At 37.5% G+C, this 144179-nt stretch overlaps 2 protein-coding genes, 1 non-coding gene and 1 pseudogene across 3 annotated transcripts; 2 read left to right on the forward strand and 2 right to left on the reverse strand.

Moving 5' to 3' along the window:
• Positions 1-607: 607 nt before the first annotated feature.
• On the reverse strand, positions 608-108106 carry ACTR3 (actin related protein 3). The gene is made up of 12 exons (XM_037848921.1): positions 107846-108106; positions 60579-60634; positions 58285-58409; positions 53956-54066; positions 42433-42528; positions 39224-39331; positions 34857-35000; positions 32934-33107; positions 11874-11966; positions 11547-11672; positions 2977-3060; positions 608-1828 (listed from the first exon to the last, which is right to left on the reverse strand). The coding sequence occupies exons 1-12, from the start codon at positions 107887-107889 to the stop codon at positions 1733-1735; spliced, it is 1257 nt and encodes a 418-aa protein (XP_037704849.1). The 5' UTR covers positions 107890-108106; the 3' UTR covers positions 608-1732.
• LOC119543978 (geminin-like) lies at positions 62041-62667 on the forward strand. The gene has a single exon (XM_037848922.1). It carries the CDS (start codon positions 62041-62043, stop codon positions 62665-62667), a length of 627 nt encoding a protein of 208 aa, XP_037704850.1.
• LOC119545032 lies at positions 101285-101416 on the reverse strand. Its single transcript, XR_005219013.1, has one exon. It is a non-coding gene; the product is annotated as a small nucleolar RNA SNORA38 (small nucleolar RNA).
• A 3396-nt stretch (positions 108107-111502) lies between the features above and the next one.
• LOC119543646 lies at positions 111503-112610 on the forward strand (annotated as a pseudogene).
• Positions 112611-144179: the final 31569 nt, after the last annotated feature.

Below are 144179 nucleotides of genomic sequence, written 5' to 3' on the forward strand. Positions count from 1 at the left end.
CAGTGTTTGTAATGAGAAAACAAGACAGTCTGGGATGGGAAAGAAAGCTACTTTTTACTATATACTCTTTGGTACTGTTTGAATGTTTTTTTTTTTACAATGTTCACTTAACACTTTATCAAGTAAAAAAAAAGATCTTTGATACTCATTTTACAAAAATACTGATACTATTACTACAGCAACAGGACATACAGTCTGTTCTTTATATCCATACTCAAAGAAGTAAGATTCACATAAATTATTAATAAAATTTTAAATATCCCAATTCTCTCTTAAGTGAAAAGTTTACTCTCCAATTCTATCTTTATAGTAAAAACAAACAAAACACTTATGTGTTCTAGATAGGAATATTCTGATCCTATGTGTTATTTTCACAGATAATTGCATTCATAGGTAGGTACTGTTTTAATTCTAAAAAGCCTATAAAAACTCCCAATTAGTGTTCTATAAATAACCAGTAAAAATTTTAAGATCACAAGAAATTTTCTACCACACACATTATTAGGATTTCAACGAATGCCACTATTCCAATAGAATTAGAAATCATATCAAATACACAAACACAAGGGAGAAGTACATTGCTTCTAAAAAAAATACATTAGAAAAGGTAATTCAGTTTTAATTTATTTCCATCACTTTTTCTTCATGATCCAGATATTTTTAAATGTAAAGAAAATTAACTTTCCATGATATGTCAGGGACTGGCACTAAAAAAAATTTTCAAACTGCAAATGACTTATACAAATGAAAATATCCAATGGAGATCCAGTTATCAAAATGAAAGCACTCAACATATTAAAAGTTCACAATTATTTGTATAGATCACATATAAAAGTCAGTTTGCTAACCAACTCTTATGATTTTAAAGAACTATTGTAGAGGTCTGAAGAAAATAGATTGGTTAACTTGTAAACAGATTAAAGAGCTTGAAACAAGTAGTAAAAAGAAGTGTGTGCCTTTATTAGAATGGTGTTAGGCTTTAAATACACCAATTTTCATCATCAAATTATTGGTTTTTTAATAAGAAATGACACTACAGGATTGCAATACTGGTCCAACAGTCTTGTCTTTACTTTTCTATTAAAGCAAGAAACAGAATGCGAGTAATCAGAAAGCACTAGCAGGCATCAGTTAATCCAAAATACTAGCTTCTTAGTTCCAAAAGCACTTGCAAAGAAAACCATTGACAGGGTGGAAAGGGGTGGAAGCAATTCCTAATAACTGGAATCCCATGAGTGTGTATGTCAAGTCGCATGAGGCTATTTTTAGAATTTATCTTGTTACTTGGTCACTTTTTTTCCTCAAATACTACAGTTTTTCTTTGACTTTTTCCTCAAAGTATAAAAAGTATGAAATATAAACAAGCTCTTGCACTGCACACTTAGATGTGTACAATTCAAGCACTATAGAGCTATCTACATACCGATAAATCCCATCAAATCTTGGATAATTCAATAATATACAAAATATCAGGGCACAGAAAGAACTAAAACCCACTTCTTTTTGTTACACATAAGATTCAAATATTCAATCTAAAGAAAAACACTTATTTATTTTAGCTTTCCTCAACATTCGCATGGTGATATACTTATTAAAATATTCCTGTATAATTATGTTTGGTCTTATTATTGTCAAGTCAGGCTTTAAACTTCAAAACCAGCCATCCAGACAAAACAGGTAATCAGAAAGATCTCTTCCCCACCGCCCTAGCCCCGGGAACTAGAAGTCAATTTTACGACATGACTCCAAACACTGGATTGTGACGACAAATGCTAGGTCCAATTTCTTCATAATCCTTTTTGGTGTGGCATACTTGGTAGAACTCAGGCTGAAAAAAAAAAATACATATTTTTATAATGGTCAAAAATCTACTATTTTTCAATATGCTTTAAAATATATGGGTTTTTAAAATTAAACCTAAAATTAATAAGAGTCCATCCACAGTACTTGAACTAAGCTTAGAAATTCAAGCAACTCTGACCTAAAATTAGCTATAAAATCCATATCAGAACTGAAAAGGAGCAATTAACTTGAGTTCCTCCATCCTCTGCAAACATCTGTCCCTCACAGGATTATGAAATTTTGAGGAATGGAAGGTTGATTCTCAAATGACCAGCTGTTCTGCCCAGGCTTTCCCACATTGTGCAATGAACCAACAATCTAAAACAGCAGGATTAACTAAAGGTACGATAAACTACTCCCAGTCATTCTATAAAACTTTATAGATGAGCCTGCTTTTCTAACTCAAGATCTGGCATAGACAGACTACTTTATGTTATGTTTTGTGTCACCTCATTTCTCAAAAGGCAAAGTTACAAATTTGACTAGGTAATATAGCACCGTTAGAGATGACTACAATTATGGAAGAAAATAACTCTCTTCCTATTTTTAAGGGTTTTAAATCCAAGGTTGTATAGTTATTCAATTAAATGCAGATAAAAGCTCTTTTCTTATAATACTGCATGCACTACCAGGCTATAGTACCAATATTTACTAGACTAATGATATAAGAACATCTTTTAAAGGGACTTCAAGATGTTTTGATTTGGGGAGGGGGTTTTCAGAAAAACACCTTTACTCAGTTCAGAACATAAGACTTCCTATGCAATGACACAGTCAACTTTTACCTTCATGTTTTTAAATATCTGCATAGAAAGCAACAATGACCTTCTAATGTGTGCACTACCACAGAGGTAAAAGAATTTCCCCTGCAGATAAATTCTAAAACATAGTGTGAGATACTCACTGTAAAGTAATATCTAATCAGCTAAAAAAAATATGAGTATTAAATTCAAAGGATTTTACTTTTTGAAATCTATGTACCTATGTACCCAATTTTAAAACTTACATATGAAATACTTAGATAAAAATTAAAGGAATTTACTTTGCTTTTCTAAATTATCTAAGTACTGATGGATTTTTCTATATTAAAAAAAAAATTCATTCAATTTTAAAAGTAAGCTTCATTTCACTCACTGTAGAGGCCAGCATCGATCCCCCAAACCAGACTGCATATCGCTGCATGTGGTGTGTAATCACTTGTACGTCAATAGGCTTTGGCTAAAAAAGGACATAAGATAATTTCAGTGGTAAACTCAAGTAACAGTTTCTGTATCATTTAACCTTAAGTATGCTACATAAAAATAATACTTATATTAAATTCAAAAGAATTCAAAAGAAACAACTGAGATTGGTTATCTACGGGGGAGAGGGGCGGGAACACTGGAGAGGATGGGGAATAGGAATCGGATAAAATAGATGGTAGGGGACAGGTTTTACCCTTGGGAAGACGGTGCTGCAAAGGAGAGGCTAGGCCTCCCTATGGTTGTGCCTAAGAGCCTCCTCCCGAATGCCTCTTTGTTGCTCAGATGTGGCCCTCTCTCTCTAGCTAAGCCAACTTGAAAGGTGAAATCACTGCCCTCCCCCCTACGTGGGATCAGACACCCAGGGGAGTGAATCTCCCTGGCAACGTGGAATATGACTCCCGGGGAGGAATGTAGACCCGGCATCGTGGGACGGAGAACATCTTCTTGACCAAAAGGGGGATGTGAAAGGAAATGAAATAAGCTTCAGTGGCAGAGAGAATCCAAAAGGAGCCGAGAGGTCACTCTGGTGGGCACTCTTACGCACACTTTAGACAACCCTTTTTAGGTTCTAAAGAATTGGGGTAGCTGGTGGTGGATACCTGAAACTATCAAACTACAACCCAGAACCCATGAATCTCGAAGACAGTTGTATAAAAATGTAGCTTATGAGGGGTGACAAGGGGATTGGGAAAGCCATAAGGACCACACTCCACTTCGTCTAGTTTATGGATGGATGAGTAGAAAAATAGGGGAAGGAAACAAACAGACAAAGGTACCCAGTGTTCTTTTTTACTTCAATTGCTCTTTTTCACTCTAATTATTATTCTTGTTATTCTTGTGTGTGTGCTAATGAAGGTGTCAGGGATTGATTTGGGTGATGAATGTACAACTATGTAATGGTACTGTGAACAATCAAAAGTACGATTTGTTTTGTATGACTGCGTGGTATATGAATATATCTCAATAAAATGAAGATTAAAAAAAAAAAAAAAAAGACATAATGCTGAGCAAAATAAGCCAGGCACAAAAAGAGAGATATTGTATGTTACCACTAATGTGAATTCTGTGAAAAATGTACAATGTTTTATACTGTAGAATGTAGGGGACCTAGAGATACCAATTAGTGGAGGGGGAATGATAATCTAATAAGAACAGATAAACTATGGAGGGTAATCTCAAGGTTATGGGAATGCTCAGGAATGATTATGGTTTGTAAACTTTCTTGGATATAGTAAGATCATGTTGGAAGCAATAGAGTTATTTTAGGTTTTTTTTCCTCTTATTCCATTGTTTTCTTAGGGGTTGTTAATTTTCTTGGGGTATGGTAGGAACATGTTGGAAGCAATGTAGTTATTTTAGATTATTTGTTTTTCTTACTCCTCTATTTGGACATGGTTTATTAATTTTCTTGGGGTATGGTAGGAACATACTGGAAGCAAAGTAGTTATTTTAGGTTATTTGTTTTCCTTAATCCATTGCTTTGTTTGAAATGTTGTGGGGTTTTTTTGGTTGTTGTTTGCCTGTTTGTTTTTAATTTTTTGATAAACAAAGTTAAAAAATTGAAAAAAAATCAGTAGAAAAATGGGAGTAAAAACTAAATGACAAATAGGGTGGGATGGGGGGATGGTTTGGGTATTCTCTTCTCACTTTTATTTTTTATTCTTATTCTGATTCTTTCTGATGTAAGGAAAATGTTCAGAAATAGATTGTGGTGATGAACGCATAACTATATGATCATACTGTGAACAGTTGATTGTATACAATGGATGACTGTATGGTTTATGAATATATTTCAATAAAACTGAATTAAAAAAAAAAATAGATGGTAGGGGAATAACAATGAGTGTAAATTTTGTACAGCTCTGATTTGAAGAACCATGTTAATATTTCACATACTTGAAAATAAATAAATAAAACTTCAAAAGAAAGGAGGCATGTGGGTCAAAATAATATACAAGAAAAATCCGTTAAACTAACTGTATTTAAAAAAAAAAAATAACATAACCACACTGAAAAGGGACAAGCTCAAGTAACTTCTGAACACAGTATTATGACTATATGTCCTCAGATTAAAGAAAAAAAACTAAGCAAATATTGAACCCTATAGTTAGCAGGTCTATTTTTCACAGTAGTGTGGAAAAACTTCTGAAACCATATATATATATATATATATATATATTTTTTTTTTTTTTTTTTTTCCTCCTAGGATTGAGCAAAAACATAAATATATTATGGATAATGGCAGACCAGTTTCTCATTGTCAGAAAAGGGAAATGGAAAGGTAAAAGGCTAGAAAAAAACCTGGGGTGTTCTGGAACTGGAGGCATCAGCATGAATTTGTAGTTTTTAATTTATATAGAGAGAAAACTAGATATAGAAGTGCACACACACACACACACACACACACACACACACACACGTCCTAGCTCTGTCTGCTGAGAAGGTCTAGAAGTATTGACACCCCAAGTAGTAATGAACACACCTAGTATCCCAGCTTGGTTTCTTAACAGGATTTTCCTTTAAAAGGAAAAAGGGAGCCTTGAATAAATGGCTGATCCAACACTGGAAAGTATGAGATGAACCTGGAACATCTTGCTGTGCCAGAAAGTAAAGAATTGCTCAAATAATGAAGGGGCAGCATCAAAAAGGGGTAAGTGCCATACTAAATGGGTCCCACTGGCCACATGTGAAAAAATTTGAGCATGAAAATTAATGCTATTAATGGATTACAGCCCATAGAAGAATACAAAAAACATACTACTGAATGAGTGAATGAGGGACATAGTGGTTTGGAGCTATATATCCTAGAAAAACATGTTCTTACACTTAATCCATTCATGTGGATGTGAAACTGTTATAAATAGGACTTCTCATGAGATTACTTCAGTTAAGGAATAGCCCAGCTGAATCAGGGTGGGTCTTAGTCCTATTACTGAAGGCCTTATAGGAGGGTAGGTCACACAGAGAGAGAAGGCCAGAGGCAGCAGCCAGAAGAGGCTGCCACATGCTCTGCCATATGATAAAAAAAAAAACAACAAAAACTAAGGACCACCAGCAGCCAGCTCCAGAACAAGAAAAGTCTCCTAGGATGGGAGAAAGCATTGCCTTGATGACACCTTGATTGTGGACATCTCCAAGCCTTGAGCCAATAAATTCCTATTTAAGCGAACCCATTGCATGGTATTTGCTTCAGCAGCCAAGAAACTAAAACAAGGGAGAAAGGAAAACTTTCCTTTATAGAAAAATGAGAACTGAAAAACATGGAATGATGGACGACTTTACAAAACACTGTTTGGCAACTATCACAATAACAACTGTTTAGGCCAGTCCAAATACAGATGCTAAAACCCAATGGTTCACAAAAGGGGAAAACGAAATGAAACAAAACAAAGTTTCAGTGGCTGTGAGATTTCAAATGGAGTCGAGAAGTCACTCTGGAGGGTATTCTTATGCGCTATGTTGATAACCCTTTTAGTTTTTAGTGTATTGGAATAGCTAGAAAGAAATACCTGAAACTGTCTAGTTGCAACCCAGTAGCCTTGATTCTTGAAGACAATTATATAGCTATGTAGCTTACACGGTGTGACTGTGTGATTGTGAAAACCTTGTGGCTCACACTCCCTTTATCCAGTGTATGGACAAATAAGTACAAAAACGGGGACAAAAACTAAATGAATAAAATGGAGTGGGATGGGGGGATGGAATGCTTTGGGTGTTCTTTTTTACTTTTACTTTTATTCTTATTTTCCTTCTTTTTGGAGTAAAGAAAATGTTCAAAAATTGACTGAGGTGATGAACGCACAACTATATGATGGTACTGTGAACAGCTGATTATGCACCATGGATGACTGTATGGTATGTGACTACATCTCAATAAAACTAAATTAAAAAGAAAAATAAAACCAGTGGTTCAAAGTTTAATGAGAAAAAGGATAGTTAAATAGTCTGAAAGTATCTCCTCATAAGATTTTTATGAAACATAAAGGAAAAAAAAGCATAGTGGAGAATCCTGGCAGGCACAACTTTAAGTGATCAAAGTTAACATAGAAGACAAATTGCATTATGTGTCTACTGATAAGATGCTCTGAAGAGGATACATTATCACTTCTATGATATTTTGCCAAAGGTGCATAATCTGAATCTAATTATGAGGAAACATCAGGCAAACCCAAATTGAGGGCTGTGCTACAAATTAAATGACCTGCACTCTTCAAAAATGTGAAGATCATGAAAGGCAAAAAAGACTGAATAACTGGTTACAGATTAAAGGGACATGCAACTAAATGAAATAAGTAATCCTGGATTAGATCCTGGACCAGAAAAAATATATAATTTTTTTTTCTTTTGCCATAAAGGACATCATTGTGAGACAATTGGTGAAATCTGAATCATCTATATTCAGATAACAGTATTATATCAAGGTTAATTTTTATAATTTTGATCACTGTAATGCCATTATTTTTAGGAAATATACACTAAAGTAGTTAGGGATAATGAGGTATCATAGTCCCAACTTTCTCTCAAATATTTCAGAAAAAAATAATTTGTGTGTGTGTACATATAGATATATTTGCAAAAACAGAATGATAAAGCAAACATAATAATGTTAACATTTGGGGAATTGTAGGTAGATAGAATGCAGGAATTCTTGCTACTAACTTTGTAACTTCTATAGGTATGAAATTATTTCAAAATAAAAAGTTTCAAACAGCTCCAGAAAACACTTAAAGGATTAGAGTAGTAGGGCAAGTACTGACTCAAAAGTCTACTTAAAAGCTATAGGCTCTCCTGCTGGCCCCTTCCCAATCCCTTCATGAGGTGGGCACTGAGTCAGCCTGCGTTTCCAATGCAGACCCCTGGCCCTGATTCTGGAGGGTGCAGAGTAACCCTCATGCATGTTCTGAGAGTATGCGTGTCTGGCCCAATCTTTCTGGCAGTGGCCTGAGGGACTCACTGTCCCAGAATTTGCCCTGCATGAGGAAGGCAGCTCATTGAGCTCTCCTACAGAATGCTCTAGGAAAACACTCAAATCTTGCTACCCGGGGAAGGGGATTGCTGGCTGTAGGACAAACAGTGCAGTGCCCTGGATCATGAGGAAACTGTTTACTGGAGATATTCATATCCATGTAAGCAGGGGAATCCTAGGACCATATACACATGCCCAAGCCAAGAGGTGTGCACAGAAAGGATCAGGGAGGCCCTACACTTTCACCTGGAGCTATTCTCCAAACTCTCTCTATGGATAAAACCTCACAGGTCAATCTGCAAAGTGTTTTATTATTATTTTTTTTATTTTATTTTAAAATAAAACACTGTTTAGTTTCTCCTTTTTCCTCTTGGGTGTAATTTCATGGTGCAAGTAATGGACAGTTTCTAAGGAGATTTAATATGTGTGTGTGCGCGCACGTGTGTGTTAACTTCCAAGACAGCATAAAGTAGAAAGCTCAGATTTTAGAAATATGCAACGTATCAATATATAGTGGCACAATCAATTATCTGATTCTTAATTATTATATTCTGTATATATACTGTTTAAGCATATGGAACATTTCTTGTGGCCTGTTTAGGCTACATGATGTAGGCAACAAAAGGAATAACTGAAATTGAGAATATTCTGCAAAGGAAAATGAACTTTAAACATGTGGTACTGCTGCTGATGAGCAGAGAATTTCACAAGACTGGTTGTCATCTTCTCCATGTAGATCTCTAATTGGCTTGAAAATATGTCACATGTGCATATCTGCACTCTACTTTGAGGCACACACTAATCAGAATGATCTATGCCAAAAGTAGAGAATCAAGAGCAATTTTAAATAAAGATCCAGTCCTTTCTTTCCTTACTCTCCGTAAGGTATTGTTCTCCCAGTAATAGTATAATTTGAGGCCATGAGAATGTCCAAATTAAGGTATCATCAAGGTGATGCTTTCTTCCTATAGACTGGTTGCAGGTCCTCTGCCACATTATAAGACACATGGTGGTGTCTGGTGGACTCTTCCTTCTCTTCTGGGTTTCACTGCTTTCAGCTTCATGCTTCCATGGCTTTCTCTACAGTGTTTCATTTTTAACTTCTTTTTTTTTTTTTTTAAACTCCTGGAATTCAAGGACAGCTCTGCCTAACATTAGGTGGATACAAGCTAAAGGAAAAGATGCCTCAGAGTCTAAATTCCAGAGATAACACAATATAATATCAAAATGTCTAGGTTTCAACAAAAGTTTACAAAACATAAAAAGAAACAGGAAGGGAAGGCCCAAGCAAAAGATAAGATTAAAACATTAGAAACCATCAATGAGAAGGATCCAAACCTGGGACAATCCAGACAGACAAAAAATGGTCCTTAATATGCTCAAAGAGCTAAAGGAAAACATGGACAAAGAACTAAAGGAATTAAGAGAAATAAAAGATGAACACACAGAAAATAACAAAGACAGAAATTATGAAAAGAAACTAAACAGAGCTAAAGACCACAGTAACACTAAAAATTCCCTAGAGAGGTTTAACAGCAGATTGGAGCCAGCAGAAAAAAGAATTGGTGACTCTGACAATAACACAATTGAAATCATCCACTCTGAGGAACAGAAAGAGGAAAGAATGAAAAAAAAGTAAACAAAACCTGAGTAACATGTGGGACACATAAGCATACCAATATACACATTTGTGGGAGTTTCAGAAGGAAAAGAAATAAAGGGGCAGAGAGAATATTCAAAGAAACAATAGCTGAAAACTTCTCAAATTTAACAAAAGACATGAATATAAACATCCAAGATGCTCAAAAAACTCCAAACAGGAGGGAGGAAAAAGAAACAAAAGAGATAATCACAAATGCAATACATGATACTGAATGGGATCTCAGAATGCAGAAGAATAGTCCCCAAAAGACATTATGGGGACACAAGAAAAAATTGGAATAAAGAACATAAGCTATATATTAAAGTTAAATTTCTTGAACTTGATAACTGAGCTTATGGTGATTACATAAGGGGAATATCTGTGTTCATTGGAAATGTACAAAGAAGTATTGTATGGTCAAGGAGTGTGATGCGTGCAACCTGCTCTCAAATGTTCAGGAAATAGATGACAGACAGACAGATAATGGATTTGGGCATCTGGGGGACAAGGGACATGTTAGAGTTCTCTGTATGGGATTTGTAATATTTTCACAACTGTCCAGTCAGTTTGAAATTATGTCAAAATAAAAAGTTTAAAAAATTAATATTGAAATAGAGAAGAAAATCAAATATTGAAACAGATAAAGAGCTTTGAAAATATGTTATGAAGATCTATAAAAATGACTATCAAATAAAATAAAAAGGAAGGAGGCAGAGGCCTCTGACATATAGGTTTTTACCTACATCCCTGGATATGTCAGTATAATGCCGACATCACTGGGAAAAAAATTCCCCATCTCTTATGTAAAAACATACAAAAAGCTTAAGGACATGTTGAACATTTTTACTTTACTGAAATTCTATACTGAAAAATACATAGCATGTCTTTTTCTCATTTCATGAATCTGTAATAAGTCATTAAAAACTAAACAACTACTTAATATACCCATAACCACCAGACTATTAAGGCAATCCATTCACTTCAATCTGTCAAATATTTTAATAGAAACTGAAAAAACTCATAATCAATGTATTAGCATGATTCTCAGTACAGAGAATTTGACGGGTGGGTAAGTGGAATCTGGGAATGGGGGGAACAAAAACCAAAGAACATTAATCTATTACCTGAGTTAGAGATCATGTCATTATGGTGGCAGAGCTCAATAATACTTTGCCTTCCACCCAAAACATACTTTTTACTGTAGTCCAAGGAATGGGGTTAAGATAGTTAAAGTTTATGTGCTGAAAACAGTCCACTTTCATGAAATTTCTCAATAAGAGCAAACCCTAGAGTGTAAAATGAGTTCTACTTAGCAACTTATCCTCTGCAACAAAGCTTTGCTTCAATATTCTTACATTTAATAAGAATGAAACATAAAATTTTCCGAAATTTTGTTCAGACATTTTAGAATTTAAAATTCTTAATTCGGACATGAACCACCAATTTGATTTCACACTATGAAGCTGCTATGAGAGACCTAGAGCCAGTTTGTGAATGCATGCTTGACCACTCAACATCAGCATTGTTCTCAACTCTGCTTTACTGTTTTGCTACAGAGATATTTAAAATTTGGGTTATCCATAAAGATTATCCCTGAAATATACAATGAATCTACTATATATGGTATTTCTGATAGCTATAGCTAAGAATATTTTCCAGAAATACAGACAATATCCTAGAGGAATCATATGGCCAAGAATATCAGGGACATGAATCTGTAACATTAACTACTTCCTTGTAGAATACCTGATAAGTAGGAAAATAAGAGAAAAAATTGGCAGATACTCCCCATCCCCACTATCATAATCAAGGTACCCCTCATAACCTTCCCACCAATAACTGGGAAACCAACCTTCAATCTACCGCCACTCAATTCCTCACTTAATTTCAGCCTGGCATCCACGGTCCTTTTCAAATCTCTTTGCAAGCGACGTCCAAAGTCCCTGAACATGGTTGAACCTCCAGAGAGGACAATGTTCTATAGTAGAGGAGAAAAACAAATAATATGATCTTTATTTAAAAGGAAAGAAGTGAAATTTAAAGATATAACAAACAGTACTACAATTCTATTATACTCTTTCAAGAGTTTTTTTTTAATTTAATATTAAACAAAGGACAGAAAATAAAGGTTTTTTTTAGTAGTAGGACCTTGAATAACAATTTTTCAATAAATACTGACCTTGTAGAGAGGACGCCTGACATCAATAGGACAATTCTGAATTACCTCATCTACTACTTCTGAGATAGGTTGTGTGAAATCTGGATTAGCAAACTGGGAAATAAGAAATTTGAGTTTAATAGAGATTAGATTGCTACTGACTTATTATCACTATAAAAAGTTAAGAAGCAAAGTTTCCAGTTCAAATACAAAAGGTCTTTTAAAACTTGTAAGTTCTGGTCTGTAATTGATTCAAATGCAAGAAGTTGAAATCAAGAGATTTCAGAAGAAATCAAATTAAATAATGATATATGCTATTTTGAAACCATCAGAAAGCAAAAATGTGAAGCTACACAAATACTATAAGCAGACAAACATCTGGGTAAATAGAAGTCAGTACATGCTGGTGAGACTATAGATTACATAACCACTTCAAAGAACAATCTGGCAACACCTAATAAAGTTTAAAGTGCAAAGACCATTAACGCTGCTGCTTAGAACAAACCCTAAAGGAACTCTCACACATATGTGCTGAGAGTTACATAAAAGTTTAGTCACTGCAGCCTTGTGTATGAGAGCAAAACCTATTCAAAAGTCCATTAGGAGAGAATGAGATAAATAAAATGCTGCATATTCATATGATGATATGCAAAATATCTCCACATAATTGTCACTCAAAAGCAAAACTCATTTGGTAAAAAGCTAACTTCAAAAAAACTTGAGTGATTCTATTTACATAAATTTTAAGCAAAAAATTATGTTTCGTATGGATTACATGCACATGTAAAAGAAAACATGGACTAGGTATATAGCAAATTCATGATAGCAGTATCTCAAGACAAGGAAGGAAAAGGATAAAAAGGAAGTAGAGAAAGGGAAAGATTTGGGAAACGGACTTTATCTGTAATATTTAACTGCTTTAAAAAAATCTCAATATGATAAATGTTACATTAACGTGATTATCTGGGGTGGTAGGTACATATGTTTTATATTACATGGCATACTTTCTTGAATTTTTTTTTAAACAGACTGGTTAGGTAATTGTTTGACAATAAAAATCACTATGAAAAGGAATATGTGGTTGAAAATACGTAAATGAAAAAAAAAACATGCAAAAAGAAATGATACAAAATATTAGAGAAAGCTTCCTTTCTTCCCCATTATTTATTTTTATATGTGTGCCCTGTGGTTTCTAAAACACACTGTATATTTCTTGAGAGAGGAACCACAAAAAAGAAAAACAAAAGTAGTTTTCAAAAGCTAGATCTGATGATCAAACTTGTATTCTCCAACAAAGATCTCACTTTACTAAAACTTTTCAAAAATAAAGGTTTAAGTGGCCATGTATTTAAAATAAAAAAAAGAAAGCCTAGTTCAGATTATTCCTAGTTTAAAAATAAAAAGGTCGAGGGACCTTAAAGGTACAGAGTTTCTGTTGAGGGGTGATGAAAAATTTTGGAACATTGTGGGGATGGCCGCACAATGTTGTAAATGTAATGAATAGCACTGAACTGTACCCTTGACAATGGTTAAAATGGCAAATTTTAAGTTATATATATTTTAATACAATAAAAATAGTAAAAACTAAAAATAAACATAAAAAAATAGAAACCTAATTCTAATGTGTTAAAAACCAACAAGTGTACTTTATTAGAAAGAATAAAATTTGAAATACCGTCTAGAAAATAGGCTGCCAACTACTTCTCTCAACCTTTCATTTTTAAGTAGTTTGCTTTAATGGGTGAGACAACGTTCCTTTGTTCATTAAATAGATTCTACAACTTAAGTGATAAATATTAGATATGTGTCAACTTTTAAAATAAATTTTAAATTATTTAGAGGCTGGGCATATAATGAAAAAAGATTTAATGTTTCTTAAGTGATGAAGCATACTGGTACAAAATATTTTAATTAACATAAAATATCACTAACAAAGATTCTACTGACCTCTACTACCATAAGAGAAAAGAAACCGGTGGACAAAATCTATCTTCTGAAGGACGCTGAGGAGTGTACATAAAAACCCTTAATAGGAATATATAGTGGGTCCAGAATTATGGCTCAATTTAAACCCTGAAAGCCCTACCCATAGGTTGTACAAAGGGTGTATTTTATCTGTCATGGGGTAAGCACATGTTGTATTCAAGGGGGAAATAGAGAATACAGCTCAACTTAGCTGTCTCTACACATCATTTAAAGATAAACTCATGTGCAGGCAGGGAATGGCACAGTCAAGGATTAAGTGGAATGAACAGCAGAATTGAAATTCTTGAAATTCTATTTTCCAAGATTACACTCGTGATCGTGAACAATCTTATTCTAAGCCTTGGACTGTGAAATCTCTAAGGAACCTTTAGTTATCAAAACATTATGCTTTTCAGACTCTTGCTCCAGAGAAGCTAAGACAGGACAAACGCCCCGAGAGCAACTGAGAGAGACATTTTGAAGAGGAGCTGCAGCCTAGAGAGGAACGTCCTGGGAGAAAGCCATTTTGAAACCGGAACTTTGGAGCAGACACCAGCCACGTGCCTTCCCAGCTAACAGAGGTTTTCCGGACAACATTGGCCATCCTCCAGTGAAGGTACCCGATTGTTGATGTGTTACCTTGGACATTTTATGGCCTTAAGACTGTAACTGTGTAACCAAATAAACCCCCTTTATAAAAGCCAAAAAAAAAAACAAAAAAACATTATGCTTTTATGATCCCATACTGATACTTCAATCCGTCATTGAAAAAAAAAGAGAGATTTAGTTCCCCTAAATCTGGATAGGCAATATTAACAATTTAACACAGAAATGAGTTCTATGATACTCATTTTAAAAAGTGTTATCGACTTATTAAGGCAGAATCTGAAAATTCTTTACATAACATTGTACTTTGTTAGCCATAATCTTCAGGTTTTTTCCTAAAATAACTGCCTGTTTTTCACAAACACACACACACATAACCTTCCTATAATTCTTTCTCTACCTTTACAATAGTTTACCAGCTATATCACGAGCAAATGGAAGGCAGAGAGAGAGTCATTCATTCCTGTGCTACATCTCTGTGCTTTCCTCATAGTTTTTAATCAGGAATGCACAAAAGAAGAAAAAATATGAAACTTTTAAATATTCACATACCCTGGATTCACCCAAAGAAATTCTCATTTAGAAAGAAATGAAGTCCGACTTGGGAACATCTTTTGAAAAAGCTCAGAGATTAAGTCTGCAGAATCCCAGGTGGGAACGAGTAGAATAAAATGTAGTAAAGCAGCAGAGAGTAAATATTTAGTAAATAAATAAAGAAAAAAATTAATAATAAATTGTTAGAGACTATTCATCTTTAATTCTAATAGGCTCAACCTAAGGTCTCTAATAAGAACAAATATAGGCTTTTTATTTCAGTTTCAGCAAAATGGTTAGTTATGCCTTTATCTGTCCCCTGATCAGGTCTTAAGATTACTGCTACTGAGAATATAAGCGGCTGTCAAAGGAGGGGTAGAGAATACCCAAGTAAATATAGCAGTCCCAATTTTTCTATACTTGGAAATGTACTTTAAAACTTTAAAATTTAGGAAAGCTTTGTGACAAAAATTCAATTTCCTTCAGAAACAAAAAGTCAAAGTACCAAATCCATTCCTTCTAAACTGGCAGTTCTTTCTAATATTTGTAATGAATTTAGCAGTTCAAAAAGAAACTTCCTTGCTCTTTCATATATTGTAATTCATTGTTCAATCACTGAGAAGTTCAGATGTCCACTTTCTTCTAGCCAAAACAAAAAACACAGTTAAATCCTTCAAATGACAGAGGAACTGAGACACAGATTGTTTAAAATTCTAGAAAAATATCTTAACATATTTTCTCCTCACTTAAAAAGTAACACAATTCATACAATAGAAAAAAGAGGTCTAATCTGGGAAAACAGGGTGAACTGAATGCACACATCTAATCTGGCTCTCTCCCAAAACTCTACTAGAAGTAATAGTAAAGAGAAAACTTATAAACTGCATAATCCCCAGAGTATGGAGAGACCAGAAAAGGAAGATGTAACAGCAACAAAATTTCATAAGCTGGAAAGCAGATGGGTAAGACTTTGCAGGACTTAATAAGTTATCAGTAGGGAAAGCCAGGAATTAAGCTGTTTTATATCACAAACCCTCAAAGAAATGGCTGCACCTGGTAGCTCTGAAATTGAGGCAGAAGAGGGACAGGGAGAACTACTTGTTGAAAGTCTGTCTGAAAAGTCCCCAGATCCCCTGTCCAAAGAAGTCTATCAGCTGCCTCCTTCCCAACCCAGGAGAAAATTGGTAAATCTATTCTCTAAAGAGAATAAAATAGGGCATCCCAGGACTCTTAATTGCAGCTGAAATGACTGAAACCAGGGGGATTTTAAGTGGAAGTATGCAGCCTGCTACTGGTACACACATGATAGCTTGTTTCGCTGTCAGACTTTACTCCAGAAAAGAAACACATGCACAGGTCATTCTCCTTCCAAAGGAAAAGCCACAGTCAACAACCCCACCCACAAAGTTCAGATTTCCAATCAGATTCTTAGTGCCCCCTTCTTAAATATGAAGGAACACATTCACCATTCACTCCACCAAGGATTATCAGAGAGATTATCAGCGAGCCTCTGACATGAAAAATATAGGGATCAAAACACAGAGAAAAGACAATTTGGAAGAACCTATGCAAAAAGAAAACTTAAAAAACAAACAAACTATGATTAATATCCTCAGAGAGCCAGAAGATATGCAACCGTGAATCAGGAACAAGGAAAAGCATAAAAAAGAATATTTAAAAGCAAGTGTGAGGAAACATTGAGGACTAGTGGTTTAGTATGCCAAGCCCTCTTTCTTGGGGCTTGCCCTCACGGAGCTTGTTACTGCAAAGGAGAGGCTAAACCTGCTTATAATTGTGCCTAAGAGTCTCCCCTGAGTACCTCTTCGTTGCTCAGATGTGGCCTTTTCTCTCCAGCTAACCCAACTTGGCAGGTGAACTCATTGGCCTCCCCCCTACATGGGACCTGACTCCCAGGGGTGTAAATCTACCTGGCAATGCAGGATATGACTCCCGAGGATGAATCTGAACCCAACATTGTGGGATTGAGAACATCTTGACCAAAAATGGGATGTGAAATGAAACAAAATAAGTTTCAGTGGCTGAGAGATTCCAAAGGGAGTTGAGTGGTCACTCAGGTGGGCACTCTTATGCACTATACAGATAACCCTTTTTACGTTTTAATGTACTGAACAGATAGAAGTAAATACCTGAAACTATCAAACTGCAACCCAGATGCCTTGACTCTTGAAGACAATTGTATAGCAATGTAGCTTACAAGCGGCAAGTGTGATTGTGAAAGCTTTGTGAAAAATAGGGTGGGGGGGGATGATGTGGGTGTTTTTTTTTACTTTCATTTTTTATTCTTATTTTTACTTTTTCTGGTATAAAGAAAATGTTCAAAAAAATAGACTGGGGTGACGAATGCACGACTATATGATGGTACTATGAACAGCTGACTGTATACCACGGATGATTGTATGGTATGTGAATATATATCTCAATAAAACTGAATTTTAAAAAAGTAAATGAACAATGGGGGAAGGAGGGGAACGGGATGTTTTGGATGTTTTTTATTTTAATTTTAATTTTACTTTTTGGAGTAATGAAAATGTTCAAAGTTTGACTGTGGTGATGAATCCATAACTATATGACGATACTGTGAACAACTGATTGTACACTTGGATGATTGTTATGTGAATATATCTCAATAAAATTGCATTTTAAAAAAAGCAGGTGTGAGGGAAGCTCTTGGAAATTAAAAATATTACCAGAAATAATAGATTAGAGGTTTTAGAAGGTTAAGTTGAAGAAATTGCCTAAAGATTTCGGTCGAAAAGACAGAAAAAAACTTGAAGAGGAAAGCTGAAGAAAGTGGGCCAGTATATCAAATGTCCACTATCCAAACAGGAGAGCCAAAGACAGAACAAAGAAAATATTAAGAAGGAAGTAATCAGCTAAATAATTTAATATTTTTCCAGAAAGAAATGAGTTTCCAGATTTCAAGTGCCCACCACAAGAGATGAAAACAGAGTCCCATGAGGGCACATCATAAAATTTCAGAAAGCTCGGGACAAAGAGAAGATCCTAAAAGCATCTGGAAAGATGGAAAAAACGAAGGAAAAAAAAAAAAAAAAAACCAAAAAAAACAAGTCCTAAAACAAGATTTAGGAATAGAATTTTCCCGCTAAATTGTAACACTAGAAGAGAAAGCAATTGAGCAGTGGCTTCAAAATGCTTAAGAAAAATGATTTCCAATCTAAAATTCTATACCGAAATTATCAAGCAAGTGTGAAGACATGCAAGGTCTTAAAATTTTCCTCTCCCATGCACCCTTTCATCAGGAACCCTACTGCCAAATGATCTCCACTGAAATAAAGAACTGAACAGTAAGGAAGAGGAAGACATGAGCAGAGAGGGAACCAACACAGGACAGACAAAGACAATCCCCAGGACGACTATGACAGCTCTGTACTTGGAGCAGATAGAAATGAGTTCAAATTGGGGCATACTTCGGCTCCAGAAAATTAAATCGATGAAAAAAAAGCCTATGCACTTAAGAGGACACTTCCACAACTGGTAGAGAGAGTTTGGAGGTGAAGTAATAATTAGTGAAACACTAAGCAAACAATTTATTAATGACCCCATGAAACACAAAGCACAGGATAGAAAAATATTTCATGGTTAACTACAAGGCTCAGATCTGAATAAAATTGTATAGTCATAAAAATATACACACTGAATTTAAATTAAAACATAATTGGAACGATAAGGGAATGGGAAGGGTATGGTGTGTGATGGGGACCAAAGGAGGCGAGAGAAGGCAATTTCTCTTCCACAGCCTGAAGTTAATAGAAAAAGACTAAAACTGAAAAAACTTGAAGTTGCAATATAATCTAGTAATTTAGAACTACGGAAGCAATCACCAAAAGAACCAACTAAAACACATCTATGGAATGGAAAACAGGGGAAAAGGTATGCAGGACATTCCTAGTTTTTGTTAGAAGATGCAGAAACAGGACTTTTAAAACAATGTACATACGCATAATTTTGATTTAAAAACACAACTTAAAGAGAAAGAAAAACATTTCTCATAAAAGAAATTACACAGAAAATAAAGCTATGGAGAGTAAAAGATGTTTTAAGTTTTCAAAAATCATGCAAAAAACTTGGTATATCAAACAATAAGGATTTCTTTAATTTAAAAAATTGATATATCAAACAAAACCAGCAAAATAAATTCATCCAGCCAATTATTCCATTCCTAAGCAATCATGACACACCGAAACACATTTTATTTACATAGGTTTTTAAGACAGTCGAAACATTAGCTAAGTGAGTTTGCAAGAATATTCTTCTCAAATGCTTCCTCCTTTGAAGTCCAATACGTCTCTTGGTCCTAGTCATTTCAGAGTTTGGCACCTGGTGCAACATCTTCCACAATAATAATTCCTGCCCTCAACTTGGGGTTTAATATATTTCTCCAACATTTCAACTTCAAAACAACTAATGTTCCCTAATTCCATTGACCTGTGACCTTTTATTCACTTCTAGTTAAGCCACTTTTTCCGTGCATATGCCCCACAGGAAAATTTACCCTGACTTCCAGCTAAGGGTGGATATGTCTCCACCCTCCTGGATACCCACTAAAATGACAGCAAGGGAATGAAAAACAAAAGGCAAATGCCCAAAGAGAAACAGAACAGAAAAGGAAACAATAAATAAAATATTTCAGACTCTGTTTTGAGGATAAAAAGGGAATGTTACATCCTAAGCACCACCAGAGGGGCATATTGGTAAGAAGTGAACCAATTCTCCTTGTAAACCCTTCAAAAGGTTCCTGGAATTAAAAGTGTAAGAAGGGGAGGCAGGGCAAGATGGCGGATTGGTGAGCTGTATGTTTTAGTTACTCCTCCAGGAAAGTAGGTAGAAAGCCAGGAACTGCATGGACTGGACACCACAGAGCAATCTGACTTTGGGCATACTTCATACAACACTCATGAACACGTCGAAACTGCTGAGATCAGCGAAATCTGTAAGTTTTTGTGACCAGTGGACCCGCGCCCCTCCCTACCAGGCTCAGTCCCGTGGGAGGAGGGGCCGTCAGCGCCGGGAAGGAGAAGGGAGAACTGCAGTGGCAGCCCTTATCGGAAACTCATTCTACTGATCCAAACTCCAACCATAGATAGACTGAGACCAGACACCAGAGAATCTGAGAGCAGCCAGCACAGCAGAGAGGAGACAGGCATAGCAAAAAACAGCAAGAAAAACTCCAAAATAAAAGCAGAGGATATTTGGAGTTCTGGTGAACATAGAAAGGGGAAGGGCAGAGCTGAGGCCCTGGGGCTCATATGCAAATCCCGAAGAAAAACTAATCTCTCTGCCCCCTGGATCCTTCCTTAATGGCCCTAATTGCTTTGTCTCTTAGCATTTCAATCACCCATTAGATCTGCAAGGAGGGCTTTTTTTTTATGTTTCTAAAACAATCACTCTAAGAAGCCCAATACAGAGGGCCTCAAAGACTTGCAATTTGGGCAGGTCAAGACAAGAGCAGAACTAAGAGAGCTCTGAGACAAAAGGCAATAATCCAGTGGCTGAGAAAATTCACTAAACACCACAACTTCGCAAGAAAAGGGGGGTGTCCGCTCACAGCCATCATCCAGGTGGACAGGAAACACTCCTGCCTGTCGCAAACCCCATAGCCCAGAGCTGCCCCAGACAACCCAGTGTGACGGAAGTGCTTCAAATAACACACACACACCACAAAACTGGGCGTGGACATTAGCCTTCCCTGCACCTCAGCTGGTTGTCCCAGAGTTGGGAAGGTGCAACAGTGTGAATTAACACAGCCCAATTCAGCCATCATTTCAGCAGACTGGGAGCCTCCCTACACACCCAGCAGACCAGAACCACCTTGGGGGGACGGCACTCACCTGTGACATAGCACAGTCATCCCTCAACAGAGGACCAGGGGGGTGCACGGCCTGGAAGACGGACCCACACGCAAGTCTCACGAGCCATGCGCCAATACCAAGGACTTGTGGGTCAGTGGCAGAGAAAAACTGTGGCAGGACTGCACTGAAGGATTAGACTATTGCAGCAGCTTTAAAACTCCAGGAACACCAGGGAGATTTGATTGTTAGAGCCACCGCCCCTCCCTGACCGCCCAGACACATGCCCCATATACAGGGCGGGCAATACCAACTACACACACAAGCATGGTACACCAATTGGACCCACAAGACTCACTCCCCCACTCACCACAAAGGCAAAGCAGGGGAGAACTGGCTTGTGGAAAACAGGTGGCTTGTGGACGCCACCTGCTGGTTACTTAGAGAAAGTGTTACTCCACGAAGCTATAGATCTGATAAATTACAGATAAGGACTTCAATTGGTCTCCAAATCCTAAAAGAACCCTATCAAGTTAAGCAAATGCCAAGACGCCAAAAACAACAGACAATTCTAAAGCATATGAAAAAACCAGAAGATATGGATAACCCAAGCCCAAGCACCCAAATCAAAAGACCAGAAGAGACACAGCACCTAGAGCAACTAATCAAAGAACTAAAGATGAACAATGAGACCATAGTACGGGACACAAAGGATATCAAGAAGACCCTAGAAGAGCATACAGAAGACACTGCAAGACTAACTAAAAAAATAGATGATCTTATGGAAATTAAAAAACTGTTGACCAAATTAAAAAGATTCTGGATACTCATAGTGCAAGACTAGAGGAAGTTGAACAACAAATCAGTGACCTGGAAGATGACAGAATGGAAAATGAAAGCACAAAAGAAAGAATGGGGAAAAAAATTGAAAAAATCGAAATGGACCTCAGGGATATGATAGATAATATAAAACGTCCGAATATAAGACTCATTGGTGTTCCAGAAGGGGAAGAAAAGGGTAAAGGTCTAGGAAGAGTATTCAAAGAAATTGCTGGGGAAAACTTCCGAAATCTTCTAAACAACATAAATACACAAATCATAAATGCCCAGTGAACTGAAATAGAATAAATCCAAATAAACCAACTCCCAGACATATTCTGATCAGACTGTCAAACACGGAAGAGAAGGAGCAAGTTCTGAAAGCAACAAGAGAAAAGCAATTCACCACATACAAAGGAAACAGCATAAGACTAAGGAGTGACTACTCAGCAGCCACCAAGGACGCGAGAAGGCAGTGGCATGATATATTTAAAATTCTGAGTGAGAAAATTTTCCAACCAAGAATACTTTATCCAGCAAAGCTCTCCTTCAAATTCGAGGGAGATCTTAAATTTTTCACAGAAAAACAAATGCTGAGAGAATTTGCTAACAAGAGACCTGCCCTACTGGAGACACTAAAGAGAGCCCTACAGACAGAGAAACAAAGAAAGGAGAGAGACACTTGGAGAAAGGTTCAGTACTAAAGAGATTCGGTATGGGTACAATAAAGGATATTAATAGAGAGAGGGGAAAAATATATATGACAAACATAAACCAAAGGATAAGATGGCTGATTCAAGAAATGCCTTCACGGTTATAATGTTGAATGTAAATGGATTAAACTCCCCAATAAAAAGATACAGATTCGCAGAATGGATCAAAAAAAAATGAACCATCAATATGTTGCATAGAAGAGACTCATCTTAGACACAGGGACACAAAGAAATTGAAAGTGAAAGGATGGAAAAAAATATTTCATGCAAGCTACAGCCAAAAGAAAGCAGGTGTAGCAATATTAATCTCAGATAAAATAGACTTTAAATGCAGGGATGTTTTGAGAGACAAAGAAGGCCACTACATACTAATAAAAGGGGCAATTCAACAAGAAGAAATAACAATCGTAAATGTCTATGCACCCAATTGCGGGACACTGATTACGTGCTTCAACTTGGCGGGCCTGGGCTGGGGGACCTGATCAGCCCCTGGGGAGGGTGGTGGGCACGGGCGACAGCGCCCTCCGCAGCCCCCCGGGCCTGGGAAAGTGAGGCCGGAGGCAGGCCCCATTTCCTCACCCAAAATAACACTGTTAGGGGAGGCTTGCTGGAGGGAACCGCCTTTTCCCCACCCCCTTATCTTGCCCAGACACTCCCCGTTGCCAGTGCAACTCCCATTACCACCAGTGCGCATACATTGTTGCCAGACACCGTTACCGGAGCAACTCTCGCCCCTTTTCAATCAACCTCCGCGCCCTCTCAGAACCAATCCAAGCCTTTAACCTCTACAGCTACCCCGCCCTCTAAACGCCCGATATAAGCTTGTACTCTCCCCTAATAAAGCTCTCTCTCTCTCTTGGCTTCTTTACCCTAAAAGAACCGTGTCCCGCCTGTTCCTTTCTCACCGCCCTCCATACTTTGCACGCCTACGCCGGGGACCGGGCCCAGTCCCCCGCCTCGCCCTCGCCTCCGGGAAAGAGCCCCCGCCGCCGGTACCCTCCAAGCAATCCTGAGAGCCTAGGATTTGGCAACCGGCCGCCACCTCCCCCCCCCCAGACGAGTCAACTGCGACCGCACCCAATCAAGGTGCCACAAAATACATGAGAGAAACACTGGCAAAACTAAAGGAAGCAATGGATGTTTCCACAATAATTGTGGGACACTTCAACACATCACTCTCTCCTATAGACAGATCAACCAGACAGAAGACCAATAAGGAAATTGAAAACCTAAACGATCTGATGAATGAATTAGATTTAACAGACATATATAGAACATTACATCCCAAATCACCAGGATACACACACTTCTCTAGTGCTCACAGGACTTTCTCCAGAATAGATCATATGCTGGGACATAAAACAAGCCTCAATAAATTTAAAAAGATTGAAATTATTCAAAGCACATTCTCTGACCACAATGGAATATAATTAGAAGTCAATAATCCTCAGAGACTTAGAAAATTCACAAATACCTGGAGGTTAAACAACACACTCCTAAACAATCAGTGGGTTAAAAATGAAACAGCAAGAGAAACTGCTAAATATAGATAGACGAATGAAAATGAGAACACAACACATCGAAACCTATGGGATGCAGCAAAAGCAGTACTGAGGGGGAAATTTACAGCACTAAACGCATTCATTAAAAAGGAAGAAAGAGCCAAAATCAAAGAACTAATGGATCAACTGAAGAAGCTAGAAAATGAACAGCAAACCAATCCTAAACCAAGCAGAAGAAAAGAAATAACAAGGATTAAACCAGAAATAAATGACACAGAGAACAAAAAAACAATAGAGAGGATAAATATCACCAAAAGTTGCTTCTTTGAGAAGATCAACAAGATTGACAAGCCCCTAGCTAGACTGACAAAATCAAAAAGAGAGAAGACCCATAGAAACAAAATGATGAATGAAAAAGGTGACATAACTGCAGATCCTGAAGAAATTAAAAAAATTATAAGAGGATACTATGAACAACTGTATGGCAACAAACTGGATAATGTAGAGGAAATGGACAATTTCCTGGAAACATATGAACAACCTAGACTGACCAGAGAAGAAATAGAAGACCTCAACCAACCCATCACAAGCAAAGAGATCCAATCAGTCATCAAAAATCTTCCCACAAATAAATGCCCAGGGCCAGATGGCTTCACAGGAGAATTCTACCAAACTTTCCAGCAAGAACTGACACCAATCTTACTCAAACTCTTTCAAAACATTGAAAAAAATGGAACACTACCTAACTCATTCTATGAAGCTAACATCAATCTAATACCAAAACCAGGCAAAGATGCTACAAAAAAGGAAAACTACCGGCCAATCTCCCTAATGAATATAGATGCAAAAATCCTCAACAAAATACTTGCAAATCGAATCCAAAGACACATTAAAAAAATCATACACCATGACCAAGTGGGGTTCATTCCAGGCATGCAAGGATGGTTCAACATCAGAAAAACAATCAATGTATTACAACACATTAAAAACTCAAAAGGGAAAAATCAATTGATCATCTCAATAGATGCTGAAAAAGCATTTGACAAAATCCAACATCCCTTTTTGATAAAAACACTTCAAAAGGTAGGAATTGAAGGAAACTTCCTCAACATGATAAAGAGCATATATGAAAAACCCACAGCCAGCATAGTACTCAATGGTGAGAGACTGAAAGCCTTCCCTCTAAGATCAGGAACAAGACAAGGATGCCCGCTGTCACCACTGTTATTCAACATTGTGCTGGAAGTGCTAGCCAGGGCAATCCGGCAAGACAAAGAAATAAAAGGCATCCAAATTGGAAAAGAAGAAGTAAAACTGTTATTGTTTGCAGTTGATATGATCTTATATCTAGAAAACCCTGAGAAATCAACGATACACCTACTAGAGCTAATAAACAAATTTAGCAAAGTAGCGGGATACAAGATTAATGCACATAAGTCAGTAATGTTTCTATATGCTAGAAATGAACAAACTGAAGAGACACTCAAAAAAAAGATACCGTTTTCAATAGCAACTAAAAAAATCAAGTACCTAGGAATAAACTTAACCAAAGATGTAAAAGACCTATACAAAGAAAACTACATAACTCTACTAAAAGAAATAGAAGGGGACCTTAAAAGATGGAAAAAAATTCCATGTTCATGGATAGGAAGGCTAAATGTCATTAAGATGTCAATTCTACCCAAACTCATCTACAGATTCAATGCAATCCCAATCAAAATTCCAACAACCTACTTTGCAGACTTGGAAAAGCTAGTTATCAAATTTATTTGGAAAGGGAAGATGCCTCGAATTGCTAAAGACACTCTAAAAAAGAAAAACGAAGTGGGAGGACTTACACTCCCTGACTTTGAAGCTTATTATAAAGCCACAGTTGCCAAAACAGCATGGTACTGGCACAAAGATAGACATATAGATCAATGGAATCGAACTGAGAATTCAGAGACAGACCCTCAGATCTATGGCTGACTGATCTTTGATAAGGCCCCCAAAGTCACCGAACTGAGCCATAATGGTCTTTTCAACAAATGGGGCTGGGAGAGTTGGATATCCATATCCAAAAGAATGAAAGAGGACCCCTACCTCACCCCCTACACAAAACTTAACTCAAAATGGACCAAAGATCTCAATATAAAAGAAAGTACCATAAAACTCCTAGAAGATAATGTAGGAAAACATCTTCAAGACCTTGTATTAGGAGGCCACTTCCTAGACTTTACACCCAAGCACAAGCAACAAAAGAGAAAATAGATAAATGGGAACTCCTCAAGCTTAGAAGTTTCTGCACCTCAAAGGAATTTCTCAAAAAGGTAAAGAGGCAGCCAACTCAATGGGAAAAAATTTTTGGAAACCATGTATCTGACAAAAGACTGATATCTTGCATATACAAAGAAATCCTACAACTCAATGACAATAGTACAGACAGACCAATTATAAAATGGGCAAAAGATATGAAAAGACAGTTCTCTGAAGAGGAAATACAAATGGCCAAGAAACACATGAAAAAATGTTCAGCTTCACTAGCTATTAGAGAGATGCAAATTAAGACCACAATGAGATACCATCTAACACTGGTTAGAATGGCTGCCATTAAACAAACAGGAAACTACAAATGCTGGAGGGGATGTGGAGAAATTGGAACTCTTATTCATTGTTGGTGGGACTGTATAATGGTTCAGCCACTCTGGAAGTCAGTCTGGCAGTTCCTTAGAAAACTAGATATAGAGCTACCATTCGATCCAGCGATTGCACTTCTCGGTATATACCCGGAAGATCGGAAAGCAGTGACACGAACAGATATTTGCACGCCAATGTTCATAGCAGCATTATTCACAATTGCCAAGAGATGGAAACAACCCAAATGTCCTTCAACAGATGAGTGGATAAATAAAATGTGGTATATACACACGATGGAATACTACGCGGCAGTAAGAAGGAACGATCTGGTGAAACATATGACAACATGGATGAACATTGAAGACATAATGCTGAGCGAAATAAGCCAGGCACAAAAAGAGAAATATTATATGCTACCACTAATGTGAACTTTGAAAAATGTAAAACAAATGGTTTATAATGTAGAATGTAGGGGAACTAGCAATAGAGAGCAATTAAGGAAGGGGGGAACAATAATCCAAGAAGAACAGATAAGCTATTTAACGTTCTGGGGATGCCCAGAAATGACTATGGTCTGTTAATTTCTGATGGATGTAGTAGGAACAAGTTCACTGAAATGTTGCTATATTATGTAACTTTCTTGGGGTAAAGTAGGAACATGGTGGGAGTTAAGCAGTTATCTTAGGTTAGTTGTCTTTTTCTTACTCCCTTGTTATGGTCTCTTTGAAATGTTCTTTTATTGTATGTTTGTTTTGTTTTTAACTTTTTTTTTCATACAGTTGATTTAAAAAAGAAGGGAAAGTTTAAAAAAAAAAAAAAAGAAAAAAGACAAACAAGGAAAAAAAAAAAAAAGATGTAGTGCCCCCTTGAGGAGCCTGTGGAGAATGCAGGGGTATTCGCCTACCCACCTCCATGGTTGCTAACATGACCACAGACATAGGGGACTGGTGGTTTGATGGGTTGAGCCCTCTACCATAAGTTTTACCCTTGGGAAGACGGTTGCTGCAAAGGAGAGGCTAGGCCTCCCTGTATTTGTGCCTAAGAGTCTCCTCCTGAATGCCTCTTTGTTGCTCAGATGTGGCCCTCTCTCTCTGGCTAAGCCAACTTGAAAGGTGAAATCACTGCCCTCCCCCCTATGTGGGATCAGACACCCAGGGGAGTGAATCTCCTTGGCAACGTGGAATATGACTCCCGGGGAGGAATGTAGACCCGGCATCGTGGGACGGAGAACATCTTCTTGACCAAAAGGGGGATGTGAAAGGAAATGAAATAAGCTTCAGTGGCAGAGAGATTCCAAAACGAGCTGAGAGGTCACTCTGGTGGGCACTCTTACGCACACTTTAGACAACCCTTTTTAGGTTCTAAAGAATTGGGGTAGCTGGTGGTGGATACCTGAAACTATCAAACTACAACCCAGAACCCATGAATCTCGAAGACAGATGTATAAAAATGTAGCTTATGAGGGGTGACAATGGGATTGGGAAAGCCATAAGGACCACACTCCACTTTGTCTAGTTTATGGATGGATGAGTAGAAAAATAGGGGAAGGAAACAAACAGACAAAGGTACCCAGTGTTCTTTTTTACTTCAATTGCTCCTTTTCACTCTAATTATTATTCTTGTTATTTTTGTGTGTGTGCTAATGAAGGTGTCAGGGATTGATTTAGGTGATGAATGTACAACTATGTAATGGTACTGTGAACAATCGAAAGTACGATTTGTTTTGTATGACTGCGTGGTATGTGAATATATCTCAATAAAATGATTAAAAAAAAAACTGAAAAAAAAAAAAAACAAAACAAAAAACAAAACAAAAAAAACACTAATAAAAAAAAAAAAAAAAAAAAAAAATGGACCAAAGAGCTCAATAGAAAAGAAAGTACCATAAAACTCCTAGAAGATAATGTAGGAAAACATCTTCAAGACCTTGTATTAGGCGGACACTTCCTAGACTTTACACCCAAAGCACAAGCAACAAAAGAAAAAATAGATAAATGGGAACTCCTCAAGCTTAGAAGTTTCTGCACCTCAAAGGAATTTCTCAAAAAGGTAAAGAGGCAGCCAACTCAATGGGAAAAAATTTTTGGAAACCATGTATCTGACAAAAGATATCTTGCATATATAAAGAAATCCTACAACTCAATGACAATAGTACAGACAGACCAATTATAAAATGGGCAAAAGATATGAAAAGACAGTTCTCTGAAGAGGAAATACAAATGGCCAAAAAACACATGAAAAAATGTTCAGCTTCACTAGCTATTAGAAAGATGCAAATTAAGACCACAATGAGATACCATCTCACATGATTAGAATGGCTGCCATTAAACAAACAGGAAACTACAAATGCTGGAGGGGATGTGGAGAAATTGGAACTCTTACTCATTGCTGGTGGGACTGTATAATGGTTCAGCCACTCTGGAAGTCAGTCTGGCAGTTCCTTAGAAAACTAGATATAGAGCTACCATTCGATCCAGCGATTGCACTTCTCGGTATATACCCGGAAGATCAGAAAGCAGTGACACGAACAGATATCTGCACGCCAATGTTCATAGCAGCATTATTCATAATTGCCAAGAGATGGAAACAACCCAAATGTCCTTCAACAGATGAGTGGATAAATAAAATGTGGTACATACACACGATGGAATACTACACGGCAGTAAGAAGGAACGATCTCGTGAAACATATGACAACATGGATGAACCTTGAAGACATAATGCTGAGCGAAATAAGCCAGGCACAAAAAGAGAAATATTATATGCTACCACTAATGTGAACTTTGAAAAATGTAAAACAAATGGTTTATAATGTAGAATGTAGGGGAACTAGCAATAGAGAGCAATTAAGGAAGGGGAACAATAATCCAAGAAGAACAGATAAGCTATCATGGGTAAATTTAACGTTCTGGGATTGTCCAGGAATGACTATGGTCTGTCAATTTCTGATGGGTATAGTAGGAACAAGTTCACAGAAATGTTGCTGTATTAGGTAACTTTCTTGGGGTAGAGTAGGAACATGTTGGAAGAAAAGTAGTTATCTTAGGTTAGTTGTCTTTTTCTTACTCCCTTGTTATGGTCTCTTTGAAATGTTCTTTTATTGTATTTTTTTCCTTAATTATTTTATTTTTATTTTTTAATTTTTCATAGAGTTGATTGAAAAAAAAAAAAAGTTAAAAAAAAAAAAAACAAGGAAAAAAATATGTAGAGCCCCCTCGAGGAGCCTGTGGAGAATGCCGGGGTATTGGCCTACCCCACCTCGATGGTTGCTAACATGACCACAGACATAGGGGACTGGTGGTTTGATGGGCTGAGCCCTCTACCACAGGATTTACCCTTGGGAAGACTGTTGCTGCAAAGGAGAGGCTAGGCCTCCCTATAATTGTGCCTAAGAGCCTCCTCCCAAATGCCTCTTTGTTGCTCAGATGTGGCCCTCTCTCTCTACCTAAGCCAACTTGAAAGGTGAAATCACTGCCCTCCCCACTACGTGGGATGAGACACCCAGGGGAGTGAATCTCCCTGGCAACGTGGAATATGACTCCCAGGGAGGAATGTAGACCCGGCATCGTGGGATGGAGAACATCTTCTTGAGCAAAAGGGGGATGTGAAAGGAAATGAAATAAGCTTCAGTGGCAGAGAGATTCCAAAAGGAGCCGAGAGGTCACTCTGGTGGGCACTCTTACGCACAATTTAGACAACCCTTTTTAGGTTCTGAAGAATTGCGGTAGCAGGTGGTAGACACCTGAAACTATCAAACTACAACCCAGAACCCATGAATCTCAAAGACAATTGTATAAAATTGTAGCTTATGAGGGGTGACAAAGGGATTGGGAAAGCCATAAGGACCACACTCCCCTTTGTCTAGTTTATGGATGGACGAGTAGAAAAATAGGGGAAGGAAACAAACAAACAAACAAACAAACAAAGGTACCCAGTGTTCTTTTTTACTTTAATTGCTCTTTTTCACTTTAATTATTATTCTTGTTATTTTTGTGTGTGTGCTAATGAAGGTGTCAGGGATTGATTTAGGTGATGAATGTACAACTATGTAATGGTACAGTGAACAATCGAATGTATGATTTGTTTTGTATGACTGCGTGGTATGTGAATATATCTCAATAAAATGAAGATTAAAAAAAATAACAGTATAAGAAACTACACAAGTAGAGGTAAAACAGGACTTTAAAAAAAACAAACTGTTTTGTTTTTCCCATTGCTTTGCTTTGGAAATTTTTTTTATCTGATAAAGTTAATTTAAAAAAATTGGTATACCTAATCTCAGTGGTGCCTCAGTGCTATTAATATGGATTTTCTATTCATCCTCAATTCGCCTCAGAAGTAACTAAAAAATTCACTATGCTCTCAAATCCCTCAATCTTATGCCAATCCCTTCTCCCAACACATCAGTTTGACTCTGCCTTCACAGAAAAAAATTAAACTATGAAAAAAAATTAAACTATGAACTATGATGATGAACTTCCTCAATCACCTGCCTGCTCCTCTCCTCCTTGCTTCTGTATTTTTCTGTACCAATATTTAATTCCTTATCTCCTGTTACCAGATACTGCTTAAAAATAAGCACCATTCCTGAACCCTGTTATTACAAATCAACTTACCAGTTCCCAGTAGCCATCATTTCTTTCTTTCGTAGCCACTGCCCAGAATGCCCACACTATTTCTAAACATAATGTGTTGACCAAGCCATTCCACTGAAATTTCTTCCTTAAGGGTCACCAATGACATAGATGCCGACCCCTAAATACTTCTCAGTTTCCTCTAATATTACTTCTCTGCAGCAACTAGCACTATTTAACTTCCCTTCCTTGAAACATTCACCTCTCTCAATTTCATGACCCAGTCCCTTGGTTTGGTTACTACCTCTGTGTGCTCTTCAGTATTTTTCACAGGCTCCTCTTATTTTTGTCAGTCTATTAAATGCTGGAGTTCACTAGAGCCCCATTCTTTGTCTTCTTCCCACTCTACATCCTCAATCTGGCCAATCCCTTCCTTTGCCAAGTATATGGTGATAACTTCCACATCTATCCTCACTCCAGAATATCCACCCCAGTTCGAAACCCTTAGAACCTAAAGTGTTTATTTTTGAATCTTTTTAAAGGATGCATATTAAATCATCCCATTTGTACTTCATCTATTCCTCCCCTTCAGTATTTGTAATTTCAGTGGATGACATAACATCTAGTTGTTCAAATTATGAACCTGATTCTTCACATTCTTACTCCTCACAGATCTAAGCAATTACTAAGTCCTGTTGATTCTTTTCTTTTTTTCTCATCTCCTTTCTCATCTCATTGACCTACCCCAGATGTTACTAATATGGAAAACTGCAATAAACTCTCACCTTTTTCCAACTCGTCTCATCCCTCTATTCCAAAATCTATCCAATCCAAAGACACCACAAGTGATTTTTCTAATACTGTACATCAATCTGACTGTGCCACTTCCATACTGAAGATTTCTGCACGACCTCAGAATCTGGCAAACTCCCTTGCATTACATAGTCCCTCATTATCTGGCCCATGATCACTTACCTGGATCCATTTCCTAACACTCCCTCCCTTTTATACTTTTATTATCTAGCTCTCTCATGTCCCAGACCTATGCCCAGCTTATCTCCTCTTCCAGAAATATACTTCCCTAACTTACCTGACTGGCATATACTCATTCATCCTTAAAGGCTAACTCAACTGTCACCTCCTCTAAGAAGTTTCCCTGGTTCCCTCAAGGAGATTCAGATGCTCTTTGTCCCTATGCCCTCACCAAATACACACCTTCATTAAAGCAACTATTCTGTTTAGATATGCATCTTGCTAATCTGAACAGCATAAGAGCAAGAGGAAGTAATTTTCATGTTTGAACGCCCAATGCTTAAACTGATACCATGAAAATGATATCCAATTAATATCTGCTGAATGAACAATTTTAAAAAATAACTGTTCCTAATACTGAGTAAGACAAGGCATTTAATGTTAGTAATTTTATTAATAGTCAAATTTCTCATACTATGTAGAATAATTTTTCATTATTAGGTGAGCATTATTTCTTCAATTTAATACAGCCTTTATGTTGCTGAGATTTCATGGAGACAGAAGACTATTTAAATAATTTCTACTAGTTTAACATTTGTTATGACAGTCAGTTGAAGATTCTTTTTATAGTGGTCATATTACACAATTGGGGGCAGAAAAGGTTTTTTAGGCCCTTTCACAAAATACATTATTTTAAAAGGTCACATATTTGAAAGGATCCCTTCTTCCCACAACCCTAAGCAGGTCATAAATACTAAAGAGTCAAAGTTTTGTTTTTCTTTATTTATGAAAAATAGTAACAGTTTACCCAGCTTTAACAAGGGCAATTATTTCTTGAAAAATAACTATTTTAGTATGCTAAAGGAAGTTCCTGAGAGTAATTTTCTCTGAATAATTTCTAGTTCATTTTCTCTGCTGAATTTTTCAAAACAATTCCAACCAGGAAAACTTACCTCTGGGTGAAAAAAGATTTCAGGTCCCAAGAATCTCTCGTAACCAACATCAATGGAAAATTCTTTCTTTGAGATAGCATTGATTCCAGTATACTGCTTAATCCACTTTGACCCATCTGTGTCATACTTGTTAAATTCTTTTACTAAATCTGGGCAGACATAACTATAACGCTCCTAGGAAAATGAAAAAAGAAACAAAAGTAGTTTTTTCCACCTGTTTTAGGAAAAGTCAAAAGGATAGCAAATTTTCAGTAAACCAGAATCAAATGGAAAAAAAAATCTTCAGAAAATAAATTTAGAAAATCTTAAGCTGGAAGACAATTTTATGCTAGGATTTATAGTACAAATAAACAGCTCATCTCCCAAACATAATTTCTGGCTTCACCTAGGAACAGAGAAAGATTTGTAAGACTAAACAACCCATTTCTACTTTATTAATGCTTTTTCACAAAAACATTCATTAATGTCATCCAACATTTTATACTGTCTCACTAATAATAAAGTTTGTTTCTAGAGAGGGGAAAGCATAAAACTGAAGAATAAACAGAACTGAATAATAAATAGCAGTTGCTACAAGCACACAAATTAATATAGATCCTTAATCCCTATGCAGAACAAATCTGATTAGGGCCTAAGTAAATGAAGAAAGAAAAAAGGCTAAAAATATATTCTATTTAACTCTATGAAGGTTGAATTGTTGCATGTTTGGTTATATATTCTAACTAAAATCTGACATCAAAAATGCAATTCGAAAATGTGTCATGGTTATAGCATTCTATTTGCAATTTATGGCCTCCTGACTGCCATCCTCTTATCTTATTTTTGAAGAAAAACATACATTTTACATCATGTTATTCATCAAAGACTCTATGCAAGACAGATGCAAATACTATGCCCATTATCAAGACACATAAAGGGAAACAATATTGGGAAACAAAGCATAGTTTCCTTACATTATATTAGATTATCTTTCTCCAAACCATTGGGAGTGAGAATCACAAGTAAATGGTGATCCTTAAAAGATATTAACCCAGATTGATCATCATCAGTCTTCCGTGGAATAGATTTAAATTCCTGGTGTGTGTGTGTGTGTATGTGTGTGTATTTAACTTCACAGATTTAATAAGGATGTTAAACCAATAATCTTGACATTAATTAACATGAGATGAGTTTTGACAGCCACGTAAGATCATTTCTTTACTACCTAAGTAGTAGTCAACTCAATTTCTCTTCTAATCTCTGAAGAGTGATGGAAAATGCTACAAACATGTGAAGGGAGACATAAATGAAGTTATTCTCTACCAGGGCAGTTTTGTTTTTATATATTCAAAACATATCTGAGAAACCCACTGAAATTTGTAAGGTGTAATGGCAAATGATAAATATGAAAAGCAATGCTAAGTGTTTTGACAGGGTGAATGAAGCATTTATATAATAGAGATTTATAAAGCAGACAAATTATTAAAATATAGTACATGGCATTTACATCTTTCTTCTATTGCCATATCACTTGAGCCAAACACTGCCTCTATTCTATAGTCAAATGAATCAATTATATTAAAATAACTTTCATAAAACAAAACTCTTAGGATTAAAATAAACAAGTAAAGAAATGGAGATGTGAAGACAATGTTGTGAAACATTTATTTTTATGAAAGCAAATAATCACAGAAATGTGTCTTTTTAAGTCCTTCAGTATAAATTGTCTTGTATGTTAGTGCTCTCAAATGTGAAATGAGGAGAGAATAGGCAAAGGGTTGAGAACCCCCAATAATTTACTTGCAAGAAATTCAGAAACATATATAATGAAAAACAATGATTTGTAACTGACTAATAAAAGATTATTTTTAAGCACCAATCCTCATGTTCATGTTAGTATTATAAATGTGACTGAATTTTTACATTTCCATCGCTACTTTTTACCTTTACTGCCTTAGCTGTTTCCAAGGATTGCTCTGGCGGGATTCCTACTTCTCGGTCTCTCAGCAGTTGCTGAATAAAATACGTTATATCTCGTCCTGCAATTGGAATGTGCTTAATACAGCTGCCAATCACATACCCTTCAGCCTAGACCAAAAAAAAATAAAAAAGTCAATTTAATTTCTGTGTTTTGAAAATTAATATATAACCTAAACAATTAACCGTTAAAGACCAATTTCTCAGATTCATGTATTTGTATTCTTATATCTTGCTTTATCCCAGAATTTCAGTCTTTATTCCTCAACAGGATTCCTCACACTTTACTTGTCATAGAATTTATAATTCTGTACAGAAATTATGAACATGAATGGCCAGCAACTTACTTATTCTCCCACTAACAAGATTATAATCATGATTAAAATGACAGCAAAGAAATAATGAATTTGAAAATATAAGTAGTAAATGTTTTATATAGTAGACTTTTTATAGAATTAAATCTTCTATAATTTCAGTAAAAAGTTTAGATTGCATTGTAGGAAATTTGGACACTGACTCACAAGTGGCAATTATATTTCCAACTGAAGTAGGTACCAATTTCACAAACCTGAGGTACTCTATGCACTATCATAATGACACAGGTCAACACAACAACAAATAATGAAGCAAAAGTAAATTTAACTAACAATGAATATCAGAAACTTACTTCCTCATTTGGCCATGACAAAATATTCAGAACCAGATTTACTCTCTTGCCTTAATGAGAAAACTAGACAAATTATATGAAATAAAGGTTTTCAGACATTGGGCAAAAGGCAGAGTAGGGCAGTGACCCCTGAGAGAAGGGAAACAAATACAAAGATCCCATCTCACTGCATATGGAGAGTTTTCAGGCCCCAATTCTGGGACAGTGGGTACCCAAGCAGAGCCTGGTGGTTTCATTTAAGTTAAGGATACAGAATTTAGAGTTCATGGAGGCCAAGGTATCTATAGTTTGCAGGTCAAAATACATGGGGAGAAGGAGCTGCAGAGATAGAGAGCTCAGGAGATGGGAAGAGAGTTTTGTCTTAACTGACTAGTAATTGGCACATTCATAAACCCACACAAGCCAGAGAAAGCACCTCTGGAAAGATGTAGGCAGAACAATCCCCTAAGCTCGCACATGGCTGAAAAAAACAGCTCATATTCCCAACAGCCAGAATTGAAAGATCTTCTCAAACACAGGGTATGAAGAAGAGTACTCAGAAGGGTATTGCCTTGGTAGTGGGGACAAATTAGACCTAGACTATGGGCTTTTCTGTACCAGTTTAATAATACTTAAAAGGAAAACCAAACAGATTCCTGGTAACTTAATGTGTCCCAGAAAAAAAGCTCTAAAATATTTAAAGGACTCCAAAAATCCAGAACACGACAATAAGAATCGATAGCATCCAAACAAAAATATTAAGCATGCAAGGAAGCACGTTGACCAGAAGAAAAGTCATTTCACAGAGAAAGACAGAGAAAGAACAGAAATGATAAAATTAGTAGACAAGGACACTAAAACAGCTATTATAAACATATAGTCCCTATGATCAAGAAGGTCAACTGAAACACAAGCACGAGGAAGAAAGAAACAAAGATGTAAAAATATACAAACAGAATTTTAGAGAGGAAAATGGTACTGGATCTGAAGGAAAAAAACACTGAATTGGGTTATAGCAGATCAGACAATTATAAAAGAAAAAACATTAGTGAACTTGAAGACAAAGCAACAGAAATGATCCAAAATGATACACAGAAGGAAAAAAAATAACTATGAGACTTTTAACAGCCTAATACATATGTAATTGTAGTCTCCAAAGAAAAGGAGAGAAAGAATATTTGAAGAAATAAAGGAGAAAACTTTACAGGTCTGATGAAAACCATAAATCCACACACCCAAGAAGCTCAATAAACCTAGAGGAGAAGAGACTATGAAGAAACCACATGTAGATACATAATCAAACTGCTGAAAACCGATGAACCAGGGTTAAAGAGAAAATCTCAAAGGCAGCTGACAAATAAGAAACATTACATTCAAAGGAACAAATAAAAGAATGACAGCAGACTTGTCAGAAACAATGTAAGCCAAAAGACAGTAGAGCAACATCCTTAAAATACTGAAAAGTTAAAAACCTGCCAAGATAGAATTCTATACCAAGTAAAATTATCTTTCAAAAATAAAGGAGAAATAAAGAATTTTTCAGATATACAGAAGTGTAAAGAATTCATAGCCAAAAGACCAGCTCTATAAGAAATTCTACAGGAAGTCATTCAAGGCAGAAGGAAAATATCAGTTGGAAATTTGGACCTTCACAAAGGAATAAAGAACACTGGAAACAGTATTTCAGTAAATATGAAGGAATTTTATATCTTTCTACAATCTCTTAGAGATAACTGACTACTTACAACAAACATAAGTAATAAGATCTTAAGGCGTTTATAACATGCAGAAGTAAAATGAATGACAAAGCTAGTACAAAGACTGGGAGAATATGGAAGTACACTATTACATGGCTTCTATTCATAAAGTGCTAGAATATTACTTGAAGTTAGGTGATAACAAGTTAAAGATTTTTACTACAAACTCTAGAGCAACCACCGCCAAAAACAAATAAACAAGTACAAAGAGGTATAGCACAGCTAATAGCCACTAAAGAAAATAAAATCATGAAAAATTATCCATTGATTCAGAGAAGGCAGGAAAAGATGGAAAATGGAACAAAGAACAGGAACACCCATTCTCAACAACCTTGGCAAATTCATTCTCTCTTTTTCATGTTGACCATAGCTATTTGCAAATTACCTATTCTAATAGTAATATTAAGAAGCTGCTATTACTGCTGAGTTGTGTAGATGTTAAGAAAAAGACTGGGCTCAGGCAGAACCAAGTTCAAATCCCAATCAAGCTACTTGCTTTATATAAATGAGTAAACTGAAGCCCTCAAAAGATAATATACTGTATTTCATTAAATCCAATTTTAAGATGAACAATTATTTTATCTATTACTAAGAAAAAATATGCTGCCAATTAAACTATATACCATCAAATGCTGAACACATCCTAATTTCTAAGATGTTAAAATACTCACCCAATGGATAAATAACATTTGATATAATCGTACAATGGAATATTATTTGGCAATAAAAAGAAAGGAAGTACTGAAACATACTACAACATGGATGGATGCACTTTTAAAACATTATGCTAAATGAAAGAAGCCAGTCACAAAAGACCACATATTCCACAATTCCATTTATATGAAATGTCCAGAATAGGCAAATCTAGTAAAGGAATAAAGTAGATTTATGGCTGCCAGGGGCTAAGGGGATTGGGGTGGGGGTATGGAGACTGACTCTAATGGATACATGATTTCTATACAGAGTAATGAAAATATTCTAAAATTGTTTGTGAATATACTAAAAACCACGGAACTGTACACTTTAAAAAGTTGAATTGTATGTGAATTATATCTCAATAAAGCTACTGTTTTTCAAGTAGCAGTTATTACTAATACTATTTTAACACCAAAGAGGGGAGAGGGGTTGCAATGGAAGGGGACCAGGATTCTAATCCAAAAGTAGTCACTATGAGAATATAATCTTCAAAAGAGGTTGTCTGGTGCATTAAAAAAAGAGAATGAAATAATAAAGAAATAAGAAGTCAAAATAATTGCATTCCTTAAATGATAATAAAAAAATTATTTTAAAAAAAGTAAACTTCTCTAGATACCCATGTAGTACTAATGAATACGAATTCTAGTAGTCATTTGAATTCATAAGACAGAATGAAATATCTCATTTGTCATAAAGAAATGGAAACAAAAGTGTCTTGGAAAAAATTCTATCTCTGACAAATAATCCAACAGGATGCATTTTTCTTAATACTGCAAAGCCTAAGATTTTTATTCACTATAACAAATCCCCAAGCCATTAAAGTTCATGTGCTTACAACTAACTGCTTTATTCCTTTATTCCTTTAGGTAACTGATCTTTGCACCATTATAAAATCTGTTAATTACGGATAAGGGGAGCCATCAACTGGGTAACACACAACCCCCATCACCATGGAAAGAGAATTCCATGTTTTACATAAGAAAGCCATATACATTTCAATTCCACATATTGCAATTCATAATTTTCCTAACTGCAGTGTAAACCTATATATAGCAAAAGAAGCACTGTGACATCTGTTTATAAAATGTCAGTAATAATTTGAACAAATGACCAAATTACAGAAAATTTTAAGGTATAGTATTTAATGTTTTTTAATAGTAGTATTAATTTGTCCAATTTAACTTTGCCAGATACGTTATTTGATGGTCTATTCAATAATTTTAAACCATCCTTACCACAGGAATGACATGAGTGACACCATCTCCACTGTCTATTACAGTACCAGTCAATGTCCGTTCTCCTACTTGTCTGGAGGTCCAGGATGCAGCTAAGGCAAGAACAGCCTTGAACAAAAAGAAATAAGATAGGCAAAAAATAATAATAAAAACTTTATTCAATTTTATCAAGTACTTTTTTCAAATTTAAATGCAATTGTGAGAAGAATACACAAAATACACTTTTCTCCTAAAGCCAAAAAAATATAAGGCTTAACATGAAATAGTATAGTACTATGGTGGTTTGGAGCTCAGTATATCCCAGATAAACATGTTCTTAAAGTTAATCCATTCCTGTGGGTGTCAGTCCTTTGTAAATAGGACCTTTTGATGAGGCTACTTTAGTTAAGGTGTGACCTACCTCATTCAGAATGGGTCTTAATCCTATTACTGGAGTCCTTTATAAACAGAATTAATAGAGAGAGATATAGAGAAAAGCTAGAGAAGCTAGAAGCTGAAAGAAGAAAAAAAAAAAAAAAACCTAGAAGAGAGGAAGAGACCAGCAGATGCTGCCATGTGCCTTGCATGTGGCAGAGGAGCCAAGGATCATTGTTAGTCAGTCTTTGACAAAAGTATCACCTTGATGATGCCCTGATTTGGACATTTTCCCAGCCTCCAACTGTAAGCTATGAATTCTCATTGTTTGAGCCAACCCATTTCATGGTATCTGCTTTGAGCAGCCTAGGAAACTAAAACAAGTACTAATATTGCCAAGACTTAAAACTGTATTAGCATGGAGTGGCCTGTGTCACAAACCACAAAGAAGGTGAAAATAAGGCAGAGAAGTACAAAACCACTCAAGTTACTCAATACATAGACGGCTCTAAATAATTATCACTCTTATAGATAAAATTAGCTTCAAATTTTCTAAATATAACATGCATTTAGGAATATATAACAAGTTCTTTAACCTATGAAAAGCCACTGAACACATGAAAATGATATTATGAGTTAATTAGGAGACACAGGCAATCAAATGATATTTTTCTATGAAAAATCTTAGCATAGATCAACATAATTCTTTTAAAAATTAAAATTAAGAAATTAACACAGCTAATTCATTTTTTAAACACTAGATCTCTTATCACCCAAGTCTCAAACACAACATATCACTAATAATTAAAAGTACAGTTAAATCAGCTTTATTTTACCTACTTGCAATATGATAGCTGAAAGAGACCTAGAAAGATATCTAGGCCACCATCTTATTTTAACACAGGATCACACCATAATTACTATAGGCTGACAAGAATGATACAATATTTTTTAAAGACCTTACAACGAAAAATTCAAGAATTCAGTACAAACTTAAATGTTTAGACTTCCTTGTGGGAAATTATCTTTCCTTTTTAGAAAAGTCCAAAACCCCCTGTTACAATCAAGACTGTCTTCCAATCATTTTTTAAAAGTCTTTTGTAAATAATTAAGATCCCAAACTAGAACAGGTATGTTATTAGCACACCATGTTAAAGATCTGTTATTGACTAGTGAGCGTCAATACAGACAGAAACAAAGACTAAACGATGAAGTTAAGACCACTTAGGGATCACTAATGAATCAATGAGATACCAAATTATGATTCCACAAGAATGAAACAAAATCTTTAGTGCTTTTGTTTTAAAGCAAGCTCTATTTGGTAATATTATTAAATGTTTGGTTTGTTACATTTAGAACGCAGAGGAGAAGCAAAGAACTCACCAAAAAAAGATGAATTCCCCCCAACACTTCACTTTATTTAGATTCTAAGAGCTAAAAAAAAGGCCACCAACTCAAGTATGAATGCCCTTCTAAAAGGTTACTGACAGGTGCATACAATTCTTTAAATATTTTCAGGAACAGAGAACTTAAAAAAGGCAGCCCCTTGAATTTATGGACTGCATAAACATTAAAAGAGTTCTTTGCTATCCTAAGTCAAAATATTCCTCCCAGTAATTAACATGTATTGGTCTTGTGTATCCTGAAATTACATCAACTTAATCTGATCCCAAGAAAAGGCAAAGTAAGACAGACCTCAACTCTCTCCATAGCTCCCATTAAAACCTCGAGTAAGCTGCCTTCAAACTTTAGTTTTTTTCCCTCTATAAAAAAAGAGATAAGAATACCTATAACTAACTAATAGGAATCATTAATTCATATACTTATTACACTTGGGATATGAAGGTACTGCATTTGCCAAGGGGTTAATAAAAATAAAAGAAGCTCTGACCCTGAACAGTGGCAAAGGAAGCTGTTCCATATAGATCTGTATAAAAATTAAGTGCAATAAAACATTACAAGGATTTATGATTAAAGGTACATGCAGGATACAGAGGGACACAAAGAAGAGAGTGGTTGAATATACCTGTAGGTATATCAATCAAAAAATAATTTATGAAAAAAGAACACAATGAATGTTACAAGAAAAATGAATATATATGTAAAGTTCTTGGCATGGAATAAACATTCAATAAATTAGTTCCATTCTCTGTACCTATGAAAGGCCTTGAAATATCTAAAGACCATGAAATTACTTCCTTTAAAACTTCCCTTTTAGGAGGTTTAGAGTACAATATGTCACTAGAAGGAAAGCTAGAGGATAAAACGGGATGGTGTAACAGTGAATCCTTTATGGTCAATGACTGTGTTATTAGTACAAATATAAAAATGTTCTTTCATGAACTAGAACAAATGTATGTTACTATTACAAGAAGTTAATAGTAGAGCAGTATATAGGGGAAAATGTACCTATTGCAAAGTATGTACTATAGTTAACAGTAATGTTTTAATAGTCTTTCATCAACAGTAACAAATGTACCACACCAATGCTAAGGGTCAATAATGGGGGGATTTTGTTTGTTTTCTGAGTAGTGAAAATGTTCTAAAATTGATTGTGGTGAGGAATGCACAACCATGTGATGATACTGTGAACCACTGATTGTACACTTTGGATAGACTGTATGATATGTGAATATATCTCAATAAAACTGCTGGAAAAAAAATTCCCTTTTGCTGACGAAATATTCTGATTTTCTATAATACGATGTCTAAAGTATTAATTCAAAGAGAGAGTTGTGATATGCTTTATAGTTATGTTTAAGCCCTTGCAGAAAAAAAGGAAAATATGTATTTTTAGGAGAAAATTCAGGTTGAAATTTCAAGACTGAGCTCAAAATAAATACGAACTTGCTTACCTGCACAGCAATGTACAAGCCTGGAACATTGAAGGACTCAAACATTATTTCAGCGGTATATTCTCTGTTTTCTGGAGTATTCAGTGGAGGTTCAGTCTATTGAATTCAAAAATATTTTAAATAAGTAATATCAGATTATTTTGATAACTTTATAAACAAATTTTAAATGCAATACAACTTATTTAAAATACTGTATTTAAAAGGCATTAACTTAGACTTACAAAGATAAACACACTGACAAAAGGAAGATGTATATGAAAACAATATGGCTATTCACATGTGGAGAAAAAAGAAAAGAAACTGAATCCATGTATCCTACCATTCATATGGATTAAACACTAGGAAGGAAAGGGTTAGCAACTGAATGGACCAAGAAAAAAAGAAAGGTTAAAGAAAGGTGACCCAGTCAAATCACCTTGTAAACACAGTAATGACAGACCTCCAGGCAAACATACCAATGATATTTGCTAGTGGGAGAATTCTCATCTATGGAATACTTTTAGTAGGATGTAACTGGTATATTTAGCATTACAGTAAACAAACCAGATTCTACAGATTTATGGCACTGCCTGGAAAATGTCACAAAAACTATGTAAATGTTAAGAGTATAAAATGGAGATATTTACACAGCTCTTTTGTGTAACTGATGTGCATGCAACACACTCAGAAACCTCATAGGTAAATCTGCACCAGAATACATTCTAATGAGGCAAGAAAGGACCTGAAGAACAACACTGGTAATTCTGGACTTGATGTTTCACTAATGCCTCAAGATTATTAGAATTCTCTGAATTACTAAATCTTGAAACGGGTAAGAGCTCTGATTCCTATAAGACTGATTTGGCAATCTAATCCTTTGTGTAATCTCACATATTTAAATGTGGAAAATAAAACTTTTAAACATTAATACTGATGAATTATCTTTTTGACCTTGGTATGAGGAATGACTTCTTAAAAATATTTCAAATCATAAACAGGAAAGTGAGAGAACTTGAAATTATTACCAAATAATCTATTTCAAATCTCAAAAGACAAAGAAAGAAAAAAGAAAAAACTAGAAGTAAATTTTTCCCATACATAAAACCTTTACCAGTTAAAACTACCTGATGTGTTTAAACTTATTTAGAAGAGTTTCAGAACTATGTTCAAGAGTTTGGGTGGACACATACAAAATTAAACAAACGAAAAAACCAAGGCAATCAAATTACAAACTCCAGGTAAAACAAAGTTCTATATAAAATAAAATACAATCACAAAACCTCACAAAGGAAACTACACAAATAGCTAATAAACACACGAAAAAGTGCTCAACATCATTAGTCATCAGGAAAATGCAAATTAAAACCAAAATGAGAAAGCTTACACACCCACCAGAATAGCTAAAATTAAAAAAGACTGACAATACCAAATGTAGGATAGAATATAGAATAACTAGATTGCTCATACAATGAAAAGTATCAGAAGTTTTTTATAAAACCATTCTTTCACCTATCCTATGACATAGCAATTCCACATCTAGGTATTTAAACAAAAGAAAATAAACATATGTCCATAAAAAGACTTATACAAGAATGCTCACAATAGCCAAAATAATCATAATAAATACTGGAAACAGCCCAGGTGACCAGCAATAGGAAAATGGACAAAGTGAGGTAATCCATACAGTGGAATACTACTCAGCAACAACAACAAAAAAAACACAACAAATCACTGATAAATGCAACAACATGGTTGAATCTCAAGATTATGCTGAGCCAAGGGTTTACCAAAAAGCACATATCATGATTCCATGTATAAGAAACTCAAGTTCAAGCAAAACTAAGGTATGGTGGAAAAAAATCAGAGCAATGGTTGTCTCTAGGGCATTAAGGCAGAAGCTGACTAGGAAATGGCATGAGAAAACTTTCCAGACCGATAGTAATGTTCTGTTTAAGGTTACAGGGATGTATGCAACTGTTGAAATCAGGGTTTGGAAAACTATAGACTGCCTCCTGCAAGGCAAATAGGGTCCACTGCCTATTTTTCAAAATAAAATTTTACTGATACGCAGCCATGCCAACTCATTTAAATAATGTCTACGGCTGCTTACACGCTACAACAGATCTGAATAGTTGCGACGGAGACTATATGGTCCGCAAAGATAAATTATCTGGTCCTTTAGAGAAAGAATTTGCCAACCTCCGGTCAAAACACATAGAAAGGTAGGGCTAACATCTGTGCATTTCACAGTACATAAATTTTATACCAAAAGAAAAAATATAAACAAATTGTGAACTCTAGTAGATGATATGCATGCTGAAGTACTTAGCGGTAAAAATGATTCCGATCTACAACTCCTCTTGAAATGCTTCCAAAAAATAAAATGGATTTATGGATGGATAAACAGCTAGATAGATATGACATGAAGCAACTGGGTAAAATGTTATTTTATAGTATAGGTTATAGTACATGGATGTTCATTATAAAATTCTTTCAACTTTTCTGCATATTTGAAAATTTTTCATAATAAAATGCTGATAAAAAATATATATAAACATAATATTGGAGAATACTATGAGACTCAGCCATAAACAATATTCACGAAACATAATAATGTAAATAGACTATTGATTTAACCAAAAATTGTGATATAGCTACATTGCAAGGAAGGAGAGAAGAGAGGGGTTTGTGTTGAAGGCAGTATACAAAAGGAAAAGAATGAATTCTGCATCTTTCCTACTAGAAGTTAGTAGTCAGTGTCTAATATATTTTTTTAAAAGCAAACAAGGAAGACAAAAAAAAATGTCACCTAAATTTATGAGATACCTATCAGGAAAAAATCTAATAAACTGAAAGTGGTGACTCTGGGGAATATGAAATCAAGAGTCAGAAGAAGTGCTATATTTTTTTTTAGGTCTTGCAGCATTTCATTTCTGTAAGCTACAATCATGCATTGCCATGAATAAAAAAAAAAAGGCTTTAAAAAGTACATTATGGGAGGCGGGGCAAGATGGCAGACTGGTGAGCTGTAAGTTTTAGTTACTCCTCCAGGAAAGTAGGTAAAAAGCCAGGAACTGCGTGGACTGGACACCACAGAGCAATCTGACTTTGGGCATACTTCATACAACACTCATGAAAATGTCGAACTGCTGAGTTCAGCGAAATCTGTAAGTTTTTGTGGACAGGGGACCCGCGCCCCTCCCTGCCAGGCTCAGTCCCGTGGGAGGAGGGGCTGTCAGCTCCGGGAAGGAGAAGGGAGAACTGCAGTGGCAGCCCTTCTCGGAAACTCATTCTACTGATCCATACTCCAACCACAGATAGACTGAGACCAGACACCAGAGAATCTGAGAGCAGCCAGCCCAGCAGAGAGGAGACAGGCATAGAAAAAAAAAATAACACGAAAAACTCCAAAATAAAAGCAGAGGATTTTTGGAGTTCTGGTGAACACAGAAAGGGGAAGGGCGGAGCTCAGGCCTTGAGGCGCATATGCAAATCCGAAGAAAAGCTGATCTCTCTGCCCTGTGGACCTTTCCTTAATGGCCCTGGTTGCTCTGTCTATTAGCATTTCAATAACCCATTAGATCTCTGAGGAGGGCCCTTTTTTTTTTTTTTTTTTTTTTTAATCCTTTTTTCTTTTTCTAAAACAATTACTCTAAGAAGCCCAATACAGAAAGCTTCAAAGACTTGCAATTTGGGCACGTCAAGTCAAGAGCAGAACTAGGAGAGCTCTGAGACAAAACGCAATAATCCAGTGGCTGAGAAAATTCACTAAACACCACAACTTCCCAAGAAAAGGGGGGTGTCCGCTCACAGCCACCTTCCTGGTGGACAGGAAACACTCCTGCCCATCGCCAGCCCCATAGCCCAGAGCTGCCGCAGACAACCCAGTGTGACAGAAGTGCTTCAAATAACAGGCACACACCACAAAACTGGGCGTGGACATTAGCCTTCCCTGCAACCTCAGCTGATTGTCCCACAGCTGGGAAGGTGGAGCAGTGTGAATTAACAAAGCCCCATTCAGCCATCATTTGAGCAGACTGGGAGCCTCCCTACACAGCCCAGCAGCCCAGAACTGCCCTGGGGGGACGGCACTCACCTGTGACATAGCACAGTCATCCCTCAACAGAGGACCCGGGGTGCACAGCCTGGAAGAGGGGCCCACTTGCAAGTCTCAGGAGCCATACGCCAATACCAAAGACTTGTGGGTCAGTGGCAGAGACAAACTGTGGCAGGACTGAACTGAAGGATTAGACTATTGCAGCAGCTTTAAAACTCTAGGATCATCAGGGACATTTGATTGTTAGGGCCACCCCCCCTCCCCGACTGCCCAGAAACACTCCCCACATACAGGGCAGGCAACACCAACTACACACGCAAGCTTGGTACACCAATTGGGCCCCACAAGACTCACTCCCCCACTCACCAAAAAGGCTAAGCAGGGGAGAACTGGCTTGTGGAGAACAGGTGGCTCGTGGACGCCACCTGCTGGTTAGTTAGAGAAAGTGTACTCCACGAAGCTGTAGATCTGATAAATTAGAGATAAGGACTTCAATAGGTCTACAAACCCTAAAAGAACCCTATCAAGTTCAGCAAATGCCACGAGGCCAAAAACAACAGAAAATTATAAAGCATATGAAAAAACCAGACGATATGGATAACCCAAGCCCAAGCACCCAAATCAAAAGACCAGAAGAGACACTGCACCTAGAGCAGCTACTCAAAGAACTAAAGATGAACAATGAGACCATAGTACGGGATATGAAGGAAATCACGAAGACTCTAGAAGAGCATAAAGAAGACATTGCAAGACTAAATAAAAAAATGGATGATCTTATGGAAATTAAGGAAACTGTTGACCAAATTAAAAAGATTCTGGACACTCATAGTACAAGACTAGAGGAAGCTGAACAACGAATCAGTGACCTGGAAGATGACAGAATGGAAAATGAAAGCATAAAAGAAAGAATGGGGGGAAAAAAATTGAAAAAATCGAAATGGACCTCAGGGATATGATAGATGATATGAAACATCCAAATATAAGACTCATTGGTGTCCCAGAAGGGGAAGAAAAGGGTAAAGGTCTAGGAAGAGTATTCAAAGAAATTGTTGGGGAAAACTTCCCAAATCTTCTAAACAACATAAATACACAAATCATAAATGCTCAGCGAACTCCAAATAGAATAAATCCAAATAAACCCACTCCGAGACATATACTGATCACACTGTCAAACACAGAAGAGAAGGAGCAAGTTCTGAAAGCAGCAAGAGAAAAGCAATTCACCACATACAAAGGAAACAGCATAAGACTAAGTAATGACTACTCAGCAGCCACCATGGAGGCAAGAAGGCAGTGGCACGATATATTTAAAATTCTGAGTGAGAAAAATTTCCAGCCAAGAATACTTTATCCAGCAAAGCTCTCCTTCAAATTTGAGGGAGAGCTTAAATTTTTCACAGACAAACAAATGCTGAGAGAATTTGCTAACAAGACACCTGCCCTACTGGAGATACTAAAGGGAGCCCTACAGACAGAGAAACAAAGACAGGACAGAGAGACTTGGAGAAAGGTTCAGTACTAAAGAGATTCAGTATGGGTACAATAAAGGATATTAATAGAGAGAGGGAAAAATATGGCAAACATAAACCAAAGGATAAGATGGCCGATTCAAGAAATGCCTTCACGGTTTTAACGTTGAATGTAAATGGATTAAACTCCCCAATTAAAAGATATAGATTCGCAGAATGGATCAAAAAAAATGAACCATCAATATGTTGCATACAAGAGACTCATCTTAGACACAGGGACACAAAGAAACTGAAAGTGAAAGGATGGAAAAAAATATTTCATGCAAGCTACAGCCAAAAGAAAGCAGGTGTAGCAATGTTAATCTCAGATAAAATAGACTTCAAATGCAGGGATGTTTTGAGAGACAAAGAAGGCCACTACGTACTAATAAAAGGGGCAATTCAGCAAGAAGAAATAACAATCGTAAATGTCTATGCACCCAACCAAGGTGCCACAAAATACATGAGAGAAACACTGGAAAAACTAAAGGAAGCAATTGATGTTTCCACAATAATTGTGGGAGACTTCAACACATCACTCTCTCCTATAGACAGATCAACCAGACAGAAGACCAATAAGGAAATTGAAAACCTAAACAATCTGATAAATGAATTAGATTTAACAGACATCTACAGGACATTACATCCCAAATCACCAGGATACACATACTTTTCTAGTGCTCATGGAACTTTCTCCAGAATAGATCATATGCTGGGACATAAAACAAGCCTCAATAAATTTAAAAAGATTGAAATTATTCAAAGCACATTCTCTGACCATAATGGAATACAATTAGAAGTCAATAACCATCAGAAACTTAGAAAATTCACAAATACCTGGAGGTTAAACAACACACTCCTAAACAATCAGTGGGTTAAAGAAGAAATAGCAAGAGAAATTGCTAAATATATAGAGACGAATGAAAATGAGAACACAACATACCAAAACCTATGGGATGCAGCAAAAGCAGTGCTAAGGGGGAAATTTATAGCACTAAACGCATATATTAAAAAGGAAAAAAGAGCCAAAATCAAAGAACTAATGGATCAACTGAAGAAGCTAGAAAATGAACAGCAAACCAATCCTAAACCAAGTAGAAGAAAAGAAATAACAAGGATTAAAACAGAAATAAATGACATAGAGAACAAAAAAACAGTAGAGAGGATAAATATCACCAAAAGTTGGTTCCTTGAGAAGATCAACAAGATTGACAAGCCCCTAGCTAGACTGACAAAATCAGAAAGAGAGAAGACCCATGTAAACAAAATAATGAATGAAAAAGGTGACATAACTGTAGATCCTGAAGAAATTAAAAAAAATTATAAGAGGATATTATGAACAACTGTATGGCAACAAACTGGATAATGTAGAAGAAATGGACAATTTCCTGGAAACATATGAACAACCTAGACTGACCAGAGAAGAAATAGAAGACCTCAACCAACCCATCACAAGCAAAGAGATCCAATCAGTCAGCAAAAATCTTCCCACAAATAAATGCCCAGGGCCAGATGGCTTCACAGGGGAATTCTACCAGACTTTCCAGAAAGAACTGACACCAATCTTACTCAAACTCTTTCAAAACATTGAAGAAAATGGAACACTACCTAACTCATTTTATGAAGCTAACATCAATCTAATACCAAAACCAGGCAAAGATGCTACAAAAAAGGAAAACTACCGGCCAATCTCCCTAATGAATATACATGCAAAAATCCTCAACAAAATACTTGCAAATCGAACCCAAAGACACATTAAAAAAATCATACACCATGACCAAGTGGGGTTCATTCCAGGCATGCAAGGATGGTTCAACATCAGAAAAACAATCAATGTATTACAACACATTAAAAACTCGAAAGGGAAAAATCAATTGATCATCTCAATAGATGCTGAAAAAGCATTTGACAAAATCCAACATCCCTTTTTGATAAAAACACTTCAAAAGGTAGGAATTGAAGGAAACTTCCTCAACATGATAAAGAGCATATATGAAAAACCCACAGCCAGCATAGTACTCAATGGTGAGAGACTGAAAGCCTTCCCTCTAAGATCAGGAACAAGACAAGGATGCCCGCTGTCACCACTGTTATTCAACATTGTGCTGGAAGTGCTAGCCAGGGCAATCCGGCAAGACAAAGAAATAAAAGGCATCCAAATTGGAAAAGAAGAAGTAAAACTGTCATTGTTTGCAGATGATATGATCTTATATCTAGAAAACCCTGAGAAATCAACGATACACCTACTAGAGCTAATAAACAAATTTAGCAAAGTAGCGGGATACAAGATTAATGCACATAAGTCAGTAATGTTTCTATATGCTAGAAATGAACAAACTGAAGAGACACTCAAGAAAAAGATACCATTTTCAATAGCAACTAAAAAAATCAAGTACCTAGGAATAAACTTAACCAAAGATGTAAAAGACCTATACAAAGAAAACTACATAACTCTACTAAAAGAAATAGAAGGGGACCTTAAAAGATGGAAAAATATTCCATGTTCATGGATAGGAAGGCTAAATGTCATTAAGATGTCAATTCTACCCAAACTCATCTACAGATTCAATGCAATCCCAATCAAAATTCCAACAACCTACTTTGCAGACTTGGAAAAGCTAGTTACCAAATTTATTTGGAAAGGGAAGATGCCTCGAATTGCTAAAGACACTCTAAAAAAGAAAAACGAAGTGGGAGGACTCACACTCCCTGACTTTGAAGCTTATTATAAAGCCACAGTTGCCCAAACAGCATGGTACTGGCACAAAGATAGACATATAGATCAATGGAATCGAATTGAGAATTCGGAGATAGACCCTCAGATCTATGGCCGACTGATCTCTGATAAGGCCCCCAAAGTCACTGAACTGAGCCATAATGGTCTTTTCAACAAATGGGGCTGGGAGAGTTGGATATCCATATCCAAAAGAATGAAAGAGGACCCCTACCTCACCCCCTACACAAAACTTAACTCAAAATGGACCAAAGATCTCAATATAAAAGAAAGTACCATAAAACTCCTAGAAGACAATGTAGGAAAACATCTTCAAGACCTTGTATTAGGCGGCCATTTCCTAGACTTTACACCCAAAGCACAAGCAACAAAAGAGAAAATAGATAAATGGGAACTCCTCAAGCTTAGAAGTTTCTGCACCTCAAAGGAATTTCTCAAAAAGGTAAAGAGGCAGCCAACTCAATGGGAAAAAATTTTTGGAAACCATGTATCTGACAAAAGACTGATATCTTGCATATACAAAGAAATCCTACAACTCAATGACAATAGTACAGACAGCCCAATTATAAAATGGGCAAAAGATATGAAAAGACAGTTCTCTGAAGAGGAAATACAAATGGCCAAGAAACACATGAAAAATGTTCAGCTTCACTAGCTATTAGAGAGATGCAAATTAAGACCACAATGAGATACCATCTAACACCGGTTAGAATGGCTGCCATTAAACAAACAGGAAACTACAAATGCTGGAGGGGATGTGGAGAAATTGGAACTCTTATTCATTGTTGGTGGGACTGCATAATGTTTCAGCCACTCTGGAAGTCAGTCTGGCAGTTCCTTAGAAAACTAGATATAGAGCTACCATTCGATCCAGCGATTGCACTTCTCGGTATATACCCGGAAGATCGGAAAGCAGTGACACGAACAGATATCTGCACGCCAATGTTCATAGCAGCATTATTCACAATTGCCAAGAGATGGAAACAACCCAAATGTCCTTCAACAGATGAGTGGATAAATAAAATGTGGTATATACACACGATGGGATACTACGCGGCAGTAAGAAGGAACGATCTGGTGAAACATATGACAACATGGATGAACCTTGAAGACATATGCTGAGCAAAATAAGCCAGGCACAAAAAGAGAAATATTATATGCTACCACTAATGTGAACTTTGAAAAATGTAAAACAAATGGTTTATAATGTAGAATGTAGGGGAACTAGCAATAGAGAGCAATTAAGGAAGGGGGAACAATAATCCAAGAAGAACAGATAAGATATTTAACGTTCTGGGGATGCCCAGAAATGACTATGGTCTGTTAATTTCTGATGGATATAGTAGGAACAAGTTCACAGAAATGTTGCTATATTAGGTAACTTTCTTGGGGTAAAGTAGGAACAGGTTGGAAGTTAAGCAGTTATCTTAGGTTAGTTGTCTTTTTCTTACCCCCTTGTTATGGTCTCTTTGAAATGTTCTTTTATTGTATGTTTGTTTTCTTTATAATTTTTTTTTTCATACAGTTGATTTAAAAAAGAAGGGAAAGTTAAAAAAAAAAAAAAAGAAAAGAAAAACAAGGAAAAAAAAAAGATGTAGTGCCCCCTTGAGGAGCCTGTGGAGAATGCAGGGGTATTCGCCTACCCCACCTCCATGGTTGCTAACATGACCACAGACATAGGGGACTGGTGGTTTGATGGGCTGAGCCCTCTACCGTAAGTTTTACCCTTGGGAAGACGGTTGCTGCAAAGGAGAGGCTAGGCCTCCCTATATTTGTGCCTAAGAGTCTCCTCCCGAATGCCTCTTTGTTGCTCAGATGTGGCCCTCTCTCTCTGGCTAAGCCAACTTGAAAGGTGAAATCACTGCCCTCCCCCCTACGTGGGATCAGACACCCAGGGGAGTGAATCTCCCTGGCAACATGGAATATGACTCCCGGGGAGGAATATAGACCCAGAATCGTGGGATGGAGAACATCTTCTTGACCAAAAGGGGGATGTGAAAGGAAATGAAATAAGCTACAGTGGCAGAGAGATTCCAAAAGGACCCGAGAGGTCACTCTGGTGGGCACTCTTATGCACAATATAGACAACCCTTTTTAGGTTCTAGTGAATTGGAGTAGCTAGCAGTAAATACCTGAAACTATCAAACTACAACCCAGAACCCATAAATCTTGAAGACGATTACATAAAAATGTAGCTTATGAGGGGTGACAATGTGATTGGGAAAGCCATATGGACCACACTCCCCTTTGTCTAGTTTATGGATGATTGAGGAGAAAAATGGGGGAAGGAAACAAACAAACACACAAAGGCACCAGTGTTCTTTTTTACTTTAATTGCTCTTTTTCACTTCAATTACTATTCTTGTTATTTTTGTGTGTGTGGTAATGAAGGTGTCAGGGATTGATTTTGGTGATGAATGCACAACTATGTAATGGTACTATGAACAATCAAATGTACCATTTGTTTTGTATGGCTGCATGATATGTGAATATATCTCAATAAAATGAATTTAAAAAATAAATAAATGTGGTATATACATAAAAGGGAATATTATTAGCCATGAAAAGGAATGAAGTCCTGATGAATCCAACGACATGGACTGAGGGCATTATGCTGAGTGAAATAAGACAGACACAAAAGGACAAATGTTGTATGACCTCAGTGATTTGAAACAATTAGAATAAGCAAACTCATAGAGTCAGAATCTAAAAGATAGGTTATCAGGGGAAAGGGTGGGGAGAGGGAATGGGAAGTAAAGGCTTACAATGCACAGGGTTCCTATTTGGAATGATGGAGATGTTTCAGAAATGGACGGTGGTGATGGCAGCACAACGTTGTGAACACAATTAACAGCACTGAAATATATATATGTATATCTGAATATGATTAGAAGGGGAAATGTTAGATTGTATGCATGCTAACAGAATAAAATTTTTTTAAAAAAAATCCATGGAACTATGTGTATAATTGTTCTGCAAACCCACAACTTCTCTAATAAAGGGGAAAAAAGATTATATATAATTATCAAAAGCACTTCTTAAGTGCCTACTTTGCTGCTTCAATATACTACTCTTCCATTGGAATCCGTAACTGGATGGTCTTAAAGACAGAATTATAAGAGTCTTTTAGACATATGACAACTCAACAAATAATTAAGTACAACTGAGTTCAAGAACAAGTGTGATACAAAAGTTCTCTAAAGTTCTTCAAAAATTTCCTCGGTGAAATTATAATCTTTACTTACCAAAAGAAAATAATGGTCTTCAGGTTCTGCCCTTAAGTATTTAAAGATCACTTGCTCCATAAATCTTTCCATCAAGTCCCAATCTTCAACTATTCCATGGCGGATTGGCCACTATTAAAACAAAAACAAAATAAAACAAATAGTAGACAAAAAAGTGGATGAAGATCACCTAGAGAAAATCTTTAGTATCTCCCAAGGATAGCACCTGGGGAATACTAACATTTGAGTCTTGGGTAACATTTAAGTCAGTGACAATAATGGGAAAAAACAGACAAATAAACCAGTAACAATGACAAACAAAAAGACTATATTACCCAAGTTAGGAAGAGAACCAACGGAGTAATCCTGTGGCAGCCAAAGGAGAAAAGACTTTTAAGATGATAGACAAATCAAGCAGGATTAGGACTATTATATACAAATGGATTTAACAAAGAAGTCATCAGTGGTGAGCTTATCAAATAATTTGAGACAAAGTAAGATGTTCGATATTAATTGGAGACTAAATAAGTTTGGTTTTAAAAGGAAGAGCAGATGCATAGCCAAGGCTGAGGATAGAAGATAAGAAAAAAGGTTAAGAGAAGTTTTGCTGTTTTGGTTGGTTGGTTGGTTGGTCTGTTGGTAGCATTCACAAGATTTGAAAATGTGTTTAAGACAGAGGACAGAATCAGTGGAGAGGAAACTCTGGCCTCTCAACTCACTGACTGCTTCATTTACCTTGATTTCTACTTTCCCTTTTTGCAAGTTTAGATCTTTTATCACAATCATCTCTAAATCCAGGAAATGCAGGCACACCACTCTCTTATCACAAGCTCTTATCATTCTAGCAAACTCTACACCATCACACCATAGCTTTTTGATCACAATTAGATTTCTAGTCTGCTGACTGCTGTAATTATTCCCTAGCCTTAAATCCCCACACACAAAGTTTAGATTTTATGGCCCATCATTTTGACTATTAATTAGCATTTTCTCTTGCCATCCCATTTGCCAAAGATTAACACAGCATGATCCTACCCTAAACTTGCTTAGACCCAGGATGCCAACTAAACTGAAGAAATATACATAGCGAAGTTGATAAAACTAAAAACTAATAATCACCATTCTCAAAATAGACCTACCCTCGCCTGGCAAACCTTTGCTTTCCTACTCTGTTCATCTTTACTCTCCATAATGTTAATTTTAAGTGTTCTCCCTAACATTAAGATTTTACGTTCTCCCTCCATTCCCTAAGCAACAGATGACGTCACTATGTATTTCACAGAAAAGCAGAAGCCAACAGTCAGGAATCAATTTCCCTCCACCAAATCTGTAAAACTACTGATTCCACACCTACTCTTTTGTCTCATGGAATTGTATTATAATTTAAGAACTGTTCCACATATCAATGTATTAATCAGTTCTCTGGATCCCATTCCTCCAGCTTTCTCAGAGACCATGCAATAGTGATTATACCTTATCTTTCCTATTATTTTACTCTTTCTCCAATGGGATTTCAACATCTCTTCTACCTTAACCACATAACTTGTCTCTTCATCTGTCTTTTCCTCCCAATCACAGTGAAGCCTTGTCGAATAGTCCTTACTGTCATTTTTTCCTTACCCATTATTTCACAATCCAACCTACTTTAATCCAGCACCACTACTCTTCTAAAATTATTCTCACTAAAGTTACAGACGACCTCCTTGTAGCTAGACAGCAAATATTCTATGGACTCCACCCTACTTGAGATTTTAGCAGCATTCCACACTGTTTTATCAGTCTTCCCTATTTACTCCTCACTTTCTAACCATGCCTTCTCAGCCTCTTCTGCAGGTTTTTCCTCCTCTACTCATCTTGGCCTCTTCCTATACACTCATATAGGTAATCTCATCCCCTCCAGAGGCAAAGAATCTCTCTCTCCAGCTCTCTCTTGTTTCTAAGCTCCAAGATTCATATATGTGACTGATTTAACAACTTCTCAGATATCTCACAGGTGCCTCAAACATAGCGTGTTCATAACTGACTTATCCTCTCCTCTCTAATCAAAAATATTTCTTATTTATGTTCTCAATCTCAATTAAGAGACTACCCAGAACTGGGAATTATCCTCATTACTATTGCTAGTTTACCACTTGGGAATTCATCATTCTTAAATATTCACTTTTTTATTCTTATCAAAAAAATTAAAAATTAACATACATCTGATCAAACCTCTAGATTTAACTACCATTTTACAATAAGAAAAGTAAATAGAGGAAATAGAGGATCATGTTAAATGGCACAATAAAGATGCAATCAGCAGAATCCAGAACCTGGGAAATTTTACAAGACAAACAGGTTTTTTTCAACAAATAAAAGCAAGAAGGAAAAACAAAACAGGGAGAAGAAACTATAGATAAAAAGAAACTTATCAATCAAATCCAATAAGTAGACCTTATCTGACTCTTGATTCAAAAAGATTAACATATATATAGGAAATACTATTTCCAATATAGGAACTCAGGGAAGTTTGAGAACTAACTGGGTATTGGATGATAACAAGAAATTATAGTGATTTTAGATGTGACTGTTATCTTTCAAAAAGTCCTTATCTTTAAGAAGTATTTGTAGATGAAATCATATCTTGGATTTACTTTAAAATAATCCATAGATGGATAATTGTTGAAGCTGTTTGATGGGCACAAAGGAGTTCATTATATTATTTTCTGTACTTTCGTAAATAAAGTTTTCCAAAATAAAAGTTAAGTGTATGTATGTGTATGTGTGTGCCTGTGTCTGTAAATACACAAACACAATTTCCTCTTCTCTCCATTCCCACTGCTGTCACTTCTATCTGAATTACTAATATACCTTGCCTCAACTACTGCAGTAGTTGATGATCTGATCTTCCCACAATCACTCCCACTGCTCTCAAATAATTTCTCTTGTCACTGCAGCCTGAGTAATCTTTCTAAATAACAGAAACAATAAATATATACTGAGTATTTATTATGTTCAAAGCACTGTAACAATTTCTTTATGTACATTATCTTATTAAGCCTCACAAACCTGAAGTAATATTTCCATTTTACAGATGAAGAAATTGAACTTCAGACAGGTAAGTCACTTGCATGATCTAAAAAAGCTAGAAAAGTGACAGAGCCAGAATTCAAGCCCAAGCAGTCTCCAATATCTGTGCTTTAAATCACCAAAAGTACCCCTCTAGTTAAACCCATTAATGTTACCCATGGGATAGAGTTCAAGTTCTTTAACATGGCCTAATGACACTTTCCATTGATCTTCCCTTGGCCTACCTATCCAGCTTTTTCTACCTCATTTCTATCCTACAAGCATACTGGTCTTGTAGTTCCCAGCTCCCTCCACTTCAAAGCCTTACCATATAGCACTGTTGTCTCTGTCTAAAAGAACCTTGCCTACACTCTTCACCCAGCTAGCTCCAATTTTATTCTGTAAGCCTCAGCTTAAAAGATTTAAGCTTATGGACAAGGACTTTGCTGCATCCCCACACTAGCTTAGACTACTCTTGTCATATACTCCCAGAGAATCCTATACTTTGCTTTTTCTAACCCATAACACTTATAATTATTTCTTCACTGTCTTCCTTTCCACAACATTATAACAGCTTTGAAGTCTTATTTACCACTGTACCTTCAGCATTTAGTGAGCTTTTATACTCACAAGGTTTTTCAACAACAAATAATTGGGGGAGAAGAGAAGAAAAAAGATACAATAGAGGAGATTTGCAAATTAGGCAAAGTTGAAGCCTAAAAGTAGGATGATGGATTTCATCTTTGGTAGGGAGCAGTGACTGTGGGAGGAGGCACAAAGAAAGCTTCTGGGTTACCAGAATTGCTCTGTATTTTGAACTTTTATGAGCATAGTCATAAAAATTCTTCAAACTGTACACTTAAAGAGCTACATATTTTATTGCATGTAAGTTATATCCCAGAACAGAAAGAGAGAAATAGGGAAAGAGAAAGGGAAAAAGGAAAGGGGAGAAAAAGAGGGCATCATTTCCAGATGACATAGCTTCAAAAAGTAAAAACAGTATAGACTTGAATAAAGGTGGGAAGGAAATGGTCCAGATGTGGCAAGGTGGAGGGTAAAAGCAAGCCAATCCCATGGTGGGCTCTGAGATGCAGTGGGTGTGGAAAAGTAAATTCTGCTCATTGGAATAAGCTGAAAGTTTCCTTATGGAAAACACACACACACACAAACACAACAAGTGGAATTAAAGCAAGGCTGGGAGGAGACCACAGGAAATTTCTTATTATGAAGAGGTTGAGGGTATTAGGCCTTTAAATTAGTAAAATGAAATGCTATTTATTTAAACAAATCATAAAAACATACCTTTGTTGCATATGTAGGCTTTTCTATTGCTTCATCACCAATGAAGAAGTCTAGGTCATCAACACCTTTCATCACCCTCCTCTGAGCTTGATCACCCACTTTTGCTGACTCCTTAATAGCAATACCTTTAAAAAAACAGACAAGTTATTTAGAAATGTCAAAAATTCATTTTCTTCAAACAAAACAAACTTTTAACTTACACTTCTTCCATTATAAAGTGTTCTGAAACAAAACATCACCTAGCATATCTAAACTGTCAAACTAATATACAAAGGCCGCATAAAAAACCTGTAACAAAATTCACTTAACACAATTTTAACACAATGAAATCTCAACTTTCACTCAGAAACAAGGCTTCAAACATTAAATACTAAAAAGAGAAGTATTGTTATGGGAATGTTTCAGTTATATTTTTTAAAAATCATAAAAGATCTATTTTATGAGTAAAATTACATTTCTACAAAGTGAACATATGCTTGATGAACACTAAGAAATGAAAAAGAAGTACATTTAAGAATGAGAAAAAGAAAAATGTAAGGAGAATTTAAGAAAAAAAAAGCTTATTTATACTATTATGGACTAGTAATTTAATATAACCAGCTTAAAGGTTTGTTAAACTTTGATCACACATACAAAAGGAAATCTTGAATAATTTAAGTAAAACAACAATCCCCCTTAAATAATCCAGCATACAGCTCTAGAACTAAAACTTGTTCGTTATTTATTTCTAATTAAGTTCTTCAAATTAAGCGGTCCTTCATTCAAAATAATTATTATCTGAATGCATCTGAGCTCTTAGGACATTTAACTGTTACATTTTTGTTTAATAACAATTATATCCTTAATAAACTGGGTAGACAATACTGAAAGGAAAAAAATTCTTAATCTACAGTCTACTCCTAAATTTGATGGGGAAAAAATACTAGACTGTAACAATAAAGTAGCCTTTTAAATAAAAAAGAATTCAAATACCCTGTGCTTCTAAATACTATCAAAAATATACCCACAGTAATAACTTTTTAGAAACTTTGCTAATCAATCTCCACATTATTCTGTGATAGTTTATTTTGACAGTTTATGTTTATCCTTAATAGACTAACCAATACAAGAGAGAAACTATGTTAAGTTGTATACCCTGAGGATAAAACTTAAATTTTTCTGAGGTAACATACAAAAATGACAAAGGATGTTTTGATGAAATTTGTGTGTGTGTCAATGGACAGAAATGAAACTAGAAATAGCTAACAGCTATTGGGTACTTAAGTGCTAAACATTGCAATATATTCCACATGCATTATTCACAATGATTCTATTAAGTAAATACTCCTTAACATCTATTTTAAAATAATTCAACTTCTAGTAAAAAAAAAAAAATTTAAACAAAATTATATTTTAAAAATCCAATACCTAGCATTATTTCTTTACTTTAAGAAAGCAGTACCTAAAGAAATGGTCGTTCTAAATTATATTCAGTACCAACAAGACCATGTATATAGATTTACTCTTCTTCTGAAGGTGATTCTAAGAAGAAGTAGAACAAAAGAAAAATAGCAACAGAGGACATCCAACAACCACTACGGGATAGCAATCAAAAAACAAAATGAAATACCAACTACACAACCAAAAAAACTACTATTAAAAATTTTTTGAAAGACAGGAAAAAATTACTGGAAGAATTTTTCACTTTAAACTCTTTTGGTTTGTTTCTTGAATATTAACAAGTTTAATGATTTAGTGATAATAGATGTCTTTGGTACACTAGTACTACTTATAATCTCCCTAGTAATTTATTTATAATGTACATAGACATTGAGATGGCTCACTGTAAAGTTCCTGGAAAACAAAGATATATGAAAGCAACTGTGAATCTCATCTACAGGCTTTCCTTATCTAATGTCCATGTTCATCAGTAAGAGACAGTGACTCTGTCTATATCCAGTCATTTTAAACTCTGTGTCTACAACACTAAAACTGGCTGAGTTATAACAAAAAACAACAACAAAAAAAAAAAACTCCATAATCAAGAGCAATATCCTCAAAGTAGAAAACTGTTTTTGTAAATTATCAGGTCATTCTTTAAAAAGGGTATTTGCTAGATTTGGTACACAAAAGCTAAACAGAAAGCTAAAATGAATGGTCAGAGGTTCAGAAATGGGGCAGCACATAGAATTTGGTAAATCATGATTTTAATGTACTAAATTTTATAATGTGAGAGCTGATTACCTCTTTTAATTTAATTATCAGGAAAAGAGAGCTTTAAATCAGCTCATTTGTGGCTTCAAAGAGATACTTACAGGAAGGGATGATAAACTGTGGTTCTGTATTTCCAGCATATCCTAGTTTTGTATACCTGCAAAAAGAATTTTAGAAAGATTTCACTAAAATCTTAGTAATTATGAATTTAATTCCTTTCTTAGACTTTGCTATATAGAAGGGGATTCCATTCTGAGCAAATAATATACAAATAATATATAACTCATGTTAACATCATTACTTTCAAAATGGCAACAAAATTATAAATGCCTCTAGTTTTTGACCCAGAAATTCCATCTCAAGATACTATTCCTACAAGGATATGCAAATATGTGTGAAATAACACATATATAATTTGCTACAGTCTTGCTTATAATAGCAAAATACTGGAAATAATCTAAATGTCCATCAAAAGGGAAACTAAATAAACTCAGCTAAATTCCTACTACAGAATATTAAACAGCCATTTAAAAAAAAGATTAAAGACATTCTTTATATACTGATATTCAACCATCTCCAAAAAGTATATTGGCAATTGAACAAGCAAAGTACAAAACAGTGTGTAAATATGCTATATTTGTATAAAAGAAAAGGGGGAAGAGTAAGAACATACAAAATATATTTGATTGTATAGGCACAGAATTATCTCTGGAAGGGTATACAATAAATCAGTAATTATAGTTGTCTCTAGGGAATGGAATTAGGTAGCTGATGGACAGGGATGAGAGGGCAATCCTTAACTGCATATAGTTTCATACTCCATTTGCATGCATTATTATTCAAAAAGAAATATAATTTAGAATTTTTTTGCCACAGCAGTTTCAGGTTATATTCTTACCTTTATACCATCATCATAACAATGACAATTAGAAACTAAAAACTGAGATTTGACCAACAGCATGTTGGGGGCTACTTAGGAGACAGGTGGCCTTGTGGCTATATGGGGAAAACTACTGAGTATGAGCTAGCTTTAAAGAGAAGGTAAAAACAATAGATTAAAGTACTCAATATTCAAAACTGCTGCTAAATGGTAGGCAGGTAAATTGCTGTGACATTCTTGGATTCTAATAATCTCTGCGGGAATTTTTTCTACCTTAAAAGAAAAAGAGGAGGTCCTTTAGGGATGCTTTAGCATCCAAACTAAAAACAGAAAATGCCAACAGTTAAATCATTAAAAATAAGAAAAAAAAATAAGGGGAAAACATGAACTGTTCAAATGTGATACTGCTCAACTAACTAAACCCCTTCAAAGGTTCCCCACTGTCCATGTCAAAAAAAAAATCAAACAACAATGCAAGGCATACAAAAGCCTTTTAACATTTGGCCCCAGTGGTTCGCATCAGCGACTCCAGCTGTTAGGAACGAGAATGGGATGGTCATGGGCCTTGTGCAAGGCACCGCTGCCACAGCTATGTGCATTCGCTGCAACGATTGAGTGTTTCCACCTGGTGTGAACCATATTGTTTCTGAATTACCAGTCCTCTGTGCTTCACCAGCTGTATAATGAATCCCAGCATGAAGCAGAAACAAGAACTCCAAGAGAATGTAAAGAATAGTTCAGTCCCAAGAACTCTGAAGATGATCCAGCCTTCTGCAGCCGGATCTCTTGTTGGAAGAGAATATGAGCTAGCCAAAGGCTTATCCAAAAAGAAGCATGGGAATGGTCAGTTAACATCAAAGACTTTCAGCTCTGGAGTAGTTCTGGACCCAGAATATAGTGAAAATATAAATCCTGAAGGAGTCACCCAAGAAGCATTTGATTTTACAGTTAAAGGAAATCCATCCTCTCAATATTGGAAAGCAGTGGTGGAAAAATGGAGGAAGGCGCTCTATGAAACACTTAAAGAAAATGAGAAACTTCATAAAGAAATTGAACAAAAGGACAATGAAATTGCCTGCCTGAAAAAAGAGAATAAAGAACTGGCAGAAGTAGCAGAACATGTACAATATATGGCAGAGGTGATAGACAGACTGAAAGACGAAACTCGGGATAACTTTGAATCACTGGATAGTCAGGAGTTCGATTCTGAAGAGGAAACTGGTGAGGATTCTGAAGTGGAAGACTCAGAAATTGGCAAATGTGCTCAAGAAATTGTATCTTCCTCCACAGACACAAAGCCAAGTATATGAAATTTATTAGTGTTTGACTTTTCAGAAATACACTGCCAAAGTTTACCTCCACCTTGTAGCAGAATAAGTAACTATATAATACAAACTCTGGAATCAGACTTCCTTGTTTGAATCCTGGTACCCTGTTACTGTATTAAAATACAAATACGATGTATTTTTAATCTATGATATTTTCTGTAAATAGTACTTTCTCAGTTGTCTGGCATGACTTGTATATATGATAAATAAACTTCAACCTCCTATCAAAATATATATATATATAATTGGCCCCTGACCACCTCTTCCAGCTGTCCTGCCAACACACCAGATTCCCTAGTCATAAAAACTGCTGAACAAAACAAGTCATTTCATGCCACTGATCCAGGGATGCTAGCCTTCCACCCCTGAATGCAATTGCTTAGTGCCTACTCATCCTCCAAAATTCAGGCTAAGTGTCACTGCCTCAGTAAAAATTTTCAAAATTTCCCCAGATAGTTGACTACCCTTGTCCTTTAAGTACAAGTATTATTTAACAATACCTGAGCCTTGATTCCTTCATCTGTAAAATAAGGAAAAATAATGCAAGATTGTTCAAAGTATTAAACAAGATAAAGCATTAAGAGCAGTAACCTGAACACAGTCCACACTATAATAAATGTCAGCTCTAAGTACTCTTTATATCCATTCTCTCCAAATTTTCCATTCCTCCCATAATCAAATAAAGGACCTACAGATAACTAAACTTTTAAATGCTTATAGCTATGACACATATTATCCCTTTACACACAGATGAAAGTCAGATTGTAGAAGATTCAGATTTGTAGCTTGTATCTGATATATTTTTATCACACTTCTGCTGCCAGCTATCTTTTATTCTTCCAACTCAGAGTCTCATCTTAACATAAAATCTGCAAGTTTAGAAAAACAGGACTCTAGTAATAGAGGTCAGTATGATTGAACAGCTCACTCTCCTCTGGAGACAAAAAAATTAGAACAAATTACTCAAATACACAAAACCACCATCACCTGATATGAATAATCTGTTCCCACAATGAAATTAACTGTAACTTAGCTGAAATAAAACACTGTAGCATAAGTTTTTAAAAGTACCCGCTACAGAGGCATCAGCAGTATACTTTGTCCCCCGTTGGATGAATGGAGCTGACCATACCATAAAAAATGAAAAACTGTTCAACAGGAAACCATCATCAACAGTCTGAACCACAATACCTTCCCTAAGCCTACTCTTTTACAAGCACTTACTAGAAGGATTATTACCCAATTATTCCTTCATATGATTCCTCATATTAATACCACCATATTTATTTCCATGTGTCACCACAGCAATTCAAAGCATCACTATCCAACAGTGCCCTAACAGGACACCTTGCTTCCAACTGTTTACTACCTCTAACACCTCACAAAGGACAGAATAATCTCCCTAAAAATCTCTTCTGAACTCAAAAATCTTAAAATGATGTTCTACTGCCTGCAAATCCTTTACTGTATTTCCTAATTAGAAATGATTTTACTGTTTTTATTGTGAGCCTTTGTCTTTTCAATTTTAATCAAAAAATAATCTAAACTTGGTAACTACTTGAAAAAAATAAAATTGAGTCCATAAAGCATGCATTAAACAGGATATATCCAGATGTATCAAAGATTAAAAGGAGGAAAAAATCAAACCACAAGTTCTCAAAGAAAATGTGGGACAATTCCTTTATAGTCCTGGAGTGGGGAAGGTTTTCTAACTGTAACTTTAAAATCTAGACACTATAAAACAACAACAACAACAAAAGACTGATGTTTCAACTGTGAATATTAAAAATATCTTTACAGAAACACACTGAAAATAGTCAAAAGAAAAATGACCAACAGAGAAAATGTATCTGCACTCAGAGACAAAGAGTTAATCTCCTTAATATATAAAGGATACCTAAAAGTTGATAACAACAAAGGGAAGAATGGAGGGAAGAAAGCAGGGAGGGAAGGAAAAAGGAAAAGCAAAGGACATTAACCATTCACAGAAAAAGGAATAGAAATAGCTAGTAAATGAAAAGATGCTCAACTCCATGGGATAAAAGAAATACAAACTAAAGTATACTTGGGAACTCTCATACATTGCTGGTTGGAATGCAAAATGATACAACCACTTTGGAAAACAGTTAAACATTCATTTGCCATATGACCTAGAAATTCTACTCTTAGGTATTTACCCAAGAGAAATGAAAACATATATTCACACAAAGATGTGTATATATTCACTATAGCTTTGTTCCTAATGGCCCCAAACTGGAAGCGAAACAATCGCTTATGAATAGAAGAATGGATAAAATGTGTGGTATATTTATACAAAACAAACTTACTCCAAAGAGGAAGAACCAGGAAAATAAGACCATTTCTCAAGGGAAAACACAACCAATAGACGGCAATCCAGAGATGACCCAGATGTCAGAATTATGAGATAAAGAGTTGAGAGCAGCTATTATGTCTATTACAATGAAGTAAAGAAAAATACCCTTGTAATGAATGATATAGAAAATATCAGCAGAGGGATTAACACTTTTTATGAAAGAATAAAAGGAAATTCCGGAACTGAAAATCACAATATCAGATACAAAAAAATCCCTGAACGAGTAAAGCAGCATGATGGAAATGAAAGAAGAACGGGGGAACTTGAAGAAAGGGAAGAGAAAAGGAAAAAAAAAAAAAAAACGATTTAAGCAAACAAACAGAACCTTAGAGAATTCTTGGACACTATCAAAAAATTAACATATTAAAGTTGCAGAGGGAGAAGGGAGAAAGGGTAGCAAACCTTTTTTGAGGAAATAATGGCTGGAAACTTCCCAATTAAATGAATGTACAGATTTGAGTGGCACAAGAAAACTCAAGCAGAATAAATACAGGGAAAACAACACTTAGGCACATTATAATCAAATTGCTGAAAATCAAAGACAAAAAGAAAATCTGGAGAGCATCCAGAGAAAAATGACTAATTAAAACAGGAACAAGATGCAAATGACCACAATCTTCACATGAGAAACTAGGGAGGCCAGGAGATAGCGGAAGACATTATTTCAAAGCCTCAAGGGGGAAAAAATGTCAATCCAGAACTCTAGCCAGCAAAAACATCTATCAATAATGAAAGTGAAATAGACATTTTTCAGATAAAAGAAAACCCATTGCCATCAGATCTGCACTATAAGAGATACTAAAGAAAGTTCACAGGTGGAGAACCCAAGATGGTGGTTAAGTAATAAGACAGGGCAAAAAAACGCCTCTGTGAAAAATACTAGATAAAAGCCAGAAAGTGACCCAGAACATCAGTTCCAGCGATGCACCAGCTGGACAAGGTCTGCTAAATGCACAGGGACCAGGCATTTGGTGAAACTGGGAGTCTGCATTCTGAAACGAGTGAGTAAGCCAGCTGAAAGTACGGCAGCCGCGCTGTGGTGTGGGGAAACTATGGGCTGGTGTTTGGAGACGGACTAGTTCTTTTTTAAAAAACAAAAAACCTGGGACTGACTGCTGATACAACAGTGAGAATCGCGCAGGGAAGCACGGCAGGAGCGGGCTATCCCAACGCCTTGTTGTCTGGAGTGCAGGATAGCCCTTCCCACACCACCTGCTGATTGTCTCAGGGCCAGGGGGCAGAGGGGAGCCAAAAGGAGAAAGAAAGCACGCCACTTGCAACCATCTCCTCGGCGGGCTTGGGACGCTCCCACCCAGGGCCAGACCCATAGCCCAGAGCCACGCCAAGGGTCCCAGTGTGACAGGGAGTGTTACCCGCAGCACCGCACACATGCCACAATATCGGCCATGGACAGTGGCCTTTAGGGCACCACAGCTAATTGTCCCGGAGCTGGGAAGGTGGAGCTGTGCGAAGAGGAGGGAAAATAACAAACCCCATTCAATCATCTTTACAACAGGCTGGGAACGCCCCTGCACGGCCCGGTGGCCCAGGGCTTCCTGGAGGACCGGCGCACACTTGTGAAGTGGCACAGCCTTCCCTCAGCAGGGATCCTGGAAGAGCACGGCTGAGAAGGGGGACCTGCTCGGAAATCCCAGGGACCCTACGCCAGTGCCAGGGACTTGTGGGTCAGCGGCAGAGACAATCTGTGGCGGGAATGAGGTGAAGGCTTGGACTGTCGCAACAGCCTTAAATCTCCGGGAACACCTAGGAGGTTTGATTTCTAAAGCTGCTCTGCCTCCCTAACTGCTCAGACACATGCCCCACATTCAGGGCAGACAGCACCAACAACACACCCAAACTTGGTGCACCAATTGAACCCCACAAGAATCATTTCCCCACACACCACAAAAACAAAGTTGGGGAGAACTGACTTGAGGGGAATAGGTGACTCACGGACACCATCTGCTGGTTAGTTAGAGAAAGTGTACGCCACCAAGCTGTAGATCTGACAAATTAAAGACTGGTATTTTATAGACCCTGAAAGAACCGTATAAAGTAAAGCAAATGCCAAGAGGCCAAAAACAACAGAAAATCTTAAAGTATATGATAAAACCAGACGATATGGAGAACCCAAATCCAAACACCCAAATCAAAAGATCAGAAGAAACACAGTACTTGGCGCAATTAATCAAAGAACTAAACTCAAACAACGAGAGCATGGCACAGGATATAAAGGACATGAAGAAGACCCTAGAAGAGCATAAAGAAGACATTGCAAAAGTAAATAAGAAAATAGAAGATCTTATGGAAATAAAAGAAACTGTTGGCCAAATTAAAAAGACTCTGGATAGTTATAATACAAGATTAGAGGAAGCTGAACAACGACTCAGTGTCCTTGACAACCACAGAATGGAAAATGAAAGAACGAAAGAATGGGGAAAAAATTTGAAAAAAATCAAAATGGATCTCAGGAATATGATAGATAAAATAAAACATCCAAATTTAAGACTCATTGGTGTCACAGAAGGGGAAGAGAAGGGTAAAGGTCTTGAAAGAGTATTCAAAGAAATTGTTGGGGAGAACTTCCCAAACCTTCTACACAATATAAATTCACAAAGCATAAGTGCTCAGCGAAACCCAAATAGAATAAATCCAAATAAACCCACTCCGAGACATTTTCTGATCAGACTGTCAAATACTGAAGAGAATGAGTAAGTTCTGAAAGCAGCAAGAGAAAAGCAATTCACCACATACAAAGGAAACAACATAAGACTAAGTAGTGACTACTCACTACTTACTTACATGGTGGCCAGTGACTTACTCAGTGGCCACCATGGAGGCAAGAAGGCAGCGGCATGACATGTTTAAAATTCTGAGAGAGAAAAATTTCCAACCAAGAATACTTTATCCAGCAAAACTCTCCTTCAAATTTGAGGGAGAGCTTAAATTTTTCACAAACAAATGCTGAGAGATTTTGCTAATAAAAGACCTGCCCTACTTCAGATACTAAAGGGATCCCTACCGACAGAGAAACAAAGAAAGGAGAGAGAGCTATAGAGAAATTTAATAGACATATACAGAACATCACATCCCAAATCACCAGAACACATATTCTTCTTTAGTGATCATGGATCTTTCTCCAGAATAGACCATATGCTGGGACATAAAACAAGCCTCAATAAATTTAAAAGAATTGAAATTATTCAAAGCACATTCTCTGACCACAATGGAATATAAATAGAAGTCAATAACCATCAGAGACTTAGAAAATTCACAAACACCTGGAGGATAAAAATGAGGGGGAGATGAAAACATTCCCGAATAATCAAAAGCTGAGGGACTTCATCACCAGTAGATCAGCCCTATAAGAAATGCTAAAGGGAACTGAGCAGGCTGAAAGGAAGCGACACTAAACAACTGACTGAAACCACATGAAGAAATAAAGATTTCCAGTAAAGATCACATGCTAAATATAAATAACAATACTACTGTATTTTTGATTTGTAACTCCACTATTTACTTCCTACAGGATCTAAAATACATAAACTGTAATGATAAATCAGTGGTTTTGGACTCAATGTAAAATATGTAATGTTTGACAAGAACTACATAAAGGTGGGGGAATGGAGGAGTAAAGGAATGTAGTTTATGTGTCCTATTGAAGTTGAGTTGGTATCAAAGAAAAACAAGATTGTTATAGACTTAAGAGGTTAAATTTAAGCCCCATGGTAAACACAAAGAAAGTATCAGAGAACATGACCACAGAGATGAGAAGTGAAGTATGGGTTACAAGAAGTGGGGGAAAGGGAAATGGGGAGTTAAGAAATGAGTGTAATGTTTTTGTTTGGGGTGAAGGGAAATTTCTAGTAATGGATGGTGGGAAGGTGATAGCATTGCAACATTCTAAATGTGATTAATCCCACTGATGGAACGCTAGGGAGGGGTTGGAATGGGAGGATTTAGGCTGCATATATGTTTCCAGAAGTGGGGGAAAAAAAAAAAGTCTAAATAGATAAAGACAATTAAATGCCAAGGATGATCCTGGATGGGATCTGAGGATGGAGGAGAGGAGGCTCAAAGGGACACAGTTGGGACATAAGGAAAAAAACAATGGAAATACAGAATACAAGCTTTGTAAGCTTTGTATCAATGTTAAATTTCTTGAACTTCTTAGCAGTGCTTAATGGGAATACATAAAAGAATGTTCTCGTTCATGGGAAATGTATACGTGAATTATATTGTTTTTTTAAGGATGTGTGCAGCCTGCTCTCATATGTTCAGAAGACAGAGAAACAGATGATGATGATAGATAGGGAGGGAGGGAGAGAGGGACGGAAAGAAAGAAATGGAGGTGTGACAGGATGTTAAAGTTGGTGGATGGGGTATTGGGGGAGGGGGTTCGGGGTATGCTGGAGTTCTGTGTATGGGGTGTGTATTGTTTTTGCAACTGTTCCTGTAAGTTTGAATTTATTTCAAAATAAAATTAAAAAAAAAAAAAAGAAAGAAAGAAAAAGTTCATCAGGCTGAGAGGAAATGACACCAAAGAGGGAAATACAAGTCTTAATGAAGAGTATCAGAAAGGATAAACAGCTGAGTAAATATAAAAGACTATTTTTCCCTCTTTATCTTTAAAAATACATGTGACTGTTTAAAGCAAAAAACTCAGTCTCTTGTGGGTTTGGTTTACACTGTATACAGAAGTAATAGCTATGACAATTACAGCAAAAAAGAAGAGTGGGACAGGAGGAGAGAAAGGTAATAGACCTGCAGGGTTGCAAGATTTCTACCATTTACATAAAGTTTTAAAATATTAAGTCTAAGTAAACTGTGAGTAGTAACTGTTGTTAAAGATGTATCTTGTAATTTCTAGACTAATCACTTAAAAATGCAAAGAGGTATGGTTTAAAAAGTCCAAAAGTAAATTAAAAATGGAATTCTAAAAAGATTCAAAAAATCCAAAACGGCAGAAATAAGGAAAGAGAAGAACAAAAAACATATTTGATATTGTATCAAACATTTTTGTGGTGTCAACTGTATACAGGGTATTTCGGCATGGAAATCAATGATGCTATCTTGCTCTTAAAAATCAAAAAGAAACAATATGATAAAATCTTAGGAGGCTATAATGCTGATAAATGCCATATTTTTCTGTGCACTTTTCTAAAAATAAGGAAATCCACTTATCAAAAGGATGTTTTTAAAATAGTAAATCCAGTTACATTTAGAATGTAAAAGTATTAGCATCTCTTATGTCAGATACTTTTGTTTCTGCAAATTTAAATGTTTCCCTAGTAAAGGTATGTGAGTGACAGTACTTTTACTTAGTTCAATGGTTCATGTTTCTTTTTGCTTTGAAAAACATCTCAACAGCAAAGAAGCTGTTTGAAGATACCAATAGATCATTGACACTGAACCAGTAAGCGGGAACAGAACCTACAGAAAACCAACTATATTTCACAAATAAACTGGAATAAAAAACTATGATGAAAATCATGCCAGGAAAAGAAAAACATGTACTGAGACTATTATACTGATCAATACAGTGTATGACCACCTTGCAATCTATGTTAAAGGAAGAATGGCACTAGGATTTTAACTTTCAATGTTTCAACAATTTCAAACTATATAACAAAATGATTAAGATACCTTACCTAGAACTTTAGGTTGGAAGGGATCTTATCGATTTAGTGCAATCTATTTTCTAAAATTTCTTAGTACTGGCAACACTAATTTAAACATAAAACAATTCTACCTCAATTTGAAAGACCTGCTTCAAATCTTACATCAAATATACTTTTCTTTTATGTAATAAACATATAAATTATCAAATTTTAAATGAAAACGAAGGTCTACACATAAATAATGGCCAAAAATTCCCCAACTTTTATGAAAGACATAAATATGCATGTCCAAGAAGCTCAACATATTCCAAACAGAATAAATCCTAATAGACCTACTTTAAGACACACACTAATCCAAATGTCAAATGCCAAAGATAAAAACGAAATCTGAAAGCAGCAAGAGAAAAGCAATTTGTCGCATACAACGGATCCTCAATAAAACTCAATGCTGATTTCTCATCAGAAACCATGGAGGCAAGACAGCACTGGTGTGATATATTGAAGGCACTGAAAGAGAAAAACTGCCAGGCAAAAATTCTTTATTCAGCAAACCTGTCCTTCAAAAATGAGGAGGAGTTTAAAATACTCACAGATGAACAGAAACTGAGTTTGTCAACAAAAGACCTGCCCTACAAGAATTACTAAACAGAGCTCTGCAAGTTGAAAGGAAAAGACAGGAGAGAGTGGCTTGGAATAGTGTAAAGAAATGAAGATGATAAATAAGGGTAACTGAAAGGGTAAATGCAAAACCCAATAGTACTGTATCCTCAATATACACAACTCTACTCTAATTCCTATAAAAGTTACAATATAATTGAGCAAGAAAAAGGCATACTTCCTGATAATGGATGTGCAAAATATAAAGTGGGACAAAAGCAACATAAAGAGGGGAAATAGATATGGGAGCAGAGAATGTATATGTTATTGAAGGTAAGCTGGTATCTTTTCAAATTAGTAGGTGTTAAAGGTAGGTTGAATAATAAAAACCCAACGGTACCACAAAGACAGTGTTTTAAAAATACACAGAAACAGAAATGAGCAAGGCATCAGTCAGATACATCATAAAAGATAACTAGACACAAGTTGAAAGTGAAGGATGGAACAAAACATTCCATGGAAATAGTGAACAAAACAAAGCTGAGGTAGCAATACTAATACTGGACAAAATAAGACTTTAAATTGAAAGCTGTTTTAAGAGACAAAGAAGGCACTATATATTAATAAAAGGGGCAATCTACCAAAAAGAAATAACAATCATAAATATTTATGCACCTTACCACAGTGCCCTAAAATACATGAGGCAAAACACTTGGAAAACTGATGTAAGAAACAGATACTTCTAGAATAACAGATGGAGACTTCAAAACAATAATCCCATCAATAGATAGAACAGACAGAAGATCAAAAAGGAACAGAGAACTTAAGTAATATGATAAATGAATGAGACACCTAACAGACATATACAAAACACTGCACCCCAAAACAGCAGGATATACATTCTTCTCAAGTGCACATGGATTGTTCTCCAAGACAGACCACAGGTTGGGTCACAAAACAAGCGTCAATAAATTTAGAAAGACTGAAATTATACAAAGCATCTTCTCTGACCATAAAGGAATGAAGCTGGAAATCATTAACAGGCTGAGAACTGAAAAATACATAACTATATGGAAGTTAACTAACACTCTTTTAAACAATCATTGGGTCAATGAAGAAACTGCAAGAGAAATCAGTAAATATCTTAAGAATTATGAAAATGAGAACACAACATACCAAAACTTATAAGATGCAGCAAAGGTAGTACTGAGAAGGAAATTTATAGCCCTAAATGCTTACATTAGAAAAAGAAGAGCTAAAATCAAAGACCTAACTGAAAATGTGAAGGGGCTAGAAAAAGAACAGCAAACTAACCCCAAATCAAGCAAAAGGAAAGAAATAACAAAGATTAGAGCAGAAATAAATGAAATTGAGAATAAAAGGAAAAAACAGAGAAATTTTACAAAATCAAAAGTTGGTTCTTTGCAAAGATCAATAAAATTGACAAATGCTTAGCTAGACTGATAAAGAATAAAAAAGAAAAGACACAAATATATCAGAAATGAGAGGGGGGACATTACTACTGGCCCCATAGAAATAAAAAGGATCATAAGAGGATACTATGAAAAACTGAAAATTAGGGAATGTAAACGAAATTGACAAATTCCTAGAAACACATGAACAACCTACACTGACTCTAGAAGAAACAGAACACCTCAACAGACCAATTACAAGTAAAGAGATTAAATCCCCAGTCATCAAAAACCTCTCAAAAAAGAAAAGCCTAGGACCAGATGGCTTCACAGGTGAATTCTACCAATCATTATGAGAACTAACACTAATCCTGCTCAAACTCTTCCACAACGTTGAAAAGGAGGCGGGGCAAGATGGCAGACTGGTGAGCTGTAAGTTTTAGTTACTCCTCCAGGAAAGTAGGTAAAAAGCCAGGAACTGCGTGGACTGGACACCACAGAGCAATCTGTCTTTGGGCATACTTCATACAACATTCATGAAAACGTGGAACTGCTGAGATCAGCGAAATCTGTAAGTTTTTGCGGCCAGGGGACCCGCGCCCCTCCCTGCCAGGCTCAGTCCCGGGGGAGGAGGGGCTGTCAGCTCCGGGAAGGAGAAGGGAGAACTGCAGTGGCTGCTCTTATCGGAAACTCATTCTACTGATTCAAACTCCAACCATAGATAGACTGAGACCAGACACCAGAGACTCTGAGAGCAGCCAGCCCAGCAGAGAGGAGACAGGCATAGAAAAAAAACAACACGAAAAACTCCAAAATAAAAGCAGAGGATTTTTGGAGTTCTGGTGAACACAGAAAGGGGAAGGGCAGAGCTCAGGCCTTGAGGCGCATATGCAAATCCCGAAGCAAAGCTGATCTCTCTGCCCTGTGGACCTTTCCTTAATGGCCCTGGTTGCTCTGTCTATTAGCATTTCAATAACCCATTAGATCTCTGAGGAGGGCCGTTTTTTTTTTGTTTTTTTTGTTTTTTTTTTAAATCCTTTTTTCTTTTTCTAAAACAATTACTCTAAGAAGCCCAATACAGAAAGCTTCAAAGAATTGCAATTTGGGCACGTCAAGTCAAGAGCAGAACTAAGAGAGCTCTGAGACAAAAGGCAATAATCCAGTGGCTCAGAAAATTCACTAAACAACACAACTTCCCAAGAAAAGGGGGGTGTCCGCTCACAGCCACCATCCTGGTGGACAGGAAACACTCCTGCCCATCGCCAGCCCCATAGCCCAGAGCTGCCCCAGACAACCCAGTGTGACGGAAGTGCTTCAAATAACAGGCACACACCACAAAACTGGGCGTGGACATTAGCCTTCCCTGCAACCTCAGCTGAATGTCCCAGAGCTGGGAAGGTGGAGCAGTGTGAATTAACAAAGCCCCATTCAGCCATCATTTGAGCAGACTGGGAGCCTCCCTACACAGCCCAGCAGCCCAGAACTGCCCTGGGGGGACAGCACTCACCTGTGACATAGCACAGTCATCCCTCAACAGAGGACCCGGGGTGCACAGCCTGGAAGAGGGGCCCACTTGCAAGTCTCAGGAGCCATACGCCAATACCAAAGACTTGTGGGTCAGTGGCAGAGACAAACTGTGGCAGGACTGAACTGAAGGATTAGACTATTGCAGTAGCTTTAAAACTCTAGGATCATCAGGGAGATTTGATTGTTACGGCCACCCCCCCTCCCCGACTGCCCAGAAACACGCCCCACATACAGGGCAGGCAACACCAACTACACACGCAAGCTTGGTACACCAATTGGGCCCCACAAGACTCACTCCCCCACTCACCAAAAAGGCTAAGCAGGGGAGAACTGGCTTGTGGAGAACAGGTGGCTCGTGGACGCCACCTGCTGGTTAGTTAGAGAAAGTGTACTCTACGAAGCTGTAGATCTGATAAATTAGAGATAAGGACTTCAATAGGTCTACAAACCCTAAAAGAACCCTATCAAGTTCAGCAAATGCCACGAGGCCAAAAACAACAGAAAATTATAAAGCATATGAAAAAACCAGACGATATGGATAACCCAAGCCCAAGCACCCAAATCAAAAGACCAGAAGAGACACAGCACCTAGAGCAGCTACTCAAAGAACTAAAGATGAACAATGAGACCATAGTACGGGATATGAAGGAAATCAAGAAGACCCTAGAAGAGCATAAATAAGACATTGCAAGACTAAATAAAAAAATGGATGATCTTATGGAAATTAAAGAAACTGTTGACCAAATTAAAAAGATTCTGGACACTCATAGTACAAGACTAGAGGAAGTTGAACAACGAATCAGTGACCTGGAAGATGACAGAATGGAAAATGAAAGCATAAAAGAAAGAATGGGGAAAAAAATTGAAAAAATCGAAATGGACCTCAGGGATATGATAGATAATATGAAGCGTCCGAATATAAGACTCATTGGTGTCCCAGAAGGGGGAGAAAAGGGTAAAGGTCTAGGAAGAGTATTCAAAGAAATTGTTGGGGAAAACTTCCCAAATCTTCTAAACAACATAAATACACAAATCATAAATGCTCAGCGAACTCCAAATAGAATAAATCCAAATAAACCCACTCCGAGACATATACTGATCACACTGTCAAACATAGAAGAGAAGGAGCAAGTTCTGAAAGCAGCAAGAGAAAAGCAATTCACCACATACAAAGGAAACAGCATAAGACTAAGTAGTGACTACTCAGCAGCCACCATGGAGGCAAGAAGGCAGTGGCACGATATATTTAAAATTCTGAGTGAGAGGAACTTCCAGCCAAGAATACTTTATCCAGCAAAGCTCTCCTTCAAATTTGAGGGAGAGCTTAAATTTTTCACAGACAAAGAAATGCTGAGAGAATTTGCTAACAAGAGACCTGCCCTACTGGAGATACTAAAGGGAGCCCTACAGACAGAGAAACAAAGACAGGACAGAGAGACTTGGAGAAAGGTTCAGTACTAAAGAGATTCGGTATGGGTACAATAAAGGATATTAATAGAGAGAGGGAAAAATATGGCAAACATAAACCAAAGGATAAGATGGCCGATTCAAGAAATGCCTTCACGGTTTTAACGTTGAATGTAAATGGATTAAACTCCCCAATTAAAAGATATAGATTCGCAGAATGGATCAAAAAAAATGAACCATCAATATGTTGCATACAAGAGACTCATCTTAGACACAGGGACACAAAGAAACTGAAAGTGAAAGGATGGAAAAAAATATTTCATGCAAGCTACAGCCAAAAGAAAGCAGGTGTAGCAATGTTAATCTCAGATAAAATAGACTTCAAATGCAGGGATGTTTTGAGAGACAAAGAAGGCCACTACGTACTAATAAAAGGGGCAATTCAGCAAGAAGAAATAACAATCGTAAATGTCTATGCACCCAATCAAGGTGCCACAAAATACATGAGAGAAACACTGGCAAAACTAAAGGAAGCAATTGATGTTTCCACAATAATTGTGGGAGACTTCAACACATCACTCTCTCCTATAGATAGATCAACCAGACATAAGACCAATAAGGAAATTGAAAACCTAAACAATCTGATAAATGAATTAGATTTAACAGACATCTACAGGACATTACATCCCAAATCACCAGGATACACATACTTTTCTAGTGCTCACGGAACTTTCTCCAGAATAGATCATATGCTGGGACATAAAACAAGCCTCAGTAAATTTAAAAAGATTGAAATTATTCAAAGCACATTCTCTGACCACAATGGAATACAATTAGAAGTCAATAACCATCAGAGACTTAGAAAATTCACAAATACCTGGAGGTTAAACAACACACTCCTAAACAATCAGTGGGTTAAAGAAGAAATAGCAAGAGAAACTGCTAAATATATAGAGACGAATGAAAATGAGAACACAACATACCAAAACCTATGGGATGCAGCAAAAGCAGTGCTAAGGGGGAAATTTATAGCACTAAATGCATATATTAAAAAGGAAGAAAGAGCCAAAATCAAAGAAATAATGGATCAACTGAAGAAGCTAGAAAATGAACAGCAAACCAATCCTAAACCAAGTACAAGAAAAGAAATAACAAGGATTAAAGCAGAAATAAATGACATAGAGAACAAAAAAACAATAGAGAGGATAAATATCACCAAAAGTTGGTTCTTTGAGAAGATCAACAAGATTGACAAGCCCCTAGCTAGACTGACAAAATCAAAAAGAGAGAAGACCCATATAAACAAAACAATGAATGAAAAAGGTGACATAACTGCAGATCCTGAAGAAATTAAAAAAATTATAAGAGGATATTATGAACAACTGTATGGCAACAAACTGGATAATGTAGAAGAAATGGACAATTTCCTGGAAACATATGAACAACCTAGACTGACCAGAGAAGAAATAGAAGACCTCAACCAACCCATCACAAGCAAAGAGATCCAAACAGTCAGCAAAAATCTTCCCACAAATAAATGCCCAGGGCCAGATGGCTTCACAGGGGAATTCTACCAAACTTTCCAGAAAGAACTGACACCAATCTTACTCAAACTCTTTCAAAACATTGAAAAAAATGGAACACAACCTAACTCATTTTATGAAGCTAACATCAATCTAATACCAAAACCAGGCAAAGATGCTACAAAAAAGGAAAACTACCGGCCAATCTCCCTAATGAATATAGATGCAAAAATCCTCAACAAAATACTTGCAAATCGAACCCAAAGACACATTAAAAAAATCATACACCATGACCAAGTGGGGTTCATTCCAGGCATGCAAGGATGGTTCAACATAAGAAAAACAATCAATGTATTACAACACATTAAAAACTTGAAAGGGAAAAATCAATTGATCATCTCAATAGATGCTGAAAAAGCATTTGACAAAATCCAACATCCCTTTTTGATAAAAACACTTCAAAAGGTAGGAATTGAAGGAAACTTCCTCAACATGATAAAGAGCATATATGAAAAACCCACAGCCAGCATAGTACTCAATGGTGAGAGACTGAAAGCCTTCCCTCTAAGATCAGGAACAAGACAAGGATGCCCGCTGTCACCACTGTTATTCAACATTGTGCTGGAAGTGCTAGCCAGGGCAATCCGGCAAGACAAAGAAATAAAAGGCATCCAAATTGGAAAAGAAGAAGTAAAACTGTCATTGTTTGCAGATGATATGATCTTATATCTAGAAAACCCTGAGAAATCAACGATACACCTACTAGAGCTAATAAACAAATTTAGCAAAGTAGCAGGATACAAGATTAATGCACATAAGTCAGTAATGTTTCTATATGCTAGAAATGAACAAACTGAAGAGACACTCAAGAAAAAGATACCATTTTCAATAGCAACTAAAAAAATCAAGTACCTAGGAATAAACTTAACCGAAGATGTAAAAGACCTATACAAAGAAAACTACATAACTCTACTAAAAGAAATAGAAGGGGACCTTAAAAGATGGAAAAAAATTCCATGTTCATGGATAGGAAGGCTAAATGTCATTAAGATGTCAATTCTACCCAAACTCATCTACAGATTCAATGCAATCCCAATCAAAATTCCAACAACCTACTTTGCAGACTTGGAAAAGCTAGTTATCAAATTTATTTGGAAAGGGAAGATGCCTCGAATTGCTAAAGACACTCTAAAAAAGAAAAACGAAGTGGGAGGACTTACACTCCCTGACTTTGAAGCTTATTATAAAGCCACAGTTGCCAAAACAGCATGGTACTGGCACAAAGATAGACATATAGATCAATGGAATCGAATTGAGAATTCAGAGACAGACCCTCAGATCTATGGCTGACTGATCTTTGATAAGGCCCCCAAAGTCACCGAACTGAGCCATAATGGTCTTTTCAACAAATGGGGCTGGGAGAGTTGGATATCCATATCCAAAAGAATGAAAGAGGACCCCTACCTCACCCCCTACACAAAAATTAACTCAAAATGGACCAAAGATCTCAATAGAAAAGAAAGTACCATAAAACTCCTAGAAGACAATGTAGGAAAACATCTTCAAGACCTTGTATTAGGAGGCCACTTCCTAGACTTTACACCCAAAGCACAAGCAACAAAAGAGAAAATAGATAAATGGGAACTCCTCAAGCTTAGAAGTTTCTGCACCTCAAAGGAATTTCTCAAAAAGGTAAAGAGGCAGCCAACTCAATGGGAAAAAATTTTTGGAAACCATGTATCTGACAAAAGACTGATATCTTGCATATACAAAGAAATCCTACAACTCAATGACAATAGTACAGACAGCCCAATTATAAAATGGGCAAAAGATATGAAAAGACAGCTCTCTGAAGAGGAAATACAAATGGCCAAGAAACACATGAAAAAATGTTCAGCTTCACTAGCTATTAGAGAGATGCAAATTAAGACCACAATGAGATACCAGCTAACACCGGTTAGAATGGCTGCCATTAAACAAACAGGAAACTACAAATGCTGGAGGGGATGTGGAGAAATTGGAACTCTTATTCATTGTTGGTGGGACTGTATAATGGTTCAGCCACTCGGGAAGTCAGTCTGGCAGTTCCTTAGAAAACTAGATATAGAGCTACCATTCGATCCAGCGATTGCACTTCTCGGTATATACCCGGAAGATCGGAAAGCAGTGACACGAACAGATATCTGCACGCCAATGTTCATAGCAGCATTATTCACAATTGCCAAGAGATGGAAACAACCCAAATGTCCTTCAACAGATGAGTGGATAAATAAAATGTGGTATATACACACGATGGAATACTACGCGGCAGTAAGAAGGAACGATCTGGTGAAACATATGACAACATGGATGAACCTTGAAGACATAATGCTGAGCGAAATAAGCCAGGCACAAAAAGAGAAATATTATATGCTACCACTAATGTGAACTTTGAAAAATGTAAAACAAATGGTTTATAATTTAGAATGTAGGGGAACTAGCAGTAGAGAGCAATTAAGGAAGGGGGAACAATAATCCAAGAAGAACAGATAAGCTATTTAACGTTCTGGGGATGCCCAGAAATGACTATGGTCTGTTAATTTCTGATGGATGTAGTAGGAACAAGTTCACTGAAATGTTGCTATATTATGTAACTTTCTTGGGGTAAAGTAGGAACATGGTGGAAGTTAAGCAGTTATCTTAGGTTAGTTGTCTTTTTCTTACTCCCTTGTTATGGTCTCTTTGAAATGTTCTTTTATTGTATGTTTGTTTTCTTTTTAACTTTTTTTTCATACAGTTGATTTAAAAAAGAAGGGAAAGTTTAAAAAAAAAAAAAAGAAAAAAGACAAACAAGGAAAAAAAAAAAAAGATGTAGTGCCCCGTTGAGGAGCCTGTGGAGAATGCAGGGGTATTCGCCTACCCCACCTCCATGGTTGCTAACATGACCACAGACATAGGGGACTGGTGGTTTGATGGGTTGAGCCCTCTACCATAAGTTTTACCCTTGGGAAGACGGTTGCTGCAAAGGAGAGGCTAGGCCTCCCTGTATTTGTGCCTAAGAGTCTCCTCCTGAATGCCTCTTTGTTGCTCAGATGTGGCCCTCTCTCTCTGGCTAAGCCAACTTGAAAGGTGAAATCACTGCCCTCCCCCCTACGTGGGATCAGACACCCAGGGAAGTGAATCTCCCTGGCAACGTGGAATATGACTCCCGGGGAGGAATGTAGACCCGGCATCGTGGGATGGAGAACATCTTCTTGACCAAAAGGGGGATGTGAAAGGAAATGAAATAAGCTTCAGTGGCAGAGAGATTCCAAAACGAGCCGAGAGATCACTCTGGTGGGCACTCTTACGCACACTTTAGACAACCTTTTTTAGGTTCTAAAGAATTGGGGTAGCTGGTGGTGGATACCTGAAACTATTAAACTACAACCCAGAACCCATGAATCTCGAAGACAGTTGTATAAAAATGTAGCTTATGAGGGGTGACAGTGGGATTGGGAATGCCATAAGGACCAAACTCCACTTTTGTCTAGTTTATGGATGGATGTGTAGAAAAGTAGGGGAAGGAAACAAACAGACAAAGGTACCCAGTGTTGTTTTTTACTTCAATTGCTCTTTTTCACTCTAATTATTATTCTTGTTATTTTTGTGTGTGTGCTAATGAAGGTGTCAGGGATTGATTTAGGTGATGAATGTACAACTATGTAATGGTACTGTAAACAATCGAAAGTACAATTTGTTTTGTATGACTGCATGGTATGTGAATATATCTCAATAAAATGATGATTAAAAAAAAAAAAATGTAGCTTATGAGGGGTGACAATGGGATTGGGAAAGCCATAAGGACCACACTCCACTTTGTCTAGTTTATGGATGGATGAGTAGAAAAATAGGGGAAGGAAACAAACAGACAAAGGTACCCAGTGTTCTTTTTTACTTCAATTGCTCTTTTTTACTCTAATTATTATTCTTGTTATTTTTGTGTGTGTGCTAATGAAGGTGTCAGGGATTGATTTAGGTGATGAATGTACAGCTATGTAATGGTACTGTAAACAATCGAAAGTACGATTTGTTTTGTATGACTGCGTGGTATGTGAATATATCTCAATAAAATGATTAAAAAAAATGTATATTCAGAAAAAATGCAAATATTGAAAGTCAATGTTGAGTCAGTTAGGGATCTTTAGCTCCGTGCCTCACACAGAAAAGGTGCTTAATGACAGCTGAATGAATGATGGAATGGACTTAAGCAATATGTGGTTTCTTCACTACACAAAACTTCCTGAAGCCCAGGCAATACTATGTCATAAGGGCATGAAGGCTGCTTTCCAGGGAGCCTAGTTCTGTGCCTGCACATAGCAGATGCTGATGAATTGTTTGCTGCTGACGATCCTGCAGTTATATTTTCTAAAAAATCAGTTCTCGAGGAGGCGGGGCAAGATGGCAGACTGGTGAGCTGTATGTTTTAGTTACTCCTCCAGGAAAGTAGGTAAAAAGCCAGGAACTGCGTGGACTGGACACCACAGAGCAATCTGTCTTTGGGCATACTTCATACAACACTCATGAAAACGTGGAACTGCTGAGATCAGCGAAATCTGTAAGTTTTGCGGCCAGGGGACCCGCGCCCCTCCCTGCCAGGCTCAGTCCCGGGGGAGGAGGGGCTGTCAGCTCCAGGAAGGAGAAGGGAGAATTGCAGTGGCTGCTCTCATCGGAAACTCATTCTACTGATTCAAACTCCAACCATAGATAGACTGAGGCCAGACACCAGAGACTCTGAGAGCAGCCAGCCCAGCAGAGAGGAGACGGGCATAGAAGGAAAACAACACGAGAAGCTCCAAAGTAAAAGCAGAGGATTTTTGGAGTTCTGGTGAACACAGAAAGGGGAAGGGCGGAGATCAGGCCTTGAGGCGCATATGCAAATCCCGAAGCAAGGCTGATCTCTCTGCCCAGGGCACCTTTCCTTAATGGCCCTGGTTGCTTTGTCTATTAGCATTTCAATAACCCATTAGATCTCTGAGGAGGGCCGTTTTTTTTTTTTTTTTTTTTTTTTTTTTTTAAATCCTTTTTGCTTTTTCTAAAACAATTACTCTAAGAAGCTCAATACAGAAAGCTTCAAAGAATTGAAATTTGGGCACGTCAAGTCAAGAGCAGAAATAAGAGAGCTCTGAGACAAAAGGCAATAATCCAGTGGCTGAGAAAATTCACTAAACAACACAACTTCCCAAGAAAAGGGGGGTGTCCGCTCACAGCCACCATCCTGGTGGACAGGAAACACTCCTGCCCATCGCCAGCCCCATAGCCCAGAGCTGCCCCAGACAACCCAGTGTGACGGAAGTGCTTCAAATAACAGGCACACACCACAAAACTGGGCGTGGACATTAGCCTTCCCTGCAACCTCAGCTGAATGTCCCAGAGCTGGGAAGGGGGAGCAGTGTGAATTAACAGAGCCCCATTCAGCCATCATTTGAGCAGACTGGGAGCCTCCCAACACAGCCCAGCAGCCCAGAACTGCCCTGGGGGGACGGCACTCACCTGTGACATAGCACAGTCATCCCTCAACAGAGGACCCGGGGTGCACAGCCTGGAAGAGGGGCCCACTTGCAAGTCTCAGGAGCCATACGCCAATACCAAAGACTTGTGGGTCAGTGGCAGAGACAAACTGTGGCAGGACTGAACTGAAGGATTAGACTATTGCAGTAGCTTTAAAACTCTAGGATCATCAGGGAGATTTGATTGTTAGGGCCACCCCCCCTCCCCGACTGCCCAGAAACACGCCCCACATACAGGGCAGGCAACACCAACTACACACGCAAGCTTGGGACACCAATAGGGCCCCACAAGACTCACTCCCCCACTCACCAAAAAGGCTAAGCAGGGGAGATCTGGCTTGTGGAGAACAGGTGGCTCGTGGACGCCACCTGCTGGTTAGTTAGAGAAAGTGTACTCCACGAAGCTGTAGATCTGATAAATTAGAGATAAGGACTTCAACTGGTCTACAAACCCTAAAAGAACCCTATCAAGGACAGCAAATGCCACGAGGCCAAAAACAACAGAAAATTATAAAGCATATGAAAAAACCAGACGATATGGATAACCCAAGCCCAAGCACCCAAATCAAAAGACCAGAAGAGACACACCTAGAGCAGCTACTCAAAGAACTAAAGATGAACAATGAGACCCTAGTACGGGATATGAAGGAAATCAAGAAGACCCTAGAAGAGCATAAAGAAGACATTGCAAGACTAAATAAAAAAATGGATGATCTTATGGAAATTAAAGAAACTGTTGACCAAATTAAAAAGATTCTGGACACTCATAGTACAAGACTAGAGGAAGTTGAACAATGAATCAGTGACCTGGAAGATGACAGAATGGAAAATGAAAGCATAAAAGAAAGAATGGGGAAAAAAAATTGAAAAACTCGAAATGGACCTCAGGGATATGATAGATAATATGAAGCGTCCGAATATAAGACTCATTGGTGTCCCAGAAGGGGAAGAAAAGGGTAAAGGTCTAGGAAGAGTATTCAAAGAAATTGTTGGGGAAAACTTCCCAAATCTTCTAAACAACATAAATACACAAATCATAAATGCTCAGCGAACTCCAAATAGAATAAATCCAAATAAACCCACTCCGAGACATATACTGATCACACTGTCAAACATAGAAGAGAAGGAGCAAGTTCTGAAAGCAGCAAGAGAAAAGCAATTCACCACATACAAAGGAAACAGCATAAGACTAAGTAGTGACTACTCAGCAGCCACCATGGAGGCGAGAAGGCAATGGCACGATATATTTAAAATTCTGAGAGAGAGGAATTTCCAGCCAAGAATACTTTATCCAGCAAAGCTCTCCTTCAAATTTGAGGGAGACCTTAAATTTTTCACAGACAAAGAAATGCTGAGAGAATTTGCTAACAAGAGACCTGCCCTACTGGAGATACTAAAGGGACCCCTACAGACAGAGAAACAAAGACAGGACAGAGAGACTTGGAGAAAGGTTCAGTACTAAAGAGATTCGGTATGGGTACAATAAAGGATATTAATAGAGAGAGGGAAAAATATGGCAAACATAATCCAAAGGATAAGATGGCCGATTCAAGAAATGCCTTCACGGTTTTAACGTTGAATGTAAATGGATTAAACTCCCCAATTAAAAGATATAGATTCGCAGAATGGATCAAAAAAAATGAACCATCAATATGTTGCATACAAGAGACTCATCTTAGACACAGGGACACAAAGAAATTGAAAGTGAAAGGATGGAAAAAAATATTTCATGCAAGCTACAGCCAAAAGAAAGCAGGTGTAGCAATATTAATCTCAGATAAAATAGACTTCAAATGCAGGGATGTTTTGAGAGACAAAGAAGGCCACTACATACTAATAAAAGGGGCAATTCAGCAAGAAGAAATAACAATCGTAAATGTCTATGCACCCAATCAAGGTGCCACAAAATACATGAGAGAAACATTGGCAAAACTAAAGGAAGCAATTGATGTTTCCACAATAATTGTGGGAGACTTCAACACATCACTCTCTCCTATAGATAGATCAACCAGACAGAAGACCAATAAGGAAATTGAAAACCTAAACAATCTGATAAATGAATTAGATTTAACAGACATTTACAGGACATTACATCCCAAATCACCAGGATACACATACTTTTCTAGTGCTCACGGAACTTTCTCCAGAATAGATCATATGCTGGGACATAAAACAAGCCTCAATAAATTTAAAAAGATTGAAATTATTCAAAGCACATTCTCTGACCACAATGGAATACAATTAGAAGTCAATAACCATCAGAGACTTAGAAAATTCACAAATACCTGGAGGTTAAACAACACAATCCTAAACAATCAGTGGGTTAAAGAAGAAATAGCAAGAGAAATTGCTAAATATATAGAGACGAATGACAATGAGAACACAACATACCAAAACCTATGGGATGCAGCAAAAGCAGTGCTAAGGGGGAAATTTATAGCACTAAACGCATATATTAAAAAGGAAGAAAGAGCCAAAATCAAAGAACTAATGGATCAACTGAAGAAGCTAGAAAATGAACAGCAAACCAATCCTAAACCAAGTAGAAGAAAAGAAATAACAAGGATTAAAGCAGAAATAAATGACATAGAGAACAAAAAAACAATAGAAAGGATAAATATCACCAAAAGTTGGTTCTTTGAGAAGATCAACAAGATTGACAAGCCCCTAGCTAGACTGACAAAATCAAAAAGAGAGAAGACCCATATAAACAAAATAATGAATGAAAAAGGTGACATAACTGCAGATCCTGAAGAAATTAAAAAAATTATAAGAGGATATTATGAACAACTGTATGGCAACAAACTGGATAATGTAGAAGAAATGGACAATTTCCTGGAAACATATGAACAACCTAGACTGACCAGAGAAGAAATAGAAGACCTCAACCAACCCATCACAAGCAAAGAGATCCAATCAGTCATCAAAAATCTTCCCACAAATAAATGCCCAGGGCCAGATGGCTTCACAGGGGAATTCTACCAAACTTTCCAGAAAGAACTGACACCAATCTTACTCAAACTCTTTCAAAACATTGAAAAAAATGGAACACTACCTAACTCATTTTATGAAGCTAACATCAATCTAATACCAAAACCAGGCAAAGATGCTACAAAAAGGAAAACTACCGGCCAATCTCCCTAATGAATATAGATGCAAAAATCCTCAACAAAATACTTGCAAATCGAATCCAAAGACACATTAAAAAAATCATACACCATGACCAAGTGGGGTTCATTCCAGGCATGCAAGGATGGTTCAACATCAGAAAAACAATCAATGTATTACAACACATTAAAAACTCGAAAGGGAAAAATCAATTGATCATCTCAATAGATGCTGAAAAAGCATTTGACAAAATCCAACATCCCTTTTTGATAAAAACACTTCAAAAGGTAGGAATTGAAGGAAACTTCCTCAACATGATAAAGAGCATATATGAAAAACCCACAGCCAGCATAGTACTCAATGGTGAGAGACTGAAAGCCTTCCCTCTAAGATCAGGAACAAGACAAGGATGCCCGCTGTCACCACTGTTATTCAACATTGTGCTGGAAGTGCTAGCCAGGGCAATCCGGCAAGACAAAGAAATAAAAGGCATCCAAATTGGAAAAGAAGAAGTAAAACTGTCATTGTTTGCAGATGATATGATCTTATACCTAGAAAACCCTGAGAAATCAACGATACACCTACTAGAGCTAATAAACAAATTTAGCAAAGTAGCAGGATACAAGATTAATGCACATAAGTCAGTAATGTTTCTATATGCTAGAAATGAACAAACTGAAGAGACACTCAAGAAAAAGATACCATTTTCAATAGCAACTAAAAAAATCAAGTACCTAGGAATCAACTTAACCAAAGATGTAAAAGACCTATACAAAGAAAACTACATAACTCTACTAAAAGAAATAGAAGGGGACCTTAAAAGATGGAAAAATATTCCATGTTCATGGATAGGAAGGCTAAATGTCATTAAGATGTCAATTCTACCCAAACTCATCTACAGATTCAATGCAATCCCAATCAAAATTCCAACAACCTACTTTGCAGACTTGGAAAAGCTAGTTATCAAATTTATTTGGAAAGGGAAGATGCCTCGAATTGCTAAAGACACTCTAAAAAAGAAAAACGAAGTGGGAGGACTTACACTCCCTGACTTTGAAGCTTATTATAAAGCCACAGTTGCCAAGACAGCATGGTACTGGCACAAAGATAGACATATAGATCAATGGAATCGAATTGAGAATTCAGAGATAGACCCTCAGATCTATGGCCGACTGATCTTTGATAAGGCCCCCAAAGTCACCGAACTGAGCCATAATGGTCTTTTCAACAAATGGGGCTGGGAGAGTTGGATATCCATATCCAAAAGAATGAAAGAGGACCCCTACCTCACCCCCTACACAAAAATTAACTCAAAATGGACCAAAGATCTCAATAGAAAAGAAAGTACCATAAAACTCCTAGAAGATAATGTAGGAAAACATCTTCAAGACCTTGTATTAGGAGGCCACTTCCTAGACTTTACACCCAAAGCACAAGCAACAAAAGAGAAAATAGATAAATGGGAACTCCTCAAGCTTAGAAGTTTCTGCACCTCAAAGGAATTTCTCAAAAAGGTAAAGAGGCAGCCAACTCAATGGGAAAAAATTTTTGGAAACCATGTATCTGACAAAAGACTGATATCTTGCATATACAAAGAAATCCTACAACTCAATGACAATAGTACAGACAGCCCAATTATAAAATGGGCAAAAGATATGAAAAGACAGTTCTCTGAAGAGGAAATACAAATGACCAAGAAACACATGAAAAAATGTTCAGCTTCACTAGCTATTAGAGAGATGCAAATTAAGACCACAATGAGATACCATCTAACACCGGTTAGAATGGCTGCCATTAAACAAACAGGAAACTACAAATGCTGGAGGGGATGTGGAGAAATTGGAACTCTTATTCATTGTTGGTGGGACTGTATAATGGTTCAGCCACTCTGGAAGTTAGTCTGGCAGTTCCTTAGAAAACTAGATATAGAGCTACCATTCGATCCAGCGATTGCACTCCTCGGTATATACCCGGAAGATCGGAAAGCAGTGACACGAACAGATATCTGCACGCCAATGTTCATAGCAGCATTATTCACAATTGCCAAGAGATGGAAACAACCCAAATGTCCTTCAACAGATGAGTGGATAAATAAAATGTGGTATATACACACGATGGAATACTACGCGGCAGTAAGAAGGAACGATCTGGTGAAACATATGACAACATGGATGAACCTTGAAGACATAATGCTGAGCGAAATAAGCCAGGCACAAAAAGAGAAATATTATATGCTACCACTAATGTGAACTTTGAAAAATGTAAAACAAATGGTTTATAATGTAGAATGTAGGGGAACTAGCAGTAGAGAGCAATTAAGGAAGGGGGAACAATAATCCAGGAAGAACAGATAAGCTATTTAACGTTCTGGGGATGCCCAGAAATGACTATGGTCTTTTAATTTCTGATCGTTGTAGTAGGAGCAAGTTCACTGAAATGTTGCTATATTATGTAACTTTCTTGGGGTAGAGTGGGAACATGTTGGAAGTTAAGCAGTTATCTTAGGTTAGTTGTCTTTTTCTTACTCCCTTGCTATGGTCTCTTTGAAATGCTCTTTTATTGTATGTTTGTTTTCTTTTTAACTTTTTTTTTTCATACAGGTGATTTGAAAAAAGAAGGGAAAGTTAAAAAAAAAAAAAAAAAAAAAAAAAGAAAAAAGACAAAAAAGGGGAAAAAAAAAAAAAAAAAAAGGTTTTAGTGCCCCCTTGAGGAGCCTGTGGAGAATGCAGGGGTGTTCGCCTACCCCACCTCCATGGTTGCTAACATGACCACAGACGTAGGGGACTGGTGGTTTGATGGGTTGAGCCCTCTGCCATAGGTTTTGCCCTTGGGGAGGCGGTTGCTGCGGGGGAGAGGCTAGGCCTCCCTGTGTTTGTGCCTGGGAGTCTCCTCCTGGGTGCCTCTTTGTTGCTCGGGTGTGGCCCTCTCTCTCTGGCTGAGCCAACTTGAAGGGTGGGGTCGCTGCCCTCCCCCCTGCGTGGGATCGGACGCCCGGGGAAGTGGATCTCCCTGGCGGCGTGGAGTATGACTCCCGGGGAGGAGTGTGGGCCTGGCACCGTGGGACGGAGAGCATCTTCTTGGCCGGAGGGGGGATGTGGGGGGAGGTGGGGTGGGCTTCGGTGGCGGAGAGATTCCGGGGGGGGCCGAGGGGTCACTCTGGTGGGCACTCTTGTGCACACTTTAGACGGCCCTTTTTGGGTTCTAGAGAGTTGGGGTAGCTGGTGGTGGATGCCTGGAACTATCGGGCTACAGCCCAGGACCCATGAATCTCGAAGACAGTTGTATAAGGGTGTGGCTTATGAGGGTTGACGGTGGGATTGGGAAAGCCATGGGGACCAAACACCACTTTGTCTAGTTTGTGGATGGATGTGTAGAAAGGTAGGGGAAGGAAACAAACAGACAAAGGTACCCAGTGTTCTTTTTTGCTTCGATTGCTCTTTTTCACTCTAATTATTATTCTTGTTATTTTTGTGTGTGTGCTAATGGAGGTGTCGGGGATTGATTTGGGTGGTGAATGTACGGCTGTGTGGTGGTACTGTAAACAATCGAAAGTAAAAAAAAAAAAAAAAAAAAAAAGAAAGTCAATGTATGTATTTATTATATGGAAAAGTCACAGAAATATATAGAATATTGATTTAACCATAAACTGTGATACAATTATGAGGATCCAGGAAAGGGGTATAAGAAAACTAAAAATCAAGAAATTATGGCATAAGCATATTTAAAATTAAAGACATATTACATGCTATAACAGCTAAGTGCTAAAAGTGGCTGCCCCTAGATTTCAGGAAGTTGGGGCCATTGAGGGTACTTTTAATTACAAATCTTGTAAAATAATTCTTAGAGATGAATTTGTGTGAATGTGTCATTTTGAATAAAAAATAAATGCATACCTATCAATTGGAAAAGATGATTTTTCAATAGAGAATAGTCACTGAAGAGTAACTTCAAATTCTAGGTGCTTACATATAGGTAGATTTGAAAAAAAAAAAAAAAAAGAAAGAAAAGGAGGGAACACTACCTAACTCATTCTTTGAAGTCAACATCACCCTAATACCAAAACCAGATAAAGACTCCACAAGACCAATTTCTCCTATCAATATAGATGCAAAAATCCTCAAAAAATACTTGCAAATCTAATTGAACAACATGGTAAAACAATTTTACACCAAGATCAAGTGGGTTTATCCCAGGTATACAAGGGTGATTCAAATAAAGAGACTGCATTTGACAAAACTCAGCATCCTTTCTTGATAAAAACACTTAGAAAAACAGGAATAGAAAGAAATTTCCTCAACATGATAAAGGGCATAAATCTAAAACCCACAGCTAACATCATACTAAATGGGAAAGACTGAAAGCTTTCCCTCTGAGATCTGGAACAAGACAAGGATGCCTGCTGTTACCACTGTTATTCAACATTACACTGGAAGCTCTACTCAGAGCAGTTAAGTCACAAAAAAGAAATACAGGGCATTCAAATTGGAAACAAAAAAGTAAAACCTTCACTCTTTGCAGATGACATGATCCAATAAGGAAGTCCAAAAAACTCTACATCAAAGCTACTAGAGGTAATAAACAAATACAGCAAAGTGGTAGTGTACAAGATCAACATGCAAAAACCAGTAGTGTTTCTATAAACTAGTAAAGAGCAATCTTAGGAGGAAATCAAGAGAAAAATTCCATCTACAATAGCAACTAAAAGAATCAAGTATCTCCCAAAGTAATTTGTGCAGAGAATAAAAATATATTTTCCCCTGAGAGACGAGGGGAAAATGCAGAAATATTAACCCTTCCCACCTGAGGAATTAATGATATTCTCACAAGCACTAAGTACCAATTCAGAAGTCCGAGCCCTCAATCTTGGGGCTTGCCCTTATGAAACTTGTTACTGCAAAGGAGAGGCTAAGCCTCTTTATAATTGTGCCTAACAGTCACCCCCAGAGAACCTCTTTTGTTGCTCAGATGTGGCCTCTCTCTCTCTAAGCCCACTCAGCAGGTAAATTCAATGCCCTCCCCACTACAGGAGACATAACTCCCAGTGGTGTAAAACTCCCTGGCAATGTGGGATATGACTCCAGGGATGAGCCTGGACCCAGCATTGAGAAAGGCTTCTTGACCAAAAGGGGGAAGAGAAATGAAACAAAATAAAGTTTCAGTTGCTGAGAGATTTCAAATAGAGTTGAGAGGTCATTCTTGAGGTTATTCTTATGCATTATATAGATATTCCTTTTTAGCTTTTAGTGAATTGCAATAGTCGGGACATACCTGAAACCACTGAATTGCAACCCAGTAGCCTTGACTCTTGAAGACAACTGTATAACTCTGTAGCTTACACAGTGGGACTGTGTGATTGTGAAAACCTTGTGGCTCACACTCCCTTTATCCAGTGTATGGACAGATGAATAGAAAAATGGGGAAAAAGTTAAATGAATAATAGGGAGGTATGGGGGGATGGGATGTTTTGTGTGTTCTTTTTTACTTGTATTTTTATTCTTAGTTTTATTTTTGGGGGAGTAATAAAAATGTTCAAAAATTGTGGTGAATGCATAACTATATGATGGTACTGTGAACAACTGATTGTACACTGTGGATGATTGTAGGGTGTAGGGTACATGAATATATCTCAATAAAACTGAATTTTAAAAAATGGATCACTAACTGCAACAAACTCTTGGAGATAGATACATATATATATACAACTAAAAATAAAAACGACTAAAAAAATCAAGTATCTAGGAATAAATATAACCAAAGACATATAAAGGACTTGTACACAGAAAACTACAAAACACTGCTAAAAGAAATCAAAGAACCTAAACAAATGGAAGGACAATCCATGTTCGTGGATTGAAAGACTAAATATCATTAAGACGTCAATTCTACCCAAAATGATCTACAGATTCAATTCAATCCCACTCTACTCTGCAGAAATGGAAAAGCCAATTATCAAACTTATTTGAAGGGGTTAGAGATTCCGAAGAGCCAAAAATTTCTTGAAAAAAGGAAGAGCAAAATTGGAAGACTAACACTTCCTGTCTTTAAAGCATATTATAAAGCTATAGTGCTCAAAACACCAAAATACCAGCACAAGGATAGATATATTGAAATGGAATAGAATTCACAGAGTTCAGAAATAGATCCTCACATCTATGGCCAAGTGATTTTGACCAGGCTTCCAAATCCACTCAACTGGGAAAGAATAATCTCTTCAACAAATGGTGCTGGGAGAATGGGATATCCATATGCAAAAGAATGAAAGAGGATCCCTATTTCACAACATATACAAAAATTAACTCAAAATGAATCAAAGACCTAAATACAAGAACCACAACTATAAAACTCCAAGATGAAAATGTAGGAAGGCATCTTCAGGATCCTGAGTTAGGCAGTGGACTTTACACCCAAAGCACAAGCAATGAAAAAAAAAAAAGGTAAATGGGACCTCCTCAAAATGAAAACTTGTATGCATCAAAAGACTTTGTCTCAAAAGTGAAGACAATCTACACAATGGGAAAAAATATTTGGAAACTACATATTCAATAAGGGTTTAAGATCCAAAATATATAAAGAAATCCTACAACTCAAGAATAAAAAAATCAGGCAACCCAATTTAAAAATGGCCAAAAGAATTGAATAGACATTTCTCCAATGGACATACAAATGGCTAAAAAGAACATGGAAAGATGTTCAACATCACTAGCTACTCAGGAAATACAAATCAAAACCACAATGAGATATCATTTCATACCCACTAGAATGGCTACTGTTTAAAAAAACAAACAAACAAACAAACAGAAAATTACAAGTGTTGGAGAGGATGTGGAGAAACAGGAAAACTCATTCATTGCTGGAGGGAATGTAAAATGGTGCAGCCACTGTGGAAGACAATTTGGCAGCTCCTCAGGAAGCTAAGTAAAGAATTACCATATGACCTGGCAATCCTGCTTCTAGGTATATACCCAGAAGAACTGAAAGCAGGGACTTGAACAGATATTTGCACACTGATGTTCATAGCAGCATTACTCAATTGTCAAAAGATGGAAACAACCCAGGTGTCCATCAACAGATGAATGGACAAACAAAATGTGGTATATACATACAATGGAATATTATTCAGCCATAAAAAGGAATGAAGTCCTGATGCACATGACAACCTGGATGAACCTTGAAGACATCAGACTGAGTGAAATAAGTCAGACACAAAAGGACAAATATTGTATCATCACCCTGATTTGAACTAATAATAATAAGCAAACTCATAGAGTAGAATCTAGAATATAGGTTATTAGGCGATAAATTGGGGATAGAGAATGGGGAGCTAATGCTTAATTCATACAGAATTTCTATTTAGATTGATCATAAAGGTTTGGTAACGGATGGTGGTGATGGTAGCCCATTATTGTGAGTGTAACTAACAGCAGAATTATGCACGTGAATGTAGTTTATAGCAGAAGTTTTGGGTCATGTATGTTACTAGAATGAAAGTTAGAAGACAAAACATGGGACTGTACAACACAGTAAACCTCGTTGTGGATGACATACTGGGGTTAACAATACAAGCATAATAATGTTCTTTCATGAATTATAACAAATGTACTACACTGATATAAGGTTTTAATAACAGGATGGTACACTGGAAAAAAATATACCTAATGTGAACTATGGACTATAGTTAATAGTACTATTTTAATATTCTTTCATCAGTTGTAACAAATGTTCCACACCAAGTGTTGGGTATGGGGTGGTGTAGGGAAATTCTGTATTTTATGTGTGATTGTTCTGTAAACCCACAAGTTCTTTAAGAAAAAAAAATTTTTTTTAAACTGATACACTGTTTAGTAGGAAGAACATGGACTTCTTTGCGTCAAGAGAAACATTCTCCTAATCCTTTTCAGGCTACAACTTAAAGTCGAACTCCTTTTCACTAGCAGGGAGAAAAGATCATTGATTGTTCCACCACTTACTCTCCTGTGATCATCACACTTCATTCCTCATGTATAGGAATAAAATTGAATTCACAAGGCTGTCATGAGAATTAAATGAGATAACAGCAGATGGCACTCAGTAAGTATTCAACAAATATTTCCATCTCCAGACCATTTTTCTTTACTCAAAGACTTCCTTTTTATCCCTCTTTCCATTCCTATGATTATTCTTTCAAAGATCCTTAGCAATGTTTTCCCAACAACTTTGTTACTACACCAGTCCAAACTATCACCACTAAAGACATAGATTATAGCAATCAATCCTTGCCACATGAAAGAAGACAGTCACAAAAGGCCACATATTGTATGAATCCATTTATATGAAATGGCCAGAATAAGCAAATCCAGAGACAGAAGGTAGATTAGTGATTGCCAAGGGCTGGGGGCAGGGGGGAATGGAGAGTGACTACTCGTGGGTAAGGGAAACTTTGGGGGATGATGAAAATATTCTAAAACTGAATGTGTTGATAGTTGTGCAACTTTGTGAATATACTAAAAATCAAAGAATTATACACTTTAAGGATAAAGTTTACAGTATGTGAATTATATCTCAATTAAGCTGTTATAAAATAAAAACAGGACCAAGACTAGTACTGCATAAATTCAACTTTGTCACTCTTTTGCTTAATGATCTATACAAGCTACTGTCCATAAATTCATTTCCAAATCATTATGCCCCATTTTAAATCCTTTTGAAATAAGTCATGATATAAACAAATAAAATAAATTGCCATATCAGAGCTCTGAATAGGAATATCTGAATTCCAGTAGGCAAGTCTGCTCATTGAACCCTACCCCAAATATTATGAAGCTCCCTCCTGACTTGCCAAACAGCAATCCTTCATTAATTAAATGTTCACTGGACATTATTAAATACTATGCACTAGGTTATGACTTGGGGAAAGAGTAATCAAAAAAGATAGTTTCTGACATCATGGAGCTTTCAATTTAGCTTAAATATCCAACACCAACTAAGTCTTCTTCCCTTCCATCGATCATAACCTATTTATGCTTTTCAAAGGATCTGATGAAGTTCAGCTCCTTCATAAACCACTCTCTAACTGCTATAGCCATTATTAATCTTACCATACAATTAAATACTAATATATCACCCTTAATTATTTCATGTACCTCAGGCTCATCTCTGGAACTAAACTATAAGCCTCAAGTATAATATCATGCCTGTTCTAGTTTACTAATGCTGTCAGAATGCAAAACACCAGAAATGGATTGGCTTTTATAAATGGGGTTTATTTGGTTACACAGTTACAGTCTTAAGGCCATAAAGTATCCAAAGTAATGCATTAACAATTGGGTACCTTCACTGGAGGATGGCCAATAGCGTCAGGAAAACAACTGTTAGCTGGGAAGGCACATGGCTGGCGTCTGCTCCAGAGTTCTGGTTTCAAAATGGCTTTCTCCCAGGACATTCCTCTCTAGGCTTCAGTTTCTCTCCAAAATGTCACCCTCAGCTGCTCTTGGGGCGTTTGTCCTCTCTTAGCTTCTCTGGAGCAAAAGTCGGCTTTCAAAGGCCGTCTCCAAAATGTCTCGGTAAACTGAAGCTCCTCTCTCAGTTTCAGTGCGTTCTTCAAAGTGTCCCTATTGGCTGTTGCAGCTTGCTCCTTCTGTCTGATAATTTAATTCAGACCCACCCTGAATGGGCGGGCCAACACCTCCATGGAAATTATCCAGTCAGAGTCATCACCCACAGTTGGGTGGGGCACATCTCCATGGAAACACTCAAAGAATTAAATTCTAATTAACACTGATAGGTCTGCCCACACAAGATTACATCAAAGATAATGGCGTTTTGGAGGACAAAATACATTCAGTCTGGCACAATGCCTTAGCTTTCTGTATATACCATAGTGTTCAGCATAGAACTCAGTACACTGTAAGAGTGAAATAAATATTTGATTGTTTTCAATACCTTTATACAATAATTATAACTGTAGCTACCATTAATTGTCTATTATGTATCAACTATTTTGCTTTGAGCTTTGCATTCTCTTATTTTCATCGTAACACTGCAAAATGGATACTTCGTTTATATACTGGGAAACTGGCTCAGAGGAGTAACATCTTCAAATAGTGAAGCTAGATTTGAACTCAGGTTTCTAACAGCCTCTAAAGTCAATGCTCTTTTTACTGTACTATACTGCCTTCCTTAAGTATGAATGGTTGCATCCAAAACAAAACCAAAGAATTAACAGCACAGTTTATAATTCTAGCTGCGATCTTTACCAAGTAACATATTCTCTGTGCCACAATGTTCTCATCTATAAAATGGGGATAACAGTACCGACTTCATGGAGTTAAGATATTAAATGAGTTAATATATGTAAAACTTTTAAAATAGTGCCTGGCACATAGCATGTGCTACGTAACTATCGGCTATTATCAACATATATCACCACCATCAATTCATCAAATATGCATCCTATTCCAAGCCTGGTTTGGCTTCATAGTGCCTACAACATAAAAACCAAAATTAGTACGGAATTCAAGGACCTCTGTACCTCCATAATCTAGCTCCAACATTTTTTAATTTAATTCAACTTAAGAAGCCCTTACTGAGTGCCTACCATACCAAATCAGGCCCTTGCACTACTTTCCTGTACTATATCCAACATTCTAGCCATGGAACCACCTAATATCCCCCAAATTCAACCTTTACTTTTCCCACCTTTTTTTCTTCCTACTGTCCTCTCACCTGGTATACTTGTCTTATTTCTATCAATACTTTGTTCATCCTTACAGGCCCACTTCATTTAGTATTTCTACCATAAAGCCTTTTTTCATCTTCCTAGGAAAATGTAAATTTTCCTACATCTATGATTCCAAAAAGTTTCATTTATACCTGTCACAGCATTTACCATATTGTCTCATAATTATTTGTGTAAAAGCAGGCACCATTTCCTATTCATCATTATATTACCCACAGCAACCAGCAGTACCCATTTGCACAGATGAGGCTCACTAGATATTTACTGACCACCACTTTCTCCAATTATAAACAAACAATGCATAAGCTATTTACGTCCTTCCTAGTTTTTAACTTATATATATAGTAGCCCATAATCTTCTGGGGGAAAAATGCAGTTCAAATTCTTTAAAACACTGGCTTACTATTAAAAACAAAACAACCAACAAAAAAACTTAAACAGCCTGTCATTTCACTGCATTATCAAGTGGGTCCTACTTTCCAAAATAGGTCACAACCCCAAAATAATGTTTTGCTTCTATCCTAATGAAAAATCCTTTATTATTACTATTAAGAAAAACCAATCTTTCAGGTGTTTGGTTTGAATGCTGTATGAAACATGGAGGACTTACACTTTGGGGAAAGAAAGCATTAATTCAACTACCAGTTAGTAATGGGCCAAGCAATTTTCAAGTTGAAATAAGGAATTTTAGGCTACATGAAGAAAAATGGACAACATACTTCTTCAACTCCATCTTTTCCCCCGGAGCAGACAATGCCATTTTTTTTTTTCCTGCCAGAATCTAATCCCCATGTCTATTCTTAATCTAACCCACCATTAAGTTTTGTAGGAGACAAAACCCCATTATAAAAGGAGGGAACTGATACTTACCCATTCACTTCTGTCAGCTAGTATACAACACATGATCTGCAACTCATCAACCTGAGATTAGGTCAGAAATTTGAATCTTGGCTGACTCAAGATGAAGAGGCAGTTTAGAATCCATATTGCTTGTGTCTAGTTGCAGCATCCTGGCCAGACTTCCTGCAGTGTGGTAGACTTCTGCTGCCTGGCCTCCCTTATCCTCTGCTGCTTTAATGAGCCTGGTTCTCCAGCTTTCCTGTCAATTTTGTGATCTACAACATATCCTTTCAACAATTCCTTTTTTGCCAGAGTGATTTTGTTGTTGTTTGCACTGAAGATTTGTTACTGAAATAGCCAAAATTACAGCTCTCATTTCTTATCAAACAATGTTACTGGTTTTATATAATATTAATATATAAAATTCAACAATTTTATTTTTATTTTTATCAAACCATTTTAATCCTGTTTCACTTTTTTAAAAAATCAAAGGCTTGTTTTGTTTTTAAATAACTTTCCTGGCAGCAAGGCAACTTGAAACAAGCAAGGAAGGCCATTTACGCATACAGAACATGGCAATCAAGGAAAATGCCTTTACTCCATACTACCACACACAGTAAAAGCTAGGAAAATAATTCATTTTTATAAAGACTAATTTCCAAAATCAGTAAACCAGCCTATACCCCCTTTGAAAGGAATTTTGGAAAACAGTAAAATTCTCAATTAATATTTTATATGAATAACAAACAAAGGCAGGAAAAAAAACTAAAATAGTCCCTTTCCTTTGCTCTGTTATCTCTACTTTTTTTATTATGAAGCAAAATCGTAAAATAGAGACTTTCAAACAGGAAACGTATAAGCTTTTACTACTAAAACTTTGTGGGCTTTTTAAATAAAATACATCAAAAGAGATCATACACTCCAAACACAGCAATCTCTTTAATTCTGTTTTTAAACGTCTACCTGTTTCCTTTAAATTATATATTTATTATTTTTCAGAAGCAAATACCAAACAGCAAGTCCTCTAATTCTAAAAATTCATTTTTTCAAAGGAACCTATCTTTATAGTCCTATATTCTGTTTTTCCATTTTTTGACTAATGATTTCTGTGTTTGTATGGGCATTAGTGAGAGAAGAATGACTTTTTTAATGCATCAGTAGAGATAGTACACCACGATTCATCTTCAAATTACTGCTTCAGAAATGTGTATGCCTTCATTTTGAAGTTGTATGTCACTAAACATCATTTCCTTAATTGTGCTGCCTGAATTAACTAGCAATTTTCAATTGTCCTCGCAATATTCAAATAGCCAACAAATAATTCTGTATCATTTAAAGTGCATGGATTCCATGTTAATCACATCAATACCATGTTCAATAAAACCTCCCCATACATTTCCTATTTATACAAAAAGAATTAACAGTTCTAAAGATACATTTTTAAAAATATATACGTTTATAAACTAGGTTAACAATATAACCACCTTTGTTGAATAATATCCCAAGTAGGAGACATTATAAAAGTAGGCTCTGGCATTACGGGGTATGTCATTGGAAGATCTGAGAGCAGAGACATGAACGGACATTTGCACACTGGTGTTCATGGGGGCAGTACTCATGATTTCCAATGGGTGGAGGTGGCCTAAGGGTACATAGACTGAGGAACAGAATGGTGAACTGTGGTGTACACATACAATGGAATACTGAGCAACTACGAGAAGGAGTGAAGCTGTGACACACGCAACAAGGTGAATGGATCCTGTGCACAGCATTTCAGTGAAGTATGCCAGAAATAAAGGCAAACGCTATAATGCCTCACCAATATGGACTAACTACAATGTGTAAACTCAGAATTGAATCTTACAACAGAGTCTAAGAGGGAATCGATTATTGTAATGGTCCCTAGATTGTAAGCTCTTACAGCATCAAATCTATTCCTGAATTGTAATGGCCATCTCCAAACTCTGAGATACTCATCCCTTAGTGTATAACCTGATTGGTCTCTGGAACAATGGGTATCTCTGTGACACCTGAAACTCAGAGCCAGAGCTCGGCAGATATGAATGTCAGTATTAGCGCATACAGCAACTGTAAAAAAAAAAAAAAAAAAAAATGTAGGCTCTGGAATCAGAGTTCAAATTCTAGATTCTCTACTTAAATATTTCCACAATTTACTTAGGGATGTTATATAAACTCTATATCTCAGTTTCCTCATCTTTAAAGTGGGGATTACATAATAGTATCTACTTCATAGTTTATGAAAAGGATATAAATAATTATCTCGAAAACAAACTTGGTTTAAAATGTTATGTTGGGGGAACATAAAATTTGTTTTTCATTTCTACCATAAGTATGCCTCTGTACAACAGCAACACTAAAGAATTCTGATGCATGTGTTGCACAAGGCCTGAAGCAAGATTTAAACTGTAACATTACTTAAGAAGAAATTTCAACTCCTATAACTGATAAACATAAACTCATAAGAAAATTTATGAAAATTCAACAATGCTGTCATTTAATAACTAGGAACACTTCTGAAAGACATTTCTCAACTCTGGACCTTGGTTTCATCTGTAAATCAAGAGTGATTAAATAATTTCCCAAGTCTTTTTCAGCTTTACAATTCTGAGTCATTAGACATTTCCCGTAATTCACTAAAACAAGTTTCGTGAATATACATTAAACGTAGTTTTTGTAACCTCAAATAACTGAACTTTAAAATGCATATAGCAGAAGAAAAGCACACTATAAAAAGTTAATTATAATAAGCTCTAAAGCTTTAAGTAAGCAAACACTTGCGGTCTAGCATGGATCAATACTAAAAACATAGTTTTTATATTTACATAGTTTCAAAAGAATCCTGAACTGCAAAGTCTTTGACAGGCTAATTCCCCTTTAGGGATCTTTATCTTCCTCTTAGCAACTGAAAAAGGTTTAAAGACATCTTTCTCAAGAGTATTGCATTTTTAGAAAGGGCAAGTAAACCAAGAAGAAGATGTTTAAAGATGGAATGTTTAGCATCAAAACAGATGAAAAAAATTATTATTTTGAGATCTGTGTTGGAGGTAGGGAGGAGAGGAGGGGTAAAGGATAAAAGATACTTCTAAATCTACACAAATTTGAAGCAATCCCTTTCCTGATTGCAATGAGTGTGAAAGAATGACTTGAGTTTAAATCAACAGTTTGGAAAGACTGTGAAAAAGATTTTGAAAGGAAATTTTTAAAATCCCACAAAACGGGCCCTCGGAAAAAACAGGATATTATTTGTCTATTTGCTTTAGTATTAGTCAATTATGTAGGTGTCTTTTATATGTTTTATGATATAAAGGTCTACATAAAGTTACAAAACAACCAGCACAAAGAAATATTAACCATGAATTCAAAGAACCAAATTTAAAACATTAACATCACCTTACTTCACATTATCATTTAATAATTCATGAAAGCTGTAAGTGCTTGGTAAACTATAAAGCACATTAATGTAGTATTATTATTACTTAACTGCTTTGCTCCAGCCTCTTTATACCAGTAACTATTAGGGATGGGTGGTGTCATAAAAGAGGCTACAAGTTCCAATAGAATTACAGGGGAGCATTCAAAAGCTTTTATTACAATGGAATTTTGTTACAGGACATATACTGCTTGAAGCTAAATTTTAACCATTCCACACTCCTGTGCCTAGTCCAAGCATTTAACTGTTTCCACTTCTTGAGGGAGGAAAAGCCTGCTTGACAAGGAAGAGCACTGTGGAGGGAAATTTAGCCCTGTCTTGAGCTAAACTCTCTTTCTAAGAATTTTGCCTCTTGCAAAGTGGGATGAAATAGATGGGTTGTCAGAATTGCTGATCATTCACCATTCTGACACTTATAAATGTCCATGTGTGCACACATTCTTCTCATTGTAATGCTCAAAAAGCTGGGTAACACATCCACAATTTTTTTTTTTCCCCAGTGTGGGAAGGGTGATCTTGAACCTGCAGGGAGCAAGCTGGCACCACACTTCAAGTCCACACACATCTCTCTGCCTCCAAGTCTTGTGCGTCCAAGGACAGGGAACCACAGACACATCTTTGTAGGAGGGTATATATCTACAATTTTAAAAAAGAGGAATTCTGATATGCAATCTGTCTGTTCTCTTCTCTTTGAATTCTCTCATTTTATTAGCTTTAATTCATAAATTATAATGATTCCCAATTCTCCACTTTCATTCCTGAAGTTCCTGTATTTTTAACCTCCTCCAGGACATTTCAAATTACAGATCATTTTAAATTCAACAACAAATTCCAATTTTACTCAGTTTCTCAAAACCAACTCACAATCTTGAAATCCTCATTGATTCCTACATAAAATCCATTAGAATCCACTGCCAAGTCCTAGCTGTACCTCCTTCACAATCTCCCAAATCAGCAAAAGAAAAATTTGATTGCACAAATTACTATGTTAGGCCAGGCACCGCAGGAGACAGGAAAATAAGCACCGGACACTATGTCCAATAAAAAGGGTGCTAACTGATCATTCTAATAAGTACAATGTATTGAGCTTACAGTATGTGCCAGGCTCTATGAAGAACATTTTTGACCCATTATCTCAAAAGAAACCCACAAGGCAGATACTTTTATCACGAAATTACAGATGGGAAAAATAAGACCTGCAGAATTTGAACTTTCATACAGCTATTAAGAGGTGGAGCTTAAACTTAAAAATAGATCTGATTACAAAGCCCTTGCTAGCCATAAATAAACAGTACACAATATAACTGCCTGAAGAAAAGTACCATCAAACAAAAGAAGCAATATTTCCCAAAGGTATCTCTTCTACTCCATTCCCATGGCCAATACCCTACTTCAGCATTTCTGCAAAGCTGATGTTGAGTGGGTCACTTAAGTATCATCTAGAAAGCCTATTTAAATGAATATTCTTAGATCCGACCCTAGAGATTCTGAGCCACTGGGTATGGGGTGTTTCTGATGCATTTTTTTAAACTATAACCCTAATCCCTGTTCGTTCGTTCATTCATTCATTCATTTATTCAACAAAAGATTTAATGAGTTCCTACTGTGCGCCAAGCCTCGTGGCCTCATCACAAATACCTCTTCTACATCTGATCCTGCTACAATCCACTTTGCAAATATTCTAAAAGCCCTATTTTCAACATTTCATGCCTTTTTACTCAAGGATATTTACTCTCTATTGCATAAAATTTCTTTGCAAAGCTTTGCTGGCATATAATGCACACCTGGTACAGAGTAGGTGCTCAATAAATGTTAATTCCCTTTCACCCTTAATCTATAGCCACATTGTATTACATAATCCTCAATTCAAAAGGGGAGCGGTGCAATGTATCATGCGAGGAGGGCTAAACACAAGAAATGCCTACTCTTCCCTTTCTTCCACAAATGTTTTTCCTTCCCCTGCCTAAAATGCTCTCCTGTGCATCTATCCAAATCCTCAAAAGGACAGACCAGATCTTGTCTTCATTAAAACTTGCCTGACTCTTCTAACCATAATACTCTTTCCTTACAACCTACAGAACAACTATACTATGTCTGAAAAGTACATTCCCTAACATTTGATTAAATGCAGACTTCTGCAGTCCTCTAATTTTTAAATCATCTTAGCTCTTGTTTAAGATATTTGAGAGCAGACTGTATTGTACACTGTCATTATAATTACAAGAGTATCTGCCCTGCTAAGAATATAGTGAGCCTCGATTTGACAATACCACTTTTTCTGCTTTTGCGAGGCATCCTTAAGTTCTTAATACTGCTTTCTGCCTTTAAAACATTATGAATGAATTCTCTCCAAAACATCTAAATGACTCAAACTGGCACAGGATCCTTCTCTATATAAGAAGACTATTTAGTGTAGTGGCCCGCCACGTTTATTTACTGTGATACCCTGACCAAGTACCTTACCTAAAATAAGTCTAAATTTTCCCATCTATAAAATAAAGATACTTCTCAGATTAATGTGGAAAGTAAATGAGATAATGTAAAACATTTAGCACAAGCCTGCTAATAATCCTTGATAAACACCAGCTATTATTACTTCCTGATAAACAAAACTTGAGAGTAAATTTTTCTCTAGAGATTAATTTTAAGTCAAGTGACAATGAAATAGTCCACATATTCACATATCTAGAGGAAAAGAATTTAAGCCATGTCAAAAAGAGTTTCCATCAGTTTCCACTTGGGTTGATGGAAAAGTTTTGGGAATAGATGGTGGTGATGATAGTACAACATTGTGAATGGTATTAGCAGCACTGAATTATATATTTCAATGTGGTTAAAAGGGGAAATTTTAGGTTGTATATGCTTCTAGAATAAAAATTTTTTAAAAATAAACCATGGGACTATATAGCACAAACAGAGAACCCTAATATAAACCATGGACTACAGTTAATCGTATAATTGTAATAACACTCTTTCATCAGTTGTAACAAATGCACAAGACAAATGCAAGGTGTTAACAGAGGAATTTATGGAGACTGTATTATCTGCATGATTTTTCTGTAAACCTACAAATTCTTTAATAAAAAAAATGTGCACAGAAAGACTTCTCTAATGAATGAATCAAATTTATAAGGCTAGGATTCCAAAAAAAAGGATCATAAACAGAAATAAGTGGAGTAAACACTACTAATAGAAATAAAGTAACTGCATACTTCTGAAAAGGGGCTCAGGAGGTCCCATGTTGTATCAGAAAGAACACAGGGCTTAAATACAAAAAACAAGTAGAAATAGCAACTCGCAACACCTGCTAACTACAAGACCTTAAAAAAGTAATTTAATTTTTCTAATCCTGTCTTCTCACTTGTAAAATGCAGAAAAAAAACAGCTGCCACAAGATTTAGATAAAGTAAAAAGCCCAGCCAGCAGACCTTTCTCTTCTGTGTTTAAAACTAAAAAATCTGAGCTGTGTTTTACAATAATGCTGGAAAGTTCATTAGATATACTATATACACAATCCAAACTCAATATCCCAACACAAAACTGACAGGGAGAAAAGGAAGAGAAGAGAGATTTTAGGTAAATCTGAATAAGAATCTGACTTGGCAAAACATGTCTATTATACTTATTTCAAATGGAGTGCAAAACATGGCCCAATCAAGGGATAAGAATTTTAATGAATGCTTTTGTGTAACAAGATACTGTGAATGCTTTTGCCCTTTGAGATGGTTGGAGAAACAGCATTATTATTAAATACTATGTACAGAATACATGTAAGAAACATGAACTTCCCACTTACGCCTTTCCCCACTCACCCAGCTCTTTCCCACTGCTCTTAGACCAAGATCATCCTATCCCTACCAACTGCTGGAATGTGGCCACAAGATGAATAAATTAAGCTTCTCATTCATTAACTCCAACAAAACATTTATGCTTACATTTTAAGATTGCTAAGAAGTTTTATTTAGGAAAATTCCTTAATTCACTCTAAATCTGCATAAATCTAAAAGTCCTACTATATAGCTATATTAGCCTCTGATATCATAACCAATAGAAATAATTCACCAATGGGGGGGGGACATAAAAGGGAAAAGGGAATTTCACCATGCAAAATTCCATAACCAAGCTACAATATAAAAATACATAAGGAGTTCCCTTGAATGTCGGAGAACTTTAAGTAAAAACATGCAAAAATAATTTAGGACATTTTACCTTTACCAAGTGTTAACAATGTTTTTTAAAAATGCATACTTTCCTCACCACTTATAGCAGGTTTGAGTTCTGCAATTTAGTTTTTAAGCAACCAGCTCTATCAGTGAGGATCTCTGTGCCCCAATTATATTCTACAGTGCTTTTCCAATACAGAACAAAAGAAAATGTGTATCAATACGATGGGAGTATTTCTTTCTGAATACTTTTCAAAATGAGTATTTTCTTTTATGATCTGAGCTTAGCTGATTCTTTATCTTATGTTGATTTTGCTGGAGGATCACTAATTTTGAGTTTTGGTATTAAGCGCAGTTTCCTAAATCATACTGCTTTTCTTACCTAAGACTAACAAGTTTCACAGGTATTTTTCAGGCACCTTTTGCCTAACCTGTATAATGAAATGGAATGAGCAACCTGACTCAGGTTATAACTTCTCATTTACATTAAGTGAGTAATCATAATTAGTGACTCAAGAGGTGAATGCCTTCTCTAAAACACAAAGGAACACACATATTATTAGGTATGTAGTTTGTATTTGAGGGACCACAGTATTCTGGAACATAAAAATCCCTGATAAGGCCTTTCTTAGAGATTCTTATCTCAATCCAACTAGCTATCCTCAATATACTAATGAAGCTAAAGGTATAACTTTCAGGAACTGGATTTAACAGGCAACCAGAAAGACCAAAAAATGTGAACCAAAAGAAATAAATTTCCAAAGGTGGAATTTCAGATTGTGGCAGATAGTAAAAGATAATGAGGGGACAAGGGGACCCCTAATCGGTTCCATTCAAATCATGAGTGTCCAGTTAACAACCTCTCCTTGTCAGGTGACCAAGAGCAGTGACAAATGTATTATTATTGAAATAGTAAAACAGAAATAAACTAGGTATAGACTGAACCCCTCCCCCACTCCTGATCACTCAGCAAGTGTTTAAATCCAGGGTGGCCCTTTCAGGAATGAGGTCTCTTAAGGTCAGTTAACCTATTATACTAATTCAAAGATAACAAAAACTGTGCTTCAAAATAGGAAAACAGAGAAAGAAAAAGTAATATCCTACTTAAGATGTTGGCACACTGTTTAACAGGGAGACAACCATCTACATTATTTTTATTGATAACCTAGTTATTCCTAAAGCATGAAATATTTATTGTGAAGCAGTATTTTTCACTTTATCAAAACACACTTGTAAAGACACCTACTCTGTCAGGCCAAATCTAATATTAAAACTGACCCTAAGCATAGTACCTATTTACTACTTACCAATTAGGCTAAGAAGGGAGAAAAAAAAAATACTAGTTCAAGGCAATGAGTCTGCATTAAGAAGAAATTAACTTTAATGAATTGTCCATCAAAAAATACATATTAGTTCCATAGCTAAACTAGGTGGTGTTTCACAGGGAAAATAGTATAAGATGTCAGTTGTTCCCCTATGCTGGAAAACACCTGGGTTTTTGGAAACTGCCACAAAGCATAAAGATACAAGTGTGAAAATAAGAGAAACTTTACACAGAATAAAGAGTGGAGTGACACACCAATACTTTAAATAATAATAGTATGCTGAATAATAAAACGGGATGAAGGCTGGCAATCCTTCCTTCAATACCTCTGCTCCCAAAATAAACAGTAGCCTGTTTTCAGGAATAAAAAAATAGAATAATGTGGCATCACAGATCCCAAAAAAAGACATCAATATTTAACATAAAGCTGTCATTCTACATTAAAACATAGCCTATTCTCTACGTAAGTATACACTGTGCTATACAGAACTCTCTAAAATGTCTATAAACATAAAAGAACTACAAATGTATCATAATCAACTCCTTGCAAATTAAGCACAATGGTTTTGTGATCACCTCTATACTTTCCTTCTCGCTTCAAGCCACCTCCACAGAATGAAAGTATACAACTTAATAGTTTATTTTTCTGGGTGTCCCCCTTACCTCTTCCCCAGTGGAACATATATCCATTTTATTAAGTTCACATAAATTAATACCTAGCACCGGTAATTCAGTCTATCCAAAACCTGCTTAATTTTGAAAGATCTAATAAGATGTGCTCAGGTTGGAAACGATAAACTACCTTATAAGGGTATGAAAGACTGAAAGCAGGAAGAGGCTTTGACAAAACTAAGGAAGTTGCAGCGCGCTTGCTCACTGAGGGACTTTTTGAGGCAGAAGTAGTAACACATGACATCTTTCTCTCACAAATTAAAATGTGACTTGGTTCACCGGTAAAGAGCAGTGGGCGATGGAAAAGACCAGGAGTCGAAAAGAAAGGGGAGGTGGGTAGTCTAATGAAAGCTCCGACCTAGGTTCCCATTTTAGGAGTCCGAGCCTTCCCTATCCCCCACCCACACCCTGGGCAGTGTTGTCTCAGAGATCTTGCAAAACCTCCAAGGGGTGCTTCTCTTTTCTCCCTCCTCTGCCAAGCCGGTCCTGGTGCTTGGTCCCCTCGGTCCGCGAGCCCACAGGCAGGGCGGGGCGCGCAGGCAGAGGAACACCGGGTGGGCCGGGTTCGGCAACCACCTCCACCACCGCCCGCGGGCAGCCACAGGGAGGTGGGAGAAGGGCCAGGAGGGGGTCGCGCGGAGGGAGACGCCCCCGTCACGGTCCCAGAAGGATGAAGCGACCGGGCGAGGGAGGCCCCTGGCTCCGGGCCCCACCCCTCGCCACCCAGGGAGCCGAGACTGACACAGCCGGCAGCGGTACCTCCCCGCACCATTCATCTACCGGCCTCCGGCCTCCTCCCTCCCCCGCCATTTTTCTTTCCTCCGCCTCAGTTTCCCCAGCCCCGCTCGTCAAGCCCCTTCGTCGTACCCCCCACCCCCACCCTTTCTCAGCGCCCTTACCCGGTGCCACAGTCCACCACACAGGCCGGCAGCCGTCCCGCCATCTTCCTCCTCGCCTGCTGCTGCCACTGCCGGCGTCTGCTCCGTGCTGGTTAGGGCCGGGGATTGGCGGCGGGAGATGGGGGCTATCTGACCATCCACAACCGGGCCGCCCTCTCCGTCCGGGGGGGAACTGGGAAGTCGAAGCAGTAGCGAGAAGGCAGCAGGCTCGGTCAGCGGCTACCACTTCCGCAACCCAGGCAAGCAATCCCCGCCCTGGCCCGCCGCGGCCTCCTCCCCCTTTCTTTTCCCTCCCCCTCACTCCTGCCCCCACCCTACAACTTCTACCCCTCGCACCGCCTTTCCCTGGGAAGCCAAGATGGCCGCCGGTGCCGACGCCCCGGCCAGGCCAGGACCAGGCCGCAAGGGCTCCCCCTTCCTGCTCGGAGCGGGCGGGGCGACAGAGCATGCGCGGTAGCCCGCCGCCCACCGGCAGCTGCTCCAGTCCGAAAGTTAGCGGGCTCCACTTCGGGTTTTCCAGGAGGGTACAGGAAGTCCGCCTGAGCTTCCAGTTCTCCTTCTGAACCTGGAAGAAGCTTTTCGGATCCACCCTTCGATTTAGTTTCAGTTACTTCCATGCTAGTTGAAGGTGTGGAGTCGCATCCCGCAATCCCGAATATCTTCGCCAGTGCCCCGGAGAAAATTGCCTAATTGAAAACGTTGTCACTGGCATGCAGCCGTTCTTAAAACTTGAGTGGCTGCATTCCTGTGTGAAAAGAAGGGATGTTAGATAGAGGAAAAGCAGTCAGAAAAACTGAGCAACAAAGGCTTGCTTTGCCTTTGTTCAGAGCTTTTTTAAATTCAGTTACACGTGTACATTGTTACAGGACTTTAGATTGTAGGCCCCCCAGAGGGCAAAATGGCTTGTGCCTGCAAGGAAGGCAATTCTCCCGGGAATATATTCTATGTAATGTTGTCTACACAAATAGACCTTTATGAATGGACGATGAGAAAGAATCCCATATGGAGTAATAAGATTCTACTTGCAGGATAATAGTAGAGATTAAGGACCAAGAAATTTTAAAATAAAAGTGAAAAACTGGAACGCTTGGACCAGCAGTTCTCAAACTGTGTGCATCAGAATTGCCTGAAGAGCTCCTTAAAACACAGATTGCTGGGCTGCATTCCAAAGTTTTCTGATTAGTTGGTCTGGAGTGGGGCATGAGAATTTGCGTTTCTATCAAGTTTCCAGGTCTGGCATGCCACTTTAGGAACCTAGGAGGTTCATAATAACTTTCCTCTCCACCAAGTTTATCCTGATAAGCTATCCTGGATTTGTTTATATGAGGCTGAAATAAAAATTTTTTCCTAAGAAAGGGTGTCTTAGTCACTCCAGAAGATCACGTTGTCTGCTGTTAGGCAGGCCTAGGGATGGAATGTGGGCTTTTCATTCATTAATTTCAAGGATAATTATTCCTCACCTACTGTATGGTGGGATATTCAATGGGCAAAAAACAGATAGTCTCCGCTTTCACAGACTTTACAGTTGGTGGGGGGGGTGTGTTAAGAGCAAGAGAAAGAAGAAAGCAGGTGCCTATGAGAGATGGGGGAGAGGGGAAAAAGGGAAATCTCTGACAAAGTGTCATTTAAAAGCTAAGTAAGGATTGGACTGTGGGAAAATGGCAAAATCAGAAGCTTCAAGAATCAGTCCCTCCACCAGAACAGGCAGGAACTGTCTAAATCAACTATAGAACAGTGTATAGCAGCTAAGGAAGAGCAGGAGGAAGAAGCTTGTGAATTACAGTGCATAACAATAAATTGCCCTCTCCCACAGTGATTATTGGCACCCATCCCCTGCTCTTGAGGCAGGCAGGATGGGATCTGGCCCCTGGCATGGCTTGCTGGTATTAGAAAGAGACATAAAAATTCACTTCCCCAAGATCCAGGGTGGGTATGGGCCAATGGCTGATCGCTGCTGTTGATTAACAGCTTTGGATCCCTGAGGGCAGACATCATCCCAACCCACCCCAGGCAAAGACTGTGGGGGATGTTTAAAGGCAGGATGCTTCCTCAGAGATGCAGAGGACAGTTGAAGAGCTGCGTTTGCTGCGCAGCTCAAAAAGCCCACCTTTGGGTAGTCAGGTAAGAAGCTCCTGGTACAGTTCCTGGCCTCTCCTCATATCCCCTCCAGGGCAGTTTGAAGCCAGCTGGGGCTCCCTTTTTTGGGTCCCTGGACTTGTTCCAGCTGGGAAAGACAGCTCCTCTCCTGCATGTCTTCCCCTCCCAGAATTTGCCCTCCAGGCAAAAGCAGCTTGAAATACAATTGGAAAGCAAACGTAAGAAACAATTGAGGCAAACAACAAGGTCAAAAGCTTACCTGCTTTAAGTCCCGCAGTGGAACTCTGGGAGAGAAAATAGAGGGGGCATTCAAACTCCTGTAAACAGGGGAACCCCTAAGCCACTAGCAAGCACAAACCCAGGACAAGACATGGGCCTAGAAAACACAGGGAGGACGCTGCACTTTGCATTCACCTTGGGCAGACCTTCCTACTAGGAGGATCAAAAAGATCTCTGTCATGTCACAAGATGGTTTACAAACTCAGAGAAAACAGACACCTCAGGGACTAAAACCAAGAGTTAACATTTTAAAATATTAAAATGTACAGTGTGCATCAAAAGATTGCAAGACAAAGAAACAGGAAACAATGGCTATCCAAAGGAAGAGGATAAAAACCCAGAAAATACCAACAAAGAAGACCAGACTGTGGACATAACAGATAAAGACTTTAAAAAATGCTCTTCAACATGATCAAGGAGATGAAAAAATATACAGAAAAAGAACTAATGGACATCAGGAAAACAATGAATGAACAATATGATAATCTCAATGAAGAGACAGAAATTTTAAAAAGAAACCAAACAATTATTGGAATTGAAGAACACAGTAACTGAAATGAAAAATTCTCAGGAGAGTTTCAATAGCAGATTGGAGCTGGCAGAAGAAGGAATCAGTGAACTTGAAGCCGAGATGATTAAAATGAGTCAGGCTAGGGAGCAGAAAGAAAAAAGAATTATGAAAAGTGGAAATAGCCTAAGAGACTTTGGGATACCATCAAGCAAACCAACACACATATTATGGGAGTCCCTGGAGGAGAGGAAAAGAGAAAGGGGCAGAAGGAATAATCAAAGAAATAATGACAGAAAACTTCCTAAAGTTAGCAAAAGACATGAATATGCACATCCAAGAAGCCCAGAAGAACACCAAACAGGATAAACCTGAAGGAAAATTCACCCCATCACAAGGAGAGAATTCTGAAAGCTGCAAGAGAAAAGCAACATGTTATGTACAAGGGAGTCCCAATTAGACTGAGTGACTCTTTCTCAGTATTCATGGAAACATGAAGGCAGTGGGCTGAGATGCTTAAAGTACTGAAAGAAAACAACTGTCAACCAAGAATTTTATATCTGGCAAAACTTTCTTTCAAAAATGAGGGAGAGATTAAGACATTCCCAGATAAGCAAAAGCTGTGGGAGTTCATTACCAATAGACCTCCCTACAAGCAATGCTAAAGTGAAGGACACTAGACAGTGATTTGAAGCAGCATAAAGAAATAAAGGGCTCTTTGCTCCTTCCTGCTCAACAGACAGCCTCATCTTATCATGCGTCCCTTAGACATGATGGTGAAGGTCAGAATAAATGGATTTGGCCATATTGGGCATGTGGTCACTAGGGCTACTGTGAACTCTGGCACAGTGCAAGTTGTTGCCATCAATGACCCCTTCATTGACCACAGTATGTGGTCTACCTGTTCCAGTATGATTCCACCCATGGCAAGTCCAAAAGCACCATCAAGGCTAAGAAAAGGAAGCTTGTCATTAATGGGAATCCCATGACCACCTTACAGGAGTGAGATCCTGCCAGCATCAAATGGGATGATGCTGGTGCTGAATATGTTGTAGAGACCACTGGTGTCTTCGCAACCCTGGAGAAGGGTGGGGCTCACTTGAGGGATGGTGCCAAAAGAATCATCATCTCTGCCCTTTCAACAGATGCCCCCATGTTTGTGATGGGTGTGAACCATGAGAAGTATGACAATTCCTGCAAGATTGTCAGCGGTGTATTTCTGCACCAACTGCCTGGTCTCCTGGCCAAGGTCATCCATGACAATTTTGGCACCATGGAAGGACTCATGACCACCGTCCATCCCATCACTTCCCCCTAGAAGACTGGGGATGACCCCTCCAGGAAAATGTGGCCTGACAGCCATGGGACATCCCTGCATTTACCAGTGCTGCAAAGGCGGTGGACAACATCATCCCAGAGCTGAATGGGAAGCTCACTGGCATGGCCTTCCATGTCCGCATTCCCAATATGTCCATCGTGGATCTGACCTGCTGTGTGGAGAAAGCAGCCAAATACGATGACATCACAAGGTGGTGAAGCTGGTGTCAGAGAGTCCCTTAAAGAGCATACTGGATTACACTGAGGACTAGGTTGTCTCCTGTGATTTTAATAGTGACACCCACTCTTCCTCCCTTGATTCTGGGGCTGGCATTGCCCTCAGTGACCATTTCATCAAGCCTATTTCCTGGTATGACAACGAATTAGGCTACAGCAACAGAGTGGTGGACTTTATGGTCCACATGGCCTCTAAGGTATAAGAGCCCTCTAGACCACCAGCCACAGCATGAGAGGAAGAGATAGGCAGTCGGCTCCTGGGAAGTCCTAGCTCCAGCTCTATCCCCCAACACTGAGAATCACCCTTTCTCTACTGCTTCCATCCTAGACCCCCTGAAAAAGAGTAGAGGCTCGGATGGTACCTTGTCATGTGCCATCAATAAAGTACATTGTACCCAGAGAAAAGAGGGAAAGAAGGGAGAGAGAGGGGTGGGGGAGGAAGGAAGGGAGGAAGGAAGGAACTTCCAGTAAAGGCTATATGTTCACCATAGCTCTAGAGCATCTATGAGATTGCAATCTGAGCCAGAATGAACATGTGTAACCACCTCATCCTGCTGATGACATGAATACAGAGACACTTTGTGCCTTGTGAATAAATATATATCCCCAACCACTACATTCCTATACCCTTGGTTCCAAAGTCACTTAGACCTGACCATAAAAAATTAAAAAGTTACTGAAAAGTAAGTCTTATCTTACCTAAGAGAAGTGCCAATGGAAACAGAGCCAGATTCTGAAACACATTTTGTTAACATTTTGGATAAGTAAACATTTCTTACTGGTAGAATCTGTTAGATTCAATTTGGTATTTTACTTTGGGATTGAGATGATTTATTTTGTTTAATTTATTATTTGTATTATTTTTTGTGACAGGATTGTAACAGCTGACATTTATGACCAGACACTTGCTGAGCATTTTTCCCATATTAATTCATTTAAAATGAATTACAAAAATCCTATGAAGTAGGTACCATTATTGTCTCTTTTATTTACAGTTAAGGAAACTGAGGCTGAGAGATTAAACAAGACCACAAAAGTAGAAAGTGCCAGAGCTAAGCTCAAGCCCAGGTAGTCTGGACCAAAGTTGGGCCCTGTGCCAGTTTGGATATATTATGTCCCCCCAAAGCCATGTTTTAATCCAATCTTGAATATTTGGATTAGGTTGTTTCCATGGAGATGTGACTCACCAACTGTAGGTAAAACATTTTGATTAGCTATTTCCATGGAGGTGTGGACCCACCCATTCAGGGTGGGTCTTAATTAGATCACTGGAGTCCTTTAAGATATGCTTGGGCACCAATAGAGATGCTAGGAGCCTACTGAGATGCTTGCTGATGCTTAGAGATGGTTGGAGATGCAGATAGAAGGATGTTTGAAGATGCTAAGCTAAGAGATGAAGCCCAGAGTTTGCCCCAGAGAAGCTAAGAGAGACCCAGAGACATTTTGGAGAAAGTCATTTTGAAATGCAACCTGGGAGCAAAAGACCAGCAGACACCAGCCACATGCCTTTCCAGCTGACAGAGGTGTTCCGGACACCATCGGCCATTCTTCAGTAAAGGTATCCTCTTGTTTTTGCCTTTGTTTAGACACTTTTATGGCCTTAGAACACTAAATTTGTAACCAAATAAACCCCCTTTATAAAAGCCAATCCATTTCTGGTATTTTGCATAATGGCAGCTCTAGCAAACCAAAACAGGCCCTTATCCACTACTCAATACATATTCTAGTTTTGGGAGATCCAAACAACACATGAGAATTAGAAGAAAAGCATAAAACTACCCTATTAAGATTCTAATTGAGGCTGCAATGAATGTGTAGGATAATTTGAGAATAGTTGACATCTTTTAAGTATTTTATTTTAATGTTTCCTTTAGGAACAAATGTGTGCCTCCATTTATTTAGACCCCCCCACACACTTTTTTTAATCCATGAGTAAAGTTTCATGATTTCCTCCTTAAAGGTTTGCATATTTCCACTTAAGTATATTTCAATACATTTTTGTTGTTGCTATTGTTACTGTTGTCAGTGGTAGCATTTTTTTTTTTCATTTTGTAATTATAATAGTAATAGCTGGTTTATAAGAAAGCAATTGCTTTCTATATACTGCCCTTATATTCAACTAACTTGGTGAACTCATCACCAGTTTTTAATAGATTAGCTTGGATTTCCTTGATAGTTCATCAACTATCTTTAAATAATGGATAGTTCATTTTTTTTTTTAATATGGACTTTTCTGATTTCTTTGTCTTGTTTTATGGCACAGTTTAGGGTCTCTTGTGCAATATCATATTATAGCAGTGATAATTTGCCTCCAAATTTTATTTTTTACTTTAAAGAGAACTTTTCTAATAATTCCAGATTAAACAAGTCCTGATTTTAGCACAAAGCCTCATGTCTGTAAACAGATATATACTCATTGTTGTGTTGCTCAAATCCTCTGTATTTACTTTTCTTTTACAATTATACTTATGAATTTTACACTTTTTGTTTACAATTAGACCTATGAATTTATGAGAAAGGTGGACTAAAGACACTATATTGGATATTTGTCTATTTTTCTTTGTATTTTGATCTGTTTTTAACATATATATTTTGATGCTATTATGTTAAGTATCTTAAAGTTCATAACTTATTCTGTTGGTCAATTATACCTTTTAACTAAAGAAAAATCCATTTTGCCCCTTTTGTTGCTTTTTACCTTGAGAGTTATCTTATCTATCATTAATATTACAACACCATTCGAGTTTGGTGTATTTTGGTATATCTTCTTCTACCCATTTATTTTCAACTCTGGTTAATTTTCTTTCAGATGATTCCTTTTGCATGTTTTGTTTGTCTTGTTTATACCCTGAAAACTTTTGTTTTCTAGTAGAGTTTAATCCCTCCTACTTATTATGATTATTTATAGTTTGGACTTGTCCTATTCAAATTTTGAACATTTAATTTGGGTTTTCAGTTACCACATTAACTAGTTATATGCCTAATTTATATACTTACAGTGGATACCTATAAAGCTTTAATGCTCTTATTTAATGTTATCTCCTGTATTAATGTCTGCTTTTAATCAGTATCTGTAGCCTTCCCCATAACAAAACAAGCACCTAAGTAAACTTTTGCTTGCATCCTCCCTTCCTCAGTCACCTTTCCAGTTAGGCATATGCTACTAAACCAAAAAATAAATAGTAAATGGCATTATGCAATTAAAAGAAAAAAGCTAAGTAAGGCCTGAGGCTAGTAAAGGTCAGGGGAAAGAGGAGGAAGGAGAGCCTTCCAGGAGAAGAGAACGAGCAAATGTCAAGGACCTGAGGTGAGAAGAGATTGATTGTTCCCACAGATTTTGAGACGAACAACAACGTGAAATGATCCAAGGGAAAGTACAATGGGAAGTGAATCAGAGATAAGGAAGAGGCAATAATGCAAGGCTAGAGACTGCTTCAAGCATTTTAAATGTTTATCCAAAAAAGCAAGTTGACGCTGTCAATAAGCAAGGACATGTTGTGGCTGCTTTGTAGAGAATGGACCCCTCAGGGTCAGGTTGAAGTGGATGATCTTGTGCATACTGGAGTTCAGGGATTGAGGCATGTGAGGGCTAGCATACAGGTGGGATCAGAGAGGAAACTCACTTAGAGGCATCACCATCTTCATCAACTCGTGATCAGCGTATCCACTGCAACTCACAACCAAATAAACAATGAATTAATCCAGATTGGGGAAAGAGAGACTTTTCTCAGAGATTGACTTCCAGAAGTCAAACAGAGTGGTCCTTCTTTTAAATGCATATTTTTTTGTTGTTTTGTTTTTTGTTTTTAATTTTCCTGCATTTTAGAAGAAGATTGCTGGGTGGGGATTCTTTGCCACCTCCCCTATCAAGTATTAAGGTTGCTTGGGGGAGTGCATGCCTGAAGATTGGCTTGTGACAGAAGAGAGGAATGAGTCTGGTAAGGGAGAATAAATGGTTGCTTCCAGCAGTTACAGTGATAAATCAGGAGTGAAGGGCATCGTACCAAAAGGGGGTCCCAAACCAAGGGAGGAGCTTGAGCAGGTCGCTCAGAGCAGCCCTTGCTGGTAGGCCATCAAGATAGCTGACCACCCTCTGGCCTTGGGCTGGTTATCCTGGAAGTGGTTACACCAAGGTTCAAAAATTCTAATGCTTCAGGGTCCAGGCAGGTGTTGGTAGAAGTGAGGGCGGCCAGAAGGAGGGTCAGGCAAAGTGGAAAGCCCACGCCCTGTCAGAAGGCAGTGGACAACTCTTGCTATGCAGGAATTCAGGTCTCTTGGTGCCAGAGCCTCCCTTTTTCTTCAAGAGAATTCTGAAATCTGTATTTATATCTGTTTGTAATTAATTTTCTGCAGGCCATATCTGACCTGTGGGCTGCCAATTTGAAACCTTTGATGTGAGAGGCTATTTTAGTTGTGTGTTGCATTCAAATATGAAGTTCAGGGATATTAGGTACTGTAACTCATTAAGGTATCTCATTACCTAGGCAAGTCAGGAAGATCTACTATCACAGTCTTTTTCAGTCAAGACTGCCCTTTGTTTGTAAAGGCAGTGACTACTGGAAGCATTTGGAAGTTTCCAGTGCTTCTTGGAAGAGTCATCTGTGCTTATTCCTCATAATCTGTCTACCCAAACACTTGGCTTGCCTAAGACCCCTTGTACTTCCTGCTTGCTGCTTGCCAAATTGGTCAGCCTCTGTGCTGCTTCAGTGGCCGTCTTGCTCAGCTGGGCACAGACTTCATAAACACATCCTGCAGAAGCATTTCTTGACCACCCTGTTTGCATTGTACCACCCCCGCCTACTTTGGTCTTCTCTAAACATAGAGAGGCAGAGGATGTCAAGCTAGAAGAACCTCTTAGAGATTATCTTGTCAGATATGAAAAGAAAGAAATCATGGGGCTGGAGGGCTGGGGGGGTGTTTGCCCAACACCATTTCTCCCTAGTAGCTCCCCAATTTCCTTTATAGGGCAGATCACCAGGTGCTTGGTTCTTGTCAGTTTCCAAACCCAATCCTCCAATCTCTCAAACATCCGTGAGTCTTGCAATATCCTTCCAATAAATTCCCTTTGCTTAAATTAGTAGCAGTTAGTTTCCATTATTTGCTTGAAATTTAAGAACTTCAAGTGATACACAAGTCCAGAGATTCAGAGTAATTTTCCTAAGATCTTAGAGAAAGTAAGAAACAGGCTACCGGCTGAAACCCAGTTTTAACCCCTTTTTTCAGAGCCCTTTAATTGTAACACTGCAAGCTGCAAGCGCTGTTTCGTTTAACAGCTATAATGCTTACCAGATATTTCCTATGTTAGTCTGTTTTAAGGGCAATTTAGCAAATGTCTCCGATTTTTAAATGTGTCTGAGAAATTCACGTCATTTAATCTCCATTATCTTAAAATAAGAAATATTATTAAAAAAACAAAAATTGACTTAGTTACTTGCAGTTGGGATGACTATTTGCAAGTTGGTAGATTGATCAAATCCACAGAGAATATTGGCTAAGGGCAGATAGTTATGTGGTTAAGATCTCTAGGTAGCCTGGTGGTCCAGGTGCCAGGGTCAGATGGCTGGCTGTGAATCTTGGCTCCTACCCTCACAAGCTATGTGAACTTAGACAACTAACTTAGTGTGTAGAGAGAGCATTGACCAGAAATCAGGAGACCTGACTTGAGAATGAGCTCTTCCACCTCACCTGTTTCTACATCTATAAAATTGGCAGAGTTGGTAAAGCTTGAATTTAAAAAAAAAAAAAAAAAATGCATATTGTAAACTGTAGAATGCTATGGAATGATCTTATTATGGACAGATCAGGAGATATATGGTTTAATGACTTTTTTTACTCATTACTTGACTTAAACATCCAAAACACATCCTCTTCTACACAGAAGTTATCCTGGGTCCCGGGTGCTTACTCTTATAATGCTTCCATAGCTCAAAATATTTTTTTTTTTTTTAATTGTACTTTCGATTGTTTACAGTACCATTACATAGTTGTACATTCATCACCTAAATCAATCCCTGACACCTTCATTAGCACACACACAAAAATAACAAGAATAATAATTAGAGTGAAAAAGAGCAATTGAAGTAAAAAAGAACACTGGGTACCTTTGTCTGTTTGTTTCCTTCCCCTACTTTTCTACACATCCATCCATAAACTAGACAAAGTGGAGTTTGGTCCTTATGGCATTCCCAATCCCATTGTCACCCCTCATAAGCTACATTTTTATACAACTGTCTTCGAGATTCATGGGTTCTGGGTTGTAGTTTAATAGTTTCAGGTATCCACCACCAGCTACCCCAATTCTTTAGAACCTAAAAAGGTTGTCTAAAGTGTGCGTAAGAGTGCCCACCAGAGTGATCTCTCGGCTCGTTTTGGAATCTCTCTGCCACTGAAGCTTATTTCATTTCCTTTCACATCCCCCTTTTGGTCAAGAAGACGTTCTCCATCCCACGATGCCGGATCTACATTCCTCCCCGGGAGTCATATTCCACGTTGCCAGGGAGAGTCACTTCCCTGGGTGTCTGATCCCACGTAGGGGGGAGGGCAGTGATTTCACCTTTCAAGTTGGCTTAGCCAGAGAGAGAGGGCCACATCTGAGCAACAAAGAGGCATTCAGGAGGAGACTCTTAGGCACAAATACAGGGAGGCCTAGCCTCTCCTCAAAATATTTTTAGAAGGTCTCCTTTGGACTTGCCTTCAGAGTCTGTGGCACATTCTTTAAATATCTTCTTTGGTACCAAATCTTGGCCTTTTGTGGGTAGATTTGACTTTTGGACTTGGCCAAAAGTCATTTCTTCAGAACCAAGTTCAGTGAATAAAATGGCTGATCAGCCAGGGCTACACATTTTGATCAAAAGCTCTGTGTGACTGTAAAGTAATTTTATATAACATATAAACTGCCTCTGACCATGGTTCTAAAAAGGAGTTCTAGAAACATTTTATTCAGTGGCCCCCTCATTATATGTATAATTTCAACTGAAAATATATTTCATAGGGTGATATTTTCCATACAGTGCTGGAAATAAGGATGGATTTGGTGGGATTTCACCCTAGTCTCCCCACTGCCTGCAAAGAATGAGTAGTTTATTTCAAATGTGACCACCAATTTGAAAGTTAGAATACCCCACACACACATGCGCGCGCACATACACACACACACCACAATTATAAAAACAAATTCCAGGTGGACAACAAATCTCCAACGTAGCATAAAATCCATAGGCTTTGTTGTGGCTGACAAAGTTCTCTGTGTTCTGGTGCCTGCCTCTCTCTCTTTTCTCTCAGTGCAATAGTCACATCAGCCTTCTTGCTGTTCTTCACACACAAGGCCATTCCCACCTGCATCTCTCCCAGGACATTGCCTCTAATCATTAGTTACTTGAGAATCAGTTTAAACCTCACCTCCTCAGAGAAGCCTTTTCTGCCTTCCCAATCTGAGGTAGCCTGCCTCCCCCATCACTCTTGACTATCTCACTGTATTTTAATTCTCTGAGGAAATGTCTTCTTTATTTATTGCTTCATTGGAATTGTTTCTCTCTCCCAACTAGAAAACATCCCCTGCCAGAATTTGAAGGGGAATTGGCACATAATAAATGCTCAATAAATATTTGTTCAATGAATGAATGAATGTGTCAAATAACACAAGCCAAAACTATAAATATATTAGAAGAAAATTTAGGAAAATATTTGTATAATCTCTAAGTGAGGGATACTTTCAAAAGTAAAACAAATAACACATAAACCATTAATGGGAATATTTGGCTATATGAACAATGAACTTTCCACTGGCTAAAGATTTTAAACAAATTACACATTAGACAAAAATATTTACATCACATATGACAAAGGTTAATATCTCTAATAGTCAAAAATAACACACAAAATGATTTTTTAAAGGCAAATAATCCAATACAAACACTGACAAAGGGTAGTAACACAAACTCCCTATCAAGAAAATTACAAATAGATAATTAACAATGAAAAGAGGCTCTTCATTGCCAGTAGTCAGGGAAATGCAAATTAAACAAAGAAGTACTATTTTTTCACCCATGAGATTTGGAAAAGTTTAAAAGAGAAAAGTGCTGATAAGTGTATGGAAAAATGGACATGCTGCACCCCACTCCTGAGAATGTGACTTGCCACAACCTCCTGGAAAGCTATACAGCACTATCTATTAAAATTGAAAATTCATATACATTAGATGAGGTCTCCATTGCAGTGAATCCTAAATAAATAAAAGTTCTGCTGTTGGAGAAATAGAGAATATGATCATGAAGGTTGTTTAAAAATTAGAAGATTTAGAAGGATATCCTTTATTTCAAGTGCCTCTGTGGCCAGATAAATCCCAGGGGTTCTCTTAGCTTGGAAGAAGGGGAGACTGGCTCTTGATGGGCAACTAGCAATCTCTTCTGCATGTCTGCATTAACCTTGGAGGGACATATGACAGAGATTAATATTCATACTTCCTCCATAGTGCAGTACCTGCATTTTATTCAACTGCCAATGTGCCCAACCAAAAGACTACAGTTTTCAGTCTTTCTTGCATTGGGTGTGGCTGTATGATTAAGTTGTGGCCAATGATATATAAGTACAAGTAGTTGGATTGAACTTCTAGAAAATATCTTTAAAGAAGGCTGACTCAACCAAGAGGAATGCCATTTGGTTTTTGCCCTCCACCTTCCTGCCTCAAACACAGGTGAGGTGATGGGAGCTTCCCAGCCACCATGGATGATTGACCTTGAGAATAGAAGCCATATCCTAAGGCAGGTGGAGCAGAAAAATTGGAGCCCAGGTCTCTCATGACTCGGATTGCCATATAACCCTGGACCGTCCACCTCTGCCCTTATTTTACATACAAGAAAAATAAATCCTTAGTGCTTAAGCCAGTGTAATTGGGGTTTTTGGTCGCATGTGGATAAAACTAATTCTCATTGATAACACCATGATATAATGTTAAATGCAAAAAGCAAGTTGCAAAATAATATCAGAAGGATATAAACTCAAACACTTATATTTGACGTAAGGCCAACTTAGGTATAAATAAAAGGGACTGGAGAGGATCACATTAAATTGGAAAGCCTGGGCAGCATAAATAACTTCATTATCATTTCCACCAATGGACTCAGATCTTCCAGTTTTTCATGTTAAATTTTCCCAATGTTTTGCAAACAAAACATTTTACAGGCTGTATCGAGATTGCAGGCCATTAGTTTGTGACCTTTGAGATTTGTAGTATAATCTAATATTTGCAGGGGAGGGTAAACCTGGTGCAGGGTAGAGGAAGGAAGATGGGCCGAATAAGTGTATTTTTATATGTGGTATAAGCATAGGGAGGTGATGAAAAGGCTGCACACCAAACAATGGAAATCTAAGAAGGATGAGATTGGAGGGGGAGAGTATTGACTGTTTCATTACAACTCTGTATTGTCTCTCATTATAATGAGATTTTTAAAATCTAATGAGGTAGGGGGAGAAATTGCTGAGAAGTTACAGTGACTGAAAAGTCAGTCAAATGGATTGATCCAAGGTCAATTGTAGAAAACTTTTAGAATAATTCAGTCAGAGCAAATTCAATCTGTCGGTCAGTAATTTAAGCATTAATACCCAAAACTAGAATACACAAATTTGAGAGGGAAAACACAGGTAAATTGTAGGTTGTGGTGACTTTTGTTAGTGGAAGTCATATGTAAACATGTGTACTTGCCAGTTTAGAGAGAAAAAGATGTTCCAGGAAATAGTACGTTGATTACTTTTTAAATAAAAGATAGAAGAAAGTGCATTCTTAGTTCTTCAAAGTATGGCCCAATGTACACATTGCATTTAGTTTAGCACATCATGTTCTTATTAAAATTGGTTCTAGTTTAGAGCAGCTCAGATTTTTAAATATTCATTGCTTTTTCTACTTCTGTCTCAGGCATCACCATCCTCTTCAAAATGCTTATTTGAAAAATGTGCAAGTTTCTTACTTCAATCTAATACTGCACAGTTGGTTCCAGTTTGATGAGAAGAAACTGGATTGTGAATATGTTTTTTGTGACACATCATCTGTTTTCATCCTTTTGAATATTTGACAGCCTGTGATATTTCTTGCATTTCTGAAACAACTCTCCCAATTATAGAAAAAGCTAATAATGATAATATAATAAATAATGAATTATTTGACTAGGGTTGATCTACATCAAAGTTTAGCAAATTTTCTTCCCCAACCCCACCCCTGAACCCTTTGCTCACTTACTATATGCTGTTGTAGCATTTAGGCCCAGGGAATTATGATCCTTAAATAGCAGTCAATTTCTCTAAGAGCATATCTATGCTTTTTTATAGAACAGTAATTTTGTGGAAGGGATTTAGTTTAGCTCCCTAGTTTAGCAAATGAGGAAACTAGGATATAGAGAAGTTAAGTGATATATTTAATGTCTCACAATAAAGTAGTGGAGCTCCTAAAATGACTTAAATATATCTCTAGAGAGTCATAGAATGTGAAAGCTACACAATTCTTATTAAAAATTTAGGAAATTTGATGTTGCAGGTACAATCTGGCCTAATGTCCAAATGATCAAGATACTTTGGTAGTAAATGAGAGAAACCAATCTCAAACCAGTTTAAGAATTACAGCTTTTAGAGTGGTTGGAATTCAAATAAGAATACATTCCAGGGGGTTAATTAGATGCAGCCATGGCTGGATGCAAAGGCTCAAAAATTCATTGGAATCTGCCTCTCTTTTTCTCTTGGCTTTGCCTGCCAACACGTTGGCTTCATTCTCAGGCAACCTTATTCTCATGGTGGCAAAGATGGTTTCTGCTCTAACAGTTTATCAACTCTAGTGCAAAGAGTACACCTCTTTCCCAGTGGTCCCAGTGAAGATCCTGGAACAAACTCTCTTTAGTTGGCTTAGACCAGGTGTTCTTTCTGAACCCAGCACTGTGACTCCAGTTGCCAAGCCTGGGTCATATTGCTTCCCCACTTCCAACCATCCCCACCAGAAAGAACCACATGGACAAAAAGTGGAGAAGGGATGGTCAGAAAGGAAAAACTAAATGTTTATTACTCAGAGAGGGAGTGAGGAATGTAAGGCAAGCAAAAACAAAAAGTCTACTAAAAATGCCATTTACATTTACATTGTACTATAAACTAACATAACTAATCACTAATTTTTTGCTTGGTGGTTGGGGGTTCGTCATTTTCATTTAAAAAGCAAAAACAAACAGAAGAACACTAAGGAAGTGGATACTGTAAAAGCAGGTAACAAAAAATGCACTGGCAAAATCATTGATGTAACAAAAAAATGATCATTGAGCATGTGTATTTAAATTGTCAGTCCATAAACGAACACAAAGCCAAATAAAAATGAAAATATCAGACATCTGTCAGACATTACATTAATCTAAATGTTTAATGATTCCTGCACTGGGAAAGTAAGCATTATACTTTTGCAGCAGCATTTCTTTATTTTGGTTTCCATTTCATCCCAAATACTGATGAACTTGCCCTAGCAACACTTAATAGTAGTCTTTTGGAAGGTATATAATTATTAAGTTCATAAAGTATAATGGTCTCATACACTGCCCAACCTTTATCATAGTGTAACTAGCATTCTGGTCATTCATTTGTCAATTTGTTCATTCATTCATATGTGTTATGTGCCAGTTGTGAACCAGGAACAGGGCTGGACGCTAAGATTAAAGAGATGAATAATATGCAGTCCCACCCCTTGAGGAAGTCAAAGTGCAGGAAGGGAAACAGACAAGTGAAAATTTAAATATACTGTGAGAAGGTATTTACACAGGGCTTTAGAAGCAGAAGAGGACACATAGCTCACTCAGTGGAGAGATGGGTGGGGGGAGACTTCAAAGAAGAAGGATGCGGGACTATGTGCAGGGCAGAAAAGGGAGTGAAAGTCAATTCTGGAAGGAATAACTTGTGCAATGACACAGATGCTTAAAGAGCTCTGGGCATTTAAGAAATGGTTGGGTGGTATGGGATGTATACAGAGGAGGGTCTGTGTGAATGACTTTGTGTGCCGAAAAGTTTGGACTTTACCTAGCAGTTCCACAGCCCTGGTCCCCCAACCAGAACCAGGCTGACTGCAAGAGCTAACTGGAGAACTTGTTAAAAACACAGATTACCCAGACCTCACCCCTGGTTTGAAAGAAATCTGTGTTGTTGGTGGTGGTGGTGTTTAAGAAAAACAACTCCCTACATGATTCTGGAGCACACCCAAGTTTGAGAACCACATCAGGGTATTGGGAAAGAAAATAACCTGTTTTGGAAAGATAACTTTTGGCAGTGAAAGTGGCATTAGAGGAAGTTAAAACGAGAGGTGGTGACACCTGATAGGAGACAGTAGTGATAGAACAAACAAGAAATGGCAAGCGCCTGCACTATAGAAGAGGCAGTGAGTGGGGGTGGAGAGGAGGCGAGCGTTCAGAGACATTTCTGAGAAATATAATCCACAGGATTAGACAATCTGTTTGATGTGGGACATGAAGGGGTGCAGGCTCTAGTTTGCAAAGGGTGCCCTTGAGAACCGGGAGTGAGAGATAAGCAGGAAGCATGGCTGCATTACAACAGCGTGAGGTTAGTTCAAGGTGAGAGTTCAGGCTGGGGCTTGACGTGGATGGATGGGAGGCCAAGGCTTGGGTTGGGCTGTCCAAGATCCAGAGGCACACATCTGGGAGCCCTGAGGTTCAAGACTTGCTGATCACCCCTCACCTAGGGACACTTCCCTCCTTTGTCCCGCCTGTAATTCTGTGCCTGTCATTTCTCTTAGTCCTTGTAGTAACCACTCCTTGAAGCCAGAAACAGGTTTTTCTATATGTTCTCTAGCTTACCCTAGTGCCTGCACATATTTGATGCTCACTAAACATTATTAAGTGAGTGAAATTTATTAATTACCTAAATAATTATGGCTACAGCAGCCTCATTGTATCTGTATAGTCTTTTGGCCTCATTTTTTGGTGATAATTATATAAACTTGTATTTCTGTAATTCTACATGCCTCCATCATCACTCTCCAAAATGCACATTTTTATGATGAGTAAGAATAAGCAAAATACGTTACTTTCTTCCAAACATTAAGATGCCTGTGTAATTAGTGAAGCCGGAATCTCCATAATAATTTAGTTTCCACCAAAAGCACTTCAATGAACAAAAAATTATTTTTAAAACTTTCAATCTAATTAATTAAAGCCAGAAAGATTAAGTTTAGAGTGTTATGATTACTTCTGAAGTATCTGTTTATCTAAAGTACCTATTATCTTTTTTTCATAAGGTGCTACCTGGAATAAATTAGACATGCTTTGCCCAAGCCCCAAAGGAGTCATTGCTTTGAATGATGAACAAATAATAAAAGCACAGAAGATATATGACTAACTCATCAGTTACATCAGTCTTTCATGTATTCATTGATCAGATGATTCCTTTCTAGTTTATTCCCCATTACCTTTGCCTTTATTACTACATATAAAGTAAGTGCCCTCTGAGTACTGGACAAGAATGTCCTATTTATAGAGATTTCAAATCATCAGAAAACTCAAATAGTTGTAATTTTTCTTTGTAATCTACACTAATGACAAAGAGACCAATGAGAAGTAAGCAAGCTATCATAGGTGATTTTGAAATACAATTTCAAAGCAGATGTGGCAGTTAACTTCAGATAACCAAAAGATGTAAAATGATAAAGATATTGGGAAAAATAAAGGAAAATCTTTTTTGTATTTTAATGTCTACATTTCAAACTAGTCATTTGGAATAAGTCCTATATTTGTTAGGGAATTGTACCTCTCTGAGTCTGTTTGACCCTTTGTAACTTCCCTGTGTGTGTTGATGTTCTGTCCCCTTGAGATGACCTAATTATCATGAAAATCTATAATTCCCAGTTTCCCCTGATCTCCAGGAGTCCACTCTTATGCTTCTCTGCTTATAATTTATGCTATGTTTGCACTACTCCCATATATTGCCTCAACACCTACTTATGATCCTGTTTAAAGGTATTGAATGTAATACCCATTACACCTGCCTGGCCCTGCCCAACCCCTAGTTTTGCCTTCTCGGACCTGCTTTGACCTTTTGCTACCCAAAACTCAGTATAACATACAGTACTTGCTTTAATGTGCTGGTCATTTGCCTGTTTGCTCTTCAATCCATTCCTTGCCTTTCTCTTGTTCTGCCTGCATTGCAGAAAGCAGATTCCTGCCAACTGCATTTCCCAGGCTCACTTACCCATGCCCAGGAGGAATTAGGACAGTGAAAGATGAAAGATGAAAAGTAGGAGCACTGGCAGAAGAAGAGGAGATGCCAAGGTATTTCTTACCCTCTCTCCAGTTTGGGAAGCTTCTCCATCAGCAGCTGCTTCTTCTCCACTATTCCTATTCTAGATCCAGCCAGGGATGATGGCTCCAGAGCTCTGTTAACCAGTTCCTTTTTTTAGTCTCTCCAGCCTTAGGAATGAATGGTTGAGGCTTCCTACTTTTGACACTTCAGGGGTGCCTCTCCTTCCCTATCTGGTTTCTCAGCCCTTTCCACACATTTGTAACTTGCTTCTGATATGAAATTCCCTTCACTGAACCACTTAACTTGGGCTCTAGTTTCTGATTAGACCCCATTAGATACACTGAGATGTATACCTTGTAAGTCATTAGGCAAAAAGTAAAACGATTGTCATAATCATAGAAGAAATAGTGTAGATATTGCAAGACATCCCAAAATGTCCACCAGAGACATACCATAAGTAATGAATACACTACTGAAAATATATAACACAATGTTAACACATAGAGCCATTTAACTTTAAAAAGCCACTTTCATTTAGTTCTTATCCTCATTCTTTATCAATCTTCCATCGATACTGAAACCATGGGGAATGGAACAGAGTGAACAAAGAATCATGCCCACGCAGAGCCCAAAACAGTTCCAAGTGGATTTGCCTGCACAAAAGAAAGAACGATGTAATCAGGACTCAGAGTAGGTAACAAAATGCAATTAGTCCTGCTGTTCCTCTGAAGACCCCCACCACTCTGCCCCCAGAAACCCTCTCCCTTTCTGCATTCATTTGACCTTCCCATGACTCAAAAGCACTTAAGTTTATTGCATGGAAGAATCCAGGAGAGTTGTCAGTGGCCTAGATGGCCTAGTAGTGACGCATCCTTTGAGACAGTTTTCCAAAATCAGACTTTTGTGCCCATGAAAGATTGAGGCTGTGGTTTTAGGACCATTGGCAGGATTTGGTTCATCATGTCCAGCTTCTAAGCAAAAGTCCTTTTCTAGTTTTGTTGAAATGGAACAGAACTAGAAGACACAAGCTGGACTAGTTTTATTCTTTGATCAGCAGTGGGCCATTTACACAGGTTAGCTCACCTGCTGTCTCTTTTTGAACTCCTCTCCACACCCACCTACCCATTTCTCTAACCACTGCCTTCTGGCAGAACCTGGACTCAGAAAAAGGTCTGTTGGCTCACTCACACTGAAGTATAAGTGGCAAAAATCATTGTCTATTTATAAAGTACAATCATCCAAAAAAGATGGATAGCAACGATAAGAAAACAGTAAAGCTTAATATGCTGTTCCTCCTGGAAATATCTACATTTTAACAGATCACAGCAAATTACATTCATTCCTCATTTTAACATAGTTGGTAGCAAAATGTGATGCTATGAGTGAAAACTTGCTGGGTAACCCTTTCTTTTCACTGTAATTGACAAAAAATCTGCAGTCTGTTAATGAAAAAAGGTTGAGTTCCAGGTTGGTGATATCAATAATACCTACTTGTAACTCCCCACTGAAGATCACTGTCAATTTCTTCCTTAACACTAATAAAAAATATAAATACTTGTGAAGAAACAGAGAACTGCCACATCATCAACACTATTTCATAAGTGGTTCAGAGGCTGTGAAATTAGCAAGATCTTTAAACCACACAAACCAACAATGGCTCCCTTTAAAGTCCAAGCCCTCTAAAATACATTTTAGAGCCACTTTGTATATAATAAAAGATATATTGTTTTAAATTCAAGAATGTGGAATATGACAGCATAGCTATCATATTTAAGAAACACTTAAAATCAAACTGACAGTAAGAGCTAAAAAGCAAGATGGGAAACTTCACTTTATGTACCTTGACCTGGCTTCCATTGCCCAGAAGAAAAAAAAAAAAAAAGGCTCTGTTTGCCTAGCAAAATAAGTTATCTACATTTAAGTTTCATGTTTGTAGCGTGAGACCTCATATAGCAGTGGATAAGTACAATCAATGTCAAAGCCCTGCTCCTGATCCTCTGAGTGACCTTGACCAAACGAAATACATTTCTCTGAGCCTCAGCTTTACATTCTCATACACAAACTGATAGTCTTGGACTGGACGTTAGTTGTGTGTGTGTGTTCATATATGTTTTTAAAGCTGGACTCCACTTTGTCTGAAGACTGCTACTCCAGTCCTATGGAAACAAGCTAATCCATACGGTTATGTTGATATCCCTTTGTGAACACATATAGATGGAAGAACTAGCAGTCTTGCAAGATTGAAGGTTTAGGTTCATGAAACTGGAATTTATTTTTCAACTGAGGATTGAATAGAAGCCTGGCACTGTTTGAATAGCAAAGCCCATTGTGACTACAGCTCAGTGGCTGTACATTTTTGCTTTGTACATCAGGCAGTTTCTTTAAACACAGGTGGGGCGCTGGGCCATTATTTAACCAAGATATAAGTAAGATAGAAATCCATCAAAATGGCATGGCAGATCAAGAGAGGAGAGTCAAGCAAGTTCTACTGCTGTGCTGGATCTAAATTGCAAAGGAGAGGAAGGAGCAGGCAAAGCAATATAATTAGAGGCATTTTAAGCTGTGGGAGGAACAGCAAAATCTTCTATATTTGAAATCCAAGTGGGAACTTGAAGTTTTTAGGTGGAAAGGATAGGGATTGAGGAGACAAGAAGGGGAGTATGAAAGGAAGGTGGCAAAAACTTTTCTCAGACACACAGGGTAATTATTTGATCAGATACCTTGAAGAATCTAAGAAAAAAATGGTAGGAGGAAGGAATAGTAAAATAACATTTCTCTAAGTACTGTGAGAGACGTCACACTGGACAAAAAACAATGAGAAATATTGAGGAGGGAGAGGGCTGACGGGGCAGAAAGAACTGAGATAGAATCAGTTTGAATATCTACAAGAGATAAAATTGATTTTTTAAAAAATATTTCACCAGAACAAAGTCTTTGCATACTATTAATATTTAATTTAGATTACATAGCTTTACCATGCTAAAAGTAGTATTTTCTAAAAATACTTTAAAAAGTGCTACCCAACCTTCTTGGCTACAGTTCAGGGGAGGGTTATGGAACTTTCCATAAACCCAGAAACTATCCTCTCCCGAAGGCTAATTTTGTTTTCTACCTGATCCTGCCATACTGAGAAAATAAACATTAAGTTGCTTCTTCAGCAAGGAACAATTCTCAAAGCTGCTTTAGTTCTTGAAGGAGAAGCAAAAATACCAAGGTTTCAAGTTTCTCTTGAAAAAGCTGTTTTTCTTGTATAAATAAACCCTCAAGGTTATACAGCATTTTATACTTTTTAAGACCCTTTCATTTGAATTTCAGTAAATTCCATGATGTATCACGTGTTTTGTTTTTATATACTGTTTTTTCCACTATCAAAAACAACAAAATGTTAGACATGCTTAATTAGTTTCTTATGACCTCAGTACTCTCAGTCTTTCACTGTTCTCTCTCCTTTCTGACTTGAAAGCATTTTACATGGCCAGTGAGTTCTCTTGACTACCAAATTTCTAGTCTTTCACTTACTTAACTCAAGACCTATAAGAACTGTCTGGGATCGGATGAATATCTGGCGCTCTAGTAGCCAGCAGTCAGGTTATTGGTAGTGGAAGAGACACTGTGGCCTGTTGAGATAATTCAAGGGCATCAGGATCTATCAACCAAAGTTTTAAAGCCAGACTAGATCTGGCTTTAAACCCTGTCTTTACCATTTAATAGCTGTGTGGTCGCCTCTGTAGCATTGTGACATCTGCTTAATACCATTTGTCAAGTTTCTCCTTGCATAGAGTTCCTGCCGTGTAAGTCACTGCATGAACGTTCATTCCTCTCCCTCACCTCGTAGGAGGAAGACTGTTAAAGAAAAGAGCCACCCGTGGTTTAGGTGACAAGGGCTGGGCTGTGATCCTTTCTATAGAAATTAGAGATGGGAACTTCGAGAATCCCAGGATAATTTTGTGCACCACTGAACTGCGACCTGCTCACCAAACCAGCTGAAACCAGGACATCTGCTGACACCCGACAGGATAATGCAACGGACCACACACACCATAATCCCAAAATGGCTCCAAACGTACACAAAAGCCCATCTCCAGCGAGCCTGGTAATTACAAAACAACAAGCCCAGATCTCGCCCATCAGTATCACTCAGACATTTTGTTTTCCTCACATGGGACAAAGACGGTTTGGGGGTTTTGGCTTGAAAAGACCTGTCCCCTTTCTCCTCACCCAAACCTCACTGCTGAGGGCCCAGACCTCTGTCTGCATCGGGTTTCTGCTTAGCAACACAAGTTTCCCCCTCTGTGGAAAAGGCTCAGTCTTTATTCCCCTGAGGGAGAAAGTAAAAGAGAGGCCCGTGATTGCTGTAAATTCTCTGTCTAAAGAGAGAGGGAGAATTGGAAAACGGGATGAGAAAGTTGGAAGAAGTCGCTTCAAGAGGACAACTGATCTCTCCATGACAGGTAGTGGTTTGATTTCAATGAGCATTTACTAAGTAATTCTGGTCAAATGCTGCATTAGATGCCAGAGGTAGGTAGATGAGTGGAATGTGGACCCTACCCTAAGGACTTCTGGCCTGGTGGGAAGGACATATGAAACATAATGTTCACATCATGATTTTGGTTGGTGCTAAAAAAGACTCAAGACAAAAAATACTTGGGTCATAGAAGACGGAAAGGTCAGCTCTAACTGGGGGGTAAAAGAAAGCTTCACAAGAGACGTAATACCAATGAGACTGATGCCAATTAGGATCTTCATGCTGGTTCTAACCAGCAGTTATATAAAAATGAAATCAGTTATGGAATTTATTGACATCTCTGGTTTGTATTAATTCTTCCATTTCTTCTTAATGATGTTTTCAATTTATACATAAGCTTATATTTTGAAGTATATGTATAAACCACGTTTGCCATTAATACCCAAAATACCTTCCTTTCTTACTTTCTAAGACTTACATCTTTTTTCCGTACTATGTTTCTTTACCATGTTTGCCTTATGTTTCCCATCTTCTAACCAATCCATGACCCAGCAACGTGCATCAGGGTCCCTGTAAAAGAAACCCTTGGAGAAGCCCAAGATTGTGGTCTCAGTGTGCAGCCCCTGTTCTTGCTTACAAAGCTCCATGCAATTCTGCAACTTCTAGATAGATTTGCATTTTAGAACATGCTATCATCTTTACTCAGAGGATACACTCTATGCTCTTGTTAGCCCGAGAGTATCTCTGTTTTGCCCTGTCTAAAGCTTTCCTTTTTTCAGCTGCCTTTGAGTCACACAGATCCAAGGAGCAGGGATTGTTCTCACTCTCGTTTTGACAGGAAGACAGCTTGAAGTGGTGTAACCTGATAAAGATTCCCCAAGTGGCCAAAGACTAAGCTTGCCGTGAAGCTCTAAAAAGTGCCCTCTATGGTTGCTGAAGTTAAGTGGCAGAAATTTTAATGTAATTGTCCCATACCCACTCTTGGGTAGTGGGGCAGCCTTGATTGACACTTACCTCACATTATTTAGGTCACAAAAGCACTGTGCAAGCTATAATGCATTATGCAAACAAAACTGCTAAATTATGTTTGCAATTATGTTAGAAACACCAACCTGTTAAAGGGTAAATTCTTTCTGCATTGATCATACCCATGTCTCTTTCCTTTATCGACATTTATAGGAACTACTTTGGAACTAAGTTGACCTGTTATTCCTGAGAGTCATTAAAAGGCTGTCCATTTAACTGCAGGAAATTTTTTAAAAAAATCTTCAGCTTTTCAGGAATATTTCATTTGTTTTTTAAAAATTGGATGAACATTGATTAATTTTGGATTGTGGGTATATGTGTATTTTTAACTATTATCTGTGTTTTCTTCATTTTTAAATGTCTCCAAATTAAAAAATAAAATTAAAGATACCCATATACAGAACTGCATGCCTGCCAGGTAGGGCTAAAACTTACATAACTGATGCGCAAGAAACAGGGAATGGATTCCGTTGAACGGTAACTCTTCTGGTTTGCTAATGCTGCCAGAATACAAAACACCAGAAATGGATTGGCTTTTATAAAGGGGGTTTATTTGGTTACACAGTTACAGTCTTAAGGCCATAAAGTGTCCAAGGTAACACATCAGCTGTCGGGTACCTTCACTGGAGTATGGCCAATGGTGTCCGGAAAATCTCTGTTAGCTGGGAAGTCACATGGCTGGCATCTGCCCCAAAGTTCTGGTTTCAAAATGGCTTTCTCCGGGGATGTTCCTCTCTAGGCTGCATTTCCTCAAAAATGTCATTCTTATTTCCACTTGGGGTATTTGTCCTCTCTTAGCTTCTCCAGAGCAAGAGTCTGCTTTCAATGGTCGTCTTCAAACTGTCTCTCATCTGCAGCTCCCGTGCTTTCTTCAAAGAAGAAAGCTGTAGCAGCTTGTGCCTTCTGTCTGATCTTATATAGTGCTCCAGAAATTTAATTCAGACCCACCCTGAATGGGTGGGCCAACACCTCCATGGAAGTTATCCAATCAGAGTCATCACCCACAGTTGTGTGGGGCACATCTCCATGGAAGCACTCAAAGAATTACAATCTAATTAACACTGATAGGTCTGCCCACACAAGATTACATCAAAGATAATGGCGTTTGGGGGGACGTAATACATTCAAACTGGCACAGTAACTTTGACAGATTGGCCTCCTGATAGCAACTTCTAAATCACCCACATTTACCTTTTATTTTCTTTTGAAAATTTGCATTTTCTAGTTTTTCTTAGCATCTCTTCCCTGCATTTATGCCACTATCCATTGTATTTAGTTTATAGCAGCATTTTTTTTGTATTTATTTATTTTATTAGAGAAGTTGTAGGGTTACAGAAAAAAATCATGCAGAAAATACAGAAGTTCTTATATAACCCCCCCACCCACCCACACACCCTCACACAGTTTTCCCTATTATTAACATTTTGCATAGGTAGGGTAACTTTGTTATAACTGAAAAAACAATATTATTATAGTTATACTATTAACTATAGACCATAGTTTACATTAGAGTTCACTGTGTTGCACAATCCTATGGTTTTTTTTAATTAAATTCAGTTTTATTGAAATATATTCACATGCCATATAATCAAACATGGTGTATAATCAGCTGTTCACAGTACCATCACATAGTTATGCATCCATCACCCCAATCTATTTTTGAACATTTTCCTTACACCAGAAAGAATCAGAATAAGAATAAAAAATAAAAGTAAAAAAGAACACCCAAATCATCCACCCCATCCCACCCTATTTTTCATTTAGTTTTTTGTCCCCATTTTTCTACTCATCCACCCATACACTGGATAAAGGGAGTGTGATCCATAAGGTTTTCATAATCACATTGACATCCCTTGTAAGCTACGTTGTTATACAATCATCTTCAAGAGTCCAGGCTACTGGGTTGGAGTTTGATAGTTTCAGGTATTTACTTCTAGCTAATCCAATACATTAAAACCTAAAAGGTGTTATCTATATAGTGCATAAGAATGTCCACCAGAGTGACCTCTTGACTCCATTTGAAATCTCTCAGCCACTAAAACTTTATTTTGTTTCATTTTGCTTCCCCCTTTTGGTCAATAAGATGTTCTCAATCCCACGATGCCAGGTCCACATTCATCCCCAGGAGTCATATCCTGCATTGCCAGGGAGATGTACACCCCTGGGAGTCGGGTCCCACGTAGAGGGGAGGGCAGTGAGTTCACCTGCCAAGGTGGCTCAGTTAGAGAGAGAGAGGGCCACATCTGAGCAACAAAGAGGTACTCAGGAGGAGGCTCTTAGGCACAATTATATGCAGGTTTAGACTTTCCTTTGTAGTAAGGAGCTTCAAAAGGGCAAGTCCCAAGATAGAGGGCTCTGCACATCAAACCGCCAGTCCTCAATGTCTGTGAGAACATCAGCAACAATCCAGGTGAGGAAGTCAACACTTCCGCATTTTCCCGCAGCTCCTCGGGGGGCTCTGCATATATATTTTTATTCTCCACCCAAATTACTTTGGGATGTGTTGTATAGCAGCATTATTTTTAATAGTAGGCAACTGGAAATGATAGGAACAAGGTACAGGCATTCAGAATGGAGTCTAAAGACTGGAACTGGGTTAATGAAAACATGTTAAATTTTAAAAGTGGCACACCGAATTGCTTATTATATTTTGATTAAAGCTATGTAAATATTGTACACATATATTATCTATAAATCTATGTATGTAAAGAGAGAGAGATAATTTGAGAAGGAATATGGAGAAACGACAAAATTAATATACAATAATATGGGAATTACTGATGACTTTTTAAAAAATCTCTTGTAAAAATGTCCTGAAATTTATATCTTCATACCATTGAGCTTTCCTTTGCCTCCCATGCTTTTAACTTTGTGCTGTCTTTTGTGACTCTTGCTGTAGCTAAATGCCTGGAGTAAGATTGATTAAAAAGTCTTTGAGAATTTAGAAATATCAGTGCTGCCCAATTCCCATTCACTTCCATTTTACTTTTGAAAATGTCATTGTTCATATATATTGTTTATGGATACCTATGGATCAAAATATCAGGTGCTAGAGTGTTAAGCACGGAGTTAGAGAGGTTTTATCTTAAGAGGAAGGGAGAGGAAAAGGGTCAGTCCGTAGTGCATGAGTCCTCAATTGGATCAGCATTGTTTTCTTTTTTTTAAAGGGGAGAAAAATTGTGATAATGTTCAGATGTGATCACTCTGGGTGGCTAGATGCATGTTTCTTATGTTGTCCTCTATTCTTGTCTGTGTGCATATGCTATTGCACTGTTTTTTTTAAATGCCATTTTAAAAACCTCTTATTCCATTTTGCTGGTCTTTTGAACTTTTCCTGCATACTATTGAAATCTTACAGAACATAACTGTAAGTAGGAGAATTTTGGAAGTGGAAGTAGAGAATAGAGCTGAAAGGAAGGGGAAGGGGAGATATAAAAAGGTTATAGCTTATGGAACAGGAAATAAAGGTTCGAATATTAAGAAAGTCATAAAGAGGAACTGAAGTATGTATGTTGCCTAAAATTACAATAGAGGAAATAAAAATAGTGACATCCACATTGGGAGGGGGGAGGGTGTTAAGTTAACTAAGCCCTCATCTATCAGAATGGGAAGGAAGTCCACAGATCAAGTCTGTCTGTTTGATAAATGAAGAAGTGGAGATATGACTGTATTGTTTAGAGATAGGGAAGTAGCCACCAAGAAGAGTTAAAAAACTAAAGTTGTTAAAACATTAAACTTGGTTGCTTCTGGAATGTGGGTTTAGGGTTTGGTGGGGGTTGGATATTGCAACAGAAAATTCTTACCTTTTACCATAAACTGTTCGGCACCATTGAATTTTTGTAAATGTGTGCACGTTTGATTAAAAACATTTTAAAATACAACATACTAGTAAGGCCATCAGACCCAAGAAAAAGTCCCCTCTTCAATAATCTGATCAAGTTACTATTCACTTCTTGAGCCTGCTTGCTAATAAATTATTTTAATCGGTATCCTGGAATTAATCCTTTCTAGTTTTTCTTTCTCTTTTTTTTTCCTTTTATTTTTTTGTCTTCTGCAAACAGTTTCAAAATGATTTCTCTATACAAAAATTTGAAGACTATTCATTATGGAAAGTTTGTTTCTGATAGACAATTAGGTGAAAAAAGAATTCAACTGGGTTTAAAACATGTATACGACAAATCCAGAGATAGAAAGTTGACCAGTGGTTGCCAGGGACTGGAGAGAAGGGAAATAGGGAGTAACTGCTGATGAGTATAGAGTTTCTCTTTGGGGATGATACAAATATTGTGGAATTAGAGAGTGGCAATGATTGCATAACTTGGTGAATATACTAAAAACCACTGAATTTGTACACTTTAAAGGGATAAATTTTATAGTATGTGAGTTATTTCATAATTAATTAAGAACACAAACTTATGAAAAATGCTGCAAGGAAATAAACTAAAATGATAGTCATGTTATACTTGGGAGATTTTTTTTTATCTTCTATTTTCCTAAAGTTTTGATATGTGATACTATTTTTATAATTTAAGAAATATTTTAAGTAATATCATTAGCCTCAGTGTGCAATACAATCTTTAGATATCTAATTTTTCCTCCTAATCCCATAACACTTTATTTTCTCTTACACTATAGAGTGCATAATTGTTCACATTTTAATATTTTTGTTTTTTTTTTACAGTTTTGGGTTTGGTGTTACCATCATTCTTGTTTGACTTTTTCTTTTCATCATCTTGATGCTGTCAAACCTTTTATTGCAGATTGCTCAGTCTTCTCTGTTTTCTTCACTCAGTGTAAACAGGTTGCTTGGCTCCTTTCCCTGAGAGCTCTCGCTGAAGCACTTAATAATGCCTTAACTACATCGTGACATCATGCAAGGAGAGCTGGACTTTCCTCCCTTTAATAAACCGTCAGCCTAATCAGAGGTGGGAATCTGGAGGAGGAGGACAAGGACAAGGAGAATGAGAGGAGGAGAAATTGATATTTTTTCCCTTCCTATGTGCTAGGCTCCTTATAGGCATGTTTTCAATTCTCCTTCAAGTCTTGGGGGCACTGTTACCCTCTTCTTTTCAAGGCAGACTGTGGCTCAGAGAGGTTAAGCAACTAGTTCAAGGTCACAGACTGGTAAGTAGCAGAGACAAGATCCAGGCCCAGGTCTGTCTAACTTCAAAACCAGTACTCTCTTTTATATATCTTCATCTTTATTTAGGTCAATTATATTGAGACATATTGCCAAGTTGTTCTCCTGAAAGTTTATATCAATTTACACTGATTAGTGAATTTTCATGTTTATTGGCCTTTTATTTACTGGTGTACATGAACTGTTAGTAAATGTTCCATGTCTATTAGCTATTTATATACTTTCTTCTCTGAATTTCCTGCTCCTTCACTCCACCTATTTTCCAGTTGGGCTGTACGTTTATTTGCAATTCTTATTTGATTTGTAGGCCTCTCTATATATTATGGCTAATGATTCTTTATTTTCTATGCTATAATCATTATTTCCTGGATTACCATTCACCTCCCATCTTTCTTTATGTACTTTTTAACTGAAACAATTATAATTATTCACATTTTCAAATCTATCAATTTGTTTTCTTTATGGTTTGAGTTTGGTGTCACTTTTCCACCCTGTGATAATAAAAAAATTTCTGTTAATTTTGTTCCTGGTAGTTTTATAATTTGTTTTTGTCTGTCTGTTTGTTTAAAATGTTCGAGTTCTTGATCTCTCTGAAATTCAGTTTCATATGTGCTGAGAGAAGGAATTAGCATTATTCTTTCTCCTAATCAATAACCCAGTTGTCTCAAACCAATTCATTTAATTTTATATACTATAACCACTTATTATATATGTGCCTTTTGTGGTATACCAAATTGAAGTACATAAAAGTCTGTCTCTAAATTTTCTGGTCTCTTCCATTGATTTACTCTTATTCTTAAACCAGTATTAAGCCGTTTTAATTATTATGGTTCTATTGTTAATTTTTAAATATCTGGAAGGACAAATCCATCTTCTTGCAATGTCTTTTAAACAAACAAATAAATAAAACTTGCACCCGAAGAGACTAAGTGACTTGCTCAAATTCAAATTCCAGGTCTCTTATGTTTGGGTCATTTATTCAACTAATTCACTTATTCAATTCATTTCACAGATTTTTGTTGAGCACCTACTATACACCAGTCACTGTTCTAGATGCTGGGGATCCAGCAAGGAATGAAATACAAAAATCTATGCCCTTATGGAGCTTATACATATTCAAAATTAAACTTTCCAATTTTTGAGACATAAATTTTAGTTATTACTACAGCATAATACAAGAAGTGGAATCTTGCATTTACATTGCACAACCTCTTTTCCTTGCACATAATTTTTTTTTTTTATTAGAGAAGTTGTGGGTGTACATAACTTTTTTAAACTTTACAGTCTCATTTCTCTTTTTTTGTATGCAAATTATTCTCTCCTTTACATTAAAATTTGGTTTCTAAAAACCCCTTTGCAGGAGACTTCATGGTTAAGGAGCTTAAAATTTTACGAGAAAAATAACTTAAGGGAAATCAAGGTCACAATTAAGCTAGCAAAAAAATACGTATTTTCCTTAAACACTCATTAAAATAAAATAGCAACTGTACCACATATTAGGCATCTGAAATTAGTAATAATTGCTGCTGTTTGATTTCCATTCACCACTTCTGCTTTTGGAAAACAGTTCCAAATCTCTTTTTTATGAAGTTTCAGCAAGATGCATGTTCCTTTTATTTTTTAGCACTTAATATTCATAATAAGAGGCTTTTTTCCTCTCCTGTTAGTTCTGATCACTCCATTTCTGATTTTAAGACTTGGAGTAGCTGACTCCTACCATCTAATCCTAAAACGGCCCCAAAGAAACATAGTAACTGGACAGGAGTTAAATGTAATTATATGTCTGTGCTCTGGAGTTGAGCAGCTATGGATACAAATCCGGCTTTGCCAGGGAATTACTGTGTGACTTTGGGCCAGTGAGGTACCTCTCTAAGCTGTGTTTCTCCACCTATAAAATACTGAGAATAACAGGACCTATTTCACAAGGTTGTTGAGAAAATTAAATAAGCTAGAACACGTAAGTGCTTGGCACCTAAGAGTTAAATAGTGTTAAATAAATGTTAGCCAATATTATCACTGGGATGTTTGTTAAGATCCTTTCCATTCAAAGAACCAAGTTTAATTTGTGTAATAGGAGAAGGGTATGGTGAGGCTATTCATGGAATGAACCTCCTGGGAATTCCAGAGGAGTTGAACACGAGTCCAGTTGCGTCACGGGCTTTGAAAGTAACTCAGGGACTTGAGGAAGCACCCAACGAGGAGGGGCTGGTCTGAGTCATCGCCCTGCTGCTTTGGCGGCAGTTCACTGATCCTCGGAACTGCGATGACTCGGCGTCTCCCCATCTGTGCTGCTACCATGCCTATTTTTACTAATCACTTCCTCAACTCTCCCATGAATACATTTGCTTTCAGGTCACCCATGGCTCCTGCTTGTTCATAAGTGCTTACTGATCATGTCTGACTAAGTCAAAGTTCATCCTATTCAAGGAGACACATCGTCGGCATCTGCCTGGCCTCTCAGTGTGAATTTCAACTTCGGCTCTTCCTCCAATGCCTTAATTGTCTTCCATTACAGTTCCAGGTCAAATTTCAAGAAGAGAGGATCTGCTTGACTCATTAATATCCCTACTGGAACAGAGGTTTGATGCTAAACAACATCGTAGGCCATAAGCCCATGTAAAACTTGTTGTCTTTGGGACACACGCTGGTTCCTGGTTCTGGTCAGCTATGGTGGGAGAACTGGGGCAGGAAGGTCAGGGGAGGGGTGTGACGAGGTGCACACCTGGCTACTCTCTCCTAGGGGCTGCAGGCTTTGCAGTTTCCCAGAAGGCCACCATGACTGGCATATCCAGTAAGATATACCTTGGGCAATGTTCATCCATGCAATATAGCCAAAGAGGAATTTATCATGCATCCTCCTCCCTTCATATAGTTATTTTATTAGTTTGGTTGTTTTCAAAAGATTGTAATTTAACTTGAGCTAATTTGCATAAAAGGGGAATTTATTGGCTCACAATAAAGGAAGGATTAAAATGTAAATGCTGAAATTCATTCTTTCCATGTGTGATGGTTGGGTTCATGTGTCAACTTGGTCAGGTGATAGTACCTAGGTGTCTGGTCAAGTAAGTATTGGCCTAACCATTACTGCAAGGACATTTGTGGCTGGTTAATAAACCAGAAGGCTGGTTTAGTAAATCATCAGTCAATTGGCTGCAGCTGTGTCTGATTACATCAATGAAGGGTGTGTCTTCCACAATGAGAGAATGCAGTCAGCTGAATTTAATCCAATCAGTTGAATATTTTAAGCAAGACAGATAGAGGACCTTCACTTCTTCTTCGGCTGATGAGCAAAGTGTTTCCTGAGTTCATTGAAGTTGCCAGTTCACTGCCTGAGGAATTCATTGAACACCTTCATTGGAGTTGCCAGTTTGCTGCCTGCCCTATGGAATTTGGACTCGTGCATACCCACAGTTGCGTGAGACACTTTTACATTTATAGATACCTCTTGTTGATTCTGTTTCCCTAGAGAACCCTAACTAATACACCATGTAACTGTGCTTCTTTTGTAAAAATTATACCCTATTTCTCTCCTTCTGATCCCCATAAACTGTGAGTCTGACCTTGAATGATCTAATGCTATTTCAATTACTTGTTTCTGGCTTACATAACACTTGGCCCATATGTGTCTGGTTTGTTTTTAGCACACCAAGCCTTCCTTTGAACTCATTTTACTTCCATAGGTTCTTGATATCTTGCTTCCTTTCATTTCAGGACTCAGATTATTCCCCTTCCTGTAGTCTTCTGTCTCTAGGGGCTTTGGCTCCATTCATGGTGCTTCTAATTTTCTTTGGGCTTTACCTCCATCAAGTTTCCTGGAAGTCCTGTCTTCCTACTTCTCCCTTTCTTCTTCTACTCTGAGCTCATGAAGTTTTCTCCTGCATTTACTCAAGAAAAGGATATCTTTGCTGGAGTAAGTAATCTTGGCACTCTCCCCTCAATTAAAATTCATCTTGGCAATCACTTGTCTACTTCTTATTCATTAAGAAACCTGAGGGGGTAGAACAAAGTAGGATATATTGTTCAACCACAAGGCATGGACCAACCACAATAACCCCTTCACAATCCTTGATTTGAATGTGTATTCAGCCTATTGCAATAGCTTACTTACAAACCTTGGGTTGCATGTTTATTAACCAATCACAAGAATGTACAGACAGCCAATACTTAACTTGAATGTTTACTCACCAATCACAATGTGCCAATGTCTCAAACCCCACCTCCCTTTGTTTGATATGATAAAAAGCCCTTGTGCCCAACCACGTGTGAGTCTCTATCTCAAGTACGCCCCACACTCACCCCTTAGGGCATGTACTTTCACTTTTCTGGATAAACTTTTCTTACTTGCTTATACCTACCTGTCTTATCCTTGAATTCCTTCTTGCAACTAGACAGCAAACCTGGAACAGAACTGTGGTAACATCTTTCTCTGCAAAAAAGAGCTGCTCTAGCACTTCCCTGTCACTGACAGGTCCACGGATGGTACAATGATCCTTGGGCAAGATATCACCTTCCTAACCCAAAATGAATATGGCCTTGCAAAGGTCCTCAGTTTCCACCTCACTGGGGCCGCCTTCTGTGGGTGCCTCAATTCTCTTGCCACTAGGCCTTGATACATGTCTCAGTATTCCCAAAGGACCCCCAGAGGACATTGGTTGAGGACATTGGATGCTCCCATTTGGCCACATCTGCAGCACTAACCACGCTTCCTCACAAAGCAACACTAATTTCCTCTTTCCAGACAAGACCCTTGCCCCACTTTGCCTAATTTTCTCCCATCTGGTCACCTAAGAACATTTCTAATGATTTTAAGTTAGGGTTTATTATATTTTTAATGCAGCTTTATTGAGATATATTCACATACCAGATAATCATCCAAAGAGTACAAACAATGGTTCACATTATCATCATATAGTTGTGCATTCATCACCACAATCAATTTTTGAACATTTTCATTACTCCAAAAATATAAAAATAAAAATAAAAAAAGAACACCCAAAACATCCCATACCCCAACCCCATTATTTATTTTTTGTATTTGTTTTCTTACTCATCTGCCCATACACTGGATAACGGGAGTGTCAGTTGCAAGGTTTTCACAATTACATAGTCACACCTTAAATAACTTAGGGTTTATTAAGCATTTCCTAGGTGTGAAGAACTCTGGAAGCACTTTTTCATTCACTACAACCAACCCTCTGAGGTAGTATATTCATTTTCTATTACCACATAACACATTATTGTAATCTTAGTGGCTTAAAACAACATAAATCCATTATTTTAGGAATCTGGGCACGGGTTAGCTGGGTCCTGTGCTCAGAGTCTCACTAGGCTGGATTCAAGTTGTTGGCAACAGCTGTTGTCTCATCTGAAGCTCAGGGTTCTCTTCCAAGCTCACTACTGGCTGTTGGCAGAATTCATTCCTTTGTGGCATTATGACCCAGGTCCCTATTTTCTTGCTACCTGTCAACTGGGAACTGCTTTCAGCTCCTGGAGGTTGCCCTGAGTTTCTTGACATACAGCTTTTCCTCTCATAAAGTGGCAGTTTGCTTTCTTCCACGCCAGCAGGAGAGGTTCCTCTGAGCCTTCAGCTTCCTTTAGAGACTGGCCTGATTAGGTCAGGCCCACCCAGGTTTAGCTCCCTTTTGATAAACTCTAAGTCAACTGAGTAGTTACCTCATCAGAGGAGTGATATGCCACCATATTTACCAGTTCTGCTCACACTCAAGGGGAAGGGATTATGCAGGGAGTGTGCACCAGGGGACTGGCATCTTGGGCACTCTCTTAGAATTCTCCTGACTATGGGGAGGTACATTATTATCCCCACTTTACAGATGTGGGAAATTGAGGCACAGAAAGATTATACAACTTGACCATAATCACACAGCTTGTAAATGGCAGAGCTGGAATAGTTTACCAGGCATTTTGATTCCAAAACCAACACTTTTAATGAATGTACTTGACCTCTTTTATTATCTCAATTTCTGCCTGCAACATTGTCCTTATCCTTATTTCTGCCCACAAAATTGCATTTCTTTCATCTGTCAAACATCAGTGTAATTCTCATGTCCTTCAAGAGATCTTTTTTGATTAGCTGAGCTTGATGTTGACTGCAGCTAACTCTCAAATCTCTCATATGTCTCCCAAACCCAACTCCAGTTAAATATTTACAGCACATACTACAAAACAAAAACTAATATTCTTTGTTTAAGCCAGAAATATATTGACTGCTTTCTATAACTCACAAATAGTTGTCAAATTTAACCTAAAGAATATTTTATCCCTTGGAAACCCTAAACATAATTAGAAATAGAAAATTGAAAGCTTCACATGTTTTCACCCTCTCAAAAGAATGTGACAAATGATACGCCCTTAGACCAAGAGATAAGCTATATTGGAAAATGTAAAGTGTCTTTTGGAAATTAAGCCCAACAGGATGTGGCATTAATATGGGAACAGACTCTAGAACAAGTTAAATGTATCCAGGAGAGTCAGTGGCCCAGGAGTAATCTTGCTTTTTCTTTCAGTGATTCTCAAACTTGAGTGCATCTGAGTCACCTGTTAAAATACAGATAGCTGGGTCCCATCTCCAGAGTTTCTGATCAGTGGATCTGGGGTAGGACCCCAAAATTTGCATTTCTAACAAGTTCCCAGGTGCTGCTGATGCTGCCAGTCTGGGTACCAGACTGAGACCACTGTTTGAGAGGGAAGAACCAATGAGCAGAGAGGACAGGATATCTCATTTTAGTGGTAAAGAGGAATCCCTAAAGGAGATGAGCAGAACAGAGGGTTGTAATAGAACTGCTTCCCAAACCTGGTTGATCTTCAGAGTCACCAAGGCAGAGCTTTTAACTACTACCTATCTCTCATACCCCAGTGAGGTTAGGGTTAGCAGGGAGGGTCACAAATAGGAGAAGGAGAACCAGGAATCTGTGATTCCGAGGCACTTTCAGGTTTGGAATTCACTAGCCCAGATCTCTACCAACACTTAAGTTTGCTA

This window comes from Choloepus didactylus, chromosome 9, assembly GCF_015220235.1.
Source record: "Choloepus didactylus isolate mChoDid1 chromosome 9, mChoDid1.pri, whole genome shotgun sequence".
In the NCBI taxonomy this organism is placed as follows: domain Eukaryota; kingdom Metazoa; phylum Chordata; class Mammalia; order Pilosa; family Megalonychidae; genus Choloepus; species Choloepus didactylus.

Bases quoted from the DNA above. Each gene is read 5' to 3' on its own strand.
- LOC119543978 (XM_037848922.1), top strand. From the start codon at position 62,041: ATGAATCCCAGCATGAAGCAGAAACAAGAACTCCAAGAGAATGTAAAG.
- ACTR3 (XM_037848921.1), bottom strand. From the start codon at position 107,889: ATGGCGGGACGGCTGCCGGCCTGTGTGGTGGACTGTGGCACCGG. The intron at 33,108-34,856 runs GTAAAAAGTAGC...TCATTTTCCTAG, and splicing joins AAACAGCTAAGGCAGTAAAG to GAGCGTTATAGTTATGTCTG. The intron at 1,829-2,976 runs GTGAGTGAAATG...TTTTTTTTTCAG, and splicing joins GATCGATGCTGGCCTCTACA to CCTGAGTTCTACCAAGTATG.